Source organism: Chelmon rostratus, chromosome 19 (assembly GCF_017976325.1).
Source record: "Chelmon rostratus isolate fCheRos1 chromosome 19, fCheRos1.pri, whole genome shotgun sequence".
NCBI lineage: Eukaryota > Metazoa > Chordata > Actinopteri > Chaetodontiformes > Chaetodontidae > Chelmon > Chelmon rostratus.
Window position 1 is genome coordinate 8762048 of NC_055676.1, and position 144179 is coordinate 8906226.

The window sequence follows — 144179 nt, forward strand, 5'->3', positions numbered from 1 at the left end:
TTTGGTCCCCATGAGGCCTACTGGTCTTGATAAGGTTGTGTGTTTATGCTGGAAGATGTCCCCAGTAGGTAACAAAAATTTGTGCGTACACACACACACACACACACACACACACACACACACACACACACATACACACACACACACCAGAACTTGTTGTGCCCCAGCTGGGAGTGGAGCCACCCAGACACCCAGACACAGCTCACTGGAGCAGGGACCAAACCAGCACCTGCTGCCTGGCTGGGAGAACCACAAACACACACACATACACTCACTGTTAACTGTATTGTCTCCCAGGCTTTGTTTTAAAGAGAATTCCCTCCCTTTAGAAATGACCTTCACTCTATTAGTTCTCTTCATTTCTCCTTACCCTTCATCCTGTCTGTCCTTTATCCCCGCAGTTTGCCTCCTTCCTCTGTGACTTGTCCCTCATTTCATGTATGTTTTCCTTCACTCGTCTTTACGACTCGTCCTTCTGTAAAATTTTTACGGCTGAAATCAAGCCATTGGTCTTATTCCTTCATTTAGGCTGATTAAAGATGGTCATATGCCCCTCCAACAGTACAATGTGACAATCTTTAATCAACCTTGTACAAATGAGTATTTTGTTTTTGAAACGTGTAATGATTATAAGCCACTGCAGGTACTCACAGCATGCATTTTGTTCATACTGTTTCTCATTTGTTTGCTAAATGTCAGCGCCTACTGCTTGTCTGAGGTCCTTCATAAGAAGGGTTACTCATGAGTTACCTAAGTGATCTCAAGGTAAGTGCAGGATATAGTAGGAAAAGCACAGGTGGTACAAATAACATTAACAATGGCTCTGTTTTACTCATGTGTCCGAGTGACAGTGAGTCAGCATGCACAATATATTGCTGAATTGAATTCAGCCACCATTCATCATTCACCCTCATCTCACATTCTTCAATGGAACTGCCTCAGTTTGCTTATCATATGTTCGTCATGTAACCCAGCTCTAGCTCTGACAAAGCTGTTAATTGGACTTTCATTCTTTTTTCGGATCCTCAGTCACCCTCAGTCTACAAACAAGGAAACAGATTTTGCACATGAAACTGCAAAGCAGCAACCTACAGTGGAACAAAACTGTCGCACAACAAGTGCAATAAAAAATAAACCAAAACAAAGAAAAAGGTTCCAAAAACAGCAACAATGAAATAACATCAAGGTGAGACTCAACAGTTCCTGCTTCAGTGACCTTTAAATGAGGATCTGTTTTTAATGTGTCTGCTGTTGGCTGGGAGCAAAGTCCAGGCAGGAGAACCTCTATGAAGAACAGTTCTCATCATGCAGTTTGCTCGTCCCACCAGATGACCAGGACTCACTTAAAGTGTCATATACTCATGACAAAAACCAGTACGTGCTAGCTCATCACTAAAGAAGTGCAGCATAACTTCCACATGAGAGTCCATATGGATGAATAAGAGATGACTGGATTTAAAGTTACACAGTTAACCAAGAGAGTCTTTTGTGCATATCACACACATTAGTCTGAAAAGAACAATAAAGAACTAATGACCGGGCAGTACTGTCCAGGTGCCACAGAGTAGTAAGTAACCTAAAAGCATCGATTATGACAGAAGATGGAACACATGCAGAACATTGCAGTGAAATAGTGATGACCTTTCCAATCAAACTGTTCAGACCAAGACAATAAGTTATTTAATTTAACACCCAGTGATCTGGTTTTACCGACCTGCTCAACTGATATCCCATCTATAGACAAGTTAGCACAGTGACGCTAGCAAGAATAGTTCTACTAGCGAATATAATATAGTTAGTTTCAACAATGTTCAGGACTAATTTGTGCATTTTTACCCATTTAGTAATGAACGCAACTTGACAAGTAGATTTTCTGTCAGCTCTGCCAAAGTTGGTGATGCACAAAACACAGTTGAGTCATCAGCATACAAAACTACATCAGCATTTTTAACAAGATGCGGTGAATCAGTGAACACCACAAGATATATTTTAATGTCAGAAAATCTGCCATTGAAGAAGACTTGCTGTGTTCTGCCACAGAGGTAACTTTTCATCGAGGCAAGAGCAAAAGGTGAAAAACCATAACATTTGAGCTTGGCAGCTATAATACTTTGATCGTGAATGATCAAAAGCTGCAATAAATCCAATAGAACAGCCCCTACTAGTCTCCTGTGTGAGTGCCCTGGTCTATAAGCATGCTGTGCTGATAAAAGTAGTCTATTTTTACTATAATAATATAATACTACATACCTTTTGAGTGGTACAATTATATCTAAAGGATTTGATTAAATCCTTCACCCACATAGGAACATTCTAGGTCTAACAGGCATTTCACTGCATGTTGACAGGTGTAATGACCACTGGGTTGAGCTAACAGGTACTCTGGGAGAAATGCAACAGAAGAAGAACAACTGCTGTATCTATTTACAGCGCAGCCATACAAACGGAGTGCTTTTTAACAAAGCACACAAAAAAAGTCAACATTCTCGTCTGATACTGAACTCATAATGAATGATGTCTTTTGTCCAGTATTTGCATGCTTCCTTTCTTGTGAACCTCTTGTGGGTTGGTATTCAAATTTTGTCGGAAAAGCAGACTCATACATTGAAGGACTATTGCTGACAAAGTACCGACCATACATAGTCTCAAAAATGTAGTTTCATTTTCTTGTGCCCATTCAGAAAAACGTCATCCATCCATGCAATTAAGATGACATGCACAGATATGAGTGTGCCTCTGTGGCACCTGAGCCACCAAATCCTTTTCATTATTCTCCAACTGAGGACAGGGCTCCTAACAGGAAAAAAGGAAAAAAAGGAAGGGACAAACGGGTCAAGAATTACTATGTAGGTCAATGCAACACAAACAAGCAAATATTTTTTTAATGACTAGTTGCATAGGGTTGTCTTCTGGCGGTGTTGGTCCATTGTGGTTCTAAATAAGTAAGCTTAGTAGCCGACGATGTCGTGGCTGTAACTGATGGGATTTGAATTGGAGATTGAGCTGGGACCACGGACCATGGTGACGCCACATTTGCTGCCCCTTGTCTGTTCGTTTTGAGATTTTCAGGCCATTGTGATAGTCACAGTCAGTGGCCCAAGGAAAAGGCGAAGAGGTCCTGCTGAGCCCACTCATGGCACCTAGCTCCTCTGAGCATCATGCACTGACATGCACACTACTGCATACTGCTGTAGAAATCACTAAAATACAGGAAAAAGTCCATCAAATGTCATTACAGCGTGCAACAGGAATGTCATGTTCAAAAAAACACAATAAGCTGACAGTGGAAATAGTATGAAAAAGCATGTCAGTTTCTCAGGAGCAAATCATTGATTAAAAAAACACAGCACTATTACTTCCACCAGAAATCATCACAGTGTTACAAGAACAAGTAAGAGTCAATTGAGCACTCCTCACCAGTCGATTAAAAGCTCCTCACAAGTCATATGACCCAGGAGAAGAAGAAAGGTAGACGCTTCTCCCACAGCCAGCCAGCTCGCCACATGGCAGACCAGAGATCACTGATCATACTCACACAGAGGCAGTCCTGGCAGTTTAATTAGAAACCTCCTGTAAATCACAGCAGCTACTGTATCAGGATCTCACTGTAACAGTAGAATATCCTGCTGGTCATATTCTAATAATAGAGGTAATAAAATAAATCTCAGCGTCCAGCACAGATATTACCACTATCCAGATGCGACAGACCGAGGACTGGCAAAATTGCTGCATTTTTCACTAAAGCATGAACAGAAGTGAATATTACAAATTTAAAGTTGTGAACCGGTCATGCCGGGCTCATGTCATATGGGAAGGGTTAGGGTGCATGCACAGCATGTTTTTAATGTGTAATATGTTTTAAAGACTTTTCTTGTCACAATCTTTCACATGTAGGATGATTGCACTGTGTGCTGTTTAACAGTATTCTTCAACAGTTTGAAATTGCTTTTTAGGTTTAGTTTTCTTTTGCCAACAGTCTGTGAATGCAACACTGTTCAGCAGCTGCGTTTTGTGTTTTGTTAGCAGGCTCAGATGTGTCTGTGTCGTATGAGCTTAGAGAAATCCCATTTCAGACACTCTGCACTTCTCTATGAGCCAGACAAACGTCTTGATCTTGATCTGTAGTTTTAATTGTGTTGCTTCAATAAACTAAACTGAACTAAACTAATTTGCTTATAAGTTAATGTCACAAAACCATTTATTTTTTTCTGCATGACTTGCAAATTACATTTAGTCTTTTCTGTGGTAAAGTTCCAGCCTTTCCTGATGGCTTTAAGGTTCATTTTCTTTTGTTGTCTTTGATAAACAGACCAGTCAAATCAATGTCAGTTCAGTGCCACCATTTAGTGCCTTGTTAGTTAAAACATAAATGAAAAGACAGATATGAACACCAAGGGTAAAAAGGAAAAACAGCAGTTTAAGATGCAGTTGCTTATTTTTAGGGAGAGTGGCACTGCTGTCTTTATTCTTAAATTTTTACTTTAATTTGCTGTGGGTGCTTTCTAGTGATGAATGCATCCTTATCAGAGATGAAAACTGACAGCAGGAACTACAAATGGCAAGCTGGACTGGTTCAGAGGGAGGCAGAAAACATCACTTAGCAGATAAACCTTAACATGCAAACTTGCAAACAAGATATCTATGTAAGTTGCAATCAATGTTAATTTTAGGAAACCAGGGTAACTGGCTCTGAACACAAAATTAGCCACACAGTGGGTCCTCACACATGATGAATGTTGGAAAGAGACAGGCAGCCAATGGTTGATAGCCTTCAATCAAGGTTTGTTTTTTTATACAATTCAACTTTTACCATTTGTATTTAAATTGTATTTATTTATTTTATTTATTCATATTTAAACTACATTGACATGCCTACAAATTTACCCACATTACTTTTTGTAAAGCAAGCTGACGTAGCTATGATGCGTGGAAGGGGTATTGTTGTAATAGCCTACTGTGACAAAATTAAATTATATGACTGTAAGCATGTTCTTATTCTGCATGAAAACAGTCAAGGCCTGAAGCTAAGCTAATTAAATAAATAACTGGGTTTGCTGGTGCATTTATAACCAACCTTAGTGAGAAGGTTCAAGCTGTTGCTGTCTGTGATTTCCTATGCCAATCATGATTGGCTGGAAAGAGGTCATGTGAGAGGAGATGCTTAAACACAGGCGTAGGATCTTTATTTTGCGAACCTGATCATGTTGGGAAATTAATTAAAATGACACAGCATAAAGTGAAACCAGTAATTGGAAGCATCACAAAATACAGTTTATCATACATTATGGCACATTTGCCATTATTTATTGTACATTGTTACAAAGGGCAAAAACTATCGTCCAGTTATTGTAAGTATTATCGTACATCTGGCAATGCTGGTTGTCAGTCGAGTGATACCGTGAGTTGCAGTGAATGCTGCATCAGTCGAACAGAGACAAGCTCACCACAAACCTGTTTAATCAATACACCTCTCATTTTAACTGACTCAAGCTAAGTTCATACAGAATAAATGAATATGTTAAGTAAGACCTCTGCTACTCAGAGTAGTATAATTATCATCTATAATAAATGAATATCTTCCTAATGAGGTAAAACTGTCCTTGCTGAAAAAAATGATGCATGGCGCAACAGATATCATGTGCAAATAAGCAATTTCTTGCTCATTTTTGCTGTAATGTGATTATAGTCAGGGCTGGGTGTCTAGCAACTGTTTTTCTTTTTCTTTAAACAATCTATATATACCATTTTCAATGCAATCGACTGTTAGTTAAGCATTTGGGACCAGAAAGGCCATTATATCATATGTCTTGCCTTGATGTTGGACTAGGGCTCGTGTAGGCTGAAAAGAGTTAATAGGGAATATGGCTTTTGATGAGGCATTACTGCCACTTAGATGCATTGTAAAAGAAGCGGTCGTTATTGAACAATAGAGCTAATGGAACCTTAAGGGGCTTCTATTGATCAGTGAACTGCCACTCTTTTAAGCTAATGTGATCAATAATTCAGCCATAACCTGAAAAAAAAAATTGCCAGTGGCATGGCATGTACTCCTCAGACTCCTTTTGTGAGAAATGTGAGCTGTACGGCAGCCTACAAAACATTTCCATTTGTGAGACTGCAGTGAAAGCTGCATGCTAGGTAGATGCTATTAATACTACGTATTCATGGTAGAGAGCACTTTTCTGTGAAAGGCTGGCTCTTCATCTCAGGGAGGAAGCAGCAAGGCGCTTCTACATGGTAAAATGGTTTTGATAATAGGATTGGGGGTATTCGGCTGAACTTTGGAGAGAGAGTAGAAGGTAAAAGGGGAAAAGGAATACAGAATGGAGGGAGGACAAAGAGCCTGAATCCGACAAAAAAATAAAGCAGTTAAAAGCGATTTCATTTGGTGACAAAGGGGAGAGAAAGTACAAGGACTGGAGAAACTTTGAAGGTTTCCATCATAGCAAGGTTTGATTGTTATGTAGTGGATATGTGGAGAACACACGGCCACTTGACATTGAAATAGCCAGAGTCTAATTCTGATTAAAGAGGGATTACAGTAAAACCTCCCTTGCTAAACAAGGCCTCAGTCTTACCCTTGATACTTGATTATTAAACCTCCACAATGCAGTGTTTTGGTATAGACACTGTCATCAAATGTAAATAGTTTGCTAGTACTACTGCTCTACAGTCTCTGCAGTGTTCTTTGGCTCTCAGCTGCTTTCACCTCCTTTTTTTTATTTTGGGTGGGGTGTCCATCTAACAGCTACTCCCTGCTCACACTTAGGTAACTAGTCGGGCCGTGTGATCAGGACTGTGTGCTGGCACCACATGACCAAATACGTTCCAGCTTTAGCCCATCTGGCTGCCAGATTTGGCTTGGTTTTAGGAGTGCGGACATGAGCCAGTTTGGGTCCAGTTCGCAGCATTCTGGCCCCCTTTGGACTGGGGTAGGCTCACTGGATCAGACCAAGTATCCTTAGGTCCACTCTGGTGGGCCATTCTTCACTGTCTTCGAAGTTCATAGGTATTCACAGATATAATTCTACATATATACTGCAATTCTCTCCCAAGGTGTCCTCCAGGGCTCTCTGCTTGGTCCGCTGCTGTTTATATTCTAAAGGTCTTCCTGTGACACTGACAGCTCTGTATCTTTTGGCTCTGAAATGCTTTAGTTTGTTTTTGTTCAGTGATGTGTTGTTTCCTTTCCTTTGCACGTTTAAATTCAATGGATTATAATTATAATAATAATTGTTAATTGTTCAGTTTACACAACTCGCATATCAGAATAATAAATAATAATGAAATAATAATTTCAAGTGGATGCTGATAAAATCCTAGCTCGAGACTCAATCCTGGGGGAGAACGTTTTGTCAGTCTCAATTTTGAATCCTGTTTTGTGTGGGCTCTCTCTCTGAATTCTGTTAAAAAATAAATTAAATATGACAATCCAAATAGTAAAAAAAATAAATGTTAAAACTTTTTGTTATGTGAAAGGGTGGAGGCAATATATCTTGTTCTGGCAGCAAACCCCAGCATGTATCATGTCATTTTAACATTTGACATTTTCATGTGACCTGTGACCTTTTTCAGTATGTGGGAAGACAAAAGGAGCAACATGGTGATGAACTGAAAACATTAGTTCCAAACTTTTTTTTATATCAGATGACCAAGTGGCTGACAGTGCTTTAAGAACATGAGGCTCTCGTTGTGCACGTTCACATTCACCGAGGGGCTGAGCGAGAGATGCATTACGTCACATGTCTCAGCTTGTTCTTTTACCCCTGGCTATGAGGAGATTAGATTAGGATCATATCCTATCGCGGATAAAAATACTAGGCACATTCATCCTGCCCTGTTTTGTCCCTTAACTGTGACGTGACGGAGGGATAATACAGCGTAAGTCATCATCAATCAGGCTGCCTGTCTATCTCTAGGTCTGTTTGCCTGCATCTGCCTTGTTTTTCTGTCACTTTTTTTTTTTGACAGTTTCCTCACTTCACCATCACGAGAGATCAAACAACGTAAGTCTTGCTACATGTTTCCCCCCTGCTAGTTTCATTTAATTGGATTTATTTGAAAATTTCATGACTAACTTGCAGATTTATTTCAGTTGTTGTTCTTGTAAAGCAAAGATGGCAAGACACGGCGGGGGAAATACATTCAGCAGTCGCAGGCTGTTATTCCCTTTGACTGTCCAGCTGGTCCATGAGAGTCAGCTACTGCCACCGCCAGCCACGCCACCCGGTGACACAGATTCTCCTCACCTAGTCATTATCTGGGCAGATACGCCCGGGGCAAGGATGACTCTTTTGTCTTCCTCCAGTTGCTCCTTTTTCAGTCCTTTTCCTATCTCTCTCCTTTTTATCTCTTCTCTATTCTCCTCTCCTCTCCTCTTTTTCTTCTTTTTGGTACAGGCTTTGTTTTTTATATTTTTCTTCCTCTGAGATAGATGTATAGCTATAAAGATAACAGATAACTTTAATAAAAAAGACCTCCATTTAGCACTTACTGCATGCTTAACTTCATGTGCGTTTCTCTTTATATATCCCAGCATAAGCTTCATCATCTTGCAGTCGACATTGACTCAGAAAAGAGTAGCTATGAGGCCCCTTCTTTCCGAGAAAAGGAGGAGAGAGACAATGGACAGAACAGTGAGACCAGCCAACATCGTCAGCGGCGAAAGTTTCAAGCAAATGTTTAAATTCCATGAGCCAGAATACAGCGCTCCTGAACATGACACCATAATGCACAGGATAACAAGCACGAAGAAGAAAATTAAACGTTGTACAGCAATCAGCAATTAGCACGCAAACGCCATCTAATCACATGGAGGGTGAGCCACACCAGCATAGCCGAGCAAAGAGGTTCACAGTAGTACGCGACAGTGCCACTAATAGGGTGCTGTGGCGACTGGGCCGTCCCTGGACATCACCACAGGACGGGTTATCAGACGGTAGGTCAGAGCAGTAGTTCATGACAACTCGAGCATGAGCATCGAGCAGCACACTGCTGTTAAAAAAACAGGCCATTTTAACAAGATGTCATGACGTTTTCCAGCAGTGTTTGTGGTGACAGATTTTAAGACAAAATATGATCTTTTCCTTTGTATCTTCGTCTCTTTTTCGCTCTGTGTGTAACCCCAAATTAGAATATTTTATGTTTACAACCTTTAAATCCAGCTTTTCAGCTCTCTCCTCTTGTATCTATTAATTCATACCTGTTTTTCTCACCTCCTCTCTTTCTCTCTTATCACTCACTCTCCATCTTGCCTTCGCGAACAAAATTACACACAAAAAAGTACTCAAGAGGATGCTAGTTCATGTACAGATGAACAGGCAGGCAAACTAGCAACATATTCAATACCTTGTGTGCCCACTTCAGAATAAACAACAATAAAAAAGCCTCTCAGCGCAGGTTTGATCAAGGCTGCTTTTGACATTATCAGCCCCATGGGTGCTTTTACTTTTCCCTGCTCCATATACCTTCTCTTCAAACTGCACGCTCCTGAAAGAATTAGCAACCTGCAATAACAGCGTGCCAGGCTAAAAGCTACGGTCTGCTACACAGTGTCAGCTCCAGGCCGCGGTTCAGCTGCCTTTAAATCTTCTAATAAACATCTGGGCTTTCTATAAAAGGGAGGGAGGTTGAGCATGTGCAGCATACCTGACACCAGATACTCCCCATGACACTGGGCCTTAAGGACACCTAGAAACAGCTTTCAGCTTTTTCATTGGCTGAGACGGCCAAGAGTGCCCCGGGGTTAACCCAGCTCAGTCTTTATGAGGGAATTGTGCACCACGTTTCCACACTCCTTTGCCCCTGCTCCTATGCAAAATTACAATCATGCGCAAGCAAAACTGAAAACATATAAAGCCCGTACCCTTTATCAGTTATACTATGTAACACAATATTAGCATGCTTCTGGGGATTCTCTGATATGCTGTCCTTACACTGAACTGGACGTCTGGCTGGCAAGAAAAGAGCTTTCATCAGGGTCTGTCAGAACTGAACGGCTTGAGTATTTTCCCTCGTGTTAAGTGCGGGATTAAAAAAAAACACAACTGACATATTAGCTGGTGACAGGATCCATGTCGGGGCGCTGGTTTATGCGTCCGAGGCTGCTGATCCCCACGCCCGGCTGAAACTGGGTTTATGGGACCCAGGGACCTGCAAAGTTCCAACATGACACACTAATGGCTTTATGTGTCTAAACGGTGCGCACTGTACCATTTCATTGCACGAGCACTATCTGTGAGATCTGACAAGTTGATTCCTTGGAGGGGAGATAAGAGCCAATTTGTTAGCCCAGTAGGATTAACTACGCCCCTGCTCTGGAGTTTGGCCTCTGCTTTGGAAGTGACGGACACAATCCAGCTGTCAGTATCAGCCTGGGAGTCTGATGATGCAGTGGAGTCGAGTGAGGATGCATCACAGATAATGACTGACGATTCATTAATCAAGCTTTATTCCACCACGACCTTATTCTTCTATCGCTCTGGGTAGCCGTGATGTCCCAAAATTCACAAGTTTGATTCCAACAACAGCGAAAGTTTCCGTGAACTAAAAGCTGAATCCCAAGCCTCCTTGGGGAATGCTCCTGGCTGCCTTTTCTGTCCGGCCCGTCTGTTGAAATGTGATTATGTGCACGATGTAAGGCTCACAAGGGGGATTTACACAGAAACACATTAGTTATGCACTATGTCATATGACAACTGAAATTCTAAAAAATCCCCCAAATAAGTGAATACATAGATCTATTTCCAAGCAAAACCATTTTTCTTCTTAGCCCGACATACCCTGACAGTACATGTATAGTCAGCTGTCTGCGTGCCTGCAACAATGTCATGAAAGAAAACTGTTGTCGTTGTTATCCCCAGGACTTAAAGTGAACGTGATTTTGATTAGTCGAAATCAAGAACAGAACATCTTTCTTTTCATTTCCTTTGCACAGGAAAGTTCTGACTTGCTCTCTCCTCGTTTATCGATGTAACAGCTCAATTTCTATGTTGGCACTGCTTATCCCTTCCTCTCTGCCAATCTGCTCAACTATTTACCTTTTCTTCCTGTCGAAGGATGTTTGCGGTTTTTGTAACAGTGGGTAAGTTCTGGTATCGCCCCTCTGCAGCCCTGATTTATGTGGTACAAGGGGTTTGGTGGATAAATATTAAAACACGGCTGCTCCATTGGCTGCCAGCAATAACAGGCTGACTGGTTTCCTGTGCAGGGTTAGATTGCCTTCCTTGCTTGGGCTTCTGGGACAGCGAGGCCAGTGGAGTCGCAATTCAGGGGAGGGGCACCTGAGAGGGAATAAAGAGGGGAAAAAAAAAGGGAACTTAAGACAGGATGGGGTGGACTGCCACAGAGAATAGTCATCTTGAGGTCAATTCACACGTGAATGCAGCATTATTCACTTCTGAAAACGTGGCTCACGCTGAACGTCAACAAGGACGAGACCATGGGGTCAAGGACACTTCAGCAGCAGTGGAGATTTGAGACTTGGCTGACATAAATGTGTTGGAGGGTGTCCTGGTAGTTTGAGGGAGCGTCCCATCGTTCTGAAATCACAGTGTTGACTCTGCCTTTGTCGGTGTCCTTGAGCAAGACGCCGAACATGACAGGTTCCCGTGGCTCTGCAGAATCACCAACCATGTGAGCTGACCCCACTGGAGTATAACAAGGTAGAGCGTCTGCTGAATGAAATCTGAAAGGGGATAGACTCACATTTCTGGTGTCAGAACAGATCTTATAGTGAAGGTTTTCAGTGGGTCTGAAGGGGTTTTTGGTCAGCTTTTGCACTGCAGACACGTGAGGGTTCCTTGATGACTATCTGGTTGCCTGTTGACAGAAGAAGGATGCTATCGAAGATAAAGCACAGGCTTCTAAACAAAGGCAGAGAACAGTCTGGTCTTTCTCAGCCTCACAATGCAACGTCTTCCATCAACATACTGAGACATGCATTCCTGGTAGATTACCTTGTAAATGGTATAATTCTTTAATACTGTTTTTCTTGCCAATTTTGACAAAGGGATTAAAACGTTTACAACCGTACTAACTGTCTAGAGTTACATAATCCTCCTTCACAGTATTATACAAAAAGCCCTCAGAATTAAATGACAGAATATGTAGTTTGTTCATGCCCCTTAGAACAACACATAGATGCTTTTTCAGATCTGACTGCCCTATCAGCCGGACAGCATGTCATCAGCTTTATGATACGACAATGGTTTGTGGTGGTTTGGGATGAAACGACTACTTCACTAAGGTTTGGGGAGATTCAGCATCATGGTCGCAAGATACTTCATTGAGGTTCGCTGGATGATGGTAACCAACGATGACTTGCAGTTTGAAATGGGAAACGATCAGCAGTCTCCTCCGTCCCACCACCCTGACCACCTCCCACCGTGGACTTGTTGCTCTATAATAATGTCACCTGACTTTCTCCTTTTCTGCTGCCATAATTACTGCAGCTGCTAGAAGGCTTTGTCGCTGTCATTCTTCTTGGGAGAATAATCTTGCTTTGCTCACCAACCCAGCAGCTTGCCTCTTTTTTTAAACACAGGGCTGAATGCCCAGTGAGGGTGAGGGTGCACAGTGAAACTTCACCCCAAACATTTTATGTGTGATGTGAGTGAATTTCACAGCAATGTGGCACTGACTAAGTTTGATTTTTTGAGTGACTCCTAGTATTTTGCCTACCAATACAAACCAGGACAAACTGAAAAATGCCTTGAGGTCTGTCCCTGCATGCAGCTCGAAGGCACTGCCCTGACAGTGGTAGCATGTAAGACAGTGCTGAAGAGTTTTTTTTTTTTTTTTTTTACAGTATATTCACATGTCATCATTTGATGAAAATACCTGTAATGTGTTAGAGCATCCATTAAGGCAGCTGAGCAGATGAGCAGCTATCTAAACCCATGCATGTCCAACTAATATCTAATCTTTTACCTTTGAACTGAATGTAGACAAGAAAAAGCAGTCAGGAGTTTGGTTGACTCTGGGTCTGTAGGTGAAAAATAATATTCACTAACTCACATATCTCTTTCAGTACACAGTGTATGTTTTAACAGTCAGCGCCTCTACAAACCAATAGAGCCTGTGATAATAAAACAAAGAGACCAGAAATGAAAGATCAAGTTCTCTTTTCCCTCAGAGGACATCATATTATGAGGATCAGAATCGCTTCAGCCACCAATAACTGCTTAAGTTTGTACTGGCAGAGACCTGAAACTTAGTAGGGCTTCACATACTATAATAACAAGTGATTTTTGGTCTAAATACTGTATATACATTTATACAGTATCTTTGTGTGTGTGTGTAGGGTGCTGTGCAGTGCATTTGCAGCAAGGGAGAAAACTGGTGAGTTTTATCACAGTGTAGAAAGGTAAAAAGAAGCAGCTGTATTTAAAGCTGCATTCCTTTGTTTGTTGTTTGCTCATTAGGGATCAGAAGATCATTTTAACAAGCTAACAGACCTTTACCTTGTGTGGTTAATATGTTAGAAAACAACTACATATTTCCACATCTAGAATCACATGTCAAGCAGCATTAACATTCATTCACTGTTTTTGTTTATGTGACAAAAGTAAATCATATGTTCAATCTCCTTTTAGCTCAGTTTTGGTCTCCACCAGGCCTTGAACGAGATTTGTTCCTTTCTATTTCAAACCCCAGCCCCGACAGCATGTCGGATCAATTATTCAGGTTGACATTTGGGTCTGCTCGCTGACGTACACAAAACTAATGCAGTCAAACAAAAAAACAGTCCTTTAAGACTTGATTCTGAATGCATTCATGTAGCTGTTATAGAGAGGAGGTGCTGTCATATGTGTTATACAGAGAGGTGTTTCTGTTAGTCTGAACTGATATAATATTCACAAACAACTTGTCACTAATGCGTCTGGAAATAATAAATAAATAACCTGTATTAAACAAAAAATGGCCAAATCAGGGCCAAAGATTTTAGAAGCCGTGAGGTCGAAGCTAAAATTATTGAATAGCTTCAGAAAAGTTGGTAAAACTTTTTATTTTATTTTTTGCACATTTTCTTTTTTTCATTTTACTGCAATTGTATTTGTTGTGTAAGTAAAGTTTTACACACTGTGAAGTGTGGTTAAACCCCTAAATTCGAAAAAAACAAGCTGGAAGCCATGATGTGCGTCCACAGTGTTAGCTTAATTAGCAAATGAACCAGTTAGCAAAAGGAAGGCCAAAAGCAAATTTTGTCTTGCTTAAAGCCGCATTAATCAGCTTTTGGCCAAAAGCAAATTTTGTATATAATTTTTTACTGCTTGCTATTTCGATATTTTATTATATATAGTTTGTTCTTACAGTCACGGTACACTTAATTTTCACTGCCATTTGCATTTGATATTCCTTTTGTGCAATACTTTTTACTACTGTTTACTATTTGGCTATTTTATTATTTTGTTATGTATATAATCTTTTTACTGCTCGCTATTTTTATATTTTTATTATGTATAGTTTGTTTTTTATAGTCTTATTTTCACTTATTTCACTGTGTGTAATGCTGCTGCTGCACTGCAATTTCCCAGCTTGGGATAAATAAAGTATATCTATCTATCTATCTATCTATCTATCTATCTAAATTTTGTCTTGCTTAAAGCTGCATTAATCAGCTTTTGGCCTCTAGGGGGCAGACAAACAACAAAAACAGTGAATAGATACAGAGCTACATGTCACATGTTAGCAAACAGCTGCTTATTTACACATTCATTCAGGCAAAACAACATTATCATCCCACTGGATTCTTCTTTGTGTGTCCATCTTTTAAATGTAAGTCCAATATTTCGCCAAGTCCTGAGAAAAAATATTTCACTTTAGCTGCTAGAATGTCAACTTTCTTCACCAGCAGATAGTGTACAGTCGTACGGTGGCTGACAAGGGGGGGGGACAGCTCAGAACATTCCCATGCGCCTCAAAGGATGTCAATTTAAAATCACATACAAAAATCAAAAAGACATACAACACGGAAATGTGCCACGGATGGAAAAACATGCTGCAAAAAGCCAAAACAAATACATCAAAAGCAAGCAAGCAGCAAATATAGAAGAAAGGTATTCTTTTTTATATTTGACCTTCTGTTTTCTTCCTGCACCAATAAGCAACTGAAAACCTACATTCTCAAGGCTGAAATGTGGGGTTGTAGCTGGTATGCACAAGAGTGGGTGCAGTGTGGGGATTATGTGGTGTAAACACATACCCACCCTGGTTTACACAGGCTAGTCTGAGGAAACTCCCAGGATCCATGCATGTGAGCAACGTTGGAAGAGACTTAACAAAGTCTGCTCCAAATCTCTGTGCACCTGCACACAGCGGCCTGTGGAGAATCAGCAGGATTATCAATAAGAAAAATATGCTGACAGCCATGAGGTGGAGGTCATTTATTACACATGTGCAGGCACACACACACCTGCACTGAAGACCACACAGTTACATGTGTGCACACAGCATCTCTTCTGCAGCCAGAGGCTGGTGTGGTGTACCTGCTCCTTAGTATTACATGCATTACGTGCACTATGCACTTATAAATGTGCAAATACACATGTGAAAACTTTCCATTATTATCCATACCCATTATACTTTGCTAGGAAACATTTGTGATAATGAGTGTTGCAGTTCTGTTTCACCTTGCAGCCTTCTGAACTCAAGTTTCTCCAACACTCCCCCTATTTCCAAATATGTCAAGACACAGCTGATTTCTCTATTGTGCAAACAGTGATGGTGCTACAAGAACAAGAGGTGTTTGAAGGCCATATAAGCAGCATGCATAGGTTCAGTTATAAAAATAGGCACATATTCTCCATCCAAAATGTACTGATTTCTTTTTTTTTACTTGATACATAAACATTTCATGTATGTAAAGTTAATTTTACATGTTTCTCATGTTTTTTTACTACTCTATGAATCTAGTTGTACTGAAATTCAATAAATCAGTGTTTTAACACCTAGCTTTTGCCTTGCAGTTTGGCTTATACTGCAATAACCTTCATACTGTACATGACACACACAGCTGTCCAAATAAGTGCATGCTCTATTTCAGTAGACTGATCAATAAGGCTTGATTAGTGTGCGTGTGGCTTGTGTGTGCATGCAGGTCATAAATATGTGTCAGACTCGGTCAGTGTTGGTTTCATATGGTTAAATATCAGCTGATTTACATTAGAATTGAATGAAATCACGTAACGTCCTGTTTACTTCTCAAAAGGTTTGACCCAAACGATGTTAAATAAGAAGCATATATTTGCAGTGGTGTTTTGTGTCCACACTAAGTCCCAAAGCCTTTGTTCTACTTCTGAAAGAATTACTGAGCTCATGTGCTTTTCTGCTTTCCTTTGCTCGGGTATTTCCCCACAGCACAGCTGTAATCAGTTATGTGATGTTACTACTTCCTTTATAGACCACACTGACATTATTTTACATAATGGTTGGAAATACTTACAAAGAGGAGGAAAAGAAATGTTTTTTATGTTGTTACCAGTGGATGCAGGGTAACTTTAATCATAATAACACAAGGGTGGGTAAATGAATGCTCTCATGGTCTCAGATGGAAATCATTTACTTATTTAGCACTGTTGCCTTCATGTCTTCTTTTCCATGATTATTGTTTTGGATTTTTTGTTCTCTGTTGCACAATTATCATTTAGTTAACCTAAGTTTATATTGTATTTCAACCATAAAACATACAGCTGAAGGAGGACGCGATTTCTCTCAGGCTATAAAAATCGACAAAACATCAAGATAAAAAAGTCAGATATCTAAATTGTATGGCAGCAGCAGCAGACCGTGCCTGCAAGAGAAGATCCGAGTGAATGAATCGCTCCATTTATGCACTGCACAAATGTCACCGGGTGATGGTCAGGGTGGATGGTGAGGGCAGGACTTTTCCTGCTTCCAGTCCCTGCAGACTGTTTTCTGTATTAATCTGTGACCATCATCACCATCCTCATGAAGGGCTGCTCAGCATAAACCATAAAAAGGCTGATAATGCCGTAGTTGTTAATATTGTATAGCAAGATCAGACATTTTGGCAGAATATAAATAAACATGTTAACACTGGCCAGATATGTTAATAAATAACATTTCCTCATAAGGCAAACTTCCCCAAATTAGTATGTCAACATAATTTCTAGAAGACGGGGATGCAGTCTGGCCAGTTGAGATTTCTTGCCCTGCACCAAAGTGCCAAAGATTGTCGCTACAGCTCTCATATTTAATTATCAGTACTGCATGATGAAAATGGTGAGCCTCCATGTTGCAGTCTTCACTCTTCCCCCATTTGTTACCCATAACAAATGAACCATTACTACCAGCCTGATATCACCAATCCCGTATATTTAACTGCTATTGCCATCTCATTAATTACAAATCATCTGATCCTATTATCTTTCTCATCCCCAAAACAGTTTGAGGTGAAAACAATTCCTAAATAAAATAACAATAGGATATAATATCTGATGCACACACATTAAATAGGGCAAAGATTGTTTGTCACAATATTTAATGATTTTACCACTCGCATTTGCAAAAATCATTAGCGGCGTTATTTGCCTGCTGTGCAGAGGTGTTAGCGGGCGCCGCTAATATCAGCAGCGAATATGCAAAACCATGCTCTCTATCAGACTTTGAACAGTGTGTTGTCTTTCCTCACGCCACCAGCTGAGATGCACATCCACTGTCAGCATCAATTCCCAGTCTGATAAAGTGTGTGTGTGTGTGTGTGTGTGTGTGTGTGTGTGTGAGACAGAGAGAGAGAGAGAGAGCTTTTGTTTATCATTAGGCCTTGGTAGACAACTCAATACGTTTGCTCCGGTTGACATCTTTGTTGATGGGCCCTGAGGTGATCATGTGATGTCGCTTTAGCGTTTGTGTTCTTTTTGCAGTTAGAGGACATCTACCCACCTCCTCTCAGTCTCCTTTTCAGTTATTCTTCCTAACCTTTAAGCAATGGGATCTCTTCCAGAAGTAAGAAAGCCTCAGGATCTTGTACAATGCAGTGCATTTTCAGTACAATTTCAAATTTCAACATGTCAGTTTTTCTTTTTCTTTTTTTTTTATTTCCGGCTGCTTTGACATTTTTGACTACTAATACATCAAAATTCAAAGCATCAATTATTAGAGAATGTATTATGTGTAGGATGTGTCCTCCTCTTCATCCTACCTTCAGTCATGTGACTCTTAAAGACTCTTTTCAGACTTTTTAGCTTTAAATGTGGATGTCTTGCACATGGAAGCAGGAGTACATGTATTGTATTGCAAAATACAACATTATAAGTCAGTAAAGAGCATGTCATTTTTTCACTATCCTGCACAGTCACTCCTTTACTCAGCATTATAGCAGAAAGCTGGACTAAAGTACAGTTAAATGTGTCTTACTGTTATTTCTTAACAATATTTTGGACCCAAAAAGTGGCACTCAGACAGGGAGGCAGAGAAGAGCGATAGTTTTGATGAAAAGTTTGATTTTAAATGTGCAACAGAAGAATAGAGACGGTCCAACAGGTATCTTGAAAGGAGAGCAGGCAGGCGGTGAATCCAGGGCTTTGTGCTCGATCAACAACAGGTGGAGTCATGAGCAGGTGGCTGGAGATTAACCTGACGCAGGCGAGAAGACACACCGGTATCAGGAAGGCAGGTAAGCAGCAGAACAAACAGAGCAGCTCGGTGACTGGAGTGTTACCACATCGCACAGTTCGACGAATGCAGGGTGGAGAGCCGGCGCTTTAATACTGTGGAGCGTATGGGTCTTGATTGGGAGATGGGCGTCAGGTGTGATCAAGAGATGAGGAGGAGGGGTGGACAGGAGGAGCCAACCTGCTGAGTGTGTCCTGCATTATGTGAAACACACATAATCTGATCAGCTCAGGGGGCTCAGATTACCTAGATTTTTTAAAAGATATTCATTTGGTCATTTGTGCAGATCGTCATGTCTCTGAACTTATGATGCCGCATCATTACATTCTCTTGGGTGGAGGGGAGTGCATTTTCTTTCAGTGTCAATGGGAGGATCTACTGAAAGTAGAAATAAGACTGTGAGGCTGTAACTTCTTTTTTTATATAACATTAAAGATTCAGCCTCCTCCCACCCCAGTAAATTTCATACTGTTTCTAGCTAATAGGATTATCGGCGAGCAGCAGCCCACACTCTGACATTATTGATAGAAAAGTTTGGCAAAAGACAAACATAATTGCCAGTGACACTTACCACCCTTTAGATAAATAGTTCGGGCTGCTTCCCCTGACTCCCCAGGGCCAGATGCAATAGACACAAACAGCCCTTTTTAGTAGGTGCTATAAAATCCCTTCATTTGCACTCCAGCAATTAATTTGCACCCTCCGTAGTTACAAGCAAGACAGTCCCACTCTTACTGTCTCTTTGTTGAGTTTTGTAAATATATTTATTGGTTTTTACTTGTTTTAATTTGTTTTTACTGCCATTGTGTCTTTGCAACTGTTCTTTATTGTGTTTTATGGATGAGTCTGTTTTAATGTGCTTCAAGCTAACTTTCCCAAGTGGGACAATAAAGACTGAAATGAACTAAGCTTCTACATGGAGATCATATGTTTTCTAGGTAAAAACTTAATTGCACAATAATTACCCACCATGGCTGTAAAATACCAGTAGTGGAGCAAAAAGTACAGTGTTGGAGTAGAAGTATAAAGCAGCATAAATATTCGTTTTGTCCTGTCTTGCTCCATGAAGACAAACTCACTTTGTTAAAGCGGCGTTCTAATCGAGTCTGACTCAACCTGACTTTCGTCATTCTCTCCTTCTCTCTCCCTGCTGAACTTAATCTGCCATTTATTTGATATAATCACAGCAGAAACATTAATAAATTCCCAGGAAAGGTTTATTTTAAAAACCCTGTGGCCTGCTGCTTGCTTGTTTTCAGTAACTCTATCTCTGCATTTACATTCTTCGTACTCTTTGGATGTGAAAAGCTCTATTCGGCCTGATCTCCACCTTTGCAGATCCTGCCGTTACGCCCGTGAGTGTCCTGATGACATCATGTGGAAAAATCCCACATAGCTTCCCAAACAGCCGTCTGATCTAATGAATACCCCCTCAGGATTGGCTCCACACGTGCAGGACCTCAGTTCTTTCACTGTGCCTCAACCAACCTGAACACTCATTAGACCTGGTGAGAAAATGTTCACCTGAGGGTTAAACAGTTACAGCTTGACTGTAGTAATCTATGATGGGTTCAGGTTAGCAAAGACCGAACCACTGACTTTCTGATAAGTGGATGACCCCCTGTATGATTTCTCTTTAAAAAAAAAAAAAGCTGTCTGGTGGAATTGTTAAATTTGCAGTATTAATCCATGGTCTTGCACTGAAAAACAGGATTCCCTGAAACAAGAGCAGCATCTACTTTAAAACATCGAGCATGAACTGTAGTGATGTATGGACAAGTGTTGCACCACCAGCATTGTATCAATTTCATGACTTTTCTCCCATTCTTGAATGTAAGAATTGTTACATCCCTTTTCATATTAAATTTTTTGTTCCATTTGAATGTGGTTCATTGTATTGTATGTGGTTATCCTTCATTCAAGTGGCTCTAATCAACATTTTGTAATCAAATGACTGTGTATTATGTAAAACAGTCACCTGTATGGCCAAGAAGTCTGATTTTCCCTCTCTTTTCGACAGAGCTGCACAGCATCTTTCACCACACGGTACCAGTCGCAGCTGTTTTCAGAGGAAAAGCTTTGAAACCCCGCTGTGCATTATCTGCAACAGCAAGAAACAACAGACAAAGTGGAGCATTTAGCAGCAAAAGAGCCGGATGTTTGTCTCAGGGGCTGGTGGAGGCCAAAAATAGAGCTAACAGGTGATTGAGTCATGGACTTAAACTCGCCAGGTAGACAAAAACAGGTAGCTGATGCTACCCTGTCTCTGTCAGATCTGTAGGCAACTGCCTGCTTACAGCATAAAATGTTTACTGCTTGTTCCTGTTGCACCCAAATGGCCCAAAAATGCTTTTGCAGAGTTGAATCATTTGAATTTTGTAATTTTATATTCTGTGACTGTATCTTCTCCACTGTTGCGCTTGTGCGATGCTGCTATGCAGAACTTTCATGTTCTGTCAAGGAAAGTATTGGGCAAATTGAAATGTTGGCCTGTTGGCAGGGAAAGATGAAAAATTCAAGGGAACACCGAAGTTATTATATTTCATGCAGGGGGGGACAATGCCCATACCAAATGTCATGGAAATCCATCCAACAGTTCAGTCAAGACATTCCAGTCTGAGTCAAAAACGGTGACGCTCCATCCAATAGTTGTAAAGGTATTTCAGTTCTGACCAGTAGCCACAGTTACTGTGACTAAAGCATGGCTTCTCCAAGGGGCTGGGTGTTAAAGGGTTAATAGAAGGAATAAATGAATTAGTCGCCATCTTCTCTAAAGCGTCCGGCTTAGGCGTGGGGTCACGTCCCTCTCTTTGAAAGCTCTTCTGCTCTAAACAGAGCTGAGTGTTAGGGTTGGGTAAACTGTCAGGGAGAAAAGACCCTTTTGAAATGGGGACGAGCCACAGCTTCGGGTTCAATCACCGGGGTATAAAATATAGCCAGTGTCCTCTCACAGAGCTAACGAGAGTGAGGCCACGGCCTCTGACCCCGGTGTGCTAAAGGTCACCACGCTCATGTGAAATTAAGAGCCATTAACAGGGAGGTCATTGCTAATGAGGACCCCTGTCTGGATGTCCGAGGGAAGCTCGGGCTGTGGAATGTGGACTCCTCATGTGCTCTGGGAGAAGTTAGCACCACAGGCTCTTGCGGCGCGGGATAAGGTGACCTTACATTACACAATCGGTTGCATTTGAGGAATTTAGCTGGCACTATGGCGGAAGATTTAGCTCATTACAAACAGCAGTAAGGAGTGTGTGAGGAGTAAGACGATAATGTGAAGACAAAAATGTCTTCAGATATATCTCTGTCACGCTAAAGATCAGGTAGAACTTTGGAGTCTATGTTTTAATCCAGAACAGGGAATATTAAGAGCTACTGGCCAGATTTCCATGAACTTTGGATGTTCTCGTTTTCCAGCAGATAATTCCTTATGCTTTTGATGACCCTCTGACCTTTCTAGTCATATCATTAGGGTCACATTTCTCTTTGACCCTTATTTTGGTCTATGACAAGGTATCTCTGTTGTTTTGAACAAAACACACGTAAGCGCAAGGTTGATACCCAATGAAAAGGCTCTGAATAAATGTGGTTATCTACGTTTTGCTACCTGGGTGGAGCAGAGTGTGCTGCTTTCTGGACAGAGCCACACACACACACACATAGACACACACACTTCTTTTACACCAGGTTAAAAGCTGGCACTATAGTGATGGCCAACATTTCCCATCTTGCTGTGCTGGACTGAGCAGTTTGTGCTTGTAATGTGTGTGTTTAAAGGATCATGGTTTATGTTGGTAATTGTCATATTTGTGCTGGTTTATGGTTTTAACCATTAGTGAGGTGGTTCTTGACTCCAGCTGTGTTTAGCGGTTGACATCACCTGTAGTTGCTGAGTGGCTTGAACGGCTAATTTGCTGATGGCAACACATTTGCAATGAATTTACCAAACTCTTGTTAGTAATGCGTTGTATAACTTTGTTTCTGCCAACACTGTGATGTTGCCCCAAACGCTGTTTAAGATGCTGCTCATGAATTTCAATACCACTGGTTCATTTCTGGTCTAGACTTTTATGATTTGCCATCTTTCCCCCCCACATTTCTCTGTCAGCTCTCTTATAAACTCAGAAAATGACATAAATAAAAAGTTAAAAACAGAGAGACATGTCGAAATCTAAAGGGCATCCTCCCCAAATGAGAAGCCTTTGAGTACACCTGCCTTTATAAAAACTTAAATAAACTCAAGATTAGCATTATTTTTGAGCATGTTGTGCTTGTGATATGTAACAATCTAACAGTGAAATTGACATGAAATTCGAAATTCACATCCATCTGTCCTGGCTGATGAACCATTTTAATTCCAACAACTATTTGTGAAGGTAGTGATAATAAAAACCACATCATACACCTAGCAACAAAGTATCTGTGTTTGTTTCACGTGTGGGAATTTTGGGGTTTTATTTTACATTTTAAGTGTGTTTTTTATTGCACCCACATGTGCAGTTCCAGGCCTGGACCAGTCGTGGCTGGGTAATCTTCTCCATCTGAATAAGGCTCCTGTCTGCTGATGTGAACTAAACGAATTCCAGGTTTCTCATCACGATTATTTGATTAGGCCATTATCCTGGGACCTCACACCCTCCTGTGTGGCTGACAATCGGGCACCAGGAGGCGCTGCTGGTCATATGGGGGTCTGCATCTTCCTATGAGGTCTACAGGAGGACAATGATGATGTCATTCCTCCTTAAGCCGGTGCGCCTCTGTTGTTATTTGACAGCTCACGCAGCAAAGAGGGAGATTATGGATACAAAAGTGAGAACAATGTTCTGATTGTGTGACAGAATGATTAAATCCCATCCTGTGTGCTATTATGTCATATCACAAGATGAGTGGAGGATTTTATCAAGCATTTAACAGAGCTGTGAAGCATGAGTGTGTTGTGTGGTCATCCCTGTGGCATCTAGAAATATACTTCCTGTGAATGTAGCAACAGTAGAAACAGTCAAATACTATGAGCACATGCAGATGACCATGCGCTCCTCCGAGTGCCTGCAACCAAAAATACTGGTGACACAAACTCTCCGCACTATCTGTGGTTTCTGAGGAAGGAATATGAAAGCTTAGACACTGAGGTCCCGACAAGCTCAACTTAGTGTTGATATGCAAACAACAGCAATGAGGCAAAAAGATGAAAACGATACCCCCCAATAAGACACAAGGCAACAAGAGCCAGTGGTCAAGCAGGAAGCGCTCGTGCTACAAGTTTGACCAGGTCGGCCACAGCAAGACAAAAAGACAAAGACATCCCTGATCAATGCTCAACAATGATTGAAATGAAAAGTGAAAATAAAAAGAATACTAGAATACAGAATACCTCCATGTTCTACTATTTCTTTTTTTTTTTTTTAAAGGATAATATACTCTTTTTACAGGTGGAAAATTACAGCCTTGATCCCAAAAAAGTTGGGACGCTGTGTAAAACAGAAAGAAAACACCATGTGATTATTAGCTAATCCTTTTGACATGTACTCAATTGAAAAAAAAAAAAAAAAGTTTGACCTCTTCAGCTTCATTGATTTTTGTAAATATCTGCTTATTCTGAATTTGATGCAGCAACATGTTTCAAAGCAGTTGGGACAGGAACAACTAAAGACTGGGAAAGTTGTGGAGCGCTCCAAAAACACCTGTTTGGATCATTCCACAGGTGAACAGGTTCATTGGTAACAGATGATATAAGGATATATATAACACTTTGTACAACTGTTGCATTCTTGGGTTTTTGTTTTTTTTTAACACAGTGTCCCAAAAAAAGCATTTTATTGCTAAACTGTCTCAATGCTTAGTGACAATCACACATACTGCTCCAATGCACAGATTCTGTAAAGGGGCTGAAAAATCCTGCTAACTGGCCGAAACCCTAACGTGACCCTTTGAACAAACCTGTTCATTTAAAAGTCACGAACACCACTTAATGGTCTTCTATAAGAGTAACCGATATTCAAACTGTCAAACCTCAATGAATGGTTTGAGGTGCTGGACATAAAAAGGTCACCAAAGCTATTACAGCTCATCCTGTGGGAAACATAAAAATCTGCACCCAGAGGCATACAGACATTGCCATCACTATCAATCAAAGATGGCACCAAAAATTCCAGCGAGATTCTTTACATGGGTATCATGACTCAATTCAATCTACAGCGGCGGCATTTCAAAATGCAGTAAATTGATCCATGGAACAAAATAAATATCTAAATCCCTCCATAATCCTTGAGGGAAACCAGTGACTGGTGAAACATGATTGCCAACGTCTTTATTATTCCGGTATCTAAAAGGTAAGGACTGTTTGCTGATGACAGCGGGGACACGAAGACACAACCTGAGTGCAAACTCCCCTTTCAGCCAAGAGATAAGCAAACGTTTATATTATCCACGTCCCAGATAATTAATGCGGATTAGCTTAAGTGTGTGAGGTTAGTTTATCTAAACTAACAGTGAGAGACCAGCAGAGAGGAATCCTCCAGCGGTTTAGTCATTTCTGCTCCTGTCACCTGCCGGACTGAGCTCATTTGAAAACAGTCTTTTGTTGCTTGCAAATGTTGAAAAGCAGCTCACTGGGAGGGCCTGTAACTTCTGTATATCGTCTTCCTTTTCTTCTTAATGGCTGATTTTGCTCTACTGCACTGATATTTGGTGTTTCGGGGATAAAGGTCTTGCATCTCTGCCATCATGGAGCCTGGACCCACTCACCCGGAGCTCAGGCCCACTCAGCGACAGGGCTTTAAAGAGAGAGTCAAATCTGAATGAATCTTACTGTCTAAGTCTCGCTCATGATGCACCGACCACCTGTTCGTACTTGGACGTGGACTGGAGAGAAACGTTAGACCTTGCAGATACAGGTGTACTTAGCGTCAAGGCAGGGATCATTCAGCTGTCATTTGTGTCACTTTGACATGATAGGAGGTGTTTTTCATAAGCATGTCTGATGTTGAACTTTGCAGGCAGTCCTGACTGTGCAGCACATAGAGTGGTCCATCTCCACACCCGGCGCGACTCTGACCACCGCATCCTCCGTGTAGCTGTTGCGTCTGCCACATAATGGATAGCCGGGGGCGGCAGAGTAAACAGTCCGGGGCGTGAGCTGTGTGCAGGGGAGGTCAGACATGCTGATTTATGGCCTCTGTGATAAATCACCTCCTCTTTCAGGGAGGAGGTCAGCGTCAGATCCTCCTGAGTGAGGAGCATGTGTGGACTCAGCTGTGCCCTCCCTGACCTGCAGCCTGGAGCCTTGTGCCTATTGAATCCTCCTTGTCTCTCATCCTCGTTCTTCTTTTCTCCCCTCCTTCGCCTCCTCCTACTTGAGTACTTTCCTTTTGCCATTTATCTCTTCTTCTTCTTTCTCTTGTTCCTCATTCTCTCTTCACTCTTACATATCTTTGTCCTCCTGCTTTTATTTTCACTCCACTTTCTGTCTCGAATTTCACAAAACCTCTTCTTTTTTTAATCTTCTGCTCCTTCTCCCGTTACACCGTTTAATCTTCTCCTCCTCCTCCTCGGTTTTCTATCCCCATTACCCTCCTACTCCCTCCCCCTCTCCCTCTTCTTACTCTCTCTCACCTCTCACTGCTCCTTCTCCTTTCATTGCTCATCCTCTCTCACCGGTGGCAACTCCTCTCCTTTATCTCATCTTCCTCCTTCTCATTCTCCTACTTCATTAGATAACATCCATTAATGCTCACTCCATCAACATTTAAGTGTCTGTTGCTAACACCTGCGTAAAAACAGACGGGGTGATAACATGCAACAGAGCTGAATTGATGTTGTCAGCTTAATAAAAAGATCAGTGATTTACTGACTTTTGGTCAAACTTTTAAACAGAGGATCCTTTCTATAATAAGTAATAATACAAGAGCCTATTTAACTGCTGGCCACTTCAGCCACATTGCATCGGACCAGAGCTGCTGTGAGCTGTTAAATGTCAGTGAAAACAAGCAGGAAGTGACTGCAGCAAACATACAAGAAGGATCTGTGAAGAATAACTGTGCTTTCTCTCCATCTCTATCACACTGGAGTCTCTCGCCCTCTGTGTGTGCATTAAAACAGTACTGCTGATTTTACACCTGCTTTTCCCAGACGTTACACTTCAGACGCAATTCTTCCTCTGCAGTGTGCTGAAGGCATTTTCTATCTTCGTTCCCTCCTCCTACATTTTGTGCTGCAAAACATACGGCTTTCAGTGGTGCCATTTTTTCTTCCATTGCACTGGTGCAAAACCTCTGTTGGACAATTTACCATGTTGTGTTTTGAAGGAAGACACAATAGCTGCCTGGATTATGTACTGTGGAAACAATCTTTCTGAGTGGGTGAAGTGCTATGCTGCACCGAGTTTGTAAGGTGGTGGTCAACAGGCTGGGGTTTGCAGTCCCACATGTGATTAAGTCAGGTGGTTTGGATTAAATATATTTAAAAAAGCATTGTGCTGTGTGCTTCATGTAGACTTCTTCTATAACAAACCAAGACCATTACTGTCCCTACGCTGTGAATGTCTAAACATAATCACAAAAAGTTAATGCTTTAATCATTTAGACACTGTAGGAAAAGAAATGACATTTTTTTGACTTGTCAGATAACTAGATAATAGAAATATAGATTCAAAATAAATTCAAGAAGATTCAAAACATAAGAAAATAAAACAAGCACAAATAATAGTAAGTTGCAAGTGGACCAGAACAAATTCTGGATCAAGCAGGGATTGAGGGGCAAGGGAAGATCAAATGAGGGACTTGGCATGTAATGATAGTTATGCTGCTGTCCTGCAGCATAGTTTCTGATTCATATGAAATGCATGCTGGGATACTTGTCTAACCCAGGTTCACTCAAGGCAACTCCCAAAACAAAACACGCTTGATAAAACAGAGCGAGGAAGAACACTTTTGGGGTATTTGGATCGTTCTTGCCTAAATGTTTTGAATTGGAACTTGGACCATGATCAGATGGTGTTTTACAAGTTCCTGAGGACACAAGTACAGACAATGAGAATGCAAAATCTGGGTTTAGTACATTTTTGATCCTAAAGGGTTTGGGAACAAATTTCTGGCCTGGTCAGAAGCTACACTGCAGCAACTCTTGTTGTCTTATTTCTTTAATTTTGTGGAATGAAGATTCTGAATTAAAGCTAGTTTTCATTGACACTGTGTGCTTTAGACATTGCTGTTATAAAATATTTCATGTTATTTGTTCTTTGATGGAAGCTAACAGATGTGCAAATGAAGAGTAGGGACAGGAAAGCCATCTGTAAACCTCATGGTCTGTTCAGTTCCAGCCAGTCAGACGCTACAAGACTGAAACCCGCATTCTGAGATCAGTGTCCCTCATCAGCATGGAGCAGGTGATCTCTGCCTCTCTGTCCCATTCTCCACTTTTCTCATTATCTCACAGTCCTGCAAAAAATGTATGGACACAGTGAAGGGAAGTATTAACTCAGAGAGGTACATTTTTGCGTTCATGCTTGAGAGTTACCCGACTTATCTGAGTGTCTTGGTATGTGCATGTGATGTTGTGATATGGACAGAAATCACTTACTGCAGTGTGTTTGTTTGCGTGTGTGTGTGTGTGTGTGTCACCAGAGCCTGTCATTCGATTACAGGTCACACTAATCTAATCATCCAGCTGTGAGCTCAGTGTGCAGGCTTTTATGAAAGGGACTGTAGAGCTGGACAACACAGACCTCAGTCTGTCACCACGTTACCTTTAGCTCCGTGGCAAACTGTGTCTGGGCTGACTGATAGCCTGCGGCTGTTTCCCATGCTGATTACTGTGGGAGTGTGCGGCCTTTGCTTCAACTTAGATACCTCACCAGCTCCGGTTGGACATGTAAGTGTAAACAAGAGGTCACGTCTGGGCCCCCAAACACACGCATGTCCGTCTGAAACCTGGGGGATGTCCAGGTGTGATGGAGGACAGAGGCATCTCAGAGATAAAGCCGTTATCAGTGTGACTTACAGCGCTGGACAGGCGACACCCGCTCTCCTCCCCCGAAATCATATTGACAGAAAAAGCAGCTCCGTCAGATGAACTCTGAGGCGTTTCGGCCGGTTTATCATTCTAAGGCCCGCTTGTGAGGGTTGGCAGCTGATACAGATTTTCTCAGGCTCAATCAGCTGAGCGGCTTGAGGTAAAAGAGATCAATACTTTTCATTTTTAACACAGAGGCAATATCGACCGTCTGAATCGGCCTCTTCAGTGGGCACGGAGAGGCTTTCTGCGCTATGGTAAGAGGCGTGTTATTTTAATCATCATCATCTTTCATCCGCTCCCCTCTTATCTGTCGCTCTTGCACAGGAAGATGGTTGAGGAGAAGGGGGCCAATATGAAAAGCTTCACAGACTGCTGCGGAGGCAAAAACAGATTGGTTGACTCGTCTCTGAACCGGTGACTTCTTATTGTTTACGCTCTTTGTTGAAGTGAAGCTGCAGCTAAAAGGTTGACATGCTAATGGCGGCTTGTTGGCATTCATAGTTATGGCAAGCAGCAGCTGCTTTTGATAGCAGTGGTACCACCACTGTCATGGCACAGGGAGCAGTGTTGTTGTGTCTAGGGTGTCCCGTCCTTTTATGATGCATCAAATGGCAATTTGACAATGTGAAAGGAGACGCTATGGTGTTTGAGCTCGTTGTTAAGCGATCCGTCCACACCTTTACTATTTAGGTTCACTCTCCCTGCTCTCATTACGTTGTTTCGAGCAAAAAAGCTCTAAAACCTACTGTACACTACCTGCTCAGCACCAAACAGCCCAGTTAGCAACTAACTGGTGAACATGAGGAGGCAGTTTGCAGCTAAAGAGCCAGATATCTCCCTCGATAGTTGGTGGAGACCAAAAACAGAGCTAAAAGGAGCGTGAGTACTGGACTTACACTCGTCAGGTGGCCATGACTCTGAATAAATGCTAATATTGTTCCATAACTGCTGGATCAACATCAAAGGTGATGACAAGTCCAGGCTGTGTTCACAATTTGTGTCCGCTGCCAAGTGGCAAAAATAGATCTGCTGTTGCAGGTCTAACTTGTAAACAAAGACCGAAACCATGCCAAAATACTTTTGCCAAAATACTATTCATTTCCCATCACAGTCTTGACAAAAGGAGTTTCTCACCACGCGTTCTGGCACCAATGTTTTTACCCCTTCTCTCTCTGTATCTGCCTCTGACAGGCTCATACAAGATAGTTCTTCTTGATGTTTGCCAGCCACTCAATAGGGCAATGACAGCCATGTCATAGTGACACTACTGCTGATGTTCCAACAGTTTCCGCAGCTGTTGCAATGCTTTCACTGTGCGGCCTGTGTAGAAGCAGCTTCACTGCTGCAGCTGCAAAAAGCACTGCCTATGCTATTGGCAGTATTACAGCCACAGCAAACACTGCTGCTGGTGCTACAATTAGTGGTACTCCTGCAGTTACAACAAATGCTGCTCCCATAATGGCTTCTACTGCTGCTGCTACAACTGCAAGTTTCATTACTGGGACGACTATGGCTCAGCAAGTCCATTAATCGGAGGGTTGGCCGTTCGATCCCTGACTCCTCCTGTCCACATGTCAAAGTCTTTGCGCAAGACACTGATCCCTAATTTGCTTCTGATGAATGGGCCACTGCCTTGCATGGTGGATTGCTACCATCAATGTGTGAGTGTGTGTGTGGATGGGTGATTGAGAGGCACCTTGGAAAGCACTTTGGATATATGTTCTACATAAACGCTGTCCATATTACCACCGACAACAGTGCAACTATTACTGCTGCCCTTACTAAAACTACTATTATTACATTTCTACCACTTCTGCATCTACTGTGTATGACGTGTAGGTGACTTTAGTTCATTACAATTCTTATTTTACTCTGTTAACATAAATGAGAAGCTGTGTGGAAGCAATAATATACAACCGTGTGTGCTGCCTCCATATTTAAGGACCTTGCAAAGAATCTACCCTGCCTAAGTGTCATTTAGCAAGGCACTGAATGCCCACTGGGCGTGGAGCTGCTGCTGACACAGTACGTTGACCTGCCAGTGGATGGGGGCAAGTGATGAACAACTTCACTATCAGTATTCCCGCCAGCTGCAATAAGAGAGAGATCTGTAAACACTCAGTGAAGCCACGAGACAATGTAATGGACATATTATCATATGGAAACAATGAACACATGTATTCATGACCACATCCACATCCATACACACACGATGATGAAGCCATAATGTTAGAGAAAAAAACATGTGACCGTGCTCCATCACTCAGCCCGATGGAGATCAGAGCAGTCAAGTTCCATCACAGTTTGTCAGGAGGCAGAGAAACAATATATTGTAATTTTATTCATTGACCAAATTGGCAGATACAAACCATATTCATAAAGTGGCAATAAGAGGCAGAGGCAATACAAAGCTAATGGCTCTGCTAGCGCAGCAGGGTTTATTGTTTCACTGCAATAATAGACTCTCAAGGACAAACTATTGTTCAGAACGGGCCTTAATGTTTGCAGAAAATCACATAATTATTCTGAGAGATGAAATGCTGTGAACTGCAGCCTGGGTATTTTTGCATTTTTCTTAAATTTAAAGTTTTTATAATCTTGCAAATACTGGATAAACACCACAAGCCCATAAAACTAATTCAAAACCATTACTCGTCTTACTATGTCAGAATTTTCAAAACTTTCCCTCCTTAAAAGTTGCTGAAATCCTGCTCACCTTCCAAAAGGATTCAGGTGACTGTGCCATCGTGAAAAGAAACCAATTGACTGGTAGGACACAGGATGTGACAGTGCCTCCAGGACGCTATGAGATTTTGCATTGTTATTATGTCAAATGTCAAGGTCATTTACAGAACACACATAACAATACTGAAACAATGTAAATGAATTCACTGGCTGATCAACAGAAAATGAATCTACTAAATCATTCATTTTCTGGCTCCAGCTTCTCAAATGTGAGGATTTGCTGCTTTTGTCTCTGTTTTATGTTCATTGTTCATTGAATATTTTTGAGTTTTGGCCAATTTGAAGATGTCAAGTATGTAAAACAAAAAAAGATTTGATATTTAAAATTATTTGGTATGATTATATGATGATGAGTGTAATAATTTGAGATTGCATTTTAAAAAATGTCTAAAATAAAAATCAAAATTATGTTATTACATAAATGAATGATGAGCTTTTCCAGTGATTTCACAAACTGTTGGTTTTTTTATGTCATTTGCAGAGTTTATTCAAATGATCATTTATTTCATGATGTCTCTTAACCTCTTTGATATTGAACACTTTGGGCCTCCATTGTCGGCCAGTTGTGGTAATAATGACAAACCTCTGGTAAGTCATACCTGACGAATGTTTTGATATCAGATTGACTGTGTTATGGTTGACAGTGCTGCACTTTAGCTGCTTGAGCACTCTTTGGAATTGTGATTTCAATATAAGATGAACAGTCATCCAGCCACATACGGCAGCTTCTTTCTTCTTGGAGACGACACAGGTGAGTCCTTTCATATTATCCACAGACAAACAAGCAAACAAACATGCACAAGGACAGTCAATACACATGTAGATGTGGTTTGTGGGAGTTGCACAACAAGAAAACAGGAAAGATGACTAACTTGGACTTTTGTTTCCACAATGATGACAACAGGGACTTTCACTGCAAACACTCAGCTCTCAAAAATGATAGAAAGGAATGGGTGAAATATGACCTAAAATGATCTGCCAACAGAACAGCAAAATTTCACTTGCCAAGATTTTTAAAACATGCAAAAATATCTAAAGTAGTGCAGCCAGACTAAAAACAAGCACATTTGTCTGGATATTAACAGATTCTGACTTCGACAAATCAGTTTTGTGTTCGTCAGTGTTGATCAGGCAGCGTTAGATTTCTGGAAATTCTAGTTTCAGCCAATAAGTTACTCAGAAACACATATAAAATCTAAGGAAAATTAAGGACAAAACGCCTGAAACAGATTAAATGCTTCCAAATGAAAAGTGCCTGGTACAAAGATATATATTATCCAACAAAAAATAAGCACATATTGCTTTGATTAAAGTTATTTCATCTTACTTAGGTTTCACTTTCTGCAGTGCTTCACCGTTGCATCATGCCTTGACCTCATCCTCATCCGTGTCCCATTCTCTGTAACCAAGCTCAGTCCATTATGAGAATCTTTTGTTTTTCAGGACAAGGTTACACTAACCAGACACCCCAGTGCTGTGAAACACTGATTACCTTGAGCTATCAGTGCCAGCTCCCATTCAGCCTCTCTATGAATCACTTCAGCCGTATCCATTGTGTGACAGAAACCAGGGACTGAGAGGAATTTACTCACTCTGTGTATTCCCGCTGTCAGGTAAATGTCAATGTCAAAGTGTCAGTTTCTGCGGGAATAGGAAGAATTGTTGTTTCTAGATCGATGACTTGCTTTCTTGAGGTCGAAGGTGGTGAAAATTTCTTTAACTCTTGAATCTAATCATTCAGTTCAAACGCGAAAGATAAAACTGCAAAGATTTGAGTCAAGAGCTCATTCCCTTGCCTCAACCAATCATGTGACCCCTGCTTCCACTCCAAGCAGCCCCTATAGCAGCTTTACCCAATAATCCTTGCTGACAATTCACCAGCGGGGGCTTTTGGGATTGCAAAGGAGATTAACTAAACAAATACATCACCTTTAAAGGCTAAATCTGTCTTCAAGGAGACTGGTGAGGGATGAGCCTCTGCGCAGGGAAATAAAGACAATGAATGAGACAGAGGTGTCCATTTGTGACAGCAGGGTGATCTGAGCACTACTGAGGGCATCCTGTGACTTGGAAATCACACATTTCATCTTTACGGCAATCAATGTGTCACTCACTGTTGAAGTGTCCTTGAGCAAAAGCTGAAAAAACTGTGATTTACTGCCAGGAGCCTCCACTCCCCTGGTATGTCTGACCTTTCTAGAGTAATACATAAAAATAAAGTCTTTATTTTGCTTTGCAAAGTGCTCCACAAACTCTGAAATAAGTACACAGAAGTGAGTAAAAGAGCCACAAACACCTGGCACCTGGTGCTTGAGAGGAAGCGGTGGCACTGAGGGAGAACAGCATCTAGTTGAAAAGCGAAGAGAAATGAGTGTTATCAGTTCCCACACAAGCTGCACGGATCCTACACTCACTTTCCTGTTTAAGAATAAAGGAGCAAAAGTTGGACGTTTTGGAAAATACGCTTATTTGCTGTCTTGTGGAGAGTTGGATGAGAAGATAAACGCCACATTTTGCCAGTTAGCTTTTGCTAGCTTGCCAAGACTGGCAAGCTAGCCTGGCTCCGTCCGGCTGAAACAAAATGTGCCTACCAGCACTTCTAAAGCTCACTAATTACCACTTTATATCTTTTTTGAATCCACACAAAAACCAATGTGTTTTTGAGCTGCGGCATACAGCAGTTGCTAGGCAACCGGTACATAAGTCATTATTAAGAAATTATTTCATTCTTTGGTTTTTGTATGGACTGAACAAACAAGACATAATGTGTTAATGGGTGAGCTTTAGAAGTGTTGGAGGGTTGACTTCGCTAACTCTAGGCAGAGTCAGGCTAGTTGTTTAGCTGTTTCCAGTAGTTATGCTAAGCTAAGCTAACTGGCTGCTGACTGAAGCCGCATAGTTAACGGACAGACATGAGAGCAGTATGTATTATCTAATCCAACTCTCGAAAAGAAAGACAATAAGAAGATTTCCCTAAATAATCTTCAGCATGACTCAAGTGACATCAACAAACTGGTGGACGTGCCCTTTAACGAGGTGCATAAACCTCATGAATCTGATGAACCAGAAATAAATAAGGTACAAATCGTAATTTTTGGCCCTTCCCCACTGAGGGGAGCCAACTGCATTTTTGGAGGCTTAAAGCAAATGTTACAGTTACATGGACTTGCTTACCGTGTGTAACCATGTCTTTTCATATCACAATCACACCTACTTAATAATAATAATAATACATTTTATTTGTTAAAAGCGCCTTTCAGGACACTCAAGGACACTGTACATCACAATAAATATCAAACAACAGCAATACGATAACATACAATAAAATAAAATAAAATAAACAAGTGATAAAACAAATAAGTGTAAAATCAGACTGACCATTTGACCTCATGTGGGATAAGCAAGTCTGAACAGGTGAGTTTTGAGTGTGGCAATCACATCTTTTCCCATGCGGCTGTTTTTTGATGTTGTTTTTTTCTAGCAGGGTTGACTGTTGACACACAAAAGATGTTTCCTTTGGGAGTTTAGCAATTTGCTTTGTGATTTCTTCCTCTTGAAAGCTTCTCTCTGCCTCATGTAAATGTGTTTCATTCTTGTTGTGGATACTGTTGGACTGCCTTGAATGGTCCTTCACAGGTGTACAGTAAGCTGGAGTTGGCTTCTCTGATTTTTTGAAGCTCTTTTGCATTTCCTTGGCTGGTGATTTCCAATGCACTTGTAAAGAGTGCTCCTGCTTTTGCCATTTTGCCTCAGAGCACTATGCTTGGCGGCTTCATTGATGAGAGGTGATTACAGGCGTTCAAAGACTACAAGAATAAAAGTCTAAGAGTACCTTGAAAATTAGTGCTATTGTGCTACGGTGCTAATGGGGCACTTAGTGCTTGTACTATACTGTATAAAGGAAAATTACCAAATGCAGAGGAGCCAGCATACACTCCTGATTTAAGAAATTGGGACTTTGTTCAAAACATAGATAAAAACATTGTTTAGAAACAGTCTTTACTGACAACAGTTTTACAAAGTGTTCCTGAGCCCATAATCATGATACTATCACCTGTTACCAATCAACCTGTTTACCTGTGGAATGATCCAAACAGGTGTTTTTTTAGAGCATTCCACATCTTTTCCAGTCTTTAGTTGCTCCTGTTCCAACTTGTTTGAAACATGTTGCTGCATAAAATTCAGAATAAGCAGATATTTACACAAACCACTGAAGCTGGTGAGGTCAAACATTAAATATATTGTCTTTGTACCATTTTCAGTTGAATATGTTTAAGAAAAAAGATGAGCAAGGTATCACATTCTGTTTCATTTACATTCTGCACAGTGTGTCAACTTTTTTGGAATCAGGGTTGTTTAAACCAGCACAAAATGACAATTACACATTGTGTGTGTGTGTGTGTGTGTGTGTGGTTGTCTCTCACTCTGCTAAGCCTAGGTTGTAAAATGTAGATAAATCTATTTATTCAGTGCCTTTTCATTTATGCTTACACATGAGTTGTCAAACAAATTGACTTGAACGGATCCTAGCTTTGGCGAGCCACCGTGACTAGCTAGTGTGGTCGCAGTATTTGCTGACCAGGCAGAGTAGATCACAAGTCGTCCTGCGAGTGGTTACTACGTCACCATGTTTGCATGTTTCAAAAGAACATGCAGATGAACTTCCCTGTGCCACTTCCTGTTTGCCCATGACGGGGCCTTTAAATTGGAAAGATCCATAAAAGATGGCTCCTGCAGCATAAGCCACCACACGTTTGAGCTGTTCTCTCTGTGTATTCTAAAGAATTCATGGTTTGCCAAGAAGCGGCTAAATATGCTCCAGTTTCAGAGAGAGAGATTGTGGTGCGGCAGTTTACTTGTTTCAAGAAGCCTACAAACAATTTGTCAAATCACTCGTCATCACTCATGTCGAGCTTTGTAGGAGAGATTCCTCGACTCGCTACGGGATGGACTCTGCGGCTAACGTGCGAATGTTTTGTAGCTTTCTCTCCACTGAGTCCTGGCTGCGCCGCTCTGCTGGGCTGGCACAGACGCCTGTGATCCATCATTACCAGCCACAGCCAATGCAGAGCCACCTCAGCCCCACACTTCTCCACAGGCTGTCTGCTAATTAGGAGAAGCAGAGAGTTGTGAAGTAGCTGCGGTGTAATAACATCTACAAGTTATGCATGCATGCCCAACATGGAGCAGTGATATCTCAGATTTAGCTCAGTTAGGGGATGTTTAAATATGCCGTTACATCAAAAGTTTTGTCCTAGAATGAGATAACTTCCACTGGAAAAAGCACAAAATTAAAATTGAATGTGAAAGTTTTGTCCCGGAGAGAACTTGAGCTAAAAGTAAAGGATATGGTGACACTAAATGTTTGTCTTCTGGGGGTCCAAGCACCATCAAGTGCAAGACAAAAACAAATAATTCTTTTTATGCACTTTCTTATTTCTTATGCAGCTGTTCATGCTTGTGGAGCTGCACAAATCAACCCAGTGAGGCTGTGTTTCTGTATGACGTCTGCCGCCTGCACCACCACCTGCTAGGCAGAGCGCAGACATGTCAGTTCAGGTGATATTTGGACTGACAACATCTGTGTCGCCGACACACCGGCGTTACCGCATGGCTGACCGATCGCAGAGATGCCGCTGGTGCTACACCCGGCAGCTGGTCCCGGCTGGCTGTTGGACAGTATCGTGATGATTTGGTTGCTCACACCACCCTGTGCGGGGATTCTTGGTCCTGAGCCGAACTTCGAAAGCCACAGATGAATGAGGATGATATTTGGTCCTCCTTGAATTTGATTAAATCATGTTTCATTCAACACAAGGGCTGTTGTCAGGTCTAAATGCTGTAATTTAATAACGTCCTCGGGGTTAAATACAAGCTGCGAGCACGTCTATTCTCAATTTACTAGCATTTAGCACTCAAGTAGTAGACTTACAGAAGAGTTATATTGATTTAGTTGATTTTATTGAGTTATAGTGATAATTATTTCACAATGATATGTAGCTGTACATTATATTTGAGCAGTTAAAAATGCAGAGTGTGTGTGATACTACCAGCTGCTGTACAGGCCAGTCAAGTTCTTCCACACCGAACTGGGAAAGCCATGTCTTTATGCAGCTGTCTGAACCAGAGCTGCATGTTTTAGTGTTACGAGTTCCCTTAATAGGAATTCAAGCTCCAGACCAACAGTGCATGTGTGTGTCTTCACAGTGTGAACAAACAAAACAACAACAACAACAAAATATAGGAGTCAGTTTGCAAAGTTTCTGTGCATGGTGCATTATTCACGAGATGCATTAAATGAAACACATTGAAAAGTTTGGCCTTTGGAGGTAACAGGTTCACAAATGCATGTTTTGTGGTTTACTGTTTCCCAATGGCCAGCGTATGATGCTCAAATCTAATGGCATTTATATGAGAAGTATTATTTCATATAGGCTGAATTTTATTTCGTAGAAAAAGTTCAACATGAATCTTTGAGAAAAAGGCTCAGACTCTGTGTGGAAAGTGTTTTTGAAAGAAACTTCACTTCACAGGATACATTTTATATTATTTTTCATATGTCTCGGCATGATTTAGAGTTGAAACAATTAGTTGGTTAATTGATTTGTCACTGCAAACGATTTGATTAATCAAATAGTTGATTATGTAATTTTTAAGACAAAAAAGTTTGTCTCTGATTAGATTCTTGACGACAAATCGCCCCCAAGAATATCTGCTTGCTCCTTTTATGACAGTGGACCAAAAATCTTTGGGACTGTTAAACTAAACAAGCAGTTTGAATATCTCAGCTTGGCTTTAAGGACATTGTTATTGGCACTTTATCACAATTTTCTGATATATATACTTTATAGACCAAACTAATAATCATTAACGAAATGATAATGAAAACAATCTCTCGATGAACTGATTATCAAAGCAATAGTTAGTTTCAAGTCTTGTAGGAATGATCGGTTTGTTACCTGGTTGCTGCCCTGGTTCAGGGTCTTTGTCATGTGAGCACTGAAATCCTTGTCCTCGGACTCCCTTCAGCAATGCTCATGCAATATGTATAAAAAGTAAAGTCCCTGATATTAAAAGTCTCACATACTTGCATCAACTTTCCGTATCTCACTCGTTTATTTGTGTTATTGAGCGCCTGTATTGAGTTTGCTTGCTCTCGCCTCAAATCGCTCTTCAGATTATTATATGTTTCTGATTTTGGGGGCTCTTCCTCAGGCTGGCCGCGGCACAAGTCCTCTATTTTCCAAACCTGTGTTAAAGGCCAGCAGCCTTATTAAAACGTGCTTGTTTCATTTTCAGACCTTCCCAGAGGGACACCAGATATGTGTCGGAAGCAGGGCCAGACAGCGTATTCCCTCCTGCTCCCGTCCCCTCTCCCCTCCGTGAGACCATCAGGTCGAGGTCCCCCCGCCGCACTCATCGAGCAGAAACACATGAGCTGATGAGGCCTTTCGATCATTGGCTTCGGTTCAGTTTTGTCATGCTCGGAGTGATTTTGTGCTGCCAGTCTGATTCATAGCTCCCCGGTTTCCTGCTATGATCGAGTGCCCACTTCAGCTTGAAATGCCTCAGATCAAAGGCTAATGAACAAAAGTTGGCAAAGCTAACTCCCAGACCTTTTCATATGAAGAACTGAAATGTGTAAGTGCTGTGTGAATAATTAATCTCTTTGATAGAGATTAACTCAAAGAGCTACTTCAAAGGGTCGTGCTCTTTCCAGGCTGACTTCTGCTTTTGTTTACAGATCCCACATACTGTACAGGATGTCTCTCTGTTTTTCAAGAGGGGGCTGAGGCCTGGGCACTGGCTGCACCACACAGCTCAATATATGTAAATATCTCTCGCATTTTTCCATTCTGTCTTTAGTCTTCTCCCCAGATCTAATCTTGACTCCCACAGTTTTAGGAATAAGCTAATTTCAGACTGACAAAATTGTGTTATGAGAATGGGAGCGAGTGGATTGATTGAAAGGGCAATAAGGGCCGATCAATGAGCAGATGAGTGCTGGACCTTCAGCTCCACAGCGTGTGACTCCCCGAGGCGGGTTTCGCTTCGATTTGGGTAACATCCTCTCGTTTAGCGTTTGGGGGTGGCCACCCACCGCTGTGACTCTTCCTGGCTGCAGAGATCAGATCCTGGGTCTGCAATGGTGGCCTCCACATGAACTGCATGAATCAGTGCTGATTCAAGATTCAAACATAACGGCAGGGGGGAATGAAAAGGGGGCGCCTATTGATCACACAGGGGCAGTTTTGTCAACTGGAAGGACACTTGGGCCTAATAGAGGAGTACTTGGGGGTGATATGGTCCAGCAAGGAGGCACTTTGGTTAACCAGAGGGGAGGCTGGGCCACTGAAGTACAGTTTTGCTGTCACAAAAGGGCAAAAACTGGTGCATGAAAGTGTCTCATTATGATTAAGACACATGCCAGACTGATGAAAGCTACAATAAGGGGCACTTCAACCCACCACCACCACTGTGCACGCCCCCCCAAACCTAGCTCACATTCCAGTGTCAGCAGCCCTCATGTTTGAATGACTTTAAGCAGGGCAGGCTCCACGGGTCACAGACATTACTTACCTACATGCAGGGAAAACATCGATGGAGAGAAGGTTTTTCTCCATAAAAAAAACATGTCAGGTGTGTGTGTGTGCCCCCCTTCCACAAACTCTCAAGCCTTTGTCTGCAAGTGTGAGTTTGTGTATTTGTGTTTGCAGAGGTCATGTATACAAAAACGGTTCAACCAGGTGCCACACACAGACCTACAAGTGGCGATCGGACAGGAATAACTCAGACCTCCCACGTCTCTCTGGGTCTAAGCCGGCCTGTCATCGTGCATCTTCCTCACACCCCCTCTTCTCTCAACTCCTATTTCACCTTGATTTGTATATTTTTCACCGCGGCCAAATCTTTTATTAGAGGCTATTCTTCTTCTAACCTCAACATCTACATCCTGTGCTGGGCTGCGTGCGAGGCCAGCTGGGAAGGTTCACACTGGAGTTTTAGACAGAACGATGGAGAAGGAGAGACGGAGGAATAAACCGCTCCCCTGGGGGCGAGATAAACATTTACTTTTCCATGAGGAGATGGCGATAGCGTTACAAGTCTGAAAACCGGGGAAAGAGAAAAGAGGAGAAAGTAAGAGGAAATCAAGTGGACAGTGAGAGTAGAAGAGACAGAAGTACACGACTGTCAAGATCAATCTGTATCAGTTTATTCCAGAAACAATGGCGGACTGTTTACTTTTTTTTCTAAAAACCTTTTAAAAACCAGCAGAGAAGCGCTTGTAGAATGTGAGGCGGCCATAACCGGTGTCAGGCAAGGCTGACAGTGAGCTTTCATTACTTTTGAATGGAGAATTGAAATAGCAGCCAAGCCTTATCTCCCAGACACTGCAGCTGTAGGAAAATTATTGAAATGTTTGCATCTGATATGGACCAAAAGTTCTGGCCTGAAACTTAACCAGAGCAGCTGTTGCTTTATCCTTGACATTTAAACTACTGCATTAAAGCTGGACGAAGATGGTGGTACTACTAAAAAGGCAAATACAGCTCGTGCTTGAAGTCCAGATTTGATTTTGGCACTTGATTTTGATTCAGTTTCAGCTTTTTGTGGATTAGTTTGGTTACCTTGTAGTCACATGATTTTGGATCAGACACTTTCATCAGTTGAATTGTTGTTATTTTTTCATGCATTTTTCCAAGGTTACAGGTTTCTTCATCTTTGTTGTGTACAGCTTCCATGGCTATGTTCTCGTTCATTGCAAGGTTAGTGAAGAAGGTGCCGTCTACTTGTTCTCACACAGTGTGTGGGCTCACGCAGGCAGCCGGTCTTTCCCTGCTCTGCAGTATACAACAGACTGCAGACTCTCCCCAGCAAATCCAGTTATCTATTCCAAACTCTGTCTGTTTGAATTGAACTGATCTCTCTGATTGTTCCTGCTCAGCTGGCAGTACACAGCTACCTGAGCTCTCCACTGAGCAGTGACTCTTTCAGGAGCTCATTCTCTCACTTGCTCATTAAAAAACTCTTCACTGCCATTGTCTTTTCAGAACTCTTCAGATGTGGTCTGACAATACAAGCGAGGAGGCCTACAAACAAGTATACCTGATATGTCTTCTTCCAGTTAGTATCAGTATAAGCCCAATGGGGCCTAATTTAATAAAACATACTGTCTGTCTGTTCATCTGGGAATTATGAAAAAAATGAGGTCAGAATCAACCAAAAACTGACATCAAAGTCCAACTTTAAATTTTAAGAAAAATCAAAAAGTCAGATTTGGCCCACTTACTGTGAATTTACTGAACAGCTTATTTCATATAATAAGTCAACAAGCCTACACTGCATGCATCCAAAAGACACAGCCAATCCAAAGAACAAGACAATCAGCCATCAAAAAAAGGGAGGTTGCTGAGGAAATATTTTAAGGCCCATCCAGGTCCCAACTCTTAACTTTTTTTTTTTTTTTTTTTTTTTGCAGGGTAAAAACAACCTAAATCCTGAGCAAAAACAATCACATTTAGAGAAAAACAATGTAGTCTGAGTGTTTGTTTTTGTTTGCTTGTTTGTTTTTTGGCTGTAATCATCCTCCACACTATTCAAATAAGGTGATTTTTCTGTTTCCTTGGCGCATGTTGGTCTTTATGTAAGAATGCCTTATTAATACAAAGTGGGGCCATTAATACCATGCAGCACTACAAGATCCACAGTGAAACCAGATTCACAACACTGACAAATTATTTGACTAAATATGAACAACTGAAATGGTTGCAGCAGATATTTAACTTGTGTTGAGAAAAAGAAACTATTTATTTGCTTCTCAGTGCACGATGGGAATATTGAAATGGCTTTTTGTTTGCAGGGCTGAACGTGATTACGAGCGGCTAATGGAAGAGGACTGAGGGGCTGCGCTGCCCGTGTCACAACATAAACACTCCGTGGCACTTTGATGGCACTGCTTTATTACAGATTGCATTCATAAATGCAGGACAAAAAAAATCTGAACAATCAGCAGCTCTCGTAGCTTCCCTCGCTCTGCGATTCAGTGTTCTTTGGTGAAACAGTGCGTGACATATACCTCACATAGACATCTCATTCCTCCGTGTATGTGACAGTCGACTCATAAGACCATGAGAAACATTAAGATGCACCGCTGTGTGTTGTGCCGGCAGCCCCACTGACCCTAATTTATAATGACTCCATTGTCTTGGGGAACACAGACGTATATCAGGCGTAAATGAAGTAGGACAGGCACTTTAGCTGGGGAGATGAGGTGATTATAGCTCATGGATTAGTCTGGCTGAGGTGGATGATCAGTCTGATGCGCGCACACGCACACACACACACACACAAACACGCGTATGCACAAAGGAAGTGTGCGCTCACAAGCGCACACGCAAAGCACTCAGGCGTGCAGGCTGGCGTGTACACATCCAAGCATTTACAGGGCACACACGTGCACGCACGCACGCACACTCCAGGACACCCAAACAAGCACAGTGTGAGGTGGATTTACTGTAAACAAAGCCCACAGGAAGATGATCGTGACGCTGGGGAGTTTGGGTTCAGCTCACTCACCAGCGACTTCAGGATTCACGGTGTACTGTGTCACTGTGTGTCATGTGTTTTTTTATGTGGACAGGTGGTTCTGGACCAGTTACAGGTGGTTTATGAAGTCAGATGACAAGTGAACCCAGGCTTATTTCACTTAGTCAGGCTTATTTGCAGGAAATTATGTTTCATAAAGGAGGTTTAAACAGGTTTGACCTCTGTTACCTTGAACATGGTCCACCCAGACTAGCTTGGTCCATGTCAGGTTAGTTTTCAGGCTTAACTTCACCTCAGGATTAACCAGTGCTACAAACAGCCTGTCAGACTCAAACAGAGTCTAACAGTCCTGCACTGTGAATGTGAGTCAATTTGCGGTGCATGTCAAGTTTATGACATGCACCAAATGAGCTTGTTGCACAATTAAAATCTGAGGTGAGATCTTTTTCAGGCCAAAGTGTCTGCACAGTCTTTTAGTCAAACATGTGATATCTAAATACACTTACACATACTTTAAATGTCACAGTAATACAATTAAAGAAACAGACTCCAAAATATGTCTATGAAAGATACAAAGGGGACACGTCACAGTAATACAATTAAAGAAACAGACTCCAAAATATGTCTATGAAAGATACAAAGGGGACACAGGGGGTTTTCACAGAGAGGCTGTTATGCCAACTTATCAGATGTGCAATCCAACTGATGGAGGACTTTAGTTCCTAGAAAATGCTGATTATCGTATTTTCTTGCTATAAAATAAATCAGCTGTCTGTCCTATTTCACACATCAAAGCTGTTTAAGCTGTTTGTACACCACCTGCCCAGCACCAAACCGCAGACAGGCCCCGTCAGCGGAGATCTAGCAGCTAAGTGGCCCGAACATGCAGGAGGAGCAGGTGGAGAAAACGCCGTACATACATGCACATTTCATGTACAAATGTCCTTTTTGGAACCAAACTTGCTCTCGCTCTGAGGCAGCAGTAGTGTGAATCACTCATCCACTGTGCCACTCAGTCACAAGCTTTACAGCACTTGATCTGATATCTACCAGGTGCCCTTTCTTTTTCACTTCATTTTGCAGGTGATCACCTCAGAGCTCACGTCCCCGTAAAATAAAAAACCTCATCACTAGAAAAGGTATCTCTGCCCATGCATTTAAGTGTCGCTTCTATAGCAGGTATTTCATTGTTGCGCCCTGAGAAACAAAATCATTTTGAAACAAGTGTACACACTTTGGCATCAGGGGCTAAACAGGTGAAGGGCAACTCTGCACCAGGCGAGATGGAGTTCAACGAGCCTGTTCAGGTGAAATAAATCAGGCCGTTTGCGGACAGAAGCCGCAGTTTGAGGAGCGGCGGCGACTGTTCAGTGTCACTGCAGTTTACAATCCTCCTGTTGGGCCCAGCGGCCCTCGGACGAGCTTCCTCAGTGGTACCGTTGTTATGAAGAGGATTAGCTGGACTACCAGGGCTGAAGCCTGTCTGTATCTGCTCTGACTCACTAATGGACAACCTCCAAGCTCCGCCTGGTGATGTTTATGTGGTCTAAACACTCGTAACAATTCCATCCAAGCACAGAAGCAGTTAAAATGTTCTCTCCTTCAACGAGCAGGGTATTGAATTCCCCTAAAACAGACCCTGTGGCTCCTCAGACAGTTCATGATGACTTCCCTCTCACCACCACTACGTGGCGCACTGAGTCATGAACCCAAACCGCTGGACAGCACGCTGCATATCTGCAGCCATGAAACCTGAGGAGGCATCGTTTTAAAATGCCTGTGAGATAGACGTGTGGCCAATAAAAATGCATAAAAAATATGAAGTAGTAAACAAGAAGAAATGAAAGCAGCTTTCGTGCCGACAATAAAACGCAGGTCCCTTCTCGGGTCGTTTAGTCTAAAATTGAATTTTGTCTTCCCCAAAACAAGAGAAAACTCTGCCAGCTGAGACACTTCTGCGCATTAACTGGTTTCAAGTTAAAGACCGTCTTAGAACCACTGCATTTACTGACAGGATAATTATTGCCAGTAAATTCGTGAAATGAGTTCATTTGCGTTGAAAATAGCTGAAATTAGATATGGCATATTAGAAGGAAAGCAACTTTATAGCACTTCAACAAAACAACAAAATTACAAAGTGAGACCTGGGCCGGATTGGGTCACGACTGCTGAGTGAAAAAGAAATGCACCCAGTGAAAGGAGATTGTCGCGCAGCAGGTTTAAGAACTGATCTGGGATCTGTCTGTCGGCCTGGGAAGCGCAGATACCCCACAAGAGGAGGGACGTTGTTTTTGTAAGCGAGACGCCCGTCATTCAAAATCCAAGCCAATGAGACTGTGCGCAACCGTGAAACTGTACACTGCAAGAAATGTCTGCAGTGACAGGCGGTACAACAGCAGCTGCACTCACCCCCACATCAATGAGGCCGATTGGAGCAGCCTTTCAATCAATGTCTGCACAGTTTGGTGAGATTTTTTTATTTTGCCTATTTCTGGGTTGCACGACCGCTTTCAGGATGTTTTCTGCAGCCTGCGAACACTTTAAAACAGATCTGATTGAGCAGATCTGAGATCCGTTTGCACAGTAATTGATTTCATGTGAGAAAACGAGCTCTGGGAGACTCAACAGTCTCTGAGTCGGAACGCCTCAACCGCACCGACGAACACTTTTTGCAGCGTGCCCCGGCTCGCACGGGAGGGAGGAAGCGAGAGAGGGATTGGGGGAGGAGGGCAGGGGTGAGGAGGAGGAGGGGGGGTTTGGTCCGGGAGAGCATGGCCGCAGGAGCCCGAGCGCTGCTGACTTGGCTTGGTTCCTCCGCATTGATAACAGCGCTCCCAGAGCCGGTCGTTAAGGGACGTTTAACCCGGAGATTGTGCGCGTCAGAACGCGGCGGAGAGGTGTGATTCACTGCGCGCGCTGTTGTTTGGGAGGGCACACGCGCTCGGGCAGCTGCAGCCGGAGCTCGAGCTGCTGGTCTGAGTCTTCTTCTTTTTGGCTTCTTGGTGATTCAGAGCGAACAGGAGGAGAGATCCTGAGTTGGAGAGAGCGACGGCACAAGGACCGCGTTTCTGCTCTCTTTGCATTCTGGAACATTTATTCTCTGTTTTATTATATATACAGAGAGATTTACAGTTTTGCACCGCGTACGCGACGTTGCCTCCTCTGTGGGAAATTCACCGCGAGTTGGAGAAAGAGTTCGCTGCGCTCCGCGGAGTTGAGACGGAGGAAGGCTGTTCGTGGCTCAGGCAGAAATATTGTGGATTTCCACCTTCTGGACACATCTTTATGTAGATCTGGCCTTTGTTCACGCGAGTGAAGAAGTGCAAAGCAATTAATCTGACTGTCTAAACGCAGACTTGACAAGATCCTGTTGTTTTTAAAAGAAGGGAAAGACGTGCAATTTAGTTAGAAACACCGAGGAAGGAGCTACATCTGTGCGGGACTCTCATCCTGTCTCATCTCATCACCATCACATCCATCAGAACCTGTAGACCTGAGGAGGGACTGTAATCGATTTGGCTTCGTCGGAGTTCCAGAGCAAATATGCCGCAGGTGGAAATGATCCTCTCCCTCATCCTCATCATTGGGATGTGTGTGTACGGCCAGGACCCGGCTTCCAAGGTGGTGTCCGACCGCTACGCCGTCTACTGGAACCGGACCAACCCCAAGTAAGTTGCCCGTCCGCCCGCAGCGATGTACCGGCGCACAGGGGCTCCCTCCGCCCGCAGCAGGCGGCGGACTTCACCCTTGACGTTGCCCGGTCGAAGCTGCACTCTAACCGGCTTCCAGTAGTTTGATTGTTTGACTTAGTGTCTGCTGTACACTAGCCGAATCTGACACATCACAAGTGCTCAAAACGCAAAGTAAGAGGAGGAGACAAAACATCACTTTATATATTTACGATTTAAAAACAAACCTGTCATTACATCAATTTGTAACACTACCTCTTATGATTAAGATTTTCTGTGAATTGCCACCATGATGAAGTCCTCTCCTGCACACACACGAGACTGATAAATTGAGCGTTTGTTAGGATCAGTCCTGACTACATCCTTTATTTGTTGTCTTCATTGATGGATTGTTGCTATGATGCAGTTTAATAATCCTTCTTATCTGAATCATCTTTGTAATCAACTGTGCACACTGAGCAGCATAAATCATCCCTGACAGAGGAACAACACGGCTTTTTCGCACAGGCTGTCCGCTATTACGCACCATTACGCGCTATTACGCATTAATGTTCAGTGTGTGCTCCACGTTCAGGTCGAAAATGAAATACAGCGATGGGAGAAATGTATCGTCTGAGCTGCTGCGCTGCCTGCGCTGAAATATTGCTGAGTCTCCAGACTGCTGCCATCGATTAGGATTAACGCAATAGTTTTTTTTTTGGAAAATGTTTTTTGTGCCAAATGAAGACTCATCCTATGAAACTTTGACATATTTTTGTCAAGTTAGAGTTGATATGATTTCTTATTCATGTATCTGACGCGCTGCTTTGCTCAGAATGTGCTGAAAAGTGTGTTTTTTCCTTTTTGGCGAAAAACCTGCTGCTGAAAACTTAAGGTTGCTTTCTGCTTTAATTACTACAAGTCTGCCTAAAAATTATTTTATTATGAGGCCAGATCCTTGTAGTTTCAATACTAAAATGACACTTCTCCTCTTAAGTCTCTCCTGTGTGTGTCAGGGCACCTCCCTTGGTGACTCAGTGTCTCACTCTTGGCACTGGATGTGATATAATGAGTGTGTATCACTTTGTTTCAGTTGGACAGGAATACGTTCACCTCTGTCTGGTATAAGCAGGCTGTAGTTTCGGCATGAGTCAAAAAACAAAAACAAATTTATGTCAGCATTTGCTCAGGAAAAAGAAACTGGTTTGTTGGGCTCCAGAGAAGCTGAAATGACAAGATGTCAGTGATACAAATGCAAATGTGGTGGTGGCATCAAAGGCTGATGGAGTTCCTGCTCCGCTAACAGACAGATATCTGAGTCTGATAACAGCTTTCTGTTCCGCTCACAGGCTGCAGGTTGCTGTTTTTCTCTTAGCCTTCAAACACTTCCCAGTTCCCATGTCTGGTTTCTTGGTTGCCATGCTCGCCTTCCAAGTGTCCCCCTCCTCCACCCGCTCTGCCCCCCTCCCGGCCCACGCTGGGGCAGACAATAAGGGGGTACACAGGGGTATTTCAGCCGCGGCCAAGGCACAGCGTGGTGCTCGGTCTTGTGAGAGATCCACACATGCTGAGGTCACACACTTGGTAGTAACCAGGCGAGTTGCGGGTTAAGCAGCGCAGAGGAGACCGTTGTCAGGGTCAAAACCGGGGCAGTACCGCCGGCCATGGGGCCCGGTGACGGCCCTGGCACGGCACCCTGCCTGGGCTTTGTCTCTGCAGAATGGAGGCTAAATAAATGAGTAACTCTAAATGACTGTCTCCTTTTCTCATTCATGACTTTAATCTAAACCTGACCCGGGCTGTATAATGTAAGAGAGGGCCGTGCTTAAAGCCTGGGGGCCCCCTGACCCTCAGCAGAACCTAACAGTATTCCATACAAGCTCGTGGGCCCCAGATCCCTGCTGTTTAATGTAACCATACTCAGTATTGGAGCTCTGGGAACCTGCTGCGGTACAGTCCCAACTTCCAGATGAGCTTTCTTACCCCCCCCCCCCTTCTGCCTTCTCTGCTGCATATTTGACCAAAGTGGGGAAAAATGGCATCCGGAGCAGCAGTCCATACTCAGCCATTCATGAAATCCCCTACAGGAGCTCTGGAATTGAAATGGGAAGTGAGTCGTGAAAAATGGAAATGCAATGACATTTTCATGTTTTTCTATTGTTTCAAAGGGCCTCTTTGTAATTTAGATAAACGTGCGTCCATGTTTGCTTCGCTCTCATCTCAGGGAAGCATCTTCCTGTGCTGATGCTTGTTGCTGAATAGGCTCCGATGAGCAGACTCTGAGCGGCGGAGGGGGGATTTACAGCCACGAGGATGGTTCAGCTTCACCTGGAGTTTGAAAAGCTCCCACATTGACAGCAAGTCGCTGTGCTCGCATAAGCTACTTAATGAAATTAAATGAAACTCCAGTGTCAGAGAGCCTCGTTGGAAAGAAACTGCCAAGACACAGTTGATATAATGATTCTTAGTTGTTTTTTAATGCCACATCACCCCCCTAAAAAGCTTCAGATAATTGCACTATTTCAGTATTTATCAGCCAAATGTAATTCACTCAGCGTGAAGGCTGCAGTGCTTTGCATTGTTCGGTCTCCTCTGAGTCAGTCCATTAGTCAGGGGATGTGAGGTGTGTAAGCTGTGCACAAAGCAAGTGCAGGTTTGGAAAGTCTCGGAACGGTCCTAATTTGGATATAATCCATAAAAACGTTGGAATCTCACTAGAATTTGTAAAGAGTAAGAGGCAAAACAATGTTGTGCCTCCTTTTAGTTGTAGACCCAGAGTGGTTTCAGATATTGTCATTGAAGAATAATGAAGAGTTGCGGCGGTGCTACAATTCCCCGGTCACTTCGACAAGCTGTTGTTAACAGCATCTGTGAGTTTATAAGTTGCATATGCTTGGATCCACTTTCTAAGGAGGCATACTTTATGAAGGATTTATAATGTATTATTAATGATTGTATTAATGTTGTAGATACGCTGTAGTTTTAGATATTGTGATGAAGGAATAATGAACAATGTCCGACTGCCTTTATTCTGTAGCCCCCAAGTTGTAACAAATGCTTAAGAAATCATTTAGAAATGCTTTTTAGATCAGAGGTTGTGTGGCATTATCTAGTTGCTTTATAATATGCTTTATAATGCCTGATCTCTAAAGCTTTCATTGCTTTAGTTACAACTTATAAACCCTTTATGGATGGAAGCCTTATTAGATTAGACAGATCAAAAGAAACATCAGTCCTTTTGTGAGATCAATAAAGTATTATTAATGCGTGTATAACTAACCATTAATAAAATCATTAGTTACCGCTTATGAAGCTTGTATGAAGTATGTTTTATGAGAAAGTGGCACCAGGACAGAAACATCCCAATGAAGACAGGAAATCAAAACCAGAAAATAAAAGCTGTGGTGGAAAAGCTCATGTAAGAAAAATGAGCCACAGATGTTCCTTGTCAGCTTCGCCGTCTGTGTCGGTAACCAATGATGGAATAAAGCGTATGAGTGGGGTATTTACTGCTGCTCTGACAAGGAGCTATTAGTGAATTCCCTGCTCACCAGCTATTTAGCTCCTTCATTAAAACCCACCCGGGTCCATATGGTCTGCACGCAGGCGTTGCCGTGGCCCAAGGTGTTTATTTGTTGCTGATAGGTGGGATCAACAGAGAATCAGGGCCGAGTTCCGTCCCTAATCTCTCAAGCTGTTTGTGTCTCGGACGCCATGGAAACTGATACCCCTCGTCATCAAAGAAACTCATTGGGTGGGACTAACGACCTGACAGCTGGGGAGAGAGGGATTCCAGTGTTGGGAGAGCACTGTCACCCCAGGGGTTTCCTTTAATCCCTGATAATGCCCATCCAAAGCTTTCCTCAGCAGATGCAACATATTTCTCCATAAGACAATCAAAGAGTCATTTCAGTGGCTTGTTTTCATGTTTGATACACAGTAAGTGTGGTTATCGACTTAAAAGACCGCTCTGATGATCCAAACACTCTCTTTCTCTCAGCTTCTGGACACACTTGGTTTTTATTGGTTGAGGTAATACCTCAGAAACAGGAGTGAGCTCCTCGACTCGACGCCCGCGCACATTTCTTCTCATAGCGGAATGACCTCCGCTATTTGCTTTTCTTACACTGCTCTCTTTTTAATCTCCACTTAAAGAAACAATGCTCCATTTTTCACTCGGTGGCGAGCTGATGTTGTGATAGTTTCCCAGTGGCATTGTGAGTTGCCCCGTTTGCATTGTTCCCAGTGTTTACCCTTGCTTTCCCCTCTCAGCCTTTCCCCGGCTCCCCGCCGCTTGGTTCCGCTTGGATTAGAAACGGACACAAAAAGGCAACCACGTCCAAATATTGACTGGGTCTCAGGACCGCAGCCCTCTCCCAGCGCCGGCGCAGAACGCCTGAAAGGCCGCTATTGTTCCGCTCGTACTCAGCGGCCCATAGCCGGCTTTTAGCTGCGCAGAGACACGACTGAGAGAAGGAGGAGACGGGAGGGATGGTTGTGGGGAGTGTGCATAAGTTATCTGAGGTGGAGCAGGGGGATTATAACAGGAGGGACAACGCAGTGGCGGGGGTGAGAGAAACTTCCGCATAAGAGGCCAGAGGCTACGACAGGGGAACGGCGTCCAGGCCGCGGAGTCCTGGGGTGGGGTCAGAACCAGCATTTCCACCCTGAGGAAGTGTCAATCTCAAAAGGCATCAAAGAGAGCTGACTGCATGTGATTTCCTGCAGAGAGGCTTCAGAAACCATCAATAAACTGGGGATAAGAGGCTTCTTATCTGAGGTTTACCTTCCATTTTATTACAAAGTGCAGGAGCATTAAGGTCCTCACCGCACTTCAGGCTCTCAGCACATGAAATGAAAGAGTGTCACATCACAGATCGGAAATCTCCCGTATTCAGCTTCTCACACCACGTCAGCTTCCTACCACTCGGTGTACTTTAATCAGTCGCATCTCCCAGAATGCACTTAATAAGACCGAACCTTCAGGTCAATTAAGCTGTGAGTTTCATACATGAAGCTTTGCGCAGAGGGGGAACTGTTGTCCTGTCGTTGACGCCCGTCATTCCTCATGCTCTCTATGACCCCGCCTGCAGAGAGAAGCTGCCCCTGCCCTCCCTTTACGCTGCGACTAATAAGGCGAGGCCCTCAGGCTGCCAGGCTGTGATTGACAGGAACTAGTGACGCTGGGCTGCTAATAAGCGTGGACAGTTCATTGGTTTACTGCAAGATTTCTCTCAAGTTCTGGCACAGCAAACACACCATGGTTACAAGAATGTAATGCAAGTTGGTGCATCTTCTTTTCTTTCGCTATTTTTATTTTTCATCACAAGAATTTTCCCTGTAACGGCCAGTGCAGCGAGATTACTTCAACTAGAGTTTAGTGTAGTATGTTGAAAAAGAAGTGAATCCCCTAGTCCAAATCGAGAAATGAAATTTATCTGTAATGAAAAGGTCTGTCCATTCAGCATAGTAACATAAACCTGTTTCTATTATAAGTCAACTTGTTTCAAGACATTTTTAGAGTCACAGTATGTTGATAGACGAAAACATACAGTAGATCACAGCACAAGAATCAGGAAAATAGCACTTGAACCTAGAAATTATGCTAAAATATGTAAAAAAAACCCCACATCTGCCTGTGAAGCAAGATAACTCCAGCCAGCTTCTAATAGAAGAAAACATATTTTGAGCCTTTTCTAGAATTTAGTGCCACTATCTTTGAGATTGAAGTAAATCCCTGAATCTGAATCACGAAAAATCACACCATAATCTAGAAAATTCAGTTTAGCAGAAGTGAAAAGGTCTGCCCATTCAGCGTGGTAACGTAAACCTGCTTCTATTACAAATCAGTCAGAATCAGGAAGAATGAATGTAGAATGAATCTAGACAGTATGTTAAAAATACCTGCCAGTGAAGTAGGACAACTACTAATAGACGTCAACTTGTTTTGAGAATTTTCTAGAATTGATTGTCAGCGTCTTGAAGGAGGACAATGAGGTAAATTGCAGCACTAGAATCCTTTTTTCATCCAGCAAACTTAAAGAAAGTCTGTACATGATCATTTCAGGCTTTTGCCAATACAATAATACAATAATGCACGTTTCAAGAGTTGGTCTAGAATTACTTCGAAAGAGGACGCAATAGAGGAGATGAAATTAACACTGGTGTTGGAAACAGGCGGAAGTAATCTCTCTTTTCACTTGTTTGAGAAAATCAAACATTTATGTTTTAACAGTAGACAAAAAAAAAACTTGATAAGATTGACTGTGTCCATATCAGAGGCCGCGTGAGTTTGGCATCCTGTGTTTGATATGCACGACAGTCAATGGATTAGCGGGGGACTCTTCAGGCCTAATCTCGCAGTCTCACTCCGCTGCACAGAGGTTCACTTTTCTGCCGTTTTAATCTTGGTGGGGCTTTTTCTTGTGTGTGCTGTTTAAATGTGAGTGGTGAAATGGCATCCCCTGTGTCTTTGTAGGCACCGGTGAGGGTATTAGCAAAGAGGCTCTAAGGGGCTTAAGAGGTCAGCCCTCCCTTTGTGTGGAGACACAAAACACTTCCTGTGGGACCCTTCACCCCTCTCTGTTCTTCCTTCAGAAAGCCAGGCCCTGCCTGACCATTCACATTAATCAGCCTTAGCTCCTAATGACTGCAGTAAAGCTTCTAAAAACTGCTTCCAAAAAGGTCCTAAAGAGCCACTAAGCTGCTAACAGACAGGGCCAGGCTGCAGCTGCTTGTAGGCCATCACACAGTATCAAAGGTGGCAGGGCGGGTGCTCGGCCGTCCTGACGTCCTTTTATAGTCTCGACACCGAGAAATGATGAAACACGGGTTTATGAAGTTTGTCAAGACTTGCGTGAACCGGAGTCCAAGAAAAAGTTAGCGAGGGGAGCCTGCAGCTGCAGGAATGTGCTCGTTCTGTCCAAAGTGCTGAAACGTTTGCGCTGCAAAAATCTCCGTCTTACCAAGAATGCTTTTTGTGTTATTGAATCTAAAGGTCTTATTTGCTTGTTTTTTTTGCACTAAGAACATTTCAACCTGTTTCCAACACAAATCGACCCGCTTCCTTCTCGCAGCTTCTATATTCATGAGACATTTTTCTTGATTATAGTGGAACAACTGGCCTTGTGCTTTTCTCACTAAAGAAATCTTGAGATCAGTCGTATTGGGAACAGATTGTATTTTTTTTTTACTTCCTGTAGACTTTTCTGAGTCATTATAGACAACTTTGAGATTATTGCAGAGTAGAAGTTGGAGGTGCATTTATTCTCCTCTCTTCAAAGTACAGCTAAAGTAAAGTTGAGTTGTTTCAACAGGACTGAGAGAAAGCCGGTATCAGCAGTGTTTTCTCTTACTTCGAAGTGAATAACTCTCTTGTCGTGGTTATTAAGCTTAATTCTGGACTAAAACCGGTCTGTGTTTTTTTTCTTGTTAGCTGTGCTGTCAGTAGTTTTATTACATGACGTTGTGATCCTGACAGGAAAGGCTTCGCTGTCTCTTCTGGTTTAAGACAAATGGAGGTAATGAGAAAATTGGCACATCAGCGGATTGAAATCACATACAATCACAGCTGAGATGTAAATTGGCTTGAAATATATGCTTGATAAAAAGCAAATGTGATCATTTTGACAGCGGGGGCCAAGTAAATGTTTCTGGAACTATATTTGGGTCACTGCGGCTTTGGAGGGAGGCCTGAAACAAAAAAGAATGTGCGCCTCCTCATCACGCCGATTTTTCCTGATTTTCACTGGCTGCTGACTTTGAGCTTTTTGTGTATCTTGGAAGAAATTAGACGGAGCTGATGTGTGAGCGCATGACTTTTCCAGTCAAGGTTTGCGAATCACGCGTGATTCACCGAGTGACGAACGGCCACTTTTTCTCCCAGCCGCAAAGACAAACCAAAACATCTCTGATGAAGCACAATCTGCTGTTGTGGGAGACACCGCCGCTGTCTAATTGCTTTTGTTCCTGCGGTTCAAATGTCTCATGTCACCGTTTAGGTATGAGGGTTTATCTGATGGTGGCTTGGGAGCCACGTCCTTCGTCCCACAACAGAAGTTTGTGCTTGTTCTGCCGTTTTCAGCCTCCCGTGGTGAAAATTATTGAAAGGACAAATGTTATTTATCTGCGTGTGAAGAGCAGTCGTTGTTTCATGAACTTGGTGTGACTTTGCGGGACCTTTCGTGTGGCTCTCTGGTCCGTGGAGACTCAAAGTGTTTCCTCCTGTTGGATTTCAGCACACTTGGTGCTGTGGGACCCATGAAATATTAAAAAAGCTGTTTGTGATCTCACGATAGAGCCTGGACAAACCTTCACACGCAACCAGGAGAAATCCAGGTCAGGACCGCCATGACTTTAATAGAGGGGTCGACATTGTGCCGGCTGCTCTTTTCCTTTTTCACGAATTCTTTCCTGGCCTGTGTTTCGTTGCTGATGAATGGCTGCGATTAAATTGTTTTTGGTATTTTATCGTCGCGCAACTTCAGTTGCAGGGTCATTAATTGAAATCTCAGACTGCCAAGGTCTGCACACTTTCCATAGACGTGCTGACGTCTCCTCCTCTTCGCCTTTTCTCTGTGGTGTGTGGCGGAGTGCGGAGCACAGGCAGCCATTTTCCAAATTCGACTCCATTTTGATTCGAGGGACAAAAGTAGGTTACGAATCCTGGGATGTCACTTGAGCATTTTTTGATATTTTCTGATCCGGCATTCAGCTACTGCAAAAAAGAAAAAAAAATCTCCCTCTCATGAAGTTATTTGTGTCTGTTAGAGTTCTTCAAGTCTGATTTCCCTACAATGCGGGTAAAAAAAATTGTAAGTGTAGTTAAAATATTTCTGTTACCAGTGCAGATTTTCTATTATCCTGTCTTTCTTGATTCTTTGTTCTCAATTCATGTGCAGTGACCCGCTTCACCCTTTCCTAACTTCAAGATTCATTAATTTCCACATATTCTTGACACTTTTATTGATTTCTGTTGGAAACACGTTGAAGTTTTCACCGTGCGCTGACAGTTTTCACTTGTTTGAGTAAATCTGGTGGTTTTAGGGCTCATTTATAGCAGGCAATGACACACTTTTGCTGAAGATGAAAAACAAGTCCTCTTCTACGAAGCAGAACAAAACTGTGCTAGTATCAAACAAACAATCTGCTGGTGAGGGACACTGAATGACTTGATGACTAAGTTTCCTCAAACTTACATAAATCACCGCCGGATCTTAAAACAAGTCAAAATGACTTGATGGGAACAGTCAAGATAAAGGCTCTTGAAGCTACATCGTGTTTTAGTTCAGCTGAGTTGAGAAGTTAACAAGACCACAGCCGTGTGCAAGATCCGTTTGAGTCTTCAAATAAGTAAAGCCATCCAGTTTTCTCTGAACAGATGTTTGAATATATGACAACAAGACAGTTCAGTCAATCCTGCTTCTGGTGAACAAAGCAATGCCAGTGTTACACGACAAGATTGTTCATCTTGCGTTAGAAGGAATAAGATTTGGTGATCCTAGAATAATGTTTTCTGACTTTTTGTTGGGTTGTTGACTTATGTGTCGTGACCTGATTGGCTGATGATCGTAGAAGCTGTGATATGTTTGTTTATGCACAGGCCTGTTGGTGTGCTGCTCTATATGAGCTGGTACCTTGGCCCTCATATCACTGGTTGCAGCGGCAGCATGGTGGGAACACGCGGGCAGACGCTGCGAGCGCTCGCGCCGATGATCCCCTTTTATGTCTTGGCTCCATCAGGGCCCTGAGTTATTCTTGTGCATAATTGATGGAGGAGTTAGAATAGCAGAAGTAATGCGATGAGAGGGTGCAGCCAAGCGGAGCGAGGGATCGCGTGCGTGGGGCTGCAAACATTGCAGGGGACGAGAGGAGGGCATCTGGCGTAACAGGTCCCAGCGCTGAGTCGACACAGAATATGTCACCGCCCCAGCCAATGGCAGCCCTCCGCTGCACCGCCAATCAGATGTCTCCACCGGAGCGGAGTACTACGTTCTCATGAATCGAGAGTCTCGGTTATCAGCGCGACTCGGAGCTCTCCTGTCTGCTTCCATTCCGTCATATTTGTGGTATTAAAGCTTAAAGTTGATTCTGATGTATAATTGAGATAATTACATTTTACTGCAGACTCCACTTTGACTGGGAAGGAATGATGTAAGTCACCTCAGGGTATTTTTGGCCTCAGAAGGCATTCTTTGTCCCTGTAGTGGATTCTGCAGCGACAGGGCGGATATCACACCTAGACGAGCGCCTTCAAAGACAAACTAATGGCCCAACAAGCCTGTATTGTCTGTCTAACAAAAGCGACGAGGTCACAGATAACCTGTCCCGTCCTGCTTCAAAGAGACTGATGAACTCTCAGGGAACAAATAAAATTAGCAGGGTTTCAACCTCGCCCGAAGTTTCACTCTGATTTATTGCCAGAGCTATGAAAGAATATGTCGAAAATTATTTTTATTTAATTATTGATTTTTTCTGAGAATTTGTGGTAAAAAAGTTAAAATTAAATTAAAGGAACATTTAAAAAATAATCAAAAATGATTATTAGTTAGACATTTATGAACTTTTTGTACATAGAGATTATTTGCTCCACAAAAAAATCTTATTTTACTCCAGAGCTGAATTGATCACTTTTCAGTAGTCATGATTTGTAAGAACTTGACAAGACAAAGCACAGCAATAAAACAAACATCCACTTTAAGCAGTCTTTTAATGTCATACTGAACCTTCAAATCCTACAAAAAAGAATATCTGCCTGTGGTGGTGAGACTTAATTTAGGAACTCTCTAGAAAAAAAGAGTCAGCTTTGTGGAATAACACAATATTAAGTTAAGGAAAGTGACGAAAAGTAGTTTCTAGTAGAAAAGTGTTGAAAACATGTTGACTTGTGCTGGATAGTGAAATAATATACCTCATTAGCAGATTATTTTCACCTGTTTTTGAAGAAAATTGGGTTTTGGAATAAGGTACTTTGGAAAACATTGAGTTTGTTGCACTGTAATCACCACACCTTCAAATAACAGTGCTGAAAAATTGCATTTTGTCCCTCATTACACAGACTATATGACTCCTACGTTCTGTGTTTGTTGTGTATCAGTTAGTTTTATATTCTGTCTTAATAGACAAAATGTACTTTGGACCCAGCTAATGGGAATTTATTGAAATTTCACGGGCAGTGAAAGCATTCTTTTAATTATCCTGCAGCCAGCGGGATGAAGACAGTAAGTTGTGCAGAGTTTTGTGTGTGGCGGTGCAGACGGTAGCCGGGCTCAGAAGTCGGCTCTGAAACGCAGACCTGTCCAGCAGAGCACTTAGAGGCCACTGGACCGGGACTGTGCCTATTAAGATCATAAAATCACGCTCATAAAGATGTTTTATTTGTTTCCTGAGTGTGCCGCTGCTTAGGTTTCCATCAGAAGTCTTTACGACTCGCTGCTCATATTTCTGTCTCTGGATGGAGGTGACTATTAAGTTTTAGTGGACTTTTATAAGTAGCAAAAGCCTGGTCACCAAAAGTTCACTAATTATTTTTTACTTTTTGTTAACGGACTTGTATTTTTTTAACTGCAGCGTGAAGCTTTGAGGTGAATATCTCTCCAATATCCGGTTATTTTATGGTGTTAGTACATACTTTCAAACACATTCAAATGCATTTATTTATTTCAATTTATTTCAGTTTATATCTAAATCTATTCATCTATTATTTTTAATGACTTTTAAACTTTTTTTAAAAAAAAGTACAAATTGTTTAAAAATGTCTTTAAAGTAAAATTTGTTGTGAACATTTTTAATTTTATTCTGTTTTTTTTTTTTCAACATTATCATTTGAATTCATAGTTTTCTTTAAAAAGGGCTAGGGCTAAAAATATAATGTTAAAATAAATCACACCCAAAATGACAGTTTTTATTTATCAGAAAGTAAAGTCATGTACAGCATACAGTACAAATGGATGCATATATTTGCATATATATTATTTTTATTTATATATTTGTGAGAATATGTAGTATTTCCAGTGTGTAAGGTGACATTGCAGTTAAACTCAATTCAAGTGAATATAATCTTGAATACTGCATTTAAAAATACAGCATTTGTAAATTCAACATCATTTCCACATAAGAAAAAAAATAGTTACAAATAAAAAAAATCATTCAATCAATTTAATGATTTTTATTCAACAGAATTTTTTTTTAAATGCATTTTTAAGTTCTTGATAATTTTTTTTTTTTGCAAGGACGTTGCCATCATTTGGAAAATTAATCTGGTATTAAGTCTTGTGACTGGTGTTAAACCCAAATAACTGAATTTTTTTTTTTCCAAAGCGAGCTGGTATTTGCAGGGTTGAACCTCGCTTTGATGCAGCCATGTGTCCTTGGCGCCGGGCTCCACCTCTGTCGCTTTCCTTCAGTTTCACTTATTTGAGCCTTCTGATTACAGGCTTGAATAAAAGGGAAGAATTGATTGAAGAAGAAGAAAAAAGTGGGCCTTAAGTGTGGATGTTGAAGTCCTGTGACTGCTCCTGTGGGTCACATGGTCCTTCCTGAAGTAGTGCTGGTGAGGTCTAGACACGCGATACACAGGGGGGTTAGAGAAACACGCCGGCTAAGACGTCACACACATTTACCATCCACCAAGCCACTCCTGTATGGAGGCAGGCCCGTTCTAAATTTTGCCCAGCAACCCAGCAGTGTAGTGGGAGATGTGGTGCTATGGTGCAGCACCACTGTTCGACACGCTTCTCGACTTTTACGATCAGAAATCATTATTTTCTGATTTTATCAAAGTCTAGCAAAGACTCTGCGTGGTTCTAAAGTTTGTTGAAATGATTAAAATACTTTTAATTATTATTCTCGTGTTGGATGAAGAGTTAGAAGAGCAACTCTGGAGGCTGAAGCACCAGCTGAGAGGACTTTTTACATTTGGTGATATCACGTCTTTGTCGTCTGGAGCCGAAAATGTAAAAAAATTAGGTTGCAAATCCTCCACAATGTAGTGAAATTGGATAAATATGCAAATGTCTTCCACACACTCCCCCCACCACCAAAAAAAAAAAAAAAAAAAAACTGGGGTGTGTCCTCCCAGAAAGTCACCAATCAGGGTTAATCCATTACCCCGCGGCAGCCAATGAGCCGTGGAGCAGCTGTGCTTTCATTGGCCCGTTGAGCACAGATAACCAAAACTGTGCCAGATACACCAGGGTAGAAATAACCCAGAATTCCTGTTGCCTGAAGGGAGCAAAGCTCTTAATGCAGCACGTTGAATTCATGCTGCAGCAGCCTGCTGCTTTCTGGGGGATGTAAACTGAAATGCCAACAACTATCTGAATAAATCACTATCTGTCTCTATTCATCGTGGCAAGGACACGCGCACGCACACACACACACACACACACACACACTGTAGCAAAGTCCGCCACAGTATAAATGTTAGAAGGTTGCAGGGAGCTGAGTTTGCTTTCTCTTTCCTGCTTCTTGCTTGCTCATTATCACCTAAAGTGTGTCTCATTCCTCTCTCTCTCTCTCTCTCTCTCTCTCTCTGTCTCTCTCTCGTGCTTTTTTTGGCCCCCAACAATTACCTTCAGTTGATGACAACCATATCGTTCTGTGCTGTTTCTTTATTACAGAAACTACTCATATGCAGCAACTACATACAACAACACAGTTTGTTAACTACACACACACAAGCACCAAAATCTGGGCCCAGCATTATGTATTTCAGATCATCCTCAAATGAGTACAATATCCAACCACAATATCCAAAAATCTGTTCCCAGTCACAGTGTTCACAAATCAATTCACAATCACCCAGAATGCCTACGTTTTTTATTTGGGATGCTGCCAGACTTCCCAAGCATTTTGTTGTTACCCCTAAAATTGCAATATATAACAAATTGCTTATGAGGCCCATGAAACGCTCTTGGCATATTCCCAAATTCTGTTACAAAGCATGTAAATCACCCAAATTTGGTGTAGCGTCACAAAGTATGTCAGTGTGTCACAATCCCAACATTTTTAGCTGCCCCCAAATTTTTTAGAATGACAGAATTTCTTACAGGGCCCATAAAACCGTGTTGTTAGCCTACATTTTCTGTAGTGTCCCCAAAATGCGCCACAACAAAAATTTGTTCCCTAAAGAATCCCCAAATGTGGTTCAGTAAAACCAGCATGTGTTTGTTAGAATCCCCACGTTTGTTATATGGCTTCAAAATCTACCACAGTGCAGGCGATCCCAAAATCTGGCCTAGTGCCATTTGTGATGATCGCATTTTTTATTTTATTTTGGCTTTTTTTTTTAAACAGCGTCACAATCCCATCATTTGTTCTGGCATCTGCGACATTATTCTAATTATAAAATTTGTATGCAGGGCCCACAAGTATCTTTTGCCATGATCGAAATCGCATAAAAATCCTCCAAATTTGGTGTGGGGTCCCAAAAATGTGTATTTTGTGATACTCATAAAATTTGTGAGAGCACCATAAAACCCAAACATGTGCTGAAGCACTCTCAAAATGGATTTGCTATGATATAAAAAAATGTTAAAATCTGTAGAAAGCCTAAATGTGTTATTTGCACAAAAGCTCTTGATAGCACCAGAAAAATGCACCAGAATGGAGGAGAAGCCCCTCAGAATTTGCTGCAGTGCCCCCAAATTCCAAAATGTCTGCCAAGCTAGTGCGCTATAGCACAACGAAGAAGTATGTCCTTCATATTATTAGCAAACAATTAACAGAAAAACGTGTTTAACGTGTTCTGTAAATTCTTGGTGGCCATGCTGCCCCCAGGCTGTCTCTTGATTCAGCTCTGCTTACACCGGCGTCCAGATGTTTTTCATCCAGCTGCTGACTCTGCTGTCAGATATGAGAAGGGCGATTAAAGCTCCTCAGACTTTGTTCTGGACCGTAAAAAAAAAAAAAAAAAAAAAAACTCCTGACCACTCAGCTGACTCCTTCACTCTCACTCCTTCATTTTCTCCATGTGTGCAGCATACAACCACTGAGCCCTGTAGGTCCACATGAGTGGAAACCGTCCTTTCTCTGCTTGTTTATGAATCAGAGTGCTCCGTCAGACTCCAGACAGCACAAGCGTTTGAAGTCTACCTCAGAACTTGGACCTGTGTTAGACCTGTGTTAAATGTGGACGCGCATTTAATCTGCTGTGGAAAAGGAGTGTGCAGACTTCGGGGGGGACGGTGTGATCGCACACACGTGCTTTCACCCGCACGCCAACGCCTGCACGCACAGGCGAGCGCACGCAGACGCAGACTTGCGAGCAGGGTGTCATGTGTTTATCCTGTAAGTCAGCTGTTTGATCATAATTTGTGATTAATCAGCCATGAGAGCTTTTGAATTAAGTGCAGCTTTTCATGTCAGAGCAACTGCAGCCTAATTCGTCTGGCCTTTTCCAAATGCTCTCTAGTTTAGCAGAGCGGATGACACAGAGCGGGCTCACCGGCTGCTGGTGCTCTTATGCTGTCTTAGAACTGGAAAGGCGCAGGCTTTAGTCCCAGGCGTCTCTTAAGCATATAACTTTCTGTCCCACTGATTAAGTGTGTATCTAGGCGAATGCTTTATTTTTCTCATTCAGGATGGTTGTCTTCTCTCAGCGATCTGAGTGAGTGAGGAATCTACACTCTTTTGTTTACAATAAATGTCTCAGGTGTGCCAGGTTCAAAGATTTGCAGCAGAAAGAGACCAAAAGGAGCCGAAACTCTGAAGGAAGTGGTTCCACAAAGTCTGCAAAACTTTTCACTGCACGCGAGAAATAAAACGAGCCAAAAGTTACTCCATAAACGCACAGAGGAATATTTCCTCTTTCAGGCTTTGAGTTCTTCCAGGTGTGCCAGCTAATTGGTCAGTGTCATCACTCAGGCTGATGATGTCACATGTCCGGAGTGTTCTGTCTCACCATCGTGCTGCTGTAGCTGTGTGCTGTTTTCCGCTGCACGTACAGCAGCAGCGCAACGTGAAGCAAGCACACTAATGTGTCGCTAATGTTGCTCAGTTTGAAACAGAACTGATCCGCTTGCAGCTGAAATAAAGCCTCACGCAGGATTCATCCGCAGCCGTTTTTTTGCTCGGCTTTGTTCGCACGCAGTCGGTCAGTAATTGCCGCGTTCTTCCTGTTCGTCCTTTAGGGAGAGCTCATTATTTTCAGCCTTGGTTTTATAAGCGAAATCCGGATATTTATTGATTCGTAGATTTTAAAAGATGGGGGGAAAAACATTCCAGCATAAATACAGATTCCTACAAAATGACGCACGTTCGGAACCCTGCTTATGCAAGAGGACATTTTTTTAATGTAAACTGATTCGAAACCTCTGTATTCTTTAATGAAAATGAGTAAAAACCAGCCATGTGTTTCCCGTTTGTGTTGTTTACAGTACATTGTTTGTCTTTCAATCAGTTTGAGGCTACACTTGAAGATTGTGCAGGCAGACTTTTCTTCTATCCAGTGATCTGAAAGCCCCCCTCCCCGTCTGGCAGAGCGTGAAGTCACAGATATTTGCTTAGAGCAACGTGTTGAGCAAATGCTTCTGATTTTGTGATGATTTGATTTTTTCAGCCATCACATATATCTGCGTTCTGCTTTTCACCTTAATTGTTCCTGTTTCTCTGTTTGTCTGAAAGAAACAATTTCCTACTAATCTCATGAGCATTGCTGCCGCTAAACTGCCTTAAAATGCACCAAACTCACCCTCCATGGCATGCCCTGGGCACACTGTTCCCTCCCAACAAATGTTTCTCCTACTGCCCTTTTGTTCCGCTCCAGAATGGAGTTGACGCGTGTGAAACCGAACGTGATACCAGGGGCCCGAGAGTTCATTATTCGCCGCTGTTCTCACGGGGCGAGTGAAAAATCACTCCTTTGTGCCTCGGAAGAAAGAGCCTTCCTCTGACCTCATGGTTGCGCAGTGTAATGTCAAAAGGCCCCGAGGTTTGTGCGGCGTAGCCACACCCACTCTGTTGTGGAGCCGCCGTGGAATCCGACCAGGGTTCCCTCGCCCTGAGAGAGCGGCGAGGAAAAAAACAGCCCCTTGTAAACAAATGTTTGGATCCCACATCGTATACCACACTAATTGGACCTTGGCTGCTCAGAGGATCCTTTTTTTTTTTTTTTTTTCCACATCCAAATAGTGCATTTTCTGCATTCTCAGTATACCGTCCACTTCAGCCCACACTCGCTCTCCAATTAGTCTTTCTTTTAGCGGACATGTTAAAGGTTCCTTCCACGCCACCGCCACTCTCTGATGCTGCGCCGTGCCGTATCAGGCAAAATTCTAGGCTTCCTGATGTCGACTCAGCTGGGGGCTCCCCTCTGCGTGTCACATCTCTCAGAGAGTTGACCAGCGGCATACACGTCTCTGAGTTCATCAAAGCTGCAGGAGAAAGAGGTTTCTTAAGCGCACGGCGGTGGATCTGAGGCGACCCTCTCAGAACTTCAATCTGAATGATAGCAGATGACATAATGACCCAGAGGAGCCCGCTGCCTCTCACTTATTTCTCAACTGTGAGCTGTGTGTGGCATGTTTATATGTCTGTGTGTGTCACTGTGTGTGTTTTTGCCACAAATTCACCCCCTACACAATACACTCATCTCATTAAGTGACTTCGTCTATTATTAGAACTTAAAACTGTTATGTTAAAAAAATGCAAAGTATATACAGTTCAACTGGTTTCATGTACAAATCAGCTGAATTTGCTGTATACAAGATTGATTTTCCTTTATTCTAGTGCAGCGGTGCCTTAATGTGTAGTTTTCAGTGAAACTTAAAATAGACTTTTTGTTGTGGCTGCAAAACTCTTCCATTCTGTCTTGAAACAGCTTTATCCTGTCTTGCTTCTAGAAGCTTGAAACAAATCAAGATTTTTACTTAAAACCTACTTTTAGGGTTCAGTAATGGACAGAGATGCCTGCAGAATCCTTTGGTGCATCGTCTTGTACTGACGTGTTTCAAGATACAGAGAACAAGATTTTTTTTCACTTGTTTTAACAGAACGATAATAAACCAAAATGGCTTGCAAAGAGTGAGATTTTTTGCAGCAGCTGCTAAATCCTTTGGTACATTCCAACACTGCTGAAAAATCCAGACCCAGCCCGGACCACAGGCAGTAATGGAGTTTTCACAGCGAATCCTGGTAACTGTGTGATATATGATCGCCTGCTTTAATCACTCATAATAGTGACACGACTCAACCAAACCGGCGCTCTCATGAGGTTGATTTTGGATGCGGCTCTCATGTTCCGTCCAGCACCTCCGTCTTCTCCCACCTCCCCAGATAGAGCTGGCTTGTTAGCCAGGAATGTGGAAACGGCACATTTCTGCTGAACTGAACCTTCATGGGAAAACGTTGCTTCTTCTGTGGAGGAAGAACCGTTAATGGATTAAGTGGCTGCTGTTTCCCATCCAGGGGCCAAGCATCGATCGTACCCTAGTTTATTCAAGCTAGATGCCCCCCTCCTCCATCTGCGTGGAGGCTAATAGGCATGGCTAGCGTAGCTCAGCTTTATACCCTGGTCCTCCGCCATGAACTTGGCTTTCCTGCCCCTCTTCACCCCATTCATGTCAGCAGGTCCTGGCAGTCTTGTTGGGCTCTTTGAGTGTGTTCACTTTGGACGGCGATGAAAGGAGTCAGGGGAACACGGGATCTTAAATCACTTAATGAGGGGAGACAGGCAACGCTTTTGTCCAGCTTGTTCTGGAGCTGCGTCCAGCCAAAGGCCTCTAACGGGCTCTGACACCTCGCTCCGCTGCAGAACCTGAGAGTGTATGTGAGTGTGTGTGTGTGTTGGTGCGTCGCCAGCATTGCTTCAGCCTGGCTGGCTTCGGCATTCGTATAATTTTTGTCCTACGTCTCAGCATTTAGTCGCGTTTCCTCACCAGCTCGGCATGTTTATTTGGTCTCGGCATATTTCGCGTCTCTGGTCAGCATATTTGTGTGCATGGTGAGGGTTAAGTGGGAGACTGAGAGAAGCCGCACGATGTGTTAGGCGGCAGTGTCGAGGACGGGGTCGCTCCCTGCGGGTGTTTGGCCTTGGCCTGCAGTTAGCATGTGCTGACTGAGCCGGAGCATGAAGGGAAAACCCGGAGAGGGAAATAAATAAACAAGTGGCAGCAGAGTTTCACGTCTTGGTGTTTGTTCCTTACCTCAGCCTTGAAGTTCCTGACACACACCTCTGCTGAGCCAATGAACTAAACACACAAGTATGTTAATGATGGGTGTGTAAGATCATTAAGCTATTTAACGAGCCCCAAAACGTCTGTTCTTAGGCTTATTCTTTTAGTTTTGCATGGTAGATTCTGCTTCTCCTCCTCGTTAACGCTGCATGCTCACCATGCTGGCAGAATTTGAAAATGGTCAAATAATGTGCCGTTATTATGTCCCGGGAGCATTCACACACGATTCCGAGGTGGTTACCACCGCTGTCGGCACGGCATCTAGATGGAAAAGTTGTTTTCTGTCTTGTGATAAACATAGCTGCTTGCTAACTAGTTAAACCAGACGCGGGTCCCTTTTAATTAGCAGTTGTATTAAAGGTAACACACATTGGTGACACATGACACACGTTAAAACATCCGTGTCCTCAGCTTTCCACGCAACCTCGGTGTCTTGATGTGACACATCAGGATACGACCCAGTTTCAGCATGTGTCGGTGCAGTTTCTGCACATGACATGGCGCCGTGTGAGCTGCACTGAGGTATTAGCGTTGCATTTTATTTCCCTTATGTTGGCCATCCAGATTGTTGACGCTTCCGCCATTTTTCACCGAATAGAAACACAGGGAGGCTAAGCTCAGCTGCTCATCTATACAAAATTACTTGTGTGCTTGTCTTTTGTCTTTTGGCCCAGTTTTGATTTATGATTCTGCTTAAATATTCATGAACACCTTAAAAAAAAGCTGAGTAACCCTGTAGTCACTATGAGTGGAACATGCACTGCCTATTTTGGCTTAGAGCAAATGAAATACGTTGTCAGTAAACATAACTTCAGTATCAACATTTCTGCAACTTGCCTGGTACGTTAATTAACATTTCCTCTTTATGTTAATGCAAAATGTAATTATGTTTCCCTAAAAACCTGTTCGCTCTTGCTAATTAATTTGTATTGAAATGTAGTTTCTTGGAGAAGGGGCTGCAGTCACAGCTCCAGCTGTATGACAGTCTGTCTGGATCAGTGCAGTAGCCCCACCGATAAGGATCAGGCAGGCCTGGGCAGCCCGGGGTCAGCTTTGTAGTCGAGGCCTCCACCCTGTGACATCACAATCCAGGAAATCCCCTTTTCTCCCCCCTCCCTGCCCCCGCCAGCTTCCACCATCCTCACATCAGCCGCCGGCTCCCTCTCGCCTCCTCGACACCCACCGCTCCACACTCCTCCAGCCATGAGATGAGCTGCTCTCCCTCTCCGCTGTCTCCTCCGCTGCTAGTTAAGTCTCTTCAGCTCACGCGTGCGCCGCTCTTAGCCCTCTCCCACAGTCCTCACCCGTATTCCTCCCTCTCCCATCTCCCTCTGACATTTCTGCCAAAGGTGTGTATTAGTGCTGGGATGGCTGCTTGGCTTTGACACTTACTGCTCTCTCTCTCACACACATTCATTGTCTCTCGCCGTCTACCGCCGCCACCTCCCTCTTCTCTCTCTTTCGCACATGCCGCGCACACACATTTCACACATGCGGGCACACACACTGACGAGCTGGCGGCCCGGTGTTCAGTTACAGCACACCCTTTTCCTCCATCCTCCATGTGTAAATGAGTTTTTGTGAACTCGTCTTCATTAGAACCAGAGCTTTTCAGAGGCCGGTGTGGGCACCCCTGGCTCTGACCCAGCTTTGGTTGAACCATTAACATATCAGCTGTAAACAGTTGTCCCTGCAGAGCTGCTGTTCATGTGCGTATCTATGTGTGTGTGTGATTGCGTGTTGATGTCGCGCTCTAAAAAGCCAAGATTTATACAGCGTTCTCAGTTTAGCTTCACTGCAGCCGCTTCTTGGCTGTTAGACCTCACTGTTCTTTTCAGCTGGCTCAAGTCCGGTTCCTTTCACAGTCCTCCAAAACAAGAAGAATGCCATGAAGTTCCCATTGTAAATCACATTCACATTTACATTTTAGGCCTCATCCAGAATGCAGCGAACACTATGGGAGAGGCTGTGTTCAGGCCCACAATGGCACTGCATTAAAAACCCATAATGGCACTGGTGTAAAGACAAAGCAGGAAGTACAGTTTGAGGGTATATCAAACACCAACACATTTTACAGCTGTTTATGCTCCTGGAAGTTACAGAAATGTTCTCATTCCTTTTAGTGTTTGTGAGATAAATAGTAGAGCAAGTTCATGATTTAAGAGAGCTTAATCGCCGTTGTTTCCAAAAGCAGAATTACACTTGCAAATCGAGTTGGCTGAGATTTAAGTAAAATAACTGTAAATGAGAAAATGTCAAGTCTTACAATCAAAAAAAGCTCCACAATGTTACACACGGGTACAAGGTGTTCGCAGATGATGACGCTGCATTTTTTGCTGAGGGCCCTGCCAACAGTCTCATTGAAATGAATGAGGAAGCTAAGGAAGCTTTATAATGCTGAACAGACTTGCTCAAAGTGATGCCCAAGAGTAGAGAAATGATTCTTTGAAATGAAGGTGAAGTAAGTAGCATAACATAACTTTACATACAGGATGCTAATCTGGGTCAAATTAAAGATATCTACACACCAAGGCTAACGACAGGATAGATTTGTTCCAAAACTTTATTTAGATTTGTAGTTGACATTTAAGTGTTGTTTAAAAGCACTCCAGTGACAATATTTCACTGTATAACTTAACTCATGATTTCAGTAATCAGCAACAACTCTCTAATTTAATTTGCAATAAAAAAATGCAAAAACCCTGGTTGATGTTGATTGATAATTCTTGTGAATGGAAATTTGTGAGCTATTTATTAATTTGTGCCTTAACATCGCACACAAGTAAACGAGAATCCCCTGCAGGTGGAGGCTGGACGGATACTGAGCTCGGTTTCTCCAGCTCTGCGGTGCCACTGGTCTTTCCAGGATGTTTACGGCACTAAATGACAAGTTTATGTTAAAAAGAAAGTGCATACCAACCAAACCACAGTCCACCCAAGTGGTGGCTGAGGAACAAATCCCATTTCCAGACTCTGTGTCATTGCCAAACAGCACGCTGCCAGTTCTGCCACATCTGTGCCCACTCAAAGTTTTTACTGCTACATTCCTCTCCCCAAAATACGCAGTTATGTTTTCAATCAGAGGACCTTGAGCACAAAGACAGTAAGATTGTGATCTTATCATTTTAGCATTATTTCTATTCAAGGTTTTTTCAGGCTCTTGAATTCATGTTTCTCAAGTTATCTGAGTACTCTATGTGAAAAACACCTCTTGCGCATTTGATTTTCAGGGTCTACACTTTAATTTGTGAAAGGAAAAAAAAGAAAATAGCCTTTCCGAGTGAACGTCATTGTGCTCAGATAAATATGGATTCATGCTTGTGCCACCGGACTACAAACAGACATTGTGTACTTTGCTTTGCAGCCGCTTTGCATGGTGTTTGAATGGGCAGCTCGATAGGCCTTGAGACCATGAGAAACCCCCGACATGAAAGCCGTCGTCTGCACACCAAGGAAATTCTGCTGACACCTAATCACAAAAAGAGGGGAGTGAAAAAAAATCAGCCGGAGCCCACAGCGATCTCCGCGGGTTATCTTGAGGGAGCGTAACCTTTGTGACATTGATAGGATTGTGCACAAAAGAGGGCGCTTTGCTTGTGCGCAGCAACACACACAACTCCACCAACTTTCTTTCATTAGCTTTCTTGGGGTGCGTGTTGCTCGGCTCTTGAAGCGGCAGAGGTGATGGATGTCAGGTTGCCCTCTGTCGCTGTTCTACTCAACTCGCCTTAATGGACCTTTTAGAGACTGGAGTGAAATTGATGGGGAAACTAACCCCTCAAAATAAAGCCGAGGCTCTTTTCTTTTCTGCTCGTTTCTCAGGCTCGCAGCCGCACGGCGCCTTATCAACACCCAATATTTTACACACAGTAAAACCTCCCATAAAGATCTGTTTCTCTTTACCTCGCATAGCTGGTCAGAGCTTACGGAGCTGGAAGTCGAAGCGGGGCTGGATGGCAACCAGCGCAGCCAGTCACTCCTCTTCTCTCTCACTTATTTCTTAATGTCCTTCTTCCTCCTCATCTGACAGAGCTTTCTCATGTCAGGCCAAACATGTGATTCCCTTTAACCGCTGCCGCGGAGCAGCTGATAGCCCAGAAATCTCCTCACCAGCCAGGCAGACAGAGACACAACTGTTTATTTTATTTACTATCTATAGAAAGTGTCTATTTCTGGGGGAGGTGTAAGGCCGGTTTGATGAGGTGTTTAAATCAGGGGGGATAAAGGCCAAGCTTAGGGCTCTGTGGTGGCCTCTTCGTACCCTTGATGAACTAGGTTTAACTTTTCTCCATTGGGGAGAAGGAAAGAATGAAGAGAGCGGTCTGAGCAAGTGGAAAGCTGTCCCACATGGACACATGTGCATGACAAAGGCTGCAGACAGGAACAGTATCATCTGGGATATTTGTGCATGCAAAGTAATACAATCATTGCTAACTGCTAACTATTACTTTCATTATCAGTTAATTTGGCAGGTATTTTATTGATTAATCGTCTGGTTTGTAAAGCTTCAGTCTCACCAACAGTCCAAACGTCAAAGATATTTAAGTTGCAAGAATGTAGGACAAGAAGAAGCAGCAAATTTTCACATCTGGGTGCAGGGTGCCATCACATATGTGGTGTTTTTACCATGACCAGTAGCTGATTATTTTTCTATCCATTAATTAGTTGTCTAATAGTTGCAGCTCTGGAATAAAAAGGAAAGAATGACCCCATCGAACAGATGTGGGACATCAGGAAAGAAATAAGTGATCAAGTGAAACCTTCCTTTGTCTCCACGAGCAATTCCCTGTGTGCCTGAACTTCAAATTTTCTCATGTCCTGCTCCAACATTCAGTTTGAAAAGGAGAGACAGAGCCAAGTTATTGTAGGACAGAACAAGCTCACAAGACGTTCATTGTTTGATCATCTCGGAAGGCAGAAAAGCTTTACTCAAAGGTTGGGTGAAAAGCTGGTGTCATGCACGATAGAGAGGGGTGAGGCACATTATGGAAGGAATTCACACTCGGTCCCACGCGGGAAAAGATAACAGTCTTCGGGCTTCATTTAAATGCAGTGCAGGAGGAAGAGGCGCGTGGAGAGAAAGAGGAAGGAAGGCCGCAGGTGGAGCAGCACCTGGCGACAGCAGAGCTGAGTAAATCCATCTCCATCCTCACCTCTGTCTCTGCATCAACGATTCAGCTGTGACGCTGAGTCACTCTCGGCGGTGAGAGGCCGAGGTGCGCCGAATCAAAATAATCTCATGTCTGCCGCCACTTCAGTCATACTGCTCAGCCTCTTTGTGACCGTGCGTGTGTGTATGTGTGTTGGATCATCTGACTGAGGTGCGTTTGTTGATATCAGCAGCGGTTTTACCTGAGTCACCAGTGGCGAATAACTGCGGCACGACGAAACTGGCTTGATTGGAGTCACCTGAATGTTTGTACGCGTGTGTGAATGTAATGACCCTCTGTGTGTGTTTATCACAGCGATCAGCCTCTGGTTCAGAGATAAGAGGACAAACAGCCGGCAGGAAGTCACTCAACACTCACACACACACACAGCCGGAGACTAACTCCTGTGCACACTCAGGCTGCTCCGTATGTCTTTTATTTACATTCAAAGCTTCTACTGAGCTTTTCCAATGTCTGTTGTCATATTTCAAGTCATCAGCCTAAAAATAACTTTTAAAACCCTCCAACCTCAATTAGAGTAAAGTGATTCATCAGATTTAACTTCTTTTTTTAATGAAATCATCTCTCTTTTGTGAATAAAACTCAGTTCTAACTAAACATACATACAAATAAATACACTTGTGTGTATGTGTTTAGAGCTCTGATACAGTCGCCTCTCTCTCCGCAATCACCGCTCTAGTCTTGCTCAGTCCCGCCCACAGCGCTGTCTGATTGGTTACACGTCTTGAGTAATAGCCTATCGACACTGAGGGCTCTGTGCCGCAGGAAGGCTTGCGTGGACCGGAGCTGTGTCTGAAGGTTAGGCAGCAGGTATAGCTGAGTTTGCAGAAACGCCAGAATCGTAGGATCTATTGAACGCTGGCTGAGAATTCGAGCGTCAACGCTGTGAACGAGGCTTCGAGCTACGGAGCGGTGCAGCTCTCAGCGCTGCTCACGGAAGCTGGAATCAGCTGCAAAAAATGAAACGGTGGACCAGGACCGGGCATTTGGAAGTTTTGTGGGCGATGGGAATGATGACACTGTGTAAAGAAAAGAACAGTTCCACGTTTTGGGAAACGGAGAGTTAGACAAAAACAGGACCAGGAGTCGTATTGATCTTCTCATTTAACTCTTAACAAGAAAGCCAAAAAGCAAATTTGCCAAAATGTCGAACTATTTCTGAAATCTCGTAGAAAAATTAGAAAAATTACTGCAACTTACAACACAAAGCAGGAGGCTTTGTGAAGTCTAACAGAAGTGCAAATGAAATTCAACAAATTTCAGGTTATGGAAGTCTGTTTTCATGGTTGTATTAATTTAATAAATTAATGGGACCTTTTTCTAGCATGGAGCACTCTTCGCAGTCAACTCTCTTTCTTGTATTTAATAATAGAGCAGTAGTGAGTCTTGCGAGGGTCAGAGCAGCAGCGGCAGGTGGAAATACGGCTGATTGACGGCAAAACAATGTTGATGTTAAATCAGGGGGCATTAGGTGGAAAACCAACATGGAGGCATCATTGGTTCCCCCCTGCTTGTGTGATTTTGTGCCTGGGTGTCAGCAGAGGTCATTCGGTCTTGACCTGCTGACCCTCTGTTCTTCAGCTGTCCACAAAAGCTTCAGACGTCGCTCATATGATCGCCGCCAATAACGGCCCCACGCCCCCGCCGCACCCCCCCCCACCCGTCCTTCAGCCATTGTCTAAATGTCATCTGGCAAACAAAACGCCTGTTCACACAGAGCCGGAACAAAACACAGCATCCTCCATTCACACTGCGACTGTCAAACACTCCAACAAACGCTGCCACCTTCTCAAAAACCCGGCTGTCTCCTTCCTTTTTTTTATTAGCGGGGGCAGAGAACTTCTCACCCCAGATCAAAGAGGGTATCATAGCAAACATGGCAGAGATCCCGACCCTGATACCCATCCTGTTTGTGTGTGTGCGTGTGTGTGTGTGTGACAGAGATTTGTGCATGCAGGCTAGGCTATGAAAAAGCCCATTGTGGTCGTGCGAGTGTGCCTAATTAGTGTGTACACAACTATGTCAGTCGTCCTGTGATCTCCTCTTGTTCGGCTGTTTGTGGGCCTCTATTGTGAGCCGAGTGGGAACGCTGGGCGAAATGCACAGATCTGTGCATGTGTGTGTGTGTGTGTCCCGTTATCAGAGACACACATCGGCGTTCCTCCCTGTCTGGTTGCTCTCTCGCCTTCGTCTCACCCGCGAGCTCAGCGTCTCGGATGCCTCTTGATTTACGGCTGCGAGGCCCCGCGGCTCCAGGATCAGGTGGCGCTGCTGCCCAGTGTGCCAGCCGGGGGCCCGAGGAGTCCGGTTCACACGGTTGTTTACTTTTTGCCCTTTAATAACTTAAAGTTTATGTCCTTATCAACTGGTTCAGGGCCACTTTTTTTTTAATCAGGGTAAGGTTTCCCAAAGGTACCTGAGGGTCTCTCTTGACTTTCATTCAAGAAAGTGCCGGAGTTACTCAGATAACGGTTGTATTACCCAAAGGACTTTTTTAAAATGCAATTCTCCCTGATTATTCCGTCTTTTTTCCATCGAAGTGGGGTTAAGGATAACCTTTGTTAAGTCAAGGGTGATAAGAGAGCTGCAAAAACAAGTTGGAGGGAAGTTATTTCCACAGGTACAAACTTGATGTTCACAATGAAGAATCAGTTTAGCCGTCATTTAGAGGAATTTGTTCTCCTGTTGGTTCGCAGAAGTGTTGACAGCTACACAGAGGACTGAAGGTCCTCTCATAGGCCGAGTGCAGGGAGGACAATCTGTGGGCTCCATACATACAGTACATATGTGACTAGCACAAAAATAAACTCAAGGAATTCCTGAACTTCTTAGCATCTTCTTGTAAATGTTTTTGAGAAAAGTAGACTTGATTCAGAATGCAAAGATAGACCGGCAAGGTTTTCCAATGAGGACAAATCAGTTGTGTCATTTTAATAAGTGGAATTTCTTATAGAAACCTCCAAGCGTACGATGTGTCTCTTGATGAGGAAAGAAAATGCTTGAGAAGAAGCTGCAGAAAACACATTAAGCAACTCTCAGGGACACCAGGTAACAACAGACAAATGGTTTCTTTTTCGTGAGACTTTCAGGAAAAGCCCTCCGACAGATCCCATCGTAACAAAGCTCGGTGAGTTCAAACTGTTGGAAGATTAACTTTGACTTGATCAAATGTTTTCTCCCCCCCCCACCCCCCACCCTGCCCTGTTTGCGCAGATGAAAGAGCTGACTGAATGGGCTTTGTACTGGATGAGGGATAAGACTATTGTCTGGATTGAGCTTTTGTCAGAATGCCGGAATGTCAGAAGGATTTTCAGTTTACCTCGCTGGTGTTGCAGTTGCTGGGTTTCCACCGCGGAGCCAAGCAGTCTGACTTAGTGGTCTTTTATCAGCTGCAGCTTTAAATTACAGGATGTATTGAAACAGTTCATTTGTAAACAAACCGTCCAATGTGGGAGAAGAAAGCATCTCGAGGCTCCACATGACAACAGCGCATCTCATAGTGTTTTAATTTTTTACATTGTCACGGAAGTTGAAGATCTGTGTGCTCAAAAGGTCATATTTTGGTGATTTATCTGACAGCAGCAAAGGAGTTAAATGAAAGGAGTTGAAATTCTTTGAAAAGCACCATTATCTCAAATTTCTGCTAATCTGTATGATTCAGATTTTTTCAGTTGATGAAAATCTTGTTTATGAGTAAAACCTTTCATCAGAATAAAGCATCCGTTTGATCTCCTGTAAACACTTTGATATGGACTCGCCCTGTTGAAGCCCCACGCTGCCCTTCTCTGGTAAAAAGAAATAAAAAAAGTAAAGGAGTATGGGGTTGTAGCCGGAGACAAAGCCACAGGAAGATAACGCAGAGGTGTGTTATCAGTCTTTGATGCTTTGGTATGGCTGTATGAGTGTGTGTGAGTGTGTGTCCTGCTTTATCAGCGCTCAGAGATGTAAAGGGGCCTGACCTTATCATGGTGTCTCTGCCTCCTCCTCCCGCATCCCGTCCTCCCCCTTCTACTCTTGAGATCGTCAATACGAACGCACACTCACACCCAAACAAAGCAGATCAGAGGAAATGCTCCAGAACAGTTCAATACATCCGTCAGTGACGCTCTTTGAAAAGACAGGACTCCTGCCAGCGTGTGGCGACCCATTCAGACGGCTGATATCGATGAAACCCCAGGCGTCAATATGGTGGAGGGAGTTGGATGGTCCCATGGTTGACCTGTGTGTTTAGAGTGCTGAGAGGAGCGAGCGATATGATGTTAAATCCTGTAAGGTAAAATACATTTTTCAGCCATCAGAGATTGAATTAAACTTGAGATGCATCTCTCCATTAATATCTCTGCTTGTGTTAGGACATTGTAGGCCCCATGATTTCATGGAATTGTATAATTTTATAATAAAAACAGAATCAACTGTAAAATGTGGTGGAAAAAGCCCAAATGTGCATGTAATTTGAAATATCTGGATTTTCCCTGTGGGCGTTTATACACAGTGCCTAACCCAAATGAACAGGAAAGGAACTACGTTTGGCAGAAGTGCAACCAAATCAGCAGACGCACGTTCATTGAAGACTTGATGACTGTATGCCTGGAGTCAGATATTCTGTTCGGAAAAAATTAAAACGCTTCGTCCGTTCATGGTTAAGCATTGTTGCTGAACATGAGAGTAGCCCCCCATCCCACCCACCTGGCCAGAGTGTTCGAGGCTGCCCTGCAGAAGATAACAGTAACAGAAACAGTAATAGTCATGAAATTTTGAGTATTTTCTTACTGAATTGGTGCAATTTAAGTCATCCATTGCACGGTTAGACACTCTCTGAAAATGTGTATTACAACAGAAAACATATAATTTTGGAAAAAATAATACGGAATCTGGAAAAAAAATGAATGGATTTCATAGTAATATTAGATTTAAAGGATTTCCAACATTTGACTGAAATCAAAATGATGAGACAGATCTTGGATGTGACCCGTGGTCGGCAAAATGTTATCGCTGTGTTGTATCGCCACGGATAACCTGGCTGGTTTGTGCATTTATGTCTTTGTATTTATCAGCAGACAGGAAATTAAAGTCTGTTGCTTGGGCACAGACCGTTTCGTAGTTTGAACTGATTTAACATTGCTGTTGGTATTGCCACACTCCACAGTAATGGTGACATGGTTCGCCTTTCTCCGTTTCATGCCACACCTCAATGTTGAATCATTGAGATAAGGAAGGTGCTCATCCTGATGCATTTCTCTTCTTCCATCCCTCACATATAGCAACAGACCGAATTGGTCTCATCAGACCTGTCATTCCAGCGCCTTGGTACAAAGGTCACATTGTGGGTGTAATGTTTCATTGAATGTTTGCTGAGAGACTTTAAATCATATTTCGGTTGTTAAATGGTCACAGTGAATAATTACAACTGTGCTCACAGAGAAAATACACAGTCTGTGGAAACATCTGAAGGTTTCTGCACGATTACTTTTAACACCGTCAGATGTACAGAAGTCTGATCGCATGTTGCTGCCTTTTTCTCAAGCCCTTGTGAATTAAAGTCTTTTCAGGAAACTGATCCGATTGGCTCTTGTCATCGCTCTGCCTGGAAGTCTTGTCCGAGTCCAGCGCACGTCTTTGGTATGAATCTCTTTGCCCTTACTTGAGGATTTTTGAGGTCTGGCTTCCCAGAGCTGGATGAAGCCTGCAGGAGCGTTTGATTTAAGACCCTTATTTTCGCCCGACACTTCTCCAGTGGAGGAGAGGGAGAAGGCCTTAATTTACGTCCTGTTTTTTGCAGTGCGAATGTGTGGTCACAGCCCTCATCTGGTTCAAAGCATGGAGGGGAAGTCATTCTGTAACCCTGACACACGTGTGACTCGTTAGCTAAGATGGCTATTAGCCACAGTTAATTCCTTTCTCTCTCTTTGCTGAAGGCACATAAATATCCTGAGTGGAAAACTAAAAGCGAGGACACGTGACTCCGGTCGCTTCCTGACCACCAGCTGCCAGCTAAGCACTTTTTGGTCATGACAGAGTCCTTGACATGCCTCACGACCGCTGACGCCGCGTTGCCGTGGAGAAAAGGGACGTTCCCGGGTGTCACTTGGTCTTGATGAGCCTGAGATTTACCGCGACCTGACCCAGGGAAGGCCATCGTGGGGTGTCTGGAATTATCCCAGGTCGACTCCTCCGGGGAGCGACTGCTAGAGGTCAGGGTGAGGGATGCAGATTTATATAGCCGGAGCTACATGCTGCACATGCTCTTTCTCCATTTAGCTAATGGGCCCGCTGTCATAATAGCCATCCTTTCAGGGAGGAAGAGTTATTGCCTCATTGTCTTCCTGCTGTAGCTGTTCGTGTGTTTTCTTCTTGGAGAGCTGTGGGAGCCGCTGGTTTGGTGCTTATGTAAGCAGAGGCTTCAGCGTCACATCGCGTGGTTTGATTCCTGCAAGAGCCAATCTCCATTCGTGTGTGAGTGTCCCCAATCAAGACGCAGAGGACACCGGGCCTGCTATCTGGCTGTAATAGAATCCTCCACAGAAAATATGTGTATGTTATGGAGGGATACGCAAAGAAAAACACTCAAAGTCTCACCGTCCCTCCCAGCTAGCCTTCGTTCAACAGGCGACTGCAAATTCTAAAAGATAGAAAGAAAATTACACACCTTGTCATTTTAACCAAGCCAAAAAAAAAAAAAAAACAAAAACCAAAAGATTATTTTGTTAGTGTTCTACAACTGCAGCTCCCATGAGGCTTTCACAACATGCCAGTAGCTATAGGGAAGCACGCCCCAGCCTTGTCACGTTGCGTCATGTCATCTGACGCCTGTAGCACACGCCGGATGTGTCATACAGAGGAAAGCAGTCGAGGTGCAGCGGCGTGTGCCCAATGTGATAAAACTGTTGCTTTTTTAGATCGTCGACTCTTGTCCGGAGTGACATTGTTGCATGACAGCCCAGGATGACAGCCGAGGGTGAGTGGGCTTGCATAGAAAACAACAGGCCCTGGCGTTTCTGATTCATGTCACACGCTGCTGATGGTGTCGCCTTTGAGTCACGGGATATAATGTGGATGAATGCTTACAAAATAATCAGCATTTTATCTTAGCCGAAATGAGTCGGTACTTATATTTCACCGTCCCAGAATTTCAGCTGGACAAAACATGGCAGCTGTTCCCGAAGCATCCAGTTTCTCCTGAACAGTTGACCACAGTAAATATCTGAACTCTCTGAATGAAGGTGAAGAGCTGACCATGTGGTGTAGTTAGTTTAAATTATCTTCAGGAGGGTCAGGAGAGGCCGCAGGTCGCCTCATTGGCTGACTGGTCTGTTATTTCTATCAGTCTCAGGTGATTCTCAGTAGGTTCAGGAAAACTGAGCTCACCCGAGACTCAAATTTTGCCATTTAATGTCACTGCAACGGGAGGCATAAGCTGGCAGAAAAGTATGTAATCATCTGTAAATTTTAAATAAATATATACAAATTATTATAAATTTATATATATTTATTTATTGTAAAAATAAAAAGACAACAAGAATAACGAGATTTTAATTTTAATTTAAAGAATAACATAAAAAAGTAGATGCAGTAGACATGGTGTACTTGCAGCTATGTTTTATAGTAAATCTGGGTATGCAACTAACAAGGACATCATGGCTTCACACAGAGCACAAATGGACAGTTTAACAACAATGCCATATTAAAAATTCATTGCTCTTTAATATGGTGACACAGGTCAGTACGCTGCCAGTCCACATCTGAGCCAAGTGCACATAGTCTAACAGCCAGGTCTACACAGAGAACATCTGTGCCACATTCCTCTTCCATTCACACAAGTGTAAAGACAGCAGCGCGGTAGCCTCCAGCTAACCCCGAACACTGCGGATTAGCAACGCCACGCTGGCTAACGGCACAATGCGGAGTGTTGAGAGGAGCTAACAGGCCGTGCGCTGCTTGCATGCGGAGCAGGTGTGCCGGGAAAAAAAAAAAAAAAACATTAAGCGCGCACATGCACGCACATTCATTCAGACATTCCTCATGCGCGCCTTCAGATTCATCATGGGCTCATCAAAAACCCACACATACAGGCCAGATGGGTGGTTATAGATGGACACGGGCCATGAGCCAGCAAGCAGCACGGTCATTAGAGGGGAGAGGGTGAGGAGCAGAGACCAGGGAGGCAGAGGGAAGTAAAACCGTGAGGGAAACCTAAACCTCCTGGGAGCCCTTCGTCTCTCCAGCTCTGTGTATCACATTAGGAGGAACATAAAACTTTATATTGTCTTAGATGAGATTTTAACTTTGTTTTAGACCGGGTCTCGCCCCAGAATTAATGTTGGCCTCTGGACAAGCATTGAGCTGATGCACCACTAAAAATCTCCACTGAGACCGATGCTAATTAAATTCTTTCAGGCAGTGTGACATCTCAGGTGCAGACTGCTAAATGCTGAGGGATGCTGGAGTGAATGCCAACAGCTATTTCATCTGCAAGAATAATGGATAGTATCGAACCTCAGTGCTTTTTTAGTACAGAAAATGTGTCTGTGGCATAGATTATAACTACAAGAGGCTGACTGAATGTCTACTTTGTAAGGTTTGCATTTATCAAATCCAGTATCAATTTCCCCTCATTGAAGCCAAATCCTCTTATCTGATCTAATTAGTTTAAGCTTTTAACATTTGTAAAGAACTATTAATAAGTCAAACGTGATGATCTGTATCTGCTTTTGTTGGTGGATGAGGCAGAAGCGCTGCAGTTTTGAGCGTAGCCTAATTAATGTTCACGACCTGTAGCTACAACCTGAAAGTGAAAAGATACATGAAATGCTGCTTCTTCCAAATACTGGAGGTCTAATAAGGTTAAAAGTGCACCTTCTGTGACAAAGTGACATTTAAGCTGTTACAGAATTAATGTTAATCAGCTGACGGTGAAATAAACCATTTTAATCAGCGAAAGTGATGCCAGCGGTAAAAATGCTGATTATTCGTCAGTACTGCTAATAAAATAAAGCAAAGGCAGATAAAAGGCTTCAGTTAGCACTTGAGTTTAGCAAATCCAGAACAGAACTTTGGCTCCTTTAATTAACATGAAATAAAGGGATTTGTAGAAAAACAAGTTCATATCCCTCGAAGTAAGGAATCAGAAGACGTTCTCTTTCTGTTGGTGCAAACTGTCAGGTATCACATCAGGACTAGCATTTCCAGGGATACCCATCGCTACTAACAGACGACAGCATGAATTTATTGCTTCAATTTATTTTTTATGCATGTGTGTTTGTGTGTGTTTGTGTGTGCATGTGTGTGTGTGTGTGGAGTGTTTATTTAGGTAGTAAATCCCCAGCAGCAGGCAGTGTGGCTGTGTGTCAGGACTTACTCATCGGTGTTTGGGGAAAGGATTATGAGGGATGAGAGACCTACATCCACACAAAACAGGATGAAGGGAAGAGCAGAGAAAAGGCAGAGAAAGAGTCCATTTACAAACAGCAGGCGCGTTCTCCTCCCGTCTCTTCTCCTCTTTTGTTCTCCCGCGCCATTTAGCGAGCGCTTTTATCCAAAGTGCCTCACCGTGCCGTGCGTGCATTTTTAGCATTGGCGACTCCACTGGGGAATGCAGCGCCGGCTCTCACCGCCGCCGCCACCCTGGCAGAGGCGGTGTCATGCTCTGCCAGTCGAGCTATGCAGGACCACACACCTCTTTCCTCTTCATTAGTCCCTCTCTGCAGTAAATGATCAGAGCAACGTCCTGCCTTTCGCAACAGCTGCCTCGGTCACGGCTGCGCCACGTGTTTTTTTTCTGTGTGAGGACCGTGCATGCTGTGGAGGGCTCCTGTTTGGAGCTCCATCTTCAGTTTTTCTAAGTTTTACAGTATAAGAAAGCTTCCAGCAGTTTGCTCACTGTTTCTTTGCTGGGACAAACATACCGGACAAAATACGGATGGACTAGTGTTAAATGGCTGACTCTGCAGTTCCCTTCAGCTCTACAGAGCTTTATAGCATTTTTCATCTCATTATTTTGGTTCAGTCTGACCGCTCTCTGGATGTTTTTTGAAGCTGTTTTCAGCTAAAAAGATGCTGTTATCTGCCCGACACCAAACGACAAAATGGACAGCGACTAGCTGGAGCATTTAGTGAATCATTTAGCAGCTCAAGAGACAGATACTTCCCTCAGTTGCTGGGAGGCCAAACACAACTTCAAATGGATGCTAACGTTGCTTGGTGACTGCTGGATGTATAATAGGCAACTGTTCACCATATCAACTTAGAAGGTGATAGTATGTCAGTATCGTGTGCGCTTGTTCCTCTCAATGACGAAGTTGCAGTTGAAAAGCTCAAACAAAGCTAATAAGTGGATCTGGAGTTGAGATCATTTCGTCACACAGAATGAACTTCCAAGCTGCTGAGTAAATACGGAAAAGAAGAAGAAGAAGAGATGCACTTTTACCCCCATCAAAGTCCTGTCGGTGGTGTCTGATACTGTGTGTGATGGATGGGCAAAAATACTCTGCCAACATGCCAGTAACAAGGTATGGAAAGCAGAAGACATGATCTCCTTTTCTCCGTGGTCTCTCTTTTTCCCCCCGATGTTCTCCTCCATCACTCTGTCGCAAGTCCTCCACAGCTCACCCCGAGCTGTCAGGCCTGAATCAGGGGAACAGATGAGAAACAAATGGGTTTTGTCTGGCACACATGAGGGAGGGAGATACGCTTATCAGGGCTTCAGTGGTGGGCTTTACCCAACGCACCTCGGCTGCCCACGGCACAGCTGTGACTTCAACTCTCTCCCTTCCTCCTCCTCATCTTTACCTGCCATTTTATCTGAGGAATGCGGGAATGCAGCGAGGCCAGGGATGGAGAGACAGGCAAAGAGGGGTGAAGGGAGGGGGAGGATGTAGGAGAGAAGATGGGAGTTCTGGGTGCTGACAGGGCCGCTCTCCACACAGACACCTTCTCCTGAGCTCGGGCGGATTAGAGCCTCAGCGAAGGGCCAGGAAGCCCTCCCTCCATGACTCCCACCCTCGCAGCAACCCATCATCCCTCACCAGTCCTCCCTCCTCTTCTGCCTTAAACCAGCCACTTCCTTACACTTAGGGTACAGAGGGATGTATCACAGCTGCCACACAAATAAAAAACCTTGTGCGTGGCGTTCTGGTGTTTTTCGGCTGAATCGGATCTGAAACGGATGTGTGAGCTTCACAGCTTAAATTAAGATGGTTCAGCAAGCCTCCTATGGGATGGCCAAAAATGCCTACATTTGATTCGATAAAGACTTTGCATTGACAACATCGATAAGACAGGTTTATTAGGGAAACAGCCCTAATAATAGCAACCTAGGGAGCCGTAGACAGAGAATCGGTGGAAAGCTACGAATCAGGCAGCAATGACTACAGGACCCAGTGAATTCATTGGATGATAGTTGAGAACTGGAACGTCAGTGTAATGACGAAACAGGCTGACATTTGTCTCCTCACTTGTGTTTGAAGCTTCATTTGATGGAAACATTCGCTTTTGCCTAAACCTGTGCAGAATCTGAGTGTGAGACTTACTTTTGTGACATTGCCGTTGCTGTGGAGCCAATCCTCATCCAACATGCAAATTCTAGTACAAAAGCAACGTGAGAATAGACGAGGTTGGACACAGTCTGTGCCGAGCAGTTAAACCTCTGAAATAAAACGAAAAGTAACACAGAGTGCTGCAGGAATTAGTCCTGAAACCAGGAAATGAGATAACATTGATGCAGTTTCAGTCCTCTTGTCTGAAGCCAATGGGTTTTTAAAGGTTTTTGGTTAGATGGCCTGAAATAAGGTCTGTGGTTAATAACACAATGTAAAATACAGCAGGAAATACCCCACTCGTGGATTTTGAAGCTTGTGGTACAAGTATATGGGGACATGAAATGTCACCACGGTGAACACTGAATTAAAAACTTCCAACATGTAGATTATTCAAATGATAGTGTTTGTGTGTTTATGAAGATTATCTAGCTGAATAAAACGTTCAAGTATCCCATTTCTTTTTTTCTGCAAAATCCAGTGGGGTAAAATCCCATTGGCCCTTCCATTTACCTTTTTTTCGAAGGAACCAGGGCGATGCCAGTATTTGATATCCGATATTTTCCTATTACAAAAATGATGGAAGTTTCAAATATTGCCTACACAAAATATCATTCAAAGCAGAGTATATTTTAATGTCTGTGTGTGTCTTGATGGCACTGCAAGTTCCACTTGCTAGCTTTTCCTATTCAAAACAGTCTGATCCAATGGTGCAACGCCGTGTCAAAAAGGTGGTGAAACAAATATTGGGCGATGTGCACGCCGGCTGGATCTGCTGAAAGAAGCCTCATTTGCGACTTGCGAGCCTTCGGCGCGTATGCATGCAAATGTCTCGGGATGTGTGCGCGTGCGTGCCTTTGTATGCATACATCTGTGAACTTCAGTGCAGTGTTAATGAGAAGCAGCCGAGCCTGGAGGTGTGTGTGTGTGTGTGTATGCATGTGTCTCATCTCCGGTGTCAGATCATCGCCTCAAAGAGAGGAAGCAGAGAGGTGAATATTTATGCCTAACAGGGGAAATTCCTCTTTATGAAGACAAATACAGGATGAGACAATGCCGGGAAGAATTCAGAATTAAAGGCCGTCTCAAAGATTCATTAGCAGTTATTGAGATATACTAGTTTTCCAGTTTCCCCAGTAATATGTGTCGTGATCTTATTTGATCTGCATTACATTTGAGATCAATTAAATACCTACAAATTGCCTGACAAGTGAGCATTTTATGGCTACAGAATCAATTAATCACCAGGAAACATTAAGAATTTGTCTTAACGACGCTGCCACAGGGACTTTCTGACAACGGTTTATACTGAAACATATGGTAAAATATAAACAGGGCTGCACATACAATATACAAAGACATGACAAGACATACAGTACCATGCAGAGTAGACTATACACACACTGCCACATGTAAATATTCAATATTCTGTAACAGCGTGGATTTTGTGTGGATCACAGTTTGTATAAACATTTTAGCTGACATGTGCTTGTGCCCGTAAACCACCAAAAAGTCAATTATCTCCGCTCCTTCAGTTATTATGTTCCCGTAATGCTTCTTCTCCTGAGCGATGAAGCCAAGTGAGCACAGCTGGTTTGTGACTCTTCAGAGGGGTCCCTGTCTCCTCCTGGAATCCCCCGAACCCCTCTCAGCTCCTGCCGTGTTTGTACCTCGGCTCGGCCGGGGACTTCTTCTCAGAATACAGGACAGTACTTGGACATGAAGGCGGACGCTCGTGTGCAGGTGCCAGAATTTTGTCTTAGGTTTCAAGAGGAAGTATGCGTGTGTGTGTGTGATATGACTCTGACACCACAAGAAGTCACACCGAGAACGACTCGGCTCGGTGTCAGCACCAGTACAATACCTGAGATTCAGTGTTGATACCCGAAAAGACTTGAGGCACATAACCATCTTATTATTACTTTTTTCTTTTTTTTTTTTCAAAAATGATCCTCCATGAAACAAGAGAGGAGACAGAGATCTCAGTCTGATAGGTGAAAAGGTCAGAAAGGTCATTTACATTCCCCTCATGTGCTGTCTGGCTGAAACCTGCTTCACATCTGCTGCTGAGCTGAAAAGAGCAATGTTGTTCCTTCCAATTAAGACCCCCCCCCCTCAACACACACATCACCACCACTGCCACTGACCACTGTGTGTCCGTCTGTCTGGCTTTGGCTTTGTCCACCCAGATGTCACTGTCTGTGCCACATTTCGCTCAAACACCCTGATCAAACTCTGATTTTACTGTCTTGTCTGTACTGTCTTTGTAAAACATATATTTGAAATTGTAAGGCATGTTTTGTTTTTTAACAGTTCAGTTGGGTTTAGGCACCAAAACTACTTGGATAGGTTTAGGAAAAGGTTGTGGTTTGGGTTAGAATAAGCACATAAATGCTTACGTGAGTTAAGTTTCGTTACATATCTGACACAAGTATGTCTCATAAGTTAATTTACGTACATAAGTTAAATAAGTCATTGTTGACTTTTGGTTCTGCAGGCGGCACGAACAGCAGTCACCTGACTGAAAGTCCTGTGTTTGACCCATTCCTCCACCCTGACCTCCTCTGTACGTGGACTTTCGCTCAGAATTACGACAGCGGCTACAGTTTGCCGCCACAGACGTTTTTTTCCAGGACGACGGCCTATTTTTTCTTCCTTTTTATTTATTTATTTTTTGTTTGTTTCTAAAGGTGCACTTCTGTACAAAGCATTATTCTTTAGAGTGTAGTATTAGTGTTTTTCCGACATTGATGAAAAACACAAATCCGTCCAGTGAACAAAACAGCATGTTTTGGGGTTTTTTGCCATGATTTTCAAACTGTTATAATCACATGCAATTTTAAATTTAGATTTAAAATCCATTTCTTAAAATATTTTATTTTACATCCATTTCTGCAGGAAAATGTCCTGCACAGAGCATGTTTTGGTCACCACTTTTTGGTTTCTGTGTTATGGTAAAATGAACATTGGACAATAAGTAAATAGACTCTTAAATACTTGTATCAGTTTGGGCCTCAGAAGTCCAGGATATAGTATAGAAATAAAATAAATGTGCCCTCTGGCTAAGACCATTATTCTGCAAAATATTTAAAGCTCAAATAATAAAATAGGTTATTTAGTAAAGAACATAAGTTCAACTAAGGCCTTTGCTGTGTTATTTAAAACAACTACGTTCCAGACCTGAATCCTGAATGTTGCATGTTGAGCTTTAGTGACTTCCCCCATCAAGATGTTGGTGGAGCATTTTAGAAACAAACTCGTGAGTCTTCCGGCTGCAGCGGCCACCGGCCTCCATCTGTGCCCTGCAGCTCCGGCTCTTGTCACCTGACACCATCTGCATGCTAACAGGCCTGTGAGAGCCTCTTCAGGCTGGCGGGCACACACTGCAGGGCCCTGCTGCGCTGTCCGGTGACAAGTGTGGAGGGACGAGAGCCAGAAGGCACACAGGAATGCAGCAGACACTCTCTGTAAGTGTGTGTGTGTTTCTCTCATTCCCTGCACGGGTTAAGAATGGAAGAATTGCTCTCTCCAGCTTGTTGAAGGCTATACATGTTGTTTTCTTAGTTTGTTTGCCTATGGCTAACCTGCGTCTCTTCGAGAATCTCAACCAGCCTGCTGAAAAGAAAGCCTTTTCACTTCCTGTTCATGTCACCGCAGCCTTCTTGTTGCCTGTTCCTCCTTCATCTTCATTATTATTTATTATGGAAGAATTTTATTACTGACTAGTTGTTTAATGTCACTCAAATTTTTTTGGCATGGACAAGAGTACTTTTTTAAAGGAAATATAATGAAAGCAGAAGCAAATTAAGTTAAGTTTTAGACTAGCAGTGGAAAGTCAGTTACATACATCTACATGTACATCTAACACAGCAAGAGATAACGTAAAGAGTCCTGTAACAGCTCACAGGTCATTATTGAGCTTATGGAGACAACAAAGAAAAAATAACAGGCTTTGTTTCATTCATTATCATTTTGTTCAAAGGATGAGTCTGACAGTGATGTACTCTATTATTCTTACTGTGAACAGATTCCAACAATTAATCGATCCTACTAACATGGCTGTGTAGTCAAATTCTGATATATCTTATTCCTCTCTGGCACAGAGCTCCAGTCCATTATCCTTTATTACCATGAACACACACACACACACAGTTTATTTTGACTCTGTCCCACATACAGGTGCACCATGCGTTTCAATCCGCTGAAGATAATAGTCCCAAACAAATGCAGTTTTTACTCCTTCTCCTTTCAGTTATGTTTGCTAAAAACTACATTGCCCAGTTGTTTTAGGAAAAAACAAAGCCTTTTAAAAAGAATTAAACTATATATTTGTGAGCTGTTTTTAAAAGATTTTAATCAGGGGCTGAATGTCACAAACAGGGAAGTCAGGAAGTGTTGAGAGATGGACAAAGCAGTTGGTTTTGGTCTTTTCATTTGTTGACACTAAGTATGTAGTCATTTCAACCTATGGTCAAGCTAGTTTCACTACTAACAACTAGTAACTTATTGTCCAGGATCCCCTCTGTCTTATACAATGGAGATCAGTCTTTGACTGAGGGTGTCCTGGACAGTCAGTGCCAACAGCAATAATCATACTATTGATCAGTAGGCCTATATAATTTTAAAGGACACCTGCCCACCAATCAGAAACAATGTAATCATGCTAATGCTAATATAAATGCTAATTTAAATGAAATTTCCATCTATATTACTGATAACATGAATGAGTAGTCGAGCTTCATTTAAACAGCTGTGTTGTGTCTGGAGTCCTGTGCCAGCGTGTTTGCTGTCACTCCTGACCTGAGCTTAATCATTTGAGGGATTATGGGGATTTGAGTCTTTACCTGCCGTGAGAAAGGCGGCCCAATCAGTGTGTCTGCCTGCGATGGCTGCAGCCTCGGTTTCAGCCTCGGACCGTTTCATGTCCTATAAAACAGGTCTGGACATGCCACACACGAGCGCGCGTGCACAAACACAAACGCAACCCCGAAGTTAGGCAGGGACATGCTGTTTATCAAATGTGTTGCCTGCGACCTCATATCACCCCAGCGCACACACAAATGCGCACCTACTCAAACACACGGAGCGGCGGTAAAGCCACCTGTGTGTTCAGCGGTCAGTACGGAGCAGTTTGCGTTACCTGACTGATGATCACTCAGGCTGTCAGAGCAGCAGAAAGGCTTTGTGGAGGTGGATTAGCCGCCCGCAGGGTAGGGCTCGGGTTACTCCCTGGGTTAGGCTCAGCTAGCGCCTAATGACAGAGGAAAGGTGCACCCTGTGACCTGTAGGTGTTAAACTGAGACCTCTTCTCAACTGTGATGACCTGGCTCTGCGATTGGACAGGTAGAATGTGCGAGATGACGTCTTAACTCTCGGCACATAACTGATTCCCCATGTGACTGGGCTCAAAGAACAGCAGTGATACTGACGCTGATGTGACTGCGGTGATGGCAAGACTCGGAGTTGATCCTTTGCGATACTTCACTTAAGAACAAGTAAAAACTGTAGTTTATATCTACAGGATGTACACATAAATAGAAAGAGGTTCATTTAAACTAGACTCCGGGTCTGCTGCCTCTCGGTCGATTACTCAACTAATTGGCCATTAGGGTCTTCGCTCAACCAAGAAACCTTTAGACAATTAGTCATTCTTTATGGGCTTTTATGGGGAATGAGCTATTTGTCAGCAGCTATTACAGGAAAACTTGATTTTAAGAGATTAATCTGTAAATTGGTCCATAAGGTAACACTTTATTTTAGGAGTCCTGATGTTTGCTATAATTCCCTGAAAAGCAGCTAGTATAGTATAGTAGCTGCTAATTCTAATGGCTTCCAGAAAAGACAATGTAATTTGATAACCCTAACCCTAACCCACAAAGAGAGTTCAAACTAGATTAAATGGAAATGTTGGATACTACAAAGCAATGCACCAACAAAATAAACCCGATGACCTTTGTTAGCTTTGCAGACCGTTGAACATTTTAACTTCCTAACTTCCACACCAAGCTGCCAATCCAGCAACTGTCACAGAGCCGCCAAACTCCAGGATCAGGGTGAAAGCTCCAGATTTACTGTGTCAAACTGGCTCGTGGTAATTTAACAAAATTTTTGCAGAGGAACGTGCGTCACCAAAGCAGAGCAACAGCTGACGTAAGCGTTGGAAAACTACACACAGGCAGTGCGAGGAGAGGGGGGTGAGGAGGGTCCCAGCGGCCTCCAGCGGGTTAACCTTCCAGTCTTGTTTGTGCGAGTTTTCACCGTGGTGGTCTGACGAATAGTGTAAAGGCAAAGGAAAATAGTAGATTTGATGAATGATAGCGCTAACGGAGCTCAGGATGTTTTACTGTTAAGTGTATGTGAGGCTCCGTTGAAAAATGAGTATTTATGTCTACACTGAGTTATGTCGTTCACTTTGATTTGACTTAATTTCACCCAAACAGTGCTGTGTAGAACAGCACGAACTATGTCCAAATGTTTGTGTCTCTGTGATTAGAATAGCTTTGGTGTAGCCACTCAGAGCTTCCCTGTCCATGTAATTGGCTGTTGTTCAGAGGGTAAACACTATCTGAGAAGTGTTGAGCCTGTGAAGTGTTCGGTGTGTGTTAACGTGCTGAGTGCTGAGTGTGTGAGTGTGTGTGTGTGTTGGCTGATGCTGGTGATTCTAAACTCCGGCCCTCTTACCTAAGCTGCCTCTTTCATGCACACCTCTTTCTTTCAGTGGTGGTAGTTGTAAAGGTCAACCAATCAGGACGTGTCACACTGCCAGTCAGCGGCTGCATTTATATACTAGCCTGGAAAAGTGACAGATATTCTGGACTTTTCAGGATGATTGCTGTCTTTCAGACTTCCGTACGCTTGAGTGTTCTTCCGGACTTTGCTGCATATTTCCTTATCAGGAATATTTCCGACTTTTCACGTGTTTAATTGGTGGTTCACTGTGGTTGACTTAACTGTGTGCTGACATTTTAGTGGTGGCCTCAGTCTCAGAAATTTCCACAGCACCAGTCTTTGTGAAGCTTTCAATTTTCAGTTTTTGCAAAGGCTTCGGGGATCAGAGCTATACATGGACGCAAAATAATTTCTACACTGGCATTTATCAAAATCTGCCAATATGTTCAAAATGTCATAATTAATTGCACTGAGCAGGATGGAAATATGAAGTCGATTAAAACTCAAGTTTTCTAATCTTTAGAGGGTTTCTGCTGTTAAAATGAAAATTATAGGTTTATGCTCATATATATCCAGATGCCACCATCAGGTCAAATTTTTAATTTCGACATTTCCAACAGAAAATGTTACCAGAGCCAAATGCTAATTGCAGCCTTGCAGAGCCATTAGCATGGCTGTAGACAATCAGTCTTTTTTTTTTCTGCAATTGAAAAGAGTAGATGACAAAGGTTACAAACGTTACCTAATCTAACATTTAGTGAACTCTGTGCAACTGCCAGAATTTCCAAATTCCACGTTATGAATACGACTAGAGGAGAAGATTCATGTGGACTCCTCTTACAAACAGTAAACATGCGTGCTCGCACACACCTAGAATCAGTGTTTCTTTCCTGTTTACATCAATTCAGCCAGAGAGTCATGCATCACGGCAAATCGACACCAGTGCTTCATCATGATGTGATTCTACTGAAAGACGATCGCTAGTTCACTGAATTGCTGCCACGCCGTGGTCAAATAATGTCGCCACGGACTCCCCTCTACAATGGAGCTCCGCTAATTGCAGCAGAGATCGAACCTGCGGCTGTTTTGATAACCAAATGGTCTCTCCCACTGCTAATCTGCCCTCCCTCTTCAGGTTCAAACACTGGAGGGCAGGAAGAATGTGCATTAAGGGCCAAAGTACTCAAAGTCGTAAAAAGTAATGACAGCGTCTGCTGATGTTGGCGAGCGGCTACAGTCCAACCGTGTGCCTACAGTCCATTATATGAAGACGCTGTGTGAGTGGTCGTATCTTTTTACAACGTTCCTAATGGTTATGGATGAAAATGATGGCACACATGATGACGCCGCTCTTTCCACAGGGCGATAATGGCGGTCACATGCAATTTAGGGCGGGGGAGAGAGGTTAGTAATGGCAGTGAGAGGACAGAGAGAGGGAGAAGGAGACGGAGGGTTAGGGGTTGGATTAAAACAATTAGAGATGCAGGGTTAAGATGGCAGCCCTGAGCTCGAGTGGAAGAAAAGCAGGCGGAGGGATGAAGAGAGGCATGGTGGTGTAAAATGAGCAGAGAGGAAGGGTTAAGATGGCAGGTCCAGCCCTGCTCCACTCGCTCTGTCTCCCCAGGGGGTAGATGAGAGATGAGAATGCCTGTCATTCAGTGAAGGGGAGTATATTTATCCAACCCTGCACCCCACTGTCTCCACTGGCTCCCACTGACTATGTTTCTATCCCTGTTTGAGCTCTTTCCTTTCCTCTTTTTGCTCTTTTAAATCTTTTATTTTCAATTTTCTCCCTTCATTTTTTCCTCTTTTTTCACCATCACATATCCCTTTCTCTCTTTGTCTTTGAACCCCCTCCTCAGTTCCATCCCCGGCACTTTTTGCTGATTTTCAAGTGAAATGAAATCAATTTTCTGATATTAACATGGGCGTTTTATGATGGTAATATGTGTTGCAATGTGGCAAAGGCATGCAGAATCACATGATAAAAAATACAGAACAAACTTCTGTTCATAACAGTGAACTTTCATCACCAGTGTTTTGTTTAATCATTGCTTGCATCATCATTAATTTGAAAAACTTGAAACGACAACCTAATGTATCTGTTTACAGTGCAGCCAAACAAACCCTGGGCTGACAGGATTCATTGTGTCACATAGTTTCAATAGAGAAGGATTAAAACAACAGACGACTGCAGTATTTGCTTCTTTTTCAGATTCCTGCCACCAGCTGTTGTGTTCTCCACCATGGCCAAAGCTTTACTTTTTCATCGTAGATGACATTGGCAGTCAATGCTGAAGTTAATGTAGTTGTTGCTAGAGGCAGTTTTCCTGTTGATCCATGAAATGTGCAGAGTTCCTATTTCTTCAACTTAAAACAACCTTTACAGCTGCATCAATCTCATAAACACTCGTCGCCAATTTTCTGCCATTTTACCTAGCCGTATCCGGGTAGCCGGATCGGCATCCACGAAGATGACGCCCACATCGGTTTTCACGCCTACAAATCTCCACCTACAAATGTGACTTTCTCCACTCTTTTGAATCACTGAATAAATTGGAAATGTAAACTTCAGAGATGTGGACACCACCAGCAGCAAAGAAAACAACAGATATGTGTAAAACCTCATTCCAAAAAAAGTTGATCAAAGAGAATGTGATCACTTGCAAATCCTTTATGACATATACTCAATTGAAAACAGTGCAAAGACAACATGTTTAATGTTCTCCCTCACTGAGGCAAACTGGGAAAGTCGTGGAACGCTCCAAAAACACCTGTTTGGAACATTCCACAGGTAAACAGGTTGACTGGTAACAGGTGGAGCATTCTGGAAAGACTCAGTCATTCACAGTTAGGATGGAGCGAGGTTCACCACTTTGTGAACACATGATTGTATAAAGGAGATTACTGCATGGGCTCAGGAACAGTTTATCTGTGTCTTTCACACAGCGTCTCGACTTTTTTAGAATCAGGGTTTTATATAGAGCTATATATAACTTATGACTATACTGACCATCCTCACCAACATGTAGTTAGGACTACACATTAGAACTTCTTCACATTGAAATTGAAACAACAGCTATATGTAACCTAGACCAAAAAAAACAAAAGTTTCACTTTTCAGTCAAACCTTACACATATTTATCAAATCACAAAAGTCATGAGTGACTTGTTTTAATATCTCTCCCTCTTCATGTTTTTGGCTCAACAAATGGCCTCTTTAATCGTGTCTTTGGCCTCCATTCACACATTTCATCCGCTGTTCGAGCTCCGTCGCCTTTGCCAAACCTTTGATTTCTCTTTTTTCTCCCGACTCACAAGCGAGGACAATGTCGCCAGTGAATGTCAGAGGGAGACAGAGGGAAGTGTTGCGTGTTGCCGTCTGAACAGCAGGCTAGTATCTCCACTCCAATAACAATTACATCAAGTGGTGTGTTAAATGAGGTGGCCCACGGTTCAGCGGCTGGGGCTAATCACTGCAGTCTGCTCCCTAAAACGCAGCGATAATGACGGGCAGAGGGGAGGATTCGGTTGCCTCGAAATGCCCAATTTAACCCAGGCTCGTACTGTACATGTGAAAACACGCACCGTGGCAGACGGTGAATGGAAAGAAAAAGGGAGTTTCTGTCAGAATATAGATACACATCTGTCTTGCGTCTCCTTCCCTTCGGCGAGGTGTGGAGGCGGCGAGGCCGCCTGCTTGTGTTCTCAGAGAGATGGAAACCGGCCCGCAGTGAGGTGATCTATCAACAGGGCCTCTATCTCTCCTTTATGGCCCTCTCCATCATCACATCCAAGCAGTAAATCCTTCCTCAAACTGACGTGCAGCTGCTGACATGTGGTTCCTATCTACTGATTTCTCAACTGCCGCTGATTCAGCCGAGGCGGTGCTCATCGTGCGAGGAATGCGCTGATAGCTGATCTGGGGTCAGTTGTGAAGTTCAGACAGCGGCGGATAGAGACTGGATATGCTTCAGGTGTTGCAAAATATACGAGGAGGACGTGTCTGTGATGTTCCTTGTAAGTGATGCTGGATGTGAGTTTATTCAAACATTGGAAAGGCGTGTTTCTGTACGTGAGTGGGCTCGGTTTGGTTTAATGCTGATCAGCTGTTGGATAGCAGCTGGTGATATTTTTTTTGGCCAGTCCTCCCTGTCGGACCGGTCCGCTTCGTCCCGGGCCAGATTTCTGCTGCCCTCTGTGGCCTTTTGCTCAGGATAATATGAGCTGTCTGCAAAGTGCATGTATATGTGGGCGGATGGATTTGTATGTGTGTATTTTTTCTTAGCTGTTATTTATCCAGGGAGGTTTTTCTGCCGGCAACGCCCTACTTTAGGTTCAGTGTTAGCCACATGTAGTTGTTGCATGTAGTCTTTGGTTCTTAGTTCCAAATTGGTAAAATTCTGTTCACCCAAATAATAACAATTATATGAAGCCGTAAAGCTAGTTTTGGTTTTATTTCTCCAGGTTTTGAGACAGCTGTCTCTGAGGTGCCCCCCCCTCAATACACTGGTACGAGGCGGAATTTCTTTTGCCGTCCTCAGAACATTTTAATTTGAAAGTCTCAAAAGCCAGCAACAATATGACTGACTCATCATTGCTCTGGATTATCCACAGAGCACACTGTAAACAGATTTGACTGGAACTACTTTTTTCCAAAGAAATAATCCCTATGAACACTCCTCACATGAGAAAAAAAAAGACTTTTTTTTGTAATTTGGGTGGCCTAAAAATCATTTATCTCCTCTTTTTTTGTCAACAATGAGCAATTTAGTGCATTTCTAATCCATCTGGTAAAACTGTCAACTGTTGGTCTGTTGAATGTCATCAAGTTTAGTAATTAAATAGTAATATGTAATAAGCAACTTTTGCTGCTTTGAATATTTGAAAAATGAAATCCGTCTGGATTGGATAAGGGATTCAGGAGGATTCAGACTGATATCTAGATTTAGTGCTGGATCCACATGCAATAAAATGAACTAATTGTGATCTGGCTGAAGGCACTAGTTTGCTGAAGAAGTGTTTGAATCAGATGATGCATGATATGGAGGAAGAATTACACAAATTAGCCTTTCAGTCACAAGTCTACCTTCCTGACTTCTTAGCTGCTGCTGCTGTGTGTGTGTGTGTCTGCAGGTACTGTATATATTCACATGCACTTGAAATTTTGGAACACCTCTCAGGTCCATTTATGCTCTATAGCAGTGGGAAACCGTTTCATATGCATTGAAATTTGCCCCCTGGAAGTCCCCAAAAGACGGGCCATTACCTCACTGACAGTATGCCTCTCACCGGGCTGAATATGTGAATGAGGAACATGGCCTCCGCTGGCGCTGACACTGGAATGCTACAGCGGGTGTGAATATGAAATACTGCCTCTTAAGGTGGAGCGCGTGAATCCGAGCCCCGGACTTCTAAAGGCGGCGTGTGTGAATCCGAGCCGGCCTTCTCTTAAGGCGGCGTGTGAAGATCTGAGATAGTCTCCGGTTTGCGGGCTGATGGACGAGACTTTGACAGACATTCTGTGTCAAGGGGAAGGGGCGAGGGGTGCGATGGGGCCCTGCGGCGGCAGATTGAGCGGACCAGGTGGCACGGCTTGGCGCTGGCATGCGGGGCACTTGGAGGGTGCTTCTATGTTTAGCCCTTACATGATGTTACATGTGCTGTTTTTTTTTGGGCCTGCTGTGGGATGTGAAGGGGACAGAGCTGTGCCTCCTAAGTGGCTCTCCCACTGTAGCGCTTTACAATGGCCACTTCTTTTATTAGATTTGTAACACTAGTTTTACGTACATTTCACACTGCATCATCCTATACACTATAAAACATTATACAGGAATTGATCATAAACGTATCGCAAATACTTACATTTTGTAGTGAATCCTTATCATTAATATAAATTCACTGGAGTTCACTGGACTTGAAGTGTCTTGACTTGAAATAATCAGTCGAATGCTGAGAGTTCAGTCAACTCATCAAATATGACATGACTTCCCAGCATGCATTATTTGAGAGTTAAAACTCCTTTTTTGTGCTTTTTGTAAGACAGACATAATGGAAACATGCTGTGCATCTTTAATATATATTAACATAAGTCTGTTGGCTGAGCCTTTCCAGGATGCTCCTTTCATACCCAATCATGATACTATCACCTGTTACCAATCAACCTGTTCACCTGTGGAATGATCCAAACAGGTGTTTTTGGTGTGTTCCACAACTTTCCCAGTCTTTTTTTGCTCCTGTCCCAACTTGTTTGAAACATGTTGCTGCATCAAATTCAGAATAAACATATATTTACAAAAATCAATGAAGCTGATCAGTCAAACATTCAATATATTGTCTTTGTGCTGTTTTCAGTTTTACTGTTTGGGGTTGGGGTTATAAAAACAGACTTATTAAACTGAAAAAGGAAATGGAAAGCAACTGATTGTGAGACGTGAAAACTTCCTCTTTCATGTACATGTAATTGTCTCTTCCCCATGTTTGTACTGTTTTCAGAGCAGTGTGTGAAACGCGGCCCCCTCATTCATTTCAGTGGGAGCACTGTGTTAACACAGCGGGGGTCATCCTCTCACCTGTACCTGCAGCAACATGCCCACACATGTAACCGCTCGCCTTTTTCTAACATGTGCTAAAGAAACCAGGAGTGTTATGAGAGGGGGGCAGACAGGAATACAGCTTTCTTTGATCTCTTGACACTCAGCTGGCGGTTTGACAACAGGTCCACACTTCATCTTCTGAAAAGTTCAAGTGTTTCTTCACCAGGAGAATCTCGGGGGACCACCAGGACGTGCGAGTCACAGTAATCACTGTAATCATAGACAAATTATAGAGCTAACGGAACAGAGAAGCCTGGCAGGTTGTTTAATAAACCTTTCCTTAATTTCTCTTTGCCGTAGATAGTTTTCTGCTAAATGTTGAATTTCAAGGACAGTTTGGATGCTGACTGCTCCACTTATTACCTTTATATTTGCAAGTCGCTTGCAGATGCCTTCAGCTGCCTACCTCGTGTACGTGACCCTCACCCTGCATGTCGCACTGACCCCATGAGAGACTTGAGATAGTCCCTGCTTGTGCCATGCTGGAGCACAAGCACAAGTTATGAGTTGCATTTTTATGACACATCTCTGCATTGCATTGATTTGCATTCACTTCCTGGAGACCATAACCATAACAACAACTTGCCTAACCCTTAAACTTACCTTAACCCAAGTCTTTACCCTAAAGTTTAATGATTTACACTATGGGGACTTGTGCTTTGGAAGGCGAGTCCCCACAATGTGACTGTATAAACAGATGTGTGTCCCCACTGTGTCAGAAACACACACACACACACACACACACACACAGACCTCCTAGCTCTTATACAGGACCTATGGGAGTTTTAAATCAGGGATGTGCTCTTTCCCACTCCCCCCTTTCACATCTTCTCACATTATTTTGGCTTCTTCTTTCACGTTTCTCTCACTCGTCGATCTTTCACTATGCCATTCTCCACCCTCCCCCTCTTTCAAACCTTGACTATAATCCTCTCTCACCCTCTCTCTCCCCCTCTCTTCTCAGAACCATGAACACAACAAATTTTCCGAGCCTGAGTTTTTAGCATTTCACCATCTCCCCACAGAACGCCTATTACTCAACCCAGTCAGCTCCACCGCACTTTGATGTGTGTGAGACCTCACTGGTGGATAAGTGCTGGTGTTGGTGTGTGTGCGCATGTGTGCATGCAGTGGTGGTGTGTGTGAGAGCTTTGCAGGCTTGTCATGGGCGGGTGATTGAGTCCAGACGCTGTGGGTTCCTCTCTTCACCGCCGTCCCGCCCCCCACCTTCCCCCGGGGTTGTGGGTTCAGAGTGTGTTGGGCCGGGGGCGGGAGGGGCTGCGGCTCCCTGGGGTGCAGTAAAGTGATAGGGCAGCACAGGGGGCTTGGATCACCCCTGGGGAAGGAGGTCAAAGGTCTGTCTCTAGGATCAGGGCCATGTTAGTCAAGCACGCTTCAGGTGGGGCCTTCCTGTAGAAGTCGCTGCAGCTTAGCTTAGCTCGCATCTGGGTTTCTCTCTCTCTCTTTGTGTGTCTGTTTATGACTTTTATTCCACTTTTCTTGTTTTACAATTAGTGGCTCAAGCTCAAATTCTACTTTCTTCTACCAAACATCCCTCAGTCCACTAGGTTCTCTGCTGACTGTGTGCGTCGACAGCACATGTGTGAACGTGTCCACTTATATTTATGTAACAGAACAACATACGTGCATGTCTGCTGTTAGCATCTGTTTTGGAGTGTACCACACTGCGGTAAGGAAAAATGCGACAAAAAAAAAAACTGCATCATGCAAGCAATTGGACCAGAGTGTTATTCTTAAAAAGATTAAAAATAAGAGAAAATCTGTAGGACGGTTTCTTCCATATCTCACAGAGGACATTTTAGACCAATCTGCTTATTTAATAAAATAAATCCCGGCAGTTTTCTGTAATTAAAAAGAAAACAAAAATTGTAATTAACAACAGCGATGAACGCTGTAGATTGAGAGCCAGCAAAGACCGTTCAGTAAATACATGAGAAGAGGATGGTGAGACGTCGGCCGAGCAGGACAGAGACTGAGGAAGAAGAGCAGCCCAGTTTACAGGAAGATGTGATGAAGCATGAAGCATTTCATGGGGAATTGAGTGTTTGGGGTTTTTTTTCCCAGAGACTTTTTAAACTTCACCTTCCATCCCTCAGCAGCTCCTAAGATGGACGACAGCGAGGTCGCTCCGTCACCTGGGCTCAGACACTGACCAAACACTGGCTCTCAGGCTGAATAATGAGCTGTCACTAACCCCTGACCTCAGCTCAGAGTCTAAGGTGTCGGATCGATATCAGCCGAGCACGGCGAGCAGCTCGTCTGATGGGGATGTTCCGCTGCTCTCACAGGTTACGCTGGCTGTGCGCTCTGCCGGAGCATCCGCATTAAGAGTAATTAAAAAGCCATTCATTCACTATACACTATCATCATCACTGCGTGTGCATGCAGTGATGTGTAGCATCCTGCATCCTGTTCCTCAGTATATATGTCCGGCAGGTGCTGACGGGACATATTTTAGTGGGGTTATTTTAACAGGACCCGCTCTGGGCCTCCTGGAGTTATGTGACATCAGGGCCGGTAGTGGAGGTGCGTGTGTGTTCTTGTGTCTGAGCCCGCATATGTGCGCGCCTGCGTGTATACACCTGCAGGTACGAACACAATGTGTTTGTCGAAAACGCTGATTCTGCGGTCGCAACATTGCCTTGTTGTAAACTGCCGTCATGGCAACCCGAGCAAGCATCTCTGGCGCAGAGGGGGTTTATGAGTCGCTGTGTCGGCCCCTTGGGGTTTTACACCGACTGAATGATGGAGCCCTGCTGTTTGTGTGTGTGTGTGTGTTGACTGACACTTAACCCATGCTGCTGTTGCTGCTTTGACCTCCTTGACACCAGAATAGCGTTGTCAGTAATTAACCTGCTCCATCCGTGTAAGACAGAAGGAGAACATCTCGTCTCACACAGTCAGAAATATTCATCTTAAAGGGTCCGCTCACTCTAATCAAGTAACTCGTGGTCTGCTTGCTTGCTATGGTTTTGTGGAAATGCAAAAAGTGTTGAGCTGATAATATTGGTCAGGGTGTGAATCAGCATCTCAGTTTTTTTGTACTCATAAAATAAGTGCGTTTTGCAAGCACTCATATCTTTTTTGCACTTTTTTGCAAAGTTTTGACATTTCATTTAAAGTGAAAGATCAGGAGACTCACTCTGACAAAGCTACGACTTTTGTTCTTGTCATTGTTAGTAGTTCTCAGCCTCTCAGCCTGTGAAAACAGTTGTTTGTCATCTTCTATGGCTCTGGAAGAGCTTTGCAAATCCTGGGAAATGAACCCAGATGATGTCACACAGTAGTGATGTCATCAGGGTCATTTTGGGCTTGATACTTTCTTAGAAAGCCTGCATCATAAATTGTGAGCACAAAGTTTGAAGGGCATGGGCAAGCAGGGAGGGTCATATTAACAACACAGTTTAGCTGCATTATGGGAAATGTAGGATTCAGCATTGTTGGAGCTTGACCCATACTAGGGACTAAATGCTTCGATATATCTGCCTCCATCAAGGGAATTCCTATATTCTATAATACAAAAATGTAATTATATAGTTTGATTAAATGTCATAAGAAAATTATAAACCCCCAAAATAAAGCCTTTCCTAGAGGGCTCGTGTTCAGACAGCAGAAGTTTGTCTCCTTAAATGAAAACCACTGTAGGAAAACTGAAAAAAAATAGCATCCTTTTGGTTTCAGCATCAGTTTTGTCCACAGTGCATACTGGCACACGAGGTGCAAAGACAACACGGCCTCAATTGCAAACAGACAGAGATTAGAATATACATGAAGCTTTACATAAGACGTTCTGTGTGTGTGTGTGTGTGTGTGTGTGTGTGGACCCACTTAGCCTGGCACACAGCTGCGCTGAGGGGCGAGCTGGCGATCGGCACGGTCAGGACCACCGGAATCCATAAACAGACCGTCCGCTCTCATTCTTCCTGTCACTGCTTCCACTCTCTCCCTCTCTCCAGCCTCTGTTTTAGTTTTTAAGCATCCGAGGTGCCTTCCCACAAGCAGCAATGTGTTTTCAATCTGAGGCCAATTATTCACCTCCTCTGGGTTTGTTCCCAGCAGGAAAAAAACAGAAACGGAGAACTGTCTATACTTTACAGGCTCCATTTTTCCCATCTCTCCGCTGTCAACGCCCAGTCGGACTGAGCCCCCTGGCAGACACATTATGTGTTTAAATACTTTCTGTGTGTGTGTGTGTGTGTGTGTGTGTGTGTGTGTGTTTGTGAGTCCATGGACAGATGTGTGTATATAATTAGACAACTAAGTAATAATGGCTTTGACTTCCCAGCGGCAAAAAGCAATGAATGATTGGACAGGTGGAGGGAGGGTGATCGAGACCTCCCAACCCCGAGGGCAACAGGATGGACAGACCCCATCTGGTGACATCACATCACATGACCGGGGCCTGATTACCCCTTTCTGGCCCCATAAGAGTTCCCCCTAGAGGCTGAAATCAGGAAGTACAGCTTTCAACCGTTTGTTGTTTAGAAAGACAGTTAGTACACATCGGTTTGTGGAGGAGGAAATTGAGGGACTTGATATAGAAGCAACATGAGGTCTGCTGTTTGTGGTTTGTGTCTTTCAGTGCAGACATTATCACTGTGTGTGTGTGTGTGTGTGTGTGTTTAAAGACAGGAGCTTCATGTGTTTCTGTGGCCTGAAAGCATCTCCTCTTTTCTCTCTTTGTGGAATAGCCCTGGGAAGCTGCCCCTTATCTGACCCAACTGTGCTCATGAGGGAAACAACAGGAGGGCTTTGTCCTCCTCTCTTCCTCCCCTCTACTTTTCTCTTCCCTCCTGTCTTGTCTACATTCTTCGTCTTCCATCCCTTTTTTGCTCCTCCTTCTTGCATGTTGTTTGCTTCATCCATCTCTACTTTTTGTTGATCTCTTGTCCTCCTTTTCTATTCATCCACTATTTCCCTTCCTCCATCTTTCCTCTTGTCTGCTCCTCATACCTCTGATCTCCTCTCCTCTTCTCCTCTCTACTTTCATCTACCATCTTTCCACCTACACTGTTCATTTCTCCTTCCTCTCCTCTTCTTCCCATCTTACTCTCTTGTTTTCTACATCTGTCTACCTTGTATTCTCTCTTTGTGTTCTTTTCCTCTTCTACTCTGCTCTTTGTCACTTCTCTACACTCCTCTTCTCCTTTCTCATCCCTTTTATTGTCATCGTTTTGCTCCTCAGTCAACTTCCTCTATTCTCTTTGTCCTCGCCCCTTTGTCTTCTACTCTTCCTCAACTCTCCTGTTTACTCTCTCTTTCTGCTCCTCTCTCCTTCATCCTAACTTTTCTTCTTATGACTTCTTCTTCTCCTCTCTCGTCCTTTCTGCTTCTCATTCTCTCTTTGGCTTTGTTTTTTTGTATTATCTCTGAATTTCTGAAAGGACAACAGTATAACTCAGTCGCTACATTTTCTTCTCTTCTACACCCAGCTCCCTTTGAAAACACTGAGGTCATGTCCTTTTCTGGATTTCGGTGGTATTAGCAAACCTTGAGGGGATTTACATACTACACTTTCATACTTGCCTAATATTTCTTTTGTTGACTCTGAAAAAGTGTCTGCACGCTTAAACGTAAAGCACGGCCTCGCCAAGTATCTGCTCTGGGTCAGGCAGTATTAACAAAATGAGAAAAGAAATATATTAAGCCTTCAGTCTTTCTGCAGCACTGTTTCATTTTGCGGACAATGTGGAGAGGCCTTTGAAACAGTGTTCAGACCTTCAAGTTTGGAAATAAAACAGAAACACTTTTACAGAAAGTGCAGCTCATCAATTTCCCTGTAATTTTCTTTGGACGTTTCCTGGGAAGAGAAATGTAGCATGGTGCTAAATATAGCTCTAATACAGACAGAGTTCTCATGCAGATATTTTAGTTAGAGCTTATTTAGCGACAAGCACTTGTTGATCAAGTATCAAGTAAACCTCCACCTCCTCCGTTTGCGTTTACACCCTCCTTGTCTTCTACATTCCTCTCCTCTCTTCTTTTCTTCTACTTACTCCCAGTCTCTCCTCTCCCCCCTCATTGGCTGTCTTTTTTCACTTTGTTTCTCTCTATCCTGGCTCTGCCATACCTTACCTGTGCCAGGCTACAGAGTGACAATAACACAACAGAAGGGGATAAAGAAAGCAAACAAGCAGGGGAGCGCACTGAAAAGAGGGATTAACCATAGATGTGTGCTTTGTTAAGAGCTCCAGTTACTGATTCATTGATAAGCCCCTCCAACTGGCTGTGAGTAATTCAGCCAATCAGGGATCATTAATCCCCAAGACAAATGGATTTAGGATTTAGGTGCTTTTATTTTGTTAATGGCTCATTATGCCACGTTTATAACTGACACTGAATTGCTCAACGATGCTGTTTTGTTTTTGTTTTTTCTGTTTTTTTTTTCTTTTTTTGCTATGTGCAATCATTCTTTCTGCCTTCTGCTGTCAAAACCCCCGAACCCTCGATCAGCCTGCACCTCACCCTGCTGCTCAGAACAACGGCCAAAGGAAAACACAACTGTTGAAATTGCCTCGATCAGCCCTGTGAGGGCTTAATGACTCACTAAATAGCCTCTCGCAACGAAAGCCATTTAGAAGAACAGATGAATAAATCTTGCTGGTAATGAAAATGAAGGAACCCTGATGCTGAAGTTTGCGAACACTGCTGCAGGTTTATACCTCAGTAAATGAATGAAAGCTTCTCACACTCCAGGACAGCCCATGGTGGGGGTGGGGCTAACAGATGCTCAGAGTCTCAGGCCAGAGACAGTGGAGATCAGAGCAGAGATCAGCGGGAGAACGTCTCTGGTCACCCGCTTCAAAAGGAAAAACCAGAAGACATTGAGAGATTAAATGTCATCATTCCCACCACATCTTGATCCAGGCTGTGTGTGTGTTTATGGCTCTGTGTCTTATCAATATTTCATTTCTGCCACTCAAAAGCCTCCTTATAGCCTCCATCTGGCAAACATCTGGATCATCTGTTGGCTTGCCTGCTACTCTCAGACCATAACACAGTGCAGTTTATCATCCTTTGTAATAAACACCTACAGTCCATATTTGAGATTATAGTTGCACACAGCCTCTTTGATCCGTATGTTTGGCCTTTCCAGCAGAGCCTAAATAAAGTTCAAATTGAGCTGTCAACCAGCAGCTGCGCTTAAAAGTTTGTTCATGGCATGAGTGGTGACTCTGTGCTGTCAGTGTAGTTCTCAATGACTAAAGTACATTTCCTAACTATCATGTTGTCATGTTGTCAAATTGTTTCACTGACCAAACGTCATACAGTGCTGTCAAGGTGTGATTTACAGTGTTCGAAGAGTGTTGTGAAATTCTTGTGTGCAAAAATGTAACTTAGTGTAGCTTTAATGCTGTGGTTTTACTGGCCAAATCACAGATGCATTGCATGCATGAAGTGGTTTTGCATTGAAAACATATGTGAATCTTGTATGGGGCCCATAGTGCAACAGGTGCTGCAGCCCTCGAAATGAACTAATCCATCAGTTTGTTCCTGAAATATCAACAAAGTAAAATGCACTCAAACATTGAGTAGTGATGAATGTATTGATATGTCTTGAGTGCAGAAGTGAAATCCAATCACAAGTGGTCACTGGAGACTAATTTTGAGGTGCTTGTTGACGCCAGGAGTAAACATTGTCCCCGCTCCAGACACAATCAGGAAGTATCCAGGTCTGAACAGGGTCTTCATCGCTTTCACAAACTTTTTTCCCACCTCTCCCTCACAAAGGAATTAGTTAAAAACTCTTCTTAATCCCGACTAATCTCAGCTCTTACTCCTGGGTCAGACTTGATCGACAGCCATTGACACTTGCAAGGTTGCAGCTAGCATTTTAAGGCTTTGTAAAGACACAGGAGGACAAAGCAGGCTATCCCACAGTGCCTCTGGCTGAGGACATGATACTATGGAGCCAGTTGACCCCTGGTAGTCATAATATCAGTGAGCAGCTCTGAAACAGCGGCTAAGGGAGGCCATGCTGTGCCTGCCTGGAGCCAAAGCGCTCAGCTGGTGCTGAAGGGGGAAAAAAAAAGAAAAAAAAAACTTGGAGGGAAAACAAGGGCTTTGGTTTCACGTTTGACCAGACTATAATTAGAGAGAGAAAAAGATTAGAATATGGCTGCTGATGCCATAAGACACCCACACACTCCGCTATCACATACACACACACACACAAACATCTGCTCATTTGTGGCCCCTGCAAACCCAGTAGGACAGCCACTAATACTGCAGCACATTTACAACCTGTGTAACGACAACCTGATACCCCCAGCAGGCCGCGGCGAGTACACACCTCCCTTTATGCTAACTCACGCCTCCCGAAGCACCAACATGTACGTGTCAGCAGGAACAGCTGCGTCTCAAACCCTCCCGTCCTGTCTCACCTGGCCTCAGATCAGCTGACTGGTGCTCCCTTTCCCTTGGCGAGGAGCAGGAGTAGGTGTAATATCTGATCCGTGGGCAGCGAGGCCTGGTGAAACGTCAGGGTAAAACCCCCCTGTGGTGCTCCAGTAAGTTCACCCGTATCGGATCATCAGCCTGCTGCATGCTCCAACACGGTCTCTGGCCTGTCTCCCTTGATGGCCCTCACTGTGTCAATGAACAGAGGTGCAGTATTGAAGACATCCGCAGTATGTCAGTGATACTGAACCGCGGGCCATTAGCAGCTATAGAGACACAACCAGCTGGCCGTCCAAGACTAATCTGTCTCTGCTAAAAGCCTCAGAAATGCAACCTTATACGGCGCCTATGGGAATATGTGTTTCCAATCACTCTCCTCAGGAATGAATACCTGGCATATCTCGCCGCTGCAGTTTCCCTTTCTCCTGTCCACTCGTTTTGCAGTAAACACTGGGCGAAAAGTCCTGGGACTGTTTCAAGGCGAGGCTTGAGAACAAGCCTCATTTTCCCAGACTCAGAGGTTCCACAAGAGGCTCCTACATCAAGCTGTCATATCGGGCTAATGAAAATCTCATTCTACGGAGGGATCCTCTTAAAGCTGCTAAAGGCACATGCTAACCAGGGGATTAGCCCTGTAACGCTAGGGGACTTTAATTTCAGCACCAGCATAAGTCATCGCTGCTGAGCGCTAACATTGATATATGGCTTAGGACCGACTTGCGTGTGTCATAAGAGGTTTCTGCCGGAGCGGGTGTGTTGCAGGGGGATTCGGTTGAGTCCCACAAGAGACTCAGAATGATAGAGATTGACATGATGAGATCCAGTGAACAAAACCAGAGGAGCCATAGCCTGCATGTGTCGTTAACAGTCTGACTGCAGTTTCCAAACTCTTGTCATCAGGTGTTGGAGTACTCCTTAACTCATAAGAGGATTCATCATCAAGGAGGATGATGGTGAGAGACTCCCCAAACAAATCAATGAGTAACTATCTTCCCATTTAAACATCTGCTGCCAATGTGCCCTTGAGCAATGCACCGCTTCAGGGGATCTGCACGTTAAAGTGTAGAAAACAAAGCAGGCTGCTGCAGAGCGAGCATACATGTTCAGCACATCGTCATTGGGTAAATAAAGGTCAGGATCAGTGGTCACATGACCTTGTATGATGTTCTTCTAAACACACTTAAATTCAGTCATCGAGGCAGAAGTGCTCACATTCGTCTTTGGTGCAATTTTTTTTTTTTACTGAAGATGCCCTGTTTACTTTCAGCATTACTCACCAAAATGCATTGCCAATCACGTGTTTACATTGTCCTGGCTAGCACTCTTTTATTCTTCTGCCTTGCACATTGATTGCTGGAGTTTCTTCCACCACCTGTCAATCAGTGGAATAGCATGAAACCATTGGCAGGAATGTGCATCACGCCACCTGCATGCTTGTGCGTGTGCAACACAAACTGGGAAACCACACGTAAAAACATTGCCCCATAGGCTTCTAGTGGTCAGAAACCCCGTAGGCTACCTTAAAGTGATGAAAGTAAGGGCTACAGACTTGATTTACTCAAGCCTCTCCAAAGACTTGACTTGGGACCTAAAGACTGAATTCTTTTAAAGTTTTGACCTGGTAAAAAGTGAGTGTCTTCTTGCATTGAAGTAACTTGCTCTGCATTCACAGACCTGTGCTCCTTGGTATTTTCACGCAGGTTTGAAACCACTCTGGATATATTCACATTTCTCCCTTTTCTCGCTTTCCCTCCTCCAGGTTTTACCGTGGCGATTATCACATCGACGTCTGCATCAACGACTACCTTGACGTCTACTGTCCGCACTACACTGGCCCAGTGTCGGACGACCGGGCCGAGCGCTACATCCTCTACATGGTGAACTATGACGGCTACAGCTCCTGTGATCACACCGCCAAGGGCTTCAAACGCTGGGAGTGCAACAGGCCTCTGTCGCCGAACGGACCGCTCAAGTTCTCAGAGAAGTTCCAGCTCTTCACTCCCTTCTCCTTAGGCTTCGAGTTTCGCCCTGGCAGAGAGTATTATTATATCTGTGAGTATGCACTAACCCTCCTACCTTATTATTTCCAGAAATGATTGTACTTTTGATGCAGACAGAAATGTGTCCATACCACTAAGTGTCAAAACCTTGCCAATTTTGCGTGTTTTTATTTTGGAGTTCTTGTACAGCTGCTTGTGTTTAAACAACATTTATCATTTGACAGCTTTGGCTTTCTTAGCTAAATGAAAAAAAAAAAATCACATATCCCAAAGTAAGGAGCCCAAAAAAGTATTGTTTTGGTATCAGTCACATGAGGTATCGCATCAGCATTAGTATTGAAATATTTGCCGTGAGACTCAGCTTTAACTGGGAGTTACATCGGAAGATTTATATCAGTTTCTTCTTGAAATCTTGCAAAAAGACAGCAGCAATGTTGGGGTTTTGTTTTGCAAGTCCTTGGAATGAGGGCCAAGCCAAAATATGAGCCAGAGGGAGCAAAACATCTCTACTGTTGAGGACCCGTCTGAAGTGTCTTTTGTTGCTGCCTGGCTGAGCTCAGCTTTCTCCTCCTCGTGAGAGGACACGGAAAAACAAACAGCTGGAAACTCATGTTTTCATTAGGGAAGTCAGTCCTGCAGGGGCAGAAGAGAGGGACTAAATGAGATACACTGTGCTCCATGGTAGATTTTTGGTATTTAGCTGACATCGGTTAGAGGAACTTCATGCTGTAGGTATCAGGAACCTATAGTAAGAAGTGCAAGAGTCAGTGAAAAGAGACCACAATCTTGGCATTGCAACAAAGTACATGGTAAAGATAACAAATCCAAGGAGACTGGGTATGGGAAGTACTGGGAAAGTTTGTTCTCCATACTTCTCTTACAGTGTTGGTGCAGCTTTTCAGCCTTGCTTCCAGACCCAGAGCAGGTGTTTGAGAAAGCTGCCTAAAATTCTGAATAAGAAAATACACAGCTTGGCTCATCTGACCAATCTGTTGAAATGCAAACCCTGATTTGGTATGTGTTGGTCACCGATTAAACCCTTTGAATCACGGCTGACCCTTGATTCCATCTTGACACATTCTGTATCTTTGAATCCTCACTTGGCAACTTCCCTAAAATAGAGTTCTGTGCGTTTGTAATGAAGATCAGTGGAGTTTAAGATCACAAGGAATATTTTTTGTGTGTGTGATTGAGCAGTTGGGTAAACTGTCAAGTCACTGGAGAATTTGTTTTCATGTCTTTCAACACATTCATCTGTGCCTCACCGATCTTGGACGGTACCAGAGGAGAGCATCTGGGTTCAAAAAATCATCAAGATTGTCCTCATGCAAGTTGAACCAAATCTAAATAGTGAATAGTTTTGTTGGAGTGTGTTGTGTTGTGATGTGTTACCCTTCACTGTCCAACATTTCTGTTGGATCGCTGCATCCATTGGCTAGTCTGTTCGACTCCGTTCCATTAATGTGACTGTATTGTTTGGAGAATTCGTGATTTACCGTTAGCGCTGCCAGAAAAGTTGTTGATACTGCTGCAATTCCCTGGATGTCGATAAGAAAAATCATAGATTGCCTAATTTTGCTTCATTTGTTCAGTTGGCTCTGGTTGATGTGAAACTGAGTGAAGAAGATGCTTTTGTAGACTTTGATGATGATTGATCATCCAGAGACAGAGAGAAAGCCAGAGACAGTCCATATGGCTTCAAGCAGTTTCAGGCCATAAGGGCTATCTCGTGCTGACTCAGATTCATGACTCATCCATCAGATCCTTGTTCACCACAAACACTTTTTTCCATGTGACAACACGGGATCTGAGCACGGGATGAAATAACAAAAGACAGAGACACCTCCGGGAAAATACCAAAGTCTGTTAGTCAGAGTATTTCACATAAGAGCCTGCAGATATTTGCTCTTGTATTGTATAGAACTGTGTAGTCGGAAAGAAGAGTTGCTGCTGGAAATATTTATAGCAATGAATTGTCATGTGAATGGCAACCTCTGTGTTCCTCCACTCAGAAATACCTGATCACCTGTCTTTGTGTGATTAGTGGCTCTAAACACGACAGTACCCATGAGCCTCAGCAGCTGTGGAAAAGAAGCTAGCCGAAATCTGTCACAAATTCAGAACAGTTCAGTTCCTAAAACAATGCAGCTGCTGAGTACATCCAATACATGGGTTTCTCATAGCTTTTTCACTGAAAACCGCTGCCACCTTTGGCTGAAGACAAGTTTGATGAAAATGAACCAAAACCATGAAGGACGGGCTGAAAAAAACTAAGCTATTAGCTAAAAGAGGCTCAAATGCTCCGTAGAGCCGAGGGGAACTGCACAGTGAGTGATAAGTCTTTGTAGGATCCTCATTACAAGCAACCCCTTTCACATTACACATAGCAATTTGATCCGCTGTTAATATGGCAGTATTGATTAGTGCAGCTTTAAGTTGCTGAATATTTTATCAGGTTAGCGTAGTCCTTAGCTTTTGCTCGCTGCTAGCAGTGCACCAACATAACTTGTTGTACCAGAAAAGTCTCTGCATCCACAGGCTTGTACCTTCCACTTTTTTTTCAATTGAAGAACAAGATGTCTTCTAATGCAGTTGCTTGTCTTTTTCACTTACGTCCATGCAGGCCTCGAGGTGCTGCAACTCACACTGTCAGTCAGCTCACACTGTCTCTGCAAAAAAAAAAAAAAAAAAAAAACAGGACTAAAAATGGACAGGAAAGTATTATTTTTCTTTATTGATGTCAGTAAGAAAAGAAGTATTGCAGTCACACACATTATTCCAGATGAAGCTTGTTTTTTTTTTTTTTTTGGCCAGCACCATCAACCACATCCAAAAAGTAAAGTATGTTTTATCTGCTGGTATCGGTGTCACATTGCTTGACTGTGTGTTGCTCTAACAAAGCCTTACAATGGCTGATCCAGTGTTGAACATATAATATGGTTTGGGAATCAGTTAAGTGGCCATGTAAATGACACACTGAAGGGGTGTTCGTGTCTGCTTGTCTCAGTGAAGACAGACACTCCTTTGTCCTCCTCCGTGGTGATCGTCATTTGCCCCAGGCAGGGTGGAAGAGGGGGTGGGGCCACGTCAAATAGATGACACCTGCTGTTGGCTAAGGGCATGCCCGTCTGGCAGGCAGACAACCACCCGGAGGAAAGCCGCCCTGGTGTGGGATCAGTGCTGCGGCTGGATCTAGAAGGTCAAAGGTCATGGAGATGACGACGAGGTCTGCGCTGCGAGCTTCTCGTGGCCTCAGAGGGCGGCATGTTTTTCTAATAGAGCCTCAGTGGAGCGGGGAAAGCCTGATCCTAATCTCAGGGGATAGAAATCCAATTTTCAGAGGAGACAGTTGAGAGTCTGGCTCTCCCTGTATGAGAGAGATGACTGTCTCCCTGTAAAGCCCTCGCGCTTCAAACGCCCGGGTCCCGCTCTGTACAGTCAGCGCAGATCTACATCGATAATGACATGAACCCCGCCAGTGCAGCGCCCCGACGGTTTCCCTTTAGCTTCTCGCGGCTGAAGCGAAGACAAAAGGCTTTGTTCCCCAAGATAAACCGGTCATCACAAGAACAACATCTGATCCTGCAGTATTTGTATCAGGATTTGTGTAATTCACAGGCACACCAAAGCCTGCCCTTACACGACATCCCAGTGATCTATGATATGTGTTGCCAGTCCCAAATGCGCCTGAGCACATGACCAGGTGGCTTGCCGACGTCCCATTGTCATGGCGAGGCAGCGGCCGGACGACCCGAGTGACGCTGGGTCTAGAGTTGCAGGCAGAGCTGGAGTTACAGTCACGGTGAAGCACGGCTGCTTTGCTCGAGGATAGAAAAGCCAGACTCTGACCTCAGTGGCAGACATGAGAGAGAGGAAGAGAGACAGTTGGGTAATTGTGTGTGTGTGTGTGTGTGTGTGTTGGAATCTGTGAGGGGACGGTGGTACAGGGAGAGAAAGAGGGTGGGAAGACAGTGTGACACAATGTCAGAGAAGGCTAAAGAACAACAGCAGAGTAGGAAGGAAGGAATTATTCTGCACACTGATCACAGCTGCAATGAGGATATTGAGACAACATTTTGGAGGATGCAGGATCCACAGATCTTAAGATCGTGACAAATGAATCCCAAATCAGTGAAATGATAATAATTGGCCAAAAGAACGTGTACTTCTGTCAGTCTCCACATTAAAAGCTTCAAATAATACCACATCAAAGCAACAACAAGCTGTCCGTAACACACAGGAGATAATGCGTGACAAATGAATGAATGGATGATAAATGACACCTCAGTGTGTATAATCTTGCTTATACCGCGGTCACTTAGCAAAGGATCACAGGAGCAGCTGTGCTTCAGTCCTTTTTTTTTTTTTTTTTTTTTTACAGTTTTCATTTTACCATCTAAAAGACAACTGCAGCTACTGTGACTGTCACTGCTAATGCATCATGGCTCTTTTGGCAACACAGACTCTGCTGCATTGCCGCCTGCTTTTCCTTTTTTGAGGATTTCCACTGCTGATTGGCCGACAGTCTACCCCTGTGCAGTCTGGGTGTCTGGAATCTGAACTTTGGACAACTTGCGAGTCTGTTCTTGTTAATTATAGCTGAATTTTGCATAGCAGGATTTTATGCACAACACTGATCTTTCACTACAATTCCAGAGATAACACAGATGTTGTGATCGTCAGGAGCAATGAGTTACTCTTAAAAACATTTAGAACGGCTTGTTTGTCACAGCGGCTGATAAGTACAGTTTCAATATGTTGCCATCTAAATTATATGCTCAGCTAAAACAATGTCTTTTTCTGCTGTGAGATAATTGCAATGTAGTGTGAGGCCTATGTATTGTTGCTATGGTTACCTAAAGTTTAATACATTTCCTCACTGATTTAGTGAGAGTATTAGTGCAGAAATGATCAGCTGATTCACCAGTGAATCATTTGTCTTTTATCAAACCAAAGTTCCTAACATTTGCTATTTCCACATTCTGAAATGAGAGAAACTTCTCTCTTTTACATCATTGTAAAAGAATTATATTTGGCGGGACAACATAAGCACATATTGATATAATTTAAAGACCTGTCCTTGGACTTTGGAAACAGTCATTTTATCGAGAAATATTTATTTGACAACCAAAATAATGAGTAGTTGCCGCCCTTATCTGAATGATTTCTTAGACTGATTAAAATGTCCTGGATGGAAGCTTGGTTTCTCTCTGCTGTCCTATAATGTGCCTTGATGTATCTGCTCGTCAAGGCGTTCGTGCGAGAGTGCAGAGGTACACTTTTTATAGGAGTCAAACAAAGTAGAGAGAGATAACGGCAGCCAGGAAACAGAGACAGAGGAATAAAGAGCGAGACAGACAGGGTCCGGTTGAGTTCAGAGACAGAAACTGAGACCATGAGTTGTGCCGTCTGCTCCAGCCAGCGGCGGGGTGTGAGGTAAGTTACTCGATACCTGCTGACACAGACAGAAGCAGCGTGATTGACACCGTTTCTCTCTCACTTATTTCCCCTCTCTGCTGCTTCAATTCCAATATTCCTCTGGTGGCGAAGTTTAAAATATGATTTTTATCTCCTCTCACAGCCGCACGGTATCTGATAAAGTGCCTTTTGAAATGAGAGCCGGAGTCAGCGGCGACAGTGGAAACTGTGACACGGTTTACTTTTATCAGGAATTCACCGCTGGGCTAGAATCCATCACACGGAGCTTTCGGGTGAAAGGATAGAAGAGTGTCTGTGGACAGATGCTCCTGCATGGGAAACCACATACATGCACGCCCGACGCATGGTCACGAATATCCAAACACACTCAAGGGTGTGTGTGTGTGTTTGTGTGTGTTTGAGAGACTTGGCAGCCAGCAGGAAATGACAGAGGTCAGAGTTTTCGAGGCCTGCGAGGAAAACTTATTGTGGGACGAACCTCAACAGACAAAACATGAAAACATTCTCGACAAAAGCACAGGCAGAAGTTGTAGTCATTCGTCACAGCTGGAGACACCCTCGGCGCTCTATTAGCTACTTGGTCCCCAGCACTACTTGAAAACTAATTAGTTTTGGTAGCTCTGCCAAACAATCACAGCTACCCTGCAAAAAAAAAAAAAAAAGTTTTTAATGATTGCCTTTCACAATCAGGAAACAGAGGAAATGAGATTTTGTAGGTGAGCTTAACAGCATGACACACATCTGCAGAAATGACTGCCCCTGGCCAAATTAGACTTGGAAATATGAGGGTGACATTGAGTTGTTTCATATCATAAAATATGGAGCATTTCACATCAGGATGAGAGGGAAGTTCAGGAGATAAAGCTCTTCAGGGTGTATTTAAAGGACACACCTGTGGAGTGCCTCTGATGAAGAAACAATCGACCTTGTCGGAGATTATTCCTTTTTGCCGCTCAGCCGATGTTTGTGAATGAAGGTAGATTTTTAGAGAGGGAAGAGGTCTCAGGTGAAGCTGTGGAGTGAATGTGAATGAAAAACGAGTGGGTTTGCAGAACAGGGATCATGAAACCTTTTACTCTCATCGGACTACACAATATTTCTGCTTCTTGAGATGCAGATGATCAGAGTCAGCCTAGAGACATGGCAACTTATGGTCGGCTGGGATGCAGCTTGTAGTCTTGTACACTTCATTATATATTATATCATTATATTATAGTGCAGCGATAAAGAGGTGCCGGAAGCTGAGGCTGTCAAAGTGTTTGGATTTTTTTTTGCAGAACTTTTTATTTCATTTGACAGAACTAGCCAAAGTTCTTAAATGGAAAATGTCTAAACTCAAACAGCTGTACAAGATCTTAACCTTTTTAAATCATTTCCTTTTTTGATTTTGGCTGTGCCCCCAGCTGAAGTCTCAGTGCACAGCTAAACCAGTTCTCTTTGGTGATCTACATCTCTGTGGGTTGTTTTCATACAATTAACAATAAGATGATGTGGTGATCATATCGCTTGCATCCTTAGTTTGACTTATTTCATTTATACAGTATGTTTATAAAACATGTCAGTGAAGGCAGTTCTGTCAAAGTAAAACACTCAAATTGAATTTGTTCTAACAGAGCTGTTTTGTTTCCGATGATTGATGACTCATCATGATCTCATTATATAGCAAAAAACGAGGACTGCCCGTTTAAACCATAACCCTACAGCCCTACACTAGATCCAGGAAGGTGTTTTGAAATGGAAAAGTGTAAGCGAGGTGTTCTTAACTCTGCCTGGTGGTTCCACAGCCTCCATCACCGACGACAAGGGGAGAAGAAGCTGCCTTCGACTCAAAGTCTTCGTTAGGCCTCAAAGTGAGTCGCAGATTGTTGTCTCTACTCTGCTCGGTTCTCCATTCTGTTGCGCAGCAGCTTGTGAGCAGGCTGTGGACGAGTTTTCTAATCTTCACATATTCTCTCTCCTCTTTGTTTTTCCAAGACAATTGTGTGAAAAACTCCGGGAGCGTGCAGGAAGGGGTCGATTTTGACGACAACAGTCACAACTCCCTAGAACCCAGAGGTTGGTGGGAATAAACAGTGCATAGTGTGTGTGTGTGTGTGTGTGTGTGTCTGTCTGCGTGCGTGTGCGTGTGTGTGTGTGTGTGTGTGTGTGTGTGTTACAGACAGAATTTACATTTCCCATAACTGCTACGTCTGTTGGGAATATTCCTTTCATTTCCTTTACAATTTTCTTTCATTTTGTACATCTTGATTCATGAATATGTATTAAAAAGAATACAAGAACTATTAAAATAATGAAGAAAGTTTTTTTTACCATGACTTCTTGCTGAGATAGTCAACATGTCATGAACTGCCTTAATTCTGTAATATATAAGTATATATATATACTTATATATAAGTATATGCTTGTGAATAATAATTTTCATCTCTTTCCCTGCAGACGGCATTGGCCACGAGTCACCAGAACCAGCTCGGAGGGACGTGAACTCCGCCGGTCGGCGCCAGACCTCAGTCCTCCTGCTCAGCTCCGCCCTCATACTCTTGGCTGCCATCTTGTCTTTATAGCGGGCAGTCGGAGGAATCCCCCAGGAATGGACTGTCCTAATTGGACCACAGGCCACCCTACCCTGCAACCCCTCCCCTCAAGGAGCACTTTTTAAAAAAACAAAAAACAAAAAAAACACTGACAATCTCTCTCGGCGAAAAGAGAGAAGGGACTTCGCTGAAGCCTTCGCTGTTTTTTTGACTTGCCAACCGGTGTGATTCTTGACTTTCCGGCGGGTGCTGACGGTGGAGGCGCCCCGAGGTGAAAGAGCCGGAGTCTCTCGCCTGTTCGCCTCGCTGCCGCTCACAGTATGCAGATGTTAAACATTTCTTTGTGTTAATGACAAGCACACATACATGCTTTTAAACATACACACACACACACTACACAATCAGTACACTCTTTAGCTTGAATGGCAGAGAAGCACAGCAGGATCCCTCAAAAGTTTACAGACGTTTTTTTTGCGTTCAGGAAAGCATCGCATAACCCCCGACATGTCACATGATTCAGTCTCACGTCAAAAAGTGGAGGAGGTGTCGAAGAAGATCCGGGAGCGACGCATCACACACGGGCCAACAGGAAGGAAAACAAGGCAGATGTTGTTGCTAGGAGACTGTTGCCAGGGGGATTGGGGTAGGGGGTTGTCGTTTGATGACTTAACCTCCCTCCCGGGTTAAAAAGGAGCCGGATGCATCGTCTCAGACTGTGGAGGACCCTTGTGAGGGTAAAAAAAAAAAAGAAAATTTAAAGAAGCACTCATCTTTTAGTGTTTGGGTAGTGGAGATTTAATGATCGATTAATGTATTTGTTTTTTAATAAATCACATAATTCAATTGTAGCAGCCTACACGGGTGTACAGTAAAATATTTGAACGGAGCGTAGAAGTGGATATGGTATTTTGCCAGGCAAAATGTATTTTCCTATTTATTGTGAAGTCCTCGTGCTTTCTTTCTTTTCTGTTCCGGTTTAGTCTGTAAGTACAGTAGAAAGGCAATAAAAAACAACTACACTTACCCGTTACGTTAGCTCATATTACACAGTTATTTGATACAATCATACAAAAACAATGAGTACAGTTTATGTATGTGCTTGGATTGATCGCTGATGATGTTTTTTTTAATTGTTTTTAACAAAGAAGAAGAAGAAAAAAAAGTCTGATGAGCTATCAGGGTGTAGAAATGGTGAAATATTTGTGTTTCCAATTTGTCATGTCACAAATGTAGTTTAACTGTTACACTCTTGCTTTGTGGATCACTGTCAAAACACAGCTGTTGTATATAGAGGCGTATTTCCTACAAAGTTCAGGGATGTGTCCATGCCTAACATGAGGTGAAAAAATTACGATTATTTTTTTTGTTTGTTTTTTTCATCGGGGAGAGTCAATCTTCCTCGAGTAAGGCAGCACAAGTTTTCTGTGGCTGGAGATGTTTCGGTGGGACAGTGGCTGAGTTACAGAGCAGGTGGTAGTAGTGTGTGTGGGGCAGGGGCTTGCCCTCTTTGATGTCGTAAAGTGGCGTCTTTATAGAAGGTACACCGGGGGCGCCCTCGTACCAGTTATTTCTGAAATGAAAAAATAGACCGCCCGGAGAAAGGTGTCCTGTTCTTTTAGAACAAGTTGAGACCACCAGCGGTGGACCTGAGGGGGGACGTGAAGCTTTGTAATGCTCCTGCTGAGATCAGTGGTCATGTTTCAAAGCAGGAGCGTGCGATAAACATATCTTCATTATCTTTGCGCAAATCCAAATCCACTATCAACAACTGACGACTGTGTTTTATCCTGGAATTGAATTTTTATAGCAGACAGAATCTGCTCTTTAATGTGCGTCAGGTGTTTCTGGTGGCATGTCTGCACCTGATGATGATGATGGTCACCGACGATGATCACTGCTAATCAGCACAAGTGACTCTGCTCCCCCAAGTCAAGCAACCCGTTTGTGAAGCCCTTTTCTGTCTGCCAGTCCTGATAAGTGCTCTGTGCAATCTGATAAAACCCCACTTCTCCGTCCTCCATACGCCTGCTCACCAAAGCTTTGCTCTGCGCACCGATGCCCGCGGCGTCTGGCTTCATCGCGGCTGCCCGGACGATCCGCCGCCATTTTGGCCGGTTTGTGTGTCCGCTGAGTCTGTGAGCCACATTCCGCTAACTTTGGCAGCACCGGGTCTGTTTTTGCCGGACCAGCTCGCGTTTCTGAACAATTCACTTGTGAATGTATATAAATGCCTGTAATTACTCTTTAATTATGCATTTCATTTGTTACTGACTTTGAAATACAGCAAAACTAGCTTTTCGTGTTTGTAATTAGAGGGAGACTGAGAGAAGGAATGGACTGAATCGTCCATCGGCGATCTCTGGTCATGACGATATGATGATATGAAAACACAAACAACTCCTCAACCGTGTTTTCCACCCGTCACTCTCAGCAGCACTGATACGCTTCACGGTCACTCACAGCCCTGCTAGTTTTACTGCTGAAACACACCTGCTGTTCCTAAAACAAAGAGTATTATTGAAGTAAAATGTAATTTTACAAGGAGAATAAAATCAGATTTGTAAATCAGAATTTCAGAGAAAAGTTGGAATTTTACAAAAATAATAATGATAAATCAATACAACTATAAGAATAAAGTTAGACATTTACAAAAGTGACCATGAATTAAAAAAAAACATCATTACTATTATTATTATTAAAATAATTATATCTTAAAACATATTAATAGAATAAAATTGTCATTTTATAAGTAATAACATTATGAAAGGAATATAGGTGTATTCTTATAACTATGTTCTTTAAATACTACAACTTTTTCTTGAAGTTTTTTTGAGTCCCTTATTTGTGGCCCTAATACACCATCATTGAGCAAAAACTGCTCAGTGACAGAGGAGAATCTTTCAAAAGTCCCTCACAAAGGGCCTCTCAAGCAGTTAAATCTGTCACTTCCATAAAGTTGAGGGAATCACAAGAGATGGATTAAAAAAAAGAGCATCTGAGGAACAGAGGCCCTGATATGCAGGCTTTTAGTCTCACCTAACCCGCAGACACTGGATCCAACATAATGCAATTCGGTGGTGTCATGTGTTCGACTGTTCCTGCCTGGCAATTGTCTGTCCTTCAAGCTCCACAGCATCAGGTGGTTACACAGGCTTCCTGATGACACTATCAGGGGTATTTTATAGATCTTGAAATAAAAACGTTCCTCCGGAGCCACAAACCACATAATACAACTTTTTCACAGTGAAATCGGTGCATTGCCCCTTTAAAATAGTCATTTATGATCTTTGTTCACAAATAATTCCAACAAATCTCTGTCTGTATTGATATTTCTTTCAAATTAGCAACATTATAACCTTGCTGCTCAAGACTCTTGTATCACTCTTATATTAATCACATTACATTTGTACAACATCATCTCAAATGACTTCATTTTCCTCAAAACCCTGAAGAGCATTCTCGCGTCTCAGTCCACAATCCAGAGGAGTGTCATTCAATCTGAGCTGAGAGTGCAGGGGAGAAAAGATGACACAACACAACATAACATAACATACATTATGGCCCATGAATTTTTCATTTGAGGCAAGCGATTATTAATTTAAAGAAATAATTTCAGTGTTTTGAGGGTAAGAATCACTCAGTTTTGGGAGCAAATAAGTATTTTCAAGATGTTGTTTAGCTTCAGGGCGTAATTTATCATTTGAGAGCACAAATTACTACTTTATTAAATCTTTCCTCCTCACACCTACCAGCCTCCAGCCATTTTAGTCCAGCCAACATTAAGAGTCCGCTGTCACTGTAATCATTGCCTCTGCCCACGCTATGACGAGGAAAACCAATCAGTTAGGTTTGTGGGTACTGTGTATCCAACAATTAGTCTGTTGTAACATACAATGTTCGATACTTTCTCTTTTTGTCACACCTCTTTGAAGGATGATTTAACTGACACATTAATGTTCTTAGCAAGAAAAAAGTTCACTGTTTGATATAAAATAATGCTTCGTTTCATTTTGTATGTCTTTTCTATGAAACAAGAAAATAAATACAGGATCTACACTGCACCCTCTATCTGTCAACGTGCTGACACGGCACACAGCAAACAAGCGGTGTGGTCGAGTTACAATCATGAATCAAAGGGCCTGAAGGAAGAACAGATGGATCTCCAAGAGCTAGAATATCTGTTTCTGAAACCCGCTCCTCTTCATTGTATCGCTGCATCAAAAGTGTCTCTGAGGTGCAGAATGTTTTTTCTCTCTGTTCGTGGTCTTTGGCTGATCTTCGCCTCCAGCCGTTTCCGAGCCGACCCGCGGTTAGGACGGCAGATTCAGGAGGTGCGTTTGACCTTTGTTGGCGTAGGAGCTCAGTGAGTTTGTGCGTGGCAGCAGGAGAAAGTCTTTTTTTTCCCCACCTTGAATTTTGATGTTTCATGTTTTATTGAGCGCTGCAGAGAGGGCAGGTAATGTGTTCGAAGAACTTCTTCACCTGATTTTGGTACCATGTAGCCAGAAGCTAACACCACTGTGTCCCCGGGTTGCAGCGTCTGTTCTCCATCGTCTGTATCTTCAAAAAGGATGTGTGCTTTTGTCAGTGCATCTAGCATTGGGAAGGTTTTTGTTACTTTAGCCACAACTGTGCTTTCTTTTCCCAAACTAGACATGGATGTGCCACAAAACTGCACATTTCTTTGAACATTGTAGTAACTGTACCTTGTGCCTATATGAGCCCCATCCTCTCCTGTACTCATCTGAACTATTCTAATGTCTGTTTCCTGCTCAACCCCTCACTAGAATTTTCTACAAAAAGGACATTTCTTTGTAAATACACGTGTTGGAGCAGCTATGACTAACAAAAACAAACAAACAAACAAACAAAAAAAGATTTAATAAATATTTCTTTGTCGTTGTAATCATCGTGTCTGATTTGTTTTATTAATCGCTGTGCAAATGAGTGACAGTTTGTGAAATGGAAAGAACATCAGAAAGGCGTGAAGGCTCTGCCGGAGCAGCTCGAGTGAGAGCTGGATGTTTGTCTTGGTTGTCGCTCGATGCATAATCACACAGGCTGGGTCCGCGGGAAGTGGGTGAACAGCTGTTTCTCTGTAATCTGGAGGTAATTCGCGGACTGAAAAAACAAAAACAGAAACAGCTTCAATTAATCTTGTGGGAATGTGCAGCGCTTCAGGGAGCTCTGCCAAGAAAACTCTGTCTCACACGGTCTTTTGCTCCGCGCCTCGCTCTGCCTCTCCTGCTGTCTGCTTCAATCCCTCACTTTCCGTCTTTCTCCTCCTCCCTCTGTCTCGCCGGCGACTTTGCCACCTTTCATCAACCTGCTGCAAACACTTTACGGCGTCCTATGGTAGCATTCACGCTGTGTTGTCACCAAAATGGTGGGAAATTTCCAGGAAAAGGTCAAGAACACACAGCGCTGTGGTCCAGTGAAACTACCTGTTTTATCAATGGCAATGAAGGTGCAGCTGAGGCATCTGAAGTGAGCTGCTGGTGGAACCCTAACCCTAACCCCCACCCTCTGATATCTGGCTTGGATGGTTTGGAGCTGGAACTTTTTCTGGTCCTTTTGTGTAGTATTTACACCGTCATCAAGTGTGTAATCCCGAATTAGACCACCTGAGAGTACAGAGAGTCACCAGAGACAGAATGATAAAATAAAGGTCAAAAGGGGAAAAGCGGCTGAAATATCCAACCTCTTTTTTGCCCCAAAAACATTGGATCCTACATTTCCCACAATGCAACTTGAGCTTCCTGGCCCAAGTTTGTAAAACAGACTTTCTGTCAGAAATCTGTAGTCTCCAAGTCCAAGCAGAGACTACTCTGATGACATCACTATGACATCACCAGGGTTATATTGTGGCTCCTTCCTACAAAAGACGACCGTTTTCGCAAGCCGATTGCTGAGTGCTGAGTAATAACTTGAGTAACACACTGTAAAAAAAATACACAATTCCAAATGAGAGTTCTGTATTGGAAATTTTACTAAAGAAAAGGAAAGTGTGAAAATTAAGCTGCACTCAAGTATCAAAAGTGTAAGTATTGATAGTGAGGAATAGTTTAACTGTTTGGTGAAAAGGATAAAATTCACAGAAAGAGAAAGAAAGAAAGAAAGAAAGAAAGAAAAACACTTCCCCTCTGAAATGTAATGGATGAAAAACGCAAGAAAGAAATGCTTAAAAATATGAAAACCTCTGAAGTGTTCTCCAATCACTGCACTTGAGGAAAGGTGCTTAAGTTACTTTCCGCCTCTGCAGCTCTGATGTTGGACACTTTGATTATCCTGCTGTCACGTCTCTGCTCTGTCAGGAACTTTGAGATAAGTGAGTTTTTCCGCTGTGAACAATGAGCGACGTGGAGAGATGCTGCGATTGGACACAGACTTAGAGTGTCTGTCTCTCCTCTTCCATAACTGCTAGTGACACCTAAATCCACCCCCACCCTCCCTCTTGGTCCTGAGGAGGCCGTGTCTATTCTCAGACGGCCCTGTGGTCAGGTGCTAGCTGGAGGACACAGCGGTTCACTCTGTCAGTACAACTGTGGTTACAGACGGAAGAGAAGTCTTAGTGGTTAGAGGGACTTTAATGCAAGCACAATGGGCCACTTCACTCTCTTTCTGAACTCAAAGTGTCCACCCCGCTGAAGTGTCTCACAGCATCATGTCTGGAATTTCTTGAAACAACTGAAACAATTCAACTCAAACAATTTAAATCCAACTGTGATGTTTGGGCAGACGCAGCACTCAAGTTGAAGTTTAGGGAAAGGTTGTGGTTTTGGTTAAATGTTCACAAATGTGTCACTTCTTGTGCTACAACTCACTGCTGACCCTTGTGTAGTAAACCGAGACCACCATCTTTCCTTAATCTTAACCCAGTTAAGGGATTTTCTGGCCAGGCATATGCAGTCTGGTGAAGGACTGTTGTAAAACCTGTCCAGAATTCAGCTCACAGCAGCCAGATTGACAGCTCCAGAGCCCCCCACACTACTCCCAGTCATCACCTTTGAGCGGATTGGTGTAGCTATAGGAAGTAAATTCTGTGACCATGTGACCAGATACCTGCAAGCTTTTCCTTCCTAGGTTTGTTTTCTTTTCATTTTGCCCAACTACCTCTTTTATTCTTTGTCAATATCTGCACAGGACTGGGAAATAGAAAAGTTACATGAATGCCTAAAATGAGAATTGTATCTCAAATTTCTCTGATGCAGCCCAAACCTACATCCTCAAAGACATTTTCAGTTTTCCACAAAAAACAGCATGTGGGTCATTAATCTCAGTATTTTTAAAAAACCCTGTTTAAGACTCGAAAATAAAAGACTTAAGCTGGAGGTCGATGAAATCATGTCAACAAAAGGACTTAAATTTGTGCTAGAGGTGTTGCCAATTAGCAGTTAACCACCCCATGAACTGAAATAAGCACAGAAAACCCTGTGTCGCACTCAGGCTAGTCAAAACAGATGTTTGCACAAAAACACGTAGTTGGGGGTTGTAAAATGTTCCATTGCAATGTACAAGTGTGCAGAAAAAAATCAGATGTGAATGAAGTGTAAACTTAAAGCAAGTAAGAACAGAAATCAAGTTTACAGTTCACCTTGTCTTTAGCTTCATGTTGACACATGCTGGATTGTGGGAATGTCTCAAACTGGACTTCCCACTGATAACCAGTCCCCCTGTTATCTGTGTTTTGGGTCTGAGGGAAATATATCTGTCAGACACTTCCACTTCCTGCCCTCTCTGCCCTACTCGCTGATTTTGTGGCCCCATATGTGGTTATGTGAGCCGTGATTTCCAGTAAACCTTAATGAATAATGTGTCAAGAGGTAAACATGTAATCAATGTTTTCTGCCTCTATCTGGAGGATACATCAGCGTTTGAAGACTGTGGGATTTCTCGTATGTTTAAACTCTTATTGTAAGATTATGGAGGATAAATCCAGGAACCTGTTCACAGCGGCAGGATTAGCCACAGACAGGCTCACTGTATCTGCTCTGCTGTCAGATCAACTTTAAGACTGCAAAAGCTGCTGATTATCACGAGGGATGTATTGCATACAGCTCATCGCGGTACCTCCACTGCAGTCTTTTCTGTATTAAGAAAAACAATCTTATTTCTAAGAGTTTTTGAAGGGCTTCATTAGCCTATACATATATATGGAATGTATACATTCCTTCGCCATAAACACCTTTAAATTTGGAGACATGACTTTCACTGGGCAGCGATGTGACATCATGGGAGTGTTGTGCATGACCTCACGGCCGCTCATCTGTGTAATCCCGAATTAGACCACCTGAGAGAGTGGGGGAGGGGAGAGGGCTGCGAGTAGGAAGCCCGCTCCATCATCCTCTTTAAAAACAGCGAAAGCCTAATAGCTGTTTTCTGTCATTCTCCCCATCTGCAGCGCGCCTTACGCAGCAGACGCCTTAGCGGGAGGCGCAGGGCTCGTCCCTTTCATTAACTCAGCTGTGGAGAAACCTGCCACCTTGAGAAAATGTCAGCTGCAGGAAGTGCAGTCGGGTGGTTGCTGTTGTTTGGTCTGAGAGAGCAGGAAATAAAGTATAGGCTGACAGCAGCTGCAGTGGGCTTGTTTCCCACAAAAGATACCCAATATGTCCAAGCGTATGAGGACACTGTCCACTAATTTCTAGTCCCCTTAGTTCAACTTAAGTTTAAATCTTAATATATCAGCATACAGTGATACTTTAGACAAGGGTGTGTTTTCAACTTTGTGTCTACACCTCTGGACTGAACCGGAACACCGACTGTGAGCCGGTGGCTGAAACGGAAAAAAGCCCCCTGCAGCCAGGCTGTAATGGCAACACATAAATGGCCATGATTTGGGAATGATTGTGTTACACAAAATGACGTTGTATTGTTTTGTTTTTTAACGTAGCCTTTTGAATTTCAGGATAGCTTTATCTCTTCAGGCAAGGCCAGCTTAGTACCCCCACAGGCCCCTGGGCAGTGAAGCACTAACACCCCCACCCAGCCATGTGATTGGTAAGCCGCTTCCACGGCGCGTCCTCGTCTTCTCAGTCAGATCCAATCAGATTGAGGTGTATCCTCCACCCTCTCATCCAAATACGGTGCCCTCTGCCTCCAAAAAACAAGGATGGCGGCTGCCATGATGAGTGTGCCATGTCTTTCAGCCGAGTCATAGTAAAAATTTACGGGTGTGATTTCCTAATCTGATATGACGAACGCAAACATATTGTGTTGTCTGTTCCTGGTAATAGAGAAAAAAAATACTTCTAGCTGCTAGATGTGGATTTTCAGGGTGTACTGATGTACTCTAAAATAAAATCCATCAGAGCTTAGAGGATACACTGACTGCCACTAAGGTGGAAATGAGATTCAAGAGTGAGCTGAAATCTCTGAATATCCAGCACACTCAACAGACTAGTATATTAGCAGTTTGACACCTTCTAATTCATAATCCTTCATTTTCCTGATTAATTTTCCTGTTGCCTTGGTGTTAAGAGTGTCTCATGTGGCCCGTGTTAATTTGATCTCACAGGGAGCGCCCCCCCGTAATATCTCCACTTTAATTCCCAACGCTTCCTCTTCAAACTTTTATTCCTGTCCTCTTCAATTTTGCTGAAGGCTCGAGCAGATGGAATTGGGCGACGGGCCGCAGTAAATGAATCGTTTGGGGGGAGCGAAACGTAATATCGGCAGCCAAACAATCGCGACACCTCTTCAGAGGCGGTGACCTTCGAACGCATGGCAGCGCAGCCGCAAACCCCGAGGACAAACCCATTTCAGAAATCATCATGGAAAATCACGTTGGCCGTGTGCGCAGACAAGCGAGGGACAGGCTGTATTACTGAACTCCCCCGTATTCCCATAATAGAGACCACACAATGGCATGCCGGCCAATTCTCTGCCCCGCTGTTAAAATGAAGCCCTATTCAGTTTTATGTAGGCCATCTGTAAGTCTACTCAAACCTAAAAATAAAGACCGAGTGGAAGCGAACATATTCATCGCTCTCTGCTCTCGCTGTAGATGGCTCAGAGCTGAATGGGATCTCTGAAAGGAGAGAGCTGAGCCAGAGAAAACACAGAGCATGACACTGTGATTGACTCAAGGCCGGTGAAATGGGCTAAATCTTTTATTCAGACACACGGAGGACTGTAGGGTAAAGCCCATACCTTAGGAAAAAAAAATCAATATCTACAAAATGGCCTCTAGTACTGCGTGCAGCGCAGTATGTGATTGATCATTAGTTATTCCTCTCCACAATAGAGCCGCAAAATGATACTCAGTCTGTAAGTGATCTCATTATTATGTATTATGTCACGTTAGAATGATAACTGTTAGATGGAAATCATTGAGTCAGCGCCGTGTGGCTCTGCATAAATGAAGCTAGCAAGACCGGATCCTTGCTGCAGGGGCTGATGTATTTCGTGTGATATCGGCTTCAGCAGGGCCAGCCGGGGACGTCTGGGGACTAATCGCAACAGTGTTCGACAAAATGTAGAAAAGCTGAGAAGAATTGTTTTGGATATAGTTTTATGATACAGGTTTATCTCATTTTTTAGCCCCCAGAAAATCGCTGTGACAGACCACATGTAAGACCTAAACGATGCAGCTAAAGCATGCTAACTTTTCTTAAGGGAACGTATGGGAAAATGAATTCTCTTAAATACATAATGTCTTCACTGAGCTATCTTGTCTTTGAACCACACTGAAATGTTTAATTTGATACATTATAGGTATGATGAAAAAAGGCTGCTCCACCACAGCAGATGTGAATATTAGCACGAAGACTGAGATGGGAGGTAGCCTACTTCTCAGCTAAGCTAGGCTAATTACCTTTTAGCAGGATTAGTTTAGCTGTTTATTTAAGATTGTACGGGATTACTTTACGTGGAATGACAAACGTAATTACTCAGATGCCTGAGTAGAAATACTAGGTAAGTTTAGCTATGGCTAGATGTGGCTATCACCAGCTAGCTTTAAATTAACATAGCCGTCCTGCTTTAGCTGTTTTGTAGGACAAAAAGTTCATCTGCTATGACAACAAAATCTGTAATTTACTAAAATCTGCAGCAGAATGACATTAATACCGCCGTTTAAATCCATTAGAGATGGCAAGCATACAAATAATTTGTAAGAGTGTTTGGGCACCAGCGTTAGCTTACTTAGTTAAGGATAAGGACAGGTGATGGTGGTGCTGCAAAGAAGTGTCCCCCCAAGCTCGTCCCAGACTTTGATAATCTACTTTTTGTTTTCCATGTATATGAGGCTTTGTTAACTTAAATGAATGCTATGGGCACCTATCTTTGGCATATAAAACCAAAGCTGTCTGCATGGCTACAGGTAAGTGGAAAAATATTTTTTTTGGTATTTGCTTTAAATGAGCCTTTGATGAAGGCTTCAGCACAGTCGAATGTGTAATAAAAGAAGTTTTAGGGCTGATGTGTTGACAGGCTCTGTTACATTTGATGCCTCCTTCAGCAGTGTGTTACAGTAAGTGTTACACAACAACAACATTAAGATGAAACACATGGGACAATACGGAGCTGCAGGCAGTGCCGAGGCAGGTGTTCTCCCAGCCCGGGGCCTCAGGTGGCCACCTGGCACTCAGGTACACACACACACACACATACACACACACATAGTTACTGTATGCAGACACAAACACTTAGCAACAATGTACTGTAACTACATGAGATCCCAGGAGTCAGCTCTCAGACAGGGCAGCTCTACAACACACACACAAACACACACACACACACAAGCAGTCGCTGAGGAGACGGCCTCTGCCCACATAGAATTAGTACAAAGTAACTGGAACAGTCACAGGAGTTGTGGGAATCAAATCTAGAGCAGCTGGTTGCAAACTGTTGATACACTGATAACTTTGACAAACGTGAAATATTTCTAATTTCAAAGAGTTACTTGTGTTGCCTTCAAATCTAACTCATGAGACTTTACTTTTAAAATGGAAATACCAAGGCATTTGGTTTGATTGACATCAGTGTTAAGTTTTTAGGTAAGTGACAACAAAAAAAAAAAAAACGGGACTGTTTTTAAAACGTTATCATGTGCCACTAATGAACTTCGATCGATTTCCCTGCACAAACCCATGAAAGCACATTGATGGGTTGTTGAAATGGATTCTAAAGAACATGATAAGCACAACCCCACATGAAGGCACCAATAGATGCCAGAAAAAACTGGACGAGGGGAAACATGATATTCAAGGAGAAGCAGCAAAATGGTCCAGGGCGTAAATTTGCACCTCAGGGTTCACCAAAATAAAATGTGCTCAATGCAAAACAAATCGTGTGGATTCACTCTGCACCTGCAGGCAAATCCATTGATCACAGTAGTTCCCATAAATGAGTTCTTGATTCATTGACTAAAGTTTTACCATTTAAACTGGTGTCGGCCTGGGCCTTGACTTGGGTTAGTCAGGAGTTTCGTTACTTTGACCAGTTAAAAACAGGAGCACTGTTTCTGTGGTTTCCTGTTATTTAATATGCCTTGGGAGCTAAATTAGAACAATGGTTTGGCTGTTGACTTGGTCTGATGATTTTAACAGACAGCTTTCAGCCAATTAGAAATGAGTACTGGTTGTGTTAACTATTGGACAAGTTTGAAGTGTGTTAAAGTGTGATTTTATAATCACAAAAATAAAAGCATTTCAGTCAGGACCACTTTAGTCAAAGTATATTTATTAATGCAGAATATATTACATTTCGTTTGGTCCGTTCTGGGACCTCCCTGCCCTCTTTATGCTTTCGTGAAAAGCCTGAAGCAGACAGAGCCCCTCTCTGCTCCTCCATGTGCCGACATGGAACAGCTGTAAGCAGGGAGAGCAGCAGCAAAGCCCCGGAGGGAACAGAACAGAGCCGGCATCAGTGACAACAGGAATGACGTTGATAGAGTCAGACATGGCATGGAGGGTGGAGCCGGGGTGGAGGTGGGTTTTAAACAGCTTGCAGAGGAAGCAGCGCAGGTAAGCAGGCTATGACACCTTAAACAGAGCGCATTGTTTGAGATGTGCCAAAAGGGTGCAAGCCCAGAATCAGCTGATCTGTCAGCTGATGTGGGCTGGTTTGAGATCAGCTGAGCCAGTGAAGCTAGAATGCCAATTAAGCTTGCACTGTGCTTCATTTGCTTAAGACAAAAAAATAAATTATTAATTAAATTAAATCATTTAGCCCAACATCATTGTCTACATGCTTGTCTTCTACGCATACAAGCAGCTTCATATAGAAAGTCATTGTGGAACCGTTGACTTCAGGTCACATGTACAAACTCCCTCCAGGCTCCAACGCTAGAGTGGTGTTTTCTGAAATACAGCGATGTCGATGGCCTGAAGTACAAACTGTTGTGTTTAAATATTTGGTGGCCTGGTTGGGGGGGGGGGGTCTGCAAATGTGGCAGCGTCTTTGTTCGTGGCTGTGTGTAAAGTTCTCACATACATACACACATTCATATTAAGCATGCACTTCTAGTTGTGTTAGTGCACAAAAACTTAGTGTTAAATTGGTAGAAATGAGGTTGGTGCACTGTGAAAAAGCACTTTAATCTTCAATAAGTGCTAAATTCTGTTCTGAAAACAAGGCAAAAAATCCATTAGTGCGATGACATAATTCGACAATGTTTCTAAATTAGCCCGCATCAAGTGTCATTTTTCGTAAGCGCATCAATCTGCATGATTCTGTCTTTTAGGAGTGAATATACAAGCATTAGTTGGTCAGGAAGATTGTTTTGCAGTGTGTCGCTGGTGCAGTTTTAACAGAATAAGAGACACTGCAGCTGTCTGAGCTGTGTAAATAAATGGGCCGATAATTAAGGGACTGCGCCTAAGCAGGCATCTTAATACTTAACAGAAGAGCATCAGCCCCGATCAGCTGACCCACTGAAGTGCTCTATGTATTTAAATGCTCTGCTGCTTTTAAACCGCCAGTTGCATCACTGCAACCCCCGCTCCACTTCCAACAGTTGTGTTTGTTCTGCCTTTAACTGTTTAAGCCTCGTTAGGGTTTGTTTGGATTTGTAGTTAATTTATTTTCACTGTAATAAGAAGACAAAACACTAACAGCACTTCAGGATCCACAGGTCCTCCAAGGCTGAAGGACACAGTGGAAAAAGTCAACATCGGAATAGGGGGTGGTTTTGCTCCAGTTCGCCGTGTTTTTCTGGTTAAACGACATGTTTCCTCCCAACAATACATCATGAAACATATTCAAGCTTCACTTTCAATGCACCACAGTTTAAATATTTTGAAAGAAAGTGATTTCCATCACTCAGCTTAACATAACCCTCGTTTTCAGAGTATATAAATCTAATGCCAGGCGCATGTGTGAGTTTATGAGAGAGCTCAACGTCCTAAAAACCACCAACAAGCCGGCTGGCTTACAGAGTGGAAACCACACAGGTCCTTTTAAAGACCACACCTGTAGCCAAACGTGTGCAATCATGACAGCTGATCACAGGTGTGTCTGGAGGGTTTAACCGTTCAGAGGTCATCATGAACAAATACTCAGTGTTTCTCCTGAAAGTGACTCATCTCGTCAGGTTAAATAATCAGGTTAAACACCATGTCCAATATAAATAAGTGAGTGTAAAGAAGGAGAAGACAAGCCAAACAAAGTCTGCAGGAGGAAATGTTCATTTTTGCATTTAGACCAGGAATATGTCCAGAGAGGCTCCCTTTGCCGAAATCATTACTGAGCAGTTAATTAAATGAAAAACATTTTTCTTCTTATGAGCTAAGTACTCAAGCAATGTAAGATGTCTATTTATACAGCAGGTTTTAAAAACAGAAGTGTGACACAAAAGAGACAGAAGGGAAAAATGAACAGTTAGGAAACTAAAGCAGAGCTCTGACTGACATGTCTCTTTACTAAAAGGAAATTTCCTTTACAGATCATTTTAGCCAATATAATGTAGAATTAATATAACCTAATGTATTTTATCTTAAAATAAATTTTGTTTTCTCTGTTTATTCACATGTTTTAACGATACTCACAAGGATGAGTCGCAATAAGCCACAACGGCAGCTGGCTAGAAGTCAGTTGTCAAGCCAGCTTTGCCAGCTCGGTTGCTGATGGGACTGTAAGGGTACTCAAGAGAAATATTTGTGCCACTGACTCCTGTCTCAAATCTGTCTGCTAACCATTCCTCTTGTGAACTAGCTTTTACACTGACAGAGCAGAGTAGTGAAGTGAAGTGACGTGAAACTGGACGGTACAGCACAGCGTAAGGCTACGATAGCCTCCTCTAATTTTAATAAGTGTCAACCTGTGGGGCTGGAAAATAAAGGCACCCGCCACGCCTGCAGTTCCTCGAATGGCCACCTGAGGGTGGTTTCAGAAGCGATCAATCCCCATAGACCTCCATATTAAAATTCAAAACTTTAAAGTAAAATAAAAATAAAGTTTACAGACTATAGATGGCTTTGGTCTCCACAGGGCATCCAGGGATACGTTTTATATAACTTGCTTGATTAAATTATATTAAGGTTGAAAGTTATGCATAATTATAGACATGGTTGCTTTGAGTGACAGCTAGCCGCTATTGTTCAGCAACCAGGCTTCATTCAGCCCACCTCAGCTCCAACCACGCTCCATCTCTTTGCCCATTTTTGGATTAGTCGGGAGCTTGGCACTGCCAAGATGGCGATGGCAGGAATCACTGTCACTGAGCTGCACAATGGCTCTTCAGAAATGTATGGCTGACTGCTTCCATGTCTCATACAGTCTATGATTTGAAGTCATTAAGCTCTCAAACGGTGCTATTGGTCGATGGTCCAAAGTTTAGTGAAGTTGAACTCAGTGTGAGAGATGGATTTATCTGCCTCTGTGAGTGCAGCAATTCCCTTGAAGTGAATTGATTTCACTCTCTTAAATGCTGGTGTGACTGGTCTTAAAGGGGTTTCAGTTTGTCTGACTTTTCTCTTATCTTCTATCTTTTATTGTAAAACACCAGATCGTTTTACCTATATTTTCGGTGTGTGATCTTGATAATATAATCTTTTTTTTTTTCTGAAAAACAAATTGCATGGATTCCTGAGACCACTCTCTGTCTCATGCTGTGTCACACTCTGACATTCAGCCAGAACATGCTGCTGCTCTTCAGTCCTCTCGTAAACACACACACAGATGTTGTGAAACCCAGAAGTTCTTCCTGTTCGTACATTTTTACAGTTACTGCTTGTCTTTGTTGCAGCTGGGTTTGCTCTGTTTCAGGTTTTGTTGCCTGCAGCTTCTAGAGCAGAAACATACCTCCACCACAGACACATCTGTTATGCCTCTTTATGGTGTGACACTCAACAGCTTTTGTCGGATGCATTAAGGTTAAAGTGAAAATGCACCTTGTTGCGACCTGCGAAAATAATTTAAAGAAGTCCTTGTTACAGCATGAATGCTGTGAGTTACATTGCACAGTTTAATCACCAGTATTTCTGTTTGCTGTGTGAAATTTGTCCTGTTTTTCTTTATATGTCTGACTCTCAGAAGCTCCAAATATTCTACAGAGATTGTGCATTAACAGAAGGTGCTGCCCCTGCAGAAGTGTGCTTTATCCTGATGATCCTGTTAATGAAAAGGAAACACAAACAATTTCTTATTCCTTTTAAATAACCTAAGACCTATAAGTAGGTTAAATTGATGTTTTGGAGTCTGGCATCAGGGGGAAGTTGAGGGTTTTGAACAATGCTGTGTGGTTTGAGGGCTGGCAATAATGGTCAGGTAAGTATTGGATGAACTGCAATGAAATATTGTTTTTATGCATTTTTCTTCCCCAGATGATGAGGGATAAGGACTTTTCAAACAGCACTGACTCAAGTGATCCCCTGACTTTTCCCCTAGCGCCATCATCAGGTCAAAATTTCAATTTGGCAGTAACATGGCGGTAGAATGAGTCTGGGGTTGGTCCTGGGTTGACTGTGGTGCAGCAAGGGCAACATTGTTCTGGGTTGTTGTGGAGAACAGGATGTTAAGTCAGTACACACAGGAAAAGTTCCTCCAAAACAAACTAGAGGAGAGGCTTATTTGCATCAATTGAATCAGCATTTTAATATTTAGTATTTTTTGTCATTTTTAAGATCTAATTTTCTGTGGATTTCATTTTCTGTTTTTGGTTAACATCTTGGGACCATGTTTCACTGTTTTAACTTTAAAATGTTATCCCTTTGATTCAATGTGTCTTGGAGATTAATGAATAATAAATAAAGCATTTTTCAAACAAATAACATTGATGAAGAAAATGAATAATCGGCCTGACATGGCAGAGGCTGCAATTAAGAAAACAGACCCCAGAGACACGTGGAAGCTGGATGTTCTCAGACATTATGACCTCTGCCTCATACACAAACTTTTTAACAAACGCACGCACATACAGGGGAGGAAAAAAAGCCTGCAGACAGACAGAAGCATGCTCTGCACACCCTCAGCTGGTGCTCGGTCTCCGACATTCCTTCCTTTTGTGAGCCGCAGTTTGAGTTTCCCCCCTCCTCCGCCTCCTCTGTTTGACATTCCTTCCTTTTATATGCCTTTTCTTTGTTAATTAGCCTGAATGTTTTTATTGCTTGGCTAATTAGCATAGCTTTACAGTGAGGTGACACATGGTTCTGTTTCCCATGCTACACAGTACAGTGCCATTAATCGGCCTGGGGATCAGGGGTGTATGGTGGCCCACAGACGCCTGCTCTCATGGTTTGATGGATAAGTAGCTGTGGTCCATTAGTCATGCCGCACCACTAAAAGGCACCACTCCCATGGCTGAGCAGGTCAGTTAGAGAGTGGCCATAATCACCAAAGAAAAATGAGACTTTCTTTTTTTTTTGTAAACTTCAGCCTGGACACTTGGCAGGCAGTTCTCTCTGTCCTTCACTCGTGTCTTATCTCTAATCATATTTCATCTTAACTGTACTGTGTTCACAATATATTTCTAAGACTGGTTGTGTCATCAGCTCCTGCGCATTCTTTAGCCGCTGTGTTTAAAAGGTGGAAAAAAACACACAGAAAAAGTAAAAAAAACAAGAAAACACTAAAACCTGACAAACAAAAAGTACTTAAAAAACTAAAACATGCACTGTAGCAAACCAAATCTTCTTTCCTCCTAAAAATGACATTTCTACACTAATTTGTTTCACTAATTCACATTTTGAGGGGAAAATATCTGGTGTGGTAATCATGTTCCCTGCCAAATATTTTTTCTAGCGTAGGCAGTGCTATTGTTTACCTGTTTACCTACTTTACTGCACACTAGCTATGGGAAGGTGGCCACGGTGGGTGGTGTGTAAACAGAGGACAAGATGTAAATCATAAACATGTCACAAATATATAGTTTCAGTCATTTCCTAGAACCCATGCTCACAAAACCTTGCTCACATTAGTGGATATAATCCATTTGTTGGGGTCTATTTTTAGTGGCGGAATAATACATGTCTGGCAGGTTGATGAGTATTGCCAGCAGCAGCATGGTGTCAAAATAAACTACAGGGTGTGTGTTCATGTATGTGAAGGAACATGTGCAACAGTGTGGCTCAGTGATGTTTTTCTATCATTTTTGCACAACACTGGCTAAATACGATATGTATGAAGTAATATTAGTTTGATCAATTCATTGTTGATTTGGGTCTAATGGTATTTGTGGAAAAAGCTGATACAAGATCACCTGACTTCTCTTCTGATAGTAAGTTTAATATATTAGCTGTCTTACATGTGTAGAATTATAAAATGCAGAACTTCTGCTCCTCCCGGTGTTTTATCATGAAGAGACTCCGGCAGGTCCAGGCTGCTAGCTCACCTTAGCTTTCTAAGTTAACGCGGCTCATTACAACCGACTGCAGCTGTCGGAGAGCAAATGTTAAATGGCTGTCAAGAGTGATGGTTTCAGCGAGTCAGATGTCTGAATAAAATGTTCTTTCTCATTACCTCACCGGTCTGCTGTGAGGCTGCTCGTCAGAATTTGATATTATGAGATGGGTGGACCGCCGACTGAAGTCTCTATCCATCACACATTTGAGCAGGGGTGAGACTGTCATGAATACTTTAAAGATAACTGAAGTACTCATGGTCACACATCCCTCTCTGTGCCTCCCTATAAATTCTTAAATCACATACAGTAAATTACTTAACATTAAAAATAAACCCATTTCAATGCAGTTTTTGCTCAAGCAGCTAAATAAATACTTAACTCAAACTAGAAATACAATTGTCCTGGTCTGGAGGTCAAAAACTGTAAAGGAGGGGAGTGGGTTTGCAGATGTTACTACATCTTGATTCTCACAGTGCTGGAATGCTCTGGAAATGTTAAGAGTCAGTGTTTACTCTGGATCATACTGTCTAAAGACATGGACACATCCGCGTCTCTCGTGTCAAATAAAAGTGCACTTAACGTCCAAAACAATCACGTTTTTTTTTTCGATGAGTGTCGGCTGTCCACCGCAGCGGCAAAATGATCCAGTCTGCTGTTTCGATGCTGCGCTGTCAAGCCTCAGCTCTGTATAATCCAAACTCACACAGGAGAGAGAAAGCGAATATTTGTCTTGGCTTCGAATGTGTCAGGGAGAAAATTAGCCATGTGTTATAATAACAGCGCATGTCAAAGTCCTGCAGGAACATACAGGGGTGCTCCACTGGAGGAGAGGGCTGAGGTGTGTTTGAAGGGAGGCTGGAAACACGTTGTGTGCTGTCAAATCACTAGCCAGGGTCAAAGGTCAACCATTTCCTCGCAGCAATACTTCCCCCTGCTGAACAGAGACCCTCCCTCTCCAACTATAACAACCTCAGGTTTACATAGAAAAAGAAAAATGCACTCCGATCCTTTTACGTACAGGCCTGATTCCAAAGAAGTCAGGGGGCTGTGTTAAACATAACTTAAACAGAACGTGATCATCAGTGTTGTGCATGAACGTGCTAAAAGAGCGCGCTCATGTTTTTGGTCAGCGGTGAACTGAACAGTGGTGTTTGAAACGACTGAACGTGTGTTGTTAACTCTCCGTTAACTTAACAAAGCTCACACACTGTGTTTGAATATTTAAATATAGATATAGTTGAATATATTTATGGGGAAATATAATCATTTAAATATTTTCACTTAAATCTCCTGCATTTCAGACTTTCTATAAAAAACAGCCGATTGATGTGTTTACTACATTCCCCTCCAGTACAGCAGGTGGCAGTATGGACTCGCCAGAAAAACAAGACTAACAACAACAAGAAGGATGAAAACGAGAGGGATGGAGTACCTGCCAAAAAGGCTAAAAGTTTGTGCAAGTGCCCTCAAAATGTAGAAGGCTTACCCGAACTTCCATCAAAGTCACACTTAAAATATGCCTCACAGATTTTAGAGTATTTTAGAGCGACACACGGAGGGAAAAGTGACAAACAGGTACAGAAACATGCTCCAGCATTTATACTATCTCTGCCATCCATTTTCAGAATCACCCTCTATTGTATGTCCTGCCAGCCTTTCCCAAAATCACAAGTGAAGAAGTGAAGTAATATATAATTAATCTCTATATAATCCAGGATGTTCACAGCATTTCACTTTCCACCAAGTGTCTGTTTCTGACATCTGCGTTTGTGTGTGAAAGAAAAGCCACAATGCATAGAGAAAGCTTTGTTTTGACAAATACCTGTGTGCATGTGGACTAAGCATTGATCTAACCAACCCAACCAACGAAGGCAACCCTGTGCAAGGTTGAGTAGGTTAGCTGTGAACATTTTTTATACGAATTGTGTCCAGCTAGTCTGTCTGATGTCAGTTACATCGGCAAGGAATTTGAAATCAAGTGGAAGCATCTGCTCAGTCTTGGGAAATATCTGTTGATGATTTCCTGGTATCATAACTCACTTGCAAATGATTTCACGAGCCAACAGCTACAAAGTTCCTCTACCCAAGTCAAATTCACAGCATTTTGTAAAGGACCAACATCACATGAACAGCTTGTACTCGACTACACTGCAGGAGATCTGCTGACCTTTGAAAAAAATGGACGAAATGAACGTGAACTTGTTCATTTCCATCTGTGTGAACTGAGCTTTGAGCTATCAATTGCAAAGCGTGAACTTGCACAACGCTGATGAAAATGTGCTAATCCTTTTTGACATGTATTCCACTAAACAGTGCAAAGACAATGCATTTAATGTGTTACCTCATCATCTTCATTGTTTTGTAAGTAAATGCTTATTCTGAATTTGACGCAAACAATATAGACAATAAATATATAGAGTACAATAATAGAGGATGGACGATAGATGGAAGGGAAGCTGTGTTGTTCAGAAAACGCTCAAATCTTGTTAGAAAATGTTCAAACACTTCCTGTAAATAAACATAAAGGCTGAGATACAAGGTTTACCTGCACAATTGATCTCATGTTGGATGTAACATTAACACAAGTACTAAAACATTAAACAGAAACACAGACAAACCCCCAGAATGTATAAAGCAATCATGCATCTGGAGCATAAAACTGTACTTAACATGAGCTTTTCACTACTTCTCTGATTGCATGACTACATGTTGTTTTCAAATGTACTGTTGGTGTTGCAGGACTGAAAATTTACAGTCTCAAACAACAGAGAAACACTGAGCATTACTGACAAGAGTCACTGAGCCATTTGGATTTCCTCAGTCCAGCCTGTGCTGCAGTAAAACATCCCACTGATGTCTCACTCTGAAGCAGCTGGGGAAGTCCAGGACCGGCACTCGGAGAAACACAAGCATGCTGAAGGTCATGGTTTATAGTGAGCGAAATGGCATATTCATCAGTTTTTATATTTTAGCTCCATTCTGTACTCCCATGCACACAAGAGAGAAGTCAATGATCTGTGAAGCTGTTGAAGGGTGAAATGTTGGAAAAGACTTGATCTGTGTTGAAGGAAGCGGTGCTTAGGGGAGTTATGATAAACAGAAACCTGTGTTTTCTCAGCAGTCCTTCACTGTTAGCTTGTCTGCTCTGCAGCCCAGCCTTTATGTTTATATGCAGAAAGCAGTGTGATGCGTTCACATGAGGATTTTCCTGTATTGTTGTGTAAAGTAACCCTGATTCAAACATTTTTTCATCAGAGCTTCTGAAAAGGCAGACGTGACCACATCACCTGTTTTTTCTTTGTAAATATGTCGCGAAATATAAATGTCAATTTTCAATATATTGTGTATTCATAAGGATTTGACTTGATGATTGCCTTTAATTCTGCTCCCATCTGTGTCTTACAAACAAACCAAGAGGAGTAAACATGCAGTCACATGCACTCACAGGGGAGTCTCTGGTTGGACAGTTGGGGCGATGTCGTTCAGCATCTCCAGGCTGCATATACCCAAGTACAATTTTAAAGTACTTGTACCTTTCTTGAATAATTGCATTTTCTGCTTTATACTTCTACTGCACTATATTTTACTCCACTGTGATTACTTTAAGACTTAGATACTAGATTAGAAATACAAAATATGATGTGTTGTTATGAACTAAAATAAGCCCCACTTTGACCAGCTGCTACATTAACACACCGTCCACGTTAATGCATCAATGGTTATAATAAATAAGGAGTACTTTTACATTTGATACTTTAATTATATTCGATGCGGATAGTTCTGTAGGTTTACATCATTAAAATTTTGAATGCAGGACTTTTACTTATAATGGAATATTTCTACTGTCACATAACTGAATGATCTCAGGTCCTTCTTTCACTGCCGCTTGCTGACGTGTGTTACCATGGTTACCAAATGAGGCTGCATAAATATATACATTATTTATGCGTATCACCACCTTGTATTTCCATTATCAGATGATGGTTTTAATAGAGGTTTGAATTCAGGCTAAAATCATATATCCACAATCACTCCAGCTGTTTGGTCTGCGCCAGAGTTTGAAAGACAGCTTTCACAGCAGCCTAAACTGATTGAACCAACCTGCCAAACTTACTTGAACTGACCCCAATTGGTTAGGTGTGAAAGCACCCTGAATGCACAAGAGTAGCATTTTAGCAAGGGTCAATGGCAGTGCAGCACATCCTCCTGAAATAGATGAAAGCTCATGACTAAACATTTGTCTGGCCAAAAGTGCTGAATCAGGGCGCCAGCATAGTTGTCCCAAAGCATAACTGCTAATGTAAAACAGTTGCACGTGAATCTAATTTGTATAAGAGAGACCTCGTGTTGTCTGGACTACAGGCCACTTTTCAGGAAGTTCATTGATATTTTGAGTGAGGCAGGGAGGACTCCCAGCCACCAGCATCAGACACTCACTGCCAGCTTTGGTGTCAGTCTCAGGTTGCTTTCATCTGGCCACACAGAGCAGAGGCAGTGTGCATGAAAGCAGGTCTCCCCGGCAGTATCAAAGATGCTGCTGGCCCTTTGTCAAGCCGAAGACGTAATGAGATCTTAGCTGTTCTGAGTCGGCCCGTGAGAGTTTCCCCCGCCAAAACGTCCGGGGCCAGCCGCGGGTCAAGCCTCTCCTTGTGATTTATGCTCTTCTTTATCAGGCATAATGAGTGTTCTCACAATTAGCTGGAGACACGCTATCAGAGTCCAGCTCCGTGTCGGCGCTGACCCTCGCAGACACAGCTGCCTCTTAACGACAGCCGAGGCGAGCCCAGGGTTTCGGTTTTAATGGGCGGAAATCGCAGCCTCGCCCGCTGCGGCCGCGGCTCGTTACGCCGCCTCATGAGAGCGGCTCTCACCTCATCACCGCAGAGCATCGGCTGCGTTTTTACCGCCCGCATCCTGCTGTGACCTTTTGAGGGCTTTAGTGGGCTAGTAAATCACCTTTCTCAGTACCTGCTCACTGCTCGTAGGTGTCGATGATGATGATTAAAAAAAAAAAAAAGAAGAAGTGGGAGACATATTACAGGTGTCCTGCGTCATGTCGGAATCATAAAAAAGCAACAGAACAGGAAAAAAGTGTGAAAGAGGTGTTATGACCTCTGCTGGCCTCATTCACTGCATTTTCCCTTTTAAAGCTTCGTCTTTAAGACTTGATTGATCTTGAGAGAGGAATTCACAAGCTACCCAGTATATAAATTAAATATAAAAGCAGCCTCACATTCATCAGCTGCAATATTAAAACGATATACACGTGAATGCATTAATGATCAATATCCAATAATATATCTATATCATTCTAAAATGGGCTGTACTACCAATGACTACTTTTACTTTTGGTACTTTAAATTGGCAATCAGCCTTTGATGATTAAGTGGTGGTAACTACAGATTTCTAGGGGCAGCAAAACAATCTATTGTCATTCTAATAATGAAGTCAGACAATAATCTGCCTTTTTCCCTATCATTCCACAGTGATCTGATTATATGCTGCACCGGGCGTGAGTCCACAGTGAAAAGAGTTTGTTAGCTTGCTGAGAAGTTGGAGGTGTGCAGCCTGCAGGTCTTCCTTGAACAGCTCACTGTGGCTGCTCCTTCTTGTTCCACTGCTGCCCATATTTCAAACTGATCTGCTGTCAGAAAATGCTGTCTTGTTTGGTACATGCATTTTTCCTATGACTTTATAATAAAAATTGGCCTGTGTGTCAATAAACTTAAAGATCATCATTGTAAGTATATTTTGATGCCAATGCTTTTGTACTTCAGCAAAGTTTTGAATGCGGGACTGACACCTGTGTATTTCTGCACTGTACAGTAGTGCTGCTTTTACTTGTGTAAATGATCTGATCTTCTTCCAACACTATTGCAGTGACAGTGCACTGGAAATTAACATGGGGAAAAACAAACAGCTAGTTATGAGTAATGCCACACAGGACACGACAGTCACTATGACTGTAAGTATACAACATGCTGAAGTTGTCTAGTTTCATGTGGTTTCTAGTCACATATCAGAATACAAATCAGAGTTTTGCTGATTGTAATAATTCAGTCTTTTTAAAGTCTTTGCAGTGTGTTTACCTGGTTGGGAAGTTAAATGTCTCTGCTGTTGGCTAGGATATACTCGAAACTGGGCGCTGGTAGAAAGTCTGGATATGAGCGTCCTCGTTGTAAATAAAAAAAAAATCACCTTAGTGAGAGAGGCTAACACAGACACAATAAAACCACTGCTAGAGCTCAGAGCCAGCAGGAGGAACTGAACTCATATATTTGATATATTTGACCTCCTGTGTGATCACTTTTAGTTGCTGCACTCTGGGAGGTAAGGATGAGGAAAACCCACAAAATTTGGTTCAGATCCGATACTCAGTAATACCAGCGGCAGAATTACTGATAGAAAGCAAACATAATGCTTTTATTCAAAGAGCTTTATGAGGTTTTTGCACACACTGATGGCAGCAAGCGACCACGCAGGCAGTCAGCCTGACAGTCAGGAGCAATTCAGTGTTCAAGTACAATTTTTGATTCTATGAATCTGAGCTGGAGTCAAACAAATAAGCACTGCAGTGGACAATGAGGTTTAATGTATTTATTTATAAGGAAGACAAAAAGAAAAGAATTATTATGCAATAAAACAAAAACAAAACAAAAAAACACTGGATAAACCATAATAGTGGAAAAACTGAGAGATATTGGTAGGTCCATTAATACAGAAGTCATTTACATGACAGCTTAATTGTGTGATAAAATTTGATTTAGACTGCAAATTTGATTAGAGGAATGTTTTTCATATAACCAATAATTACTAAAAGTGTATCATATCTTCTAATAGGTTTTACTATTACATTCCAGTATTAAATTTCCCAACCAATATCATTTTCTGTAACGGTACAAAAGTCACATTAAATAAATGGGTATTATATAACCCTCAGATCAAGTCGTGAATGTGATATTTCATTTTAAGAATATTGTTTTTGCTGTGACTTCTTAAAAAACCTCATCAGGCTAAAGTCAGACACTGTTTGCATTTAGTTCAGTTTATCTAAATAGCTCCAGAGGAACAGAAACAAAGAGAATATTTGTCTTTTCTCCTCTCAAAAGAAACAAGCGCTGATGGCAGAGTCACCTTTCATTTTAATAACACTCATACATTATAAATTGATAACCGTGTTTTTCGCAGTCACAAATAGTTGACAGTATTTCTTTCAATCTCTCTCGATTCTTATCTCTTCATAAAAAAAACATTATTTATGAAAAATCTGCCTCATTCAGTAATAATTCAGTGTAATAATGTCCTCATTTCAAATCCCTGTCAGCAGAAATGAAATATTAATATTACAAAATAAAGATCAGAAACTCAATCTAAGTTCCACAGCAGATGAAAACACGAGGATGTGTTTGAATTCACTGCACAAAGAATTTCAATTAATGTTTACTGCCTGATGGGAAACCTGTTATTGAACGGTACCACCCACTCCTGCGATATGTTGGAGAATAATTTCAGAACCTGCAGTGAAGAATTGTACCCAGAGCCACGTTGTGGCAGTTTTGCCTTTTTAATACTTTGCAAACAAGCTGCATTATTTGTTCAGGGATCTCTTTACAGAGCACCATTTCCTGCCTCATCTTGCATCATAAATGTAATATGAGCTTTTCAGACTGTACCACCATAAAAATGACAGGTTGTGGAGCGTTTGTCATCACAACAGATCAAAGAAACTGCGTTGTTTAAATTCATCGTATGTATATGAGATCTTTCATTCAGCTGAAATGAAAATGACCCTGCTTGCAAGTCTTTATTGTGCTCTGCTCCCTGTTAGCCAGTCATCTATTGTTTCCTATGAGCTAATTAATATCTCCATGCCTCAGGCTCCCAGCATGCATCACTCCATGTTCCACACAGAGCCAGACTTCCTGGCAAATTGGGACTACACAGGGACACACACATTCACAAATACACACACACACACACAGAGTTGCTAAAGACAGACGTTTCCCTGTGAGTCTCTGTAGGTCTGCCAAGAGGTGTGGACATCAAACACTGAGAGGAGGTTTTAATATTTCACATTAAAGTCAGAAGTTCAGATGCACCGTTTGTCATCACACGCAGCTGCTGCCGTGTCCACACAGATCCCTCCCTAAAAGAAATAATTCCCACGGAAAACAGCAGTATGAATGTTATGTGGGATGTAAAAATGGTGAGCCAGCACATTAAGTTATGATTAAATTGGCTGTAGACATTTGTGGTTGTGGTTCTCAGTGGCATCCTAACCTTTCGCGTTGCATACCTCCCAACCCCCCAGAAAAACTTTAACCCAAGAAATATGTAAATTTGTAACTTGCGAGCACTTTCTTGCTCCCCAGAGGATGAGCCACCTGAAGTTTCCTCTAGTGCCACCGTCCGTCCAAAATGTTGAACTCTGCATACAGCAAACATCAAATCGACGGGAAACTGTCATGAAGCTTGTTGAGAGTATTCCTGCTTCCCACAGGTTAAACTATTTTTATCTAACAACCTCTATGAACTTTCCTGTACCGCCACCCTCAGAAATAACTTTCAAGACTGAACTCAGTTTTCAGTTTATATGCGCTGTGACTTTATTGTGCAATAGTTCCCCTTTCTTGTTTAAGCAATCCTTTTTATGTATTTTATTACACTTCAGATGAAAAAACACTGATCATACACATGTAAAGTAGCACTAAAATTCTAAATGATGGCATTTCTGAGTCGATGAAAGTTAAAATACTGAAGGTTGAAGTCTTGACTGATTCAGTGACACCTGTGATTACTGCTGTAAGTGTCAAGTCCTCAAAGTCCTCTCCACACTCAATCAGCAGCTACTTTGAAGAATTACAACAGAAAAGTGATGGGTATATCTGTTTACAGATAAATTCCCGTGTGTTAATTAAGTCATTCAGCAGTCTGCCTTGTTCCATCGAGCCATGAGCAACCGCAACCTAATTTTATATTGCAACACAATTCTATTTCATTGGTATCGGCTCTCTTTTGTCTCAGAACTGCCTGCACAGCATGTCTAAGCTCATCACTGACTATGGAATGAGCCTGAAAAAAGGAGCAGTTCAAAGGGAAGATATTTTGGTTATAAATGTTGAATGTTGCACAAAAATAAAAATGCGATCATAAGAGGGGCCTTGAGAGAACTATTTCTTTCCTCTTATTAATCTCCTGAGACCCAATACTCAGAAGGTTCAGGGTGGACATGAGCAACATTACATTACATGGATCAATGTAACGTCTATTACGCCTTTCATGTGGGGACTTTCTGTGTTCTCCTGTGACTCACTGCCTCCTCTATCTCATATTTCCTCAGTTTCCAGGCCCGTATTACCCACAGTGCAGAAACTGCTCTTTATGGATCAGCCCAAGCTTAACCAGAGCCATCAATTACGGGACAGTCAGACACGGGCGATATTCGGTCATAACTCAGCGAACCGGCCACGCAGGCAGCAAACCCCTCCTGCAGCATTTAGCCAGCTAATAATGATTTAATGGACGGGCTTCGACAAAGATAAACAGTAACCTCATTCTTGACAAGAGAAGCTACTAATTACATCACAGAGCACAGGCAGAGAGGCAGTCTGTCTCTACATGAGCAAATAACCGGGTGCATATGTCTTCCATATGGAGGGCCAGGCCCCCGGGCTGCAGCTCTGCCCCTGGAAACACGACGACGGCAAACCGCAAACGAGAACATCCCAGGGAGATGCGTCGTGAGCCCACTTTGATCATTACGAGCAGGAAAAAAAAAAAGGGCCGGTTGATGATCAAAATCGACTCATTATAATGAGCTGTGATTTCATTTATGATCATCAAAGGCAGCTCATCACAGCACGCCCATTGTGCACTTGACAATAAACTCAATGTCACTGTGAAGAGACGCAGACAAAACATGCCAAGTTTCATTATTTGAAACCCCTTGTTCACGTTTTTTGTAATGAAGCGTTTCAAATTCATAGCAGGGGCAAATGCTTTGGTGGTAAGTGTAGATATTTGGAATAATTTTACTCTTGAATTTTAATGATTATGCTTCTGGAATGATGACTGTATTATGCGGCTGACATCTCTGGGTAAGTAATCTATTCCATCTCTTTATGCCCGGGGAGAAATCATTTTAATTTGCACAGATGATGATGATGATGCAGTTTGCAGTTTGAATGGTGATCAGACAGCTCCTCAGTCAATGCTTCCTCGCTCTTCTCTAAATAAAGGGGTTCCCAACCTGGGGGCGGGGCCCCCCAAAGAGTCACAAGATAAAAAAGGGGTCTTGGAATTTAAAGACACAGGAAAGGAGACTCAGATCTTTACTGTTTTCTAATGAAACATTTGAGAGTTTTATGTCTGCAAGAGTTTTAAAATGAAACAACCTGAGACGAGAGCAGCGCCGTTTGGTTGAACCGCTCAGATGAACAGATGTCACCAGTGACGAGGGGTCAGGAGTTTGCTTTACTTTTCAATAAAAAGATCACAAACCAAAAAGGTTGGGAACCAGTGAATCCAATACAAAGCTGATGCAGGGTCTGAAAACAGAAGCCATAGTGTTATTGCAGTTAGATCAACAAGGAATATTCCTCAACCAACCCCGTTTTTGTCTGTGTGGCCATAATAGGGTGAGTTTCATAAAAGAAAAAGTGTGCAGCTGTTACAGGAAGTGCTCTGTTTGATTGAATTTCTCTGGTCAGAGATCAGTGCTGGGCAGGCCTGAAGCCCAGGGTGAAGACATGAACCTCAGTGCTGTGGTTTGGAGCTGCACTTGGTCATTTTCTCCTCTTATTTGTCTGCTCTGTAATGTTTTTGACATTCATACCACCCATACTGAAGTATTTTTCAGCAAGGAGCACACTGCAGGCTTAGACACATTCATGTAATGGCTGAACGATTAATTGTTGGTGTTTTATGTCATTTTGTGAACTGTGTTGTGTGTGTGTGTGTGTGTGTGAGAGAGAGAAAGAGAGAGAGAGAGAGAGAGAGAAACGTTGTTTTCTGTGGAGCCTGGCAGGTGACAAGTGCAAATTTAATTTTTTGGTTTAGTCATTCATGCCCTCAATTTAATAACTTGTGCACACAAATTATCCTCATGTTCTTTTGCTTAGCCATGTGTGCACACAGATTAGTTTTAAATTTTGTGGTCTCTGTATTAAGAAATGTTTTTTCATTTTTTTCTTTTCTAGTTTTCGGATTTTGAATCTTTTGTCTTTAATGTGGAATGTTTGGTTTTGTACCTCATGGCCACC

General features: G+C 42.8%; 1 protein-coding gene across 1 annotated transcript; it reads left to right on the forward strand.

The window, feature by feature from the left end:
• The first annotated feature begins 45970 nt into the window (after positions 1–45970).
• Positions 45971–115538, forward strand: LOC121622955 (ephrin-A5b-like). Its single transcript, XM_041960043.1, has 5 exons — positions 45971–46604; positions 105924–106216; positions 113388–113453; positions 113578–113658; positions 114040–115538. Exons 1-5 carry the CDS (start codon positions 46480–46482, stop codon positions 114162–114164), a joined length of 690 nt encoding a protein of 229 aa, XP_041815977.1. The 5' UTR covers positions 45971–46479; the 3' UTR covers positions 114165–115538.
• The last annotated feature ends 28641 nt before the right edge of the window (positions 115539–144179 follow it).

Coding starts and splice junctions, on each gene's coding strand:
- LOC121622955 (XM_041960043.1), top strand. CDS start 46,480: ATGCCGCAGGTGGAAATGATCCTCTCCCTCATCCTCATCATTGGGATG. Junction 46,605..105,923: donor TGGAACCGGACCAACCCCAA/GTAAGTTGCCCG, acceptor TCCCTCCTCCAG/GTTTTACCGTGGCGATTATC. Junction 106,217..113,387: donor CAGAGAGTATTATTATATCT/GTGAGTATGCAC, acceptor GTGGTTCCACAG/CCTCCATCACCGACGACAAG.